The following is a 136,259-nucleotide window of genomic DNA, read 5'->3' as shown; positions in this document are numbered from 1 at the left end:
ACAATATAAGCAAGGAGAGACAAAGATGTGGGACATAGGTGGCGATACATTTGATTCCTTCGAGGATGTAGGGGTACTTGAAGTTGCTAGTCTTTCTTTGGATGAGCCGGAGTTGGAGTCCATTGTTTTTACCGACGACGTAGAGGACGGTGTTGTCGATATTGGAGATGAGGCGACGGACTTCTAGGAATAAGGATTGATGATGCATTGATGCTTTATGTTATTTTGGTGCTTTAATGATGAACTTAATCCCGTATGAAATGAAGAGTAATATTAGAATTTTCCATTTTGGTGATATTATTATTTGATTGCTCTCATTTTTCTTTTCTTTTTTATAAATATATAATAAAATAATAAAAATATTATTATATTCAACGCACCCAAACGCACCCGCACCCGAGTTTTTTGGAAGATCACGTACCCGTGTACCCGTGTCGTGTCGCACCAGCACCCCGCACCCGCACCGGTGCTTCATTGATTGTATGTCTTAATATTTAATCTCATTATGAAAAGCGAATCTAGAATTCTTAAAAACCTATAAACATTGGGAAGCATATTAATGTAGCAACAGATCCCAAAAAAGCCTACTGAGTGAACTATAGTATAGCAGATTTAGTTAATGAGTAGCAGCGTCCATAGTGGAAAACAGCTCAGTGAATTGTTAACTGCACCACACACCCATCCACACCTGTAGTGGGTGCACTAGTGAACAGGTTAATTGTGTCTGATCAAGAGAATTTCTTATTCATTCAGATCTCTATGAAGTCTAAGAACCACTATTGGAATCTTGCACAAATAGGCCAGATTGATGCAAGGAGCAATAAAAAAAAAAGCGGTATCAACATAAAGTTATTATATTTCACTTCGACAATTTTCTCCTCAAATGTTTTCCCACCAACAAAACTTAAGTCCCAATAAATAAATAAAAACAATGGGAAACTGATATATTGTTTCCGACACCAATGTCTGCTCCAACGGTGGTTTTTTCTTTCCCTATTATCGGTAATGTAAAAAATTCCAAGGTGTAAGGTCACTAAAGTGTTGATGTGTGATTTTCTTTATTATGATACAAAAAATTGAATTCATGCATTGCAATATAGAAAGGACAATGTCCAATCATAGAAATAAAGTCTATTGATAAATCAGGGAAAGATAATTGATATCCAGACTCCCTTAAAGTAATAATGGCACTCCTAGTTTATTTTGCACTTCACTAGTTAGCTGTTAAGGCTGTTACAATTGCCAAAAAACTATCGACAGTCAGTAAGATTTTTTTTTAATTAAACGTGTTGTTATCAAAATAGTGAAATGGTATGAGTTCTTGGTTTTGTGCTTTGAAATCTCAAGCGCTATGGCCAAGAACACTTGAATTGGTTTCATCCAAGTAGTTTAGAGTCCTATCACAGGACTATTTGTATCTATTGTTCTATTGTCTAGTGCAAATTCCATTTTCACTGTTTCTGGCAGCCTATTTACCATTTTTCTTATGCTTTCCCAGGTGGGATCTAAACGAAAGCGAGCTTGCAGTGCCAATGACATGGCTAGTGGTGCTGTCCGGGCTCATCAATTCCTGCAGGACTTCTCAGCCTTGCCCCTGGACCAGATGGACTTGAATGAGGCGCTGCAGCAAGTGGGCAAATTGAGGTGTGATTTGGAGAGAGATGCGGTAGGCTGTCCATGGCTCCAGCAGTTCCTCTAAGCACCAATCTTCTATTTTTTGATGATTGGGAAGGTCAGCACTGAAATACCTTCCAGATGTATAGATAAAAGACTATTAAAGTAAGGCCTCTATGCCAAGATTTTCCCGTTTGCTCCTTCCTTAGAAGGCTTAAATTATCGTATTTGTCGCAATTTTGGGTTACAGATGGCTATTATCCTCTCTTTTTTTTTTTTTTTTTTGCATGTTTCGTTCATCAAGCTTTTGTGGATGCTGATGAAACCAGGGGATTCAATCTAATCAAGATTGTTTCAAGCTTCGGAAACCAAGAGCCTTACTAAAATAGTTTGCTAGGAAGGCACTGCCATTCCAACCTTACACTTTTACCAGTGTGGCCTATTAGAAGAATGTTCGGGTTTTTGAAAAGGTATTCCATATTTACCTTTTACGTTTGGTATTGTACCTAATAACAGCTCTCTAATTTTATGCCTAAAGTATCAACATGAAGTGCTAAAATTTTACAATCAAGAGTCTAAGTACAGTGGAGGATGTCTTTAATTGCAATATATAAAGTCCTTATATTTGCCATGGTACTCTTTGGATTAGGATTTTTTTTTTCTGAAGGAGAGATGAAAATATTACCACTGTCAATTTATGGCAATGCCTGTTTATTTGTGGTCTCCAGGACGAATCCATATGAACTACTTTCCATCTAGTTAAGGGTATATTTTTGAAGTGTAAAAATAAATCGTAGGCTCCTTAAAAAAAATCATTGCAAAGCACAAGATGTTCTATTTCCACAGTAATGTGTTTACTTGTAAGGTTCGAGAGGGGGCTTAGGCTGTGATGTGAGCAGAGTAATATATTTTCCTATTATCTTTGAAGTCTCTCTAAATGTATTTGTTTGGTTTGACCTTAGGCCCAGGTTGGATTGCAGAAATTTTGTGGAAAAGTTTGGAAAGGAAAAATATGTCTGAATTTTCCTACTTTTATTAGGCATGAAAAAAGATAACGAGAACAAACCATGTTCATTTGTTATTTAGAGGGCCGTCAATTTATGACGATATCCCTCTAAATTAGCCATTATCATATAATTTTCCTATAAATCATGTAAAGAAAAAAAAATCAAGAAAATATTTTCCACAGGAAAAGTTCTTTCTTGCCGTCCAAGTTATGTTTCCTAATTTTTTTTTTAGGGCAATGATAAATTCGCAGCCCTTGCTGTACGCAAACGCACCCCTTATACCATGATTTGACGTGAACAGTGCTCAACTTTAACGCTTTTTGATATCAAATCACATTATAAGGGGTGTGTATGTGTACTCCGGGGGTGCGAATTTGCCCGTCCCTATGTACCATCCAACCCACATCTACCGGTTGTGAAGTCACAACCGGTACAACCATTAATCTCTCTCTCTCTCTTATCGGTACAACTATCTCTCTCTCCCTCTTATCGGTACAACTATCTCTCTCTCCCCGCCCCCCTCCTCTCAAACACGAACCTATGATGGGCCTATCAAGTGAATTGTTTAGGTTTTTGAACCAAGTAGGCCCCACCTATACTTATTCTCACAAGTAGCACTCTTCTCTTTTTTTTAGCACAAACACTTGGTGGGGCCAAACAATGAATGGTCTAGATCTTTGAAGAAGGTGAACATCATAAAAAGTGTATTTAAAAAAAAAAATTACTTGGGCCCACTTGATTCAAAGATCCAATCCATTCATTTGTTGGGCTCCAACGTGAATAGGTCTTGTCCATAAAATAAACTCCATAGGATGATCCAAACCCTCTAATCAGCCTCTAGAGATCGGAGATAATTATTGGGGAAAAGGCTTATTTACAGTGGGCCCATCAAAAGAACGGTTTGGATATTGTAATAAGCTTCGCAATGAATTTCCTAATAAATGTTATATGGTGCATATATGGAGGTGCACTTATTTTTAAAACAATAAACCTCGTCCACCTGATTCAAAGATCTAAACCATTCAGTAGGTAGACCCAACGTAAAGTTGTCGTACGACAAAAATCATCTCCATTGGATGATCCTAACCCCTTAATCCATTGGATGATCCTAACCCATTGGTGCTGCATTGGATGCACCATATAAAAGTCTCTATAGATCGAAGAGTTAGGTTCATGCAATGGAGCTGATTTTTGTAGCACGGTCAACATTAAGGCCCAACAAGTTAATGGTTTGGATCTTCGAACAACGTGGGTTTCATTATATTTTTTGAAATATATGCTTACATACGAAGAGTTGCAATATTGGCCCATGTTGCCTACGTGCGTACATAACATAACAGGTATTAAAATTCATTATATATTTTCAAAATATATGCTCACCTACGAACAGATGCAATACTGGCCCATGTCGCCTAGGTGCATACATAATATAATGGGTATTTTAAAGAAAATTCACCGGGCCACTTTGTTCCAAGATCCAAAAGTTCCTAAACCTCCCATCTAATACGCCAACAACATATAAGAATCTCCACGGATAGAAGATTAGGATCATTCCACAGAGATGTTTTTTGGGGCAATGTTAGAGTTGGTGCCCTAAAACTAGTATTTCGTATGTTAATCAATAAAAGTTTATTTTCTTGACAATTAATGGGTACTAAAAGTTAAATATGTGTGATATGTCACTTATTATTGACACGTATTTGTCCTTAGGTAGCAAAGTAGGAAATCCATGCTGATATGTGTGATATGTCACTTATTATTGACACGTATTTGTCCTTAGGTAGGAAAGTAGGAAATCCATGCTGATGGATTCACAGATCCTAGGGAGCAAGGAGATATGGGATTCCGGTTCTTTGCAGACCTTAGTAGTTCCTAGTTGGGGTTGAGGTTGGAAACCTCGTCCTGTATACAACTAGCATCTATCTTGCCTACATGCACGAGATGTTGAGTGACTTATCTCAATCACTTGGGTAGTGGACCCTAAGTAAGATAGAATGGGTACGACAATGAGATTGTGTACTGAACATGATCACATTAGAATAGCTTGTGGAAAAGATACAGTTGAGCTATTCTACCAGACATGACCCTTTACATGTCCTTTGACCTGAGAGGTCAAATTGGTCTATTGGCGAGTCTCTCATTTTTTTTCTATATAACTGTGATTCTCTTGGAGTCACCAGAGGGTAGTACTGGAGTGTTGGACAAACCTTCGAGGTTAATAGTGACACCCGACATAGAATTCTCAACCTATTTAATAGGATAACATCTACGGTTTTGGTCAGAGCAGTAGGCCTAGAAAATACCTGGCCAGGTGGTTTTGATAAAGTGTTTATCAAAAGGATTTCACAAAATAAGTTTAGAAATGGTTTTAGCAAATGCATTTGCGGGCTGACACTGCTTGACTGAAAGTATACCATGAGTGAGCCCAGTAGGTAGTTGATGTCCACCCCCGGTAGGACTCAACTCGGTAGATGTGGACTTGGAGAAATGACTTGCACATTTGATGTGATTAGGGGTATGATGATTTGACGGTTATATTCAGGGTTACGTCTCGGTGGAGGCCACTGACTTCATGCGATTGTAGCATTAGTTACAAAGCAATAATTGCAGTGTGGCCCACTTGTGGGTTCTGTAGGATCTACAGTTAAATTCCTGCTACGATCCCACTCACTACTCGATTGACCTATTATAGTCTATTAGATAGAGGTCCCGCATTTATTTGGTTGCTCACATGAACTAGTTTCGTGGCATTGGATGCATTGAAAGGATATATATAATCTATATAGTGTATATGCACTATAGGATACATTGGGAATACCAAAATGGTTAAGTATTAACCATAAAGGGTATTTTGAGAATATCATAAATTATATTGGGGCTTTAATCCAATTGGATAGGATTGGATTGCATTAATTTAATTGGGAATTAAATATGAAATGTAATGGGAATTTGAATTGGATAAGTGGACCCACATGGGACGAATTTGGGTGGGACCCATGGCCACACGCCCCATGTGGTGTGCCATTGTCAATTTATAATTCAAATAATATTTAGAATATTATTGCTTGATTTGTTTTTTCAAATTAAAGTAACACATGTGATGAAATTGGAAAGAGAGAGAGATAGATATAAAGAAAGATAGAACAAACAAAATTAGAAACTTGGGAACCACATGGGGCAGCCAAGGGTTGCTTGGGCAGCAAGCAAAGCTCCCTTGGACGTGCCACATGGGTTTCCAATTATGGGGTTAGCTTGCTTTGCCAATTGAGCTTCCAATTGTGGCCAGTTTTCATTGTTTTTGGGATTTCTCTAGAAACTTTGGATTGTGCATATGGAAATTGAAAACTCTATAAATACAAGACATATTGCTGGAGTTTTCGTGAGCTCTTCCATAATTCCATGTGATGGAAATTGGTAGAGACACCCCAAAGTCTTTTTCTTCTTCTTCCTCAATTCCATCAACTACTTTTGTCTTTTCTAGGTCAAAGACAAACAGCCAACCAAGCTCCATTAATCTAAATACATATTCCCACATTATAATTTGATTTAGATCAGATTATAAAGTAAACAAAGAGTTGTACACAAGATCTTTTGCGCAACAAAAGGAATCCATTGATTCAACTTGTGGTTTCGAGTCGATTAGATCGCGGACGAGTTCTTTTCTACATCATGGTACTTATATTTGAGTTTATTAAATCACAATAAAATCAATTAGTCCCTAGGAATCTTGGGTTAGAGCAAAAATTTTGTTCTACACGGTTTATTCTTCCGATACATGTCGCGATTTTGCTCTGGATTTTTCAACCTTTCTAACAAGTGGTATCAGAGCAAACTAGGAAATAAATTGGGAGGCTAACGAACCAAATATAGATCATGCGGTGATCAACTGTGAGCCCTGACGTTTATCCCGGCTACCCAAGGTTCCTAGTCTTTAGACATATGACTGTTTGTCGAAAAACAACAAAACTGAATCGCATGGTAGATTTCTGGACTGATCTCTTTACATGGTTGGAAAGTAGACTTGAATACAAATCTAACGCATCAAGAATCAAAGAAATCCGACAAGTGGTTTAGGAGATCTGATTTTTCAAAATTTGGTACAAGTTGTTGGAGTTCAGAATATCAATTCTGAAAGTTGATTTGGGTTTTTGTTTCTCCACCCCAAACGATTTGTAAAGCTTATAACCCAGGCATAGACTTTTCAAATAATGTCTTGTGGTGTATGTAGCATGATCAAATCCTTGAGAAAGCATTCAAGTAATTATATCCCACTCAAAGTTACTCAGAAGGTCATGCTATCCGGATTGTGTTCCAAGTATGGAACAATTTTATTTTTCACAAATCAAACGATCTTCTTTTCGCGTAAAATTTTGTACGCTAATTTATTAGATCATATAAAAGTGTTTTATGATGTTTCTAATTAAAATTAGGATGGTTGTGTGTTAATCAAAATTAAATTAACCTGGTTTTTGTGCGAATTGATCGCTATTGGTGAAAGATGGGCAAAAAGGAGATTGGACCTCAATTCATGCATGATCTTTCTATGGATGTTATGTTCTGATGTTTTATATTATGATTTGTAATGTTATAGTCTGCAATGTAATTTAATAATTTCAGCTTTTAAAGTACTCCCTCTGGGCAGTTGTGCAGACGACTGGTTTCCCATGGAGATTGATGATGATGTATAGATTACCTAAGCTAGTGTAGGAAATTGGGGTAGTTTATATTTATTTGTCCAACACCAATTGAGGGTGAGATCATTCTCTTGGATCTCAATCGATGGATCGTGGATACTGCGACATAGGAATGCTCTAGATTGACTGGTAGATGGAGACGAATTCAATCCAAGAAAGAGGGAAGCACTTGTTGCCCATAATTCACCCTCAATTTGGCAATATGGTGTTGTAGGGATTCCCTTATTCAAGTAATGTTGGTGGGAGAATCCCTATGATCCAAGATGCCAAATTGGGTTTAGTGGATAGTGTGTGTTTATTTCCGTGGTTTGTTTGTTTTCTTTTCAAGTGATGGATAGCATGGTTTGGTTTGCTATGTATGTTTTTCTTTTATGCAATGGATACCTAATCAAACATATACAATGATGATTATTACTCCCACATTAAATAACCCTCTTAATAATATTAAGTTGATAAATGGGGTTAAGTCGAAAGGACAAGACCTCGTGACCTTCCATAGCATTCTAACCGTTGGCTAATCTAGAAAATAGGACGGTTACATGCTAAAGAAGAAGCCGATCTTGTTTCTTGACTAGAGTAAACCGTTAGATTCTTACTAGGATAAGGAGAATGTGCATGATACATTGGTCACATGCCAAAGCAGAAGCCATTGTAGATTGCATAGTTTTTCCAGGCGGTGGGTATAACTTAACCAAGCAGAGGGTATTGACACCCAAAGGATATATATACTACAATGCTTGGAAGCCGAACATAAATCGGGTCTCATAGGATTAGATGAATCCACATATTCAAAGTTATTGAATAAGTTTCCGATGCCCATTGGAGAAATTATACATTTATCTTTATTCACAAGGTTGAGGGGCCTGTGAATGAGACGTGCATTGGGTGGTTCCATAGTAGATCAAAATCCCAGATCCAATGGATATGTTATGAAATTAACTAAAATTGTAGTTTTGCTAATTATGCCTCTTTCCTTTGCGCGTAGATACAATAGTTTCATTCAACCCATTAGCTAAGATCATAGATGAAAATAAGTTAACTAGTCCAAATTACCTCGACTGGAAAAGGAACCTAATGCTAGTGCTCACAGTCGCTAAAGTTTATTTGGTCCTTACCACTGAGGAGCCTAACCTATATGGTCCCGATGCGCCTCAAGCAGACCATGATAGAAAGTCTAAGTGGCTTGAGGAGATGATGGGCTATCTTAACGAGCTCGACATCTTAGCGACCATCATGGATGCAGAGACGTAGATCGACATTGTCTTATCTTCCCTATGTGGGTCATTCAAAGAGTTTATTATGACCTACTACATGAACAAAATAACAATGCCCCTGACACAGCTGATGAATCAACTTCAAATAACTGAGGATTTGCAAAAGAGAAATAAGAAAAATGCCTTCCTAGTAGAGGGTAATGTACTCTCAGCACCTAAGCCGAAAGGTAAAGGAAAAGGAAGAGCAAAGGGCCAAGGCTCTAAGAAGAACATGCCAATGGTAAAGAACAAGAACTTTAAAAAGAAGAAGTCAACCAAGGGCAACGACGATTGCTTCCATTGTTGAAAGACTGGACATTGGAAGCGGAACTGCAACAACTATCTAGCTACCAAGCAGGGCAACAAGCCTACCTCATGTATGTTGCAAGTGTTTGTTTCTGAAACCAATATGATTGGTCCTGTATTTTCCTGGTATGTAGACACATGTGCAACCTCACACATCTGCAATGTTCTGCAGGGGTTCAGGAAAATCAAAAGGTTGACTGAGGGCGAGCTCACCCTACAGGTTGGAGCTGAAGCAACAGTTGTTGTCCAAGCTGTAGGAGATTACGTTTTGACGTTCTGAGGCGGTTATTTAATATTAAAGAATTGTCTCTGTGTACCTTCAATAAGGAGGAATTTAATTTCAGTTTCAAAATTATTTGATGATGGATATTCTACTAGTTTTAATAAAAATTCAGTTTTTATTAAAAAGGAAAATTCCTTAATTGTGGAATGTACAATAAGTCATGGCCCATACTTAATTAACGCCTTAGAGAACGTAAGCATGTAGACACTGCTATTTTTAGAATTTTCGGGGTTTTCCTCATTTTCGCCCATTTTTACACTACAGGGGTATTTTGGTCATTCCCGATGTGTCTCGTCTGACCCCCGAGTTATATTTGAGAAATCTTGAGTGATTTTATAAATTTTGAAAAAACTGTTATTTTTAGAAACTCATTGGGCTTCCACATTTTCATCAGCTTATGTATATTTCAATCATTTCTTATATATCCAAAACCATCTTGAGGGTACGGCTGATGAATTAGGAGTAATTTCGTAAGATTTGGGAAACCTGCTAAATTTAGATCTCTCAAGGTTTTCTCTTAGTCTTGCACTTCGGGGGTATTTTAGACAGTTCCAACATGTCATATTTGGTCCCTAAGTTGTGTCTAAGAAATCTTGAGTCCGTTCATAAATTTTTGAAAATCTACTATTTTTGGAATTTCTCAAGGTTTTCCGTAGTCTCGCCAAATTCTTGCACCTCGGGATAATTTGGTCTTTTCCTGTGTAATTCTTTTGATACCCGAAAGGTGTCTGAGAGATTATGAATGATTTCCTGAATTTTGGAAAACCTGCTAAATTTAGAATTTCTCAGGGGTTTCGCTTAACTTGGAAATTCTGAGTGTTGAGGGCATTTTGGGTATTTTTAGGGGATACCAAATGATCCTGTTTGATATTGCTCACCGAAAGGACCCAACTTTAAAAGTTTATATCTTCGAAGTTTGACCACAAAGACTTTCAATTTTTTTATTTTTCCCTTTAGGAGTGAACCAATTTGAGGGTATTTTGGTCGCATTTGGATGTGTAATGGTCAAATAGGGGCGTTTTGGTCTGAAAAGGAGAGGGAGGGAGAGAGACGAGAGAGTGTCATATTCATGGTTTTAAATTTTGAATTTCGGATTTTGGTGGAGGGGTCTCCACCGAAATCAATAATACCTGAAATGGTATTTTATTTCGTTCAAAATTTCGTTTTTCCCCAAAATTTCACCTAGAAACCTGTTGTTTTTAATTAAATTAATATTTTACTAAAATTTAGGCCAAAATTTTATATCGAATAAAATATTTTTTTCAGGTTTCGCCGGATTTCGGCCGAAATTTCAAAATTTCAGTCTAAATTTCGATTTCAACGGGTTCGAAACCGGTACCGAAACCAAAATTTAAAAACATGGTCATATTACCCGGTTGAAGGAGAGTAATCGTCAGCCCTTGACTCTTTTCTTTAAATGCAAGGTATTTTAGAGGGGAGAATTTATCATTGCATTTTCAAAACATATGATATCTGTAGCAGCCGTATAGGCATTTGACCATTGATGATGAATTTGTTCACGGTCAAAGATCTTATTTGGCTTTTCAAGAGCGTTTTCACGAACGAAATTATAAAATTATATAGTAGCATTCGATTAGTCCAGAAAATGAATACGCTTTTCAAAACAATCATATCCAAGTAGACCATTTCCATCACACCATATTGGTCATGTGGATCTGCTACATTGGCAGAATATTGTACATATCATTTTTCCCTAAATATACTATCCTGGTTTTCTTTGTTATTTTTTATGAGTATTAAATAGCGATAATTGGTCATGTACCTCATTTTCTGGTTTTCTCCGATATCTCAACTTACGGCCACCAAGTTCGTTAAACAAGTATAATAATATCTCATGCTAATAATTAGCCAGGTATGTATATAGGTGGAATTTCTGTCATCCAAATTAGGAATGTTACTTGTGTCTATTTGTCTTATATGTAGAAATGTGAAAATAATTCAAATAAGGCAAACTAGCATACTTGAAAGCAGGTTTCACCTTCGCAGCCCGGAAATCAGGCTAAAGTGATTGGTGGGTTCAACTCAAACCGCTTCAGATTCAAAATCCAAAACAAACCGGGCTTAATTTTGGGACCAATAATCAATTTTGGGCTAAAATCAATTCTCAAAATTCAAAATAAACATAGCCTTAACGTGAAGGGCTAAGAAACAACCTCTAATTGCCTAAAGTTGTAGGTGATAATAGCAGGCCCAACATTATACTAAATTAGATACATTTTATTATGGGGCCTGTTCACGGCCAATTGCCATATGTGGGGACAGACGAGGCCATCGCCGAGGTAAAAACTAAAAAGATAATTTTCTTACTACAAACAACTTTGGGTGGAAATGGCTACAAAATGGGTGGAAATGTCATCCACATGTGTGTGTCTAGAAATAACAGTAGACAATTCAGTTATGTAAATTCATTTTTTTTATAGGCAAGCTAGGGTTAGGCGGACCCCGACCAGAGTATATTAAAAGTAAACAAGATTACAAACTGTAAAAGCAAGTTCCAACCAAATCTTGCTGGATGAGCTCAATTAGATCAGAGGGAATGGACATAGACTCTATGTCCATCCCTTTACAAGGACAACCAAATTTCAAAAGAAAATCAGCCAGTTGGTTCGCCTCCCTCCATACATGGGACAATTTCCAATTTTCTAGATACGAGAGAGCCTTGGTAATTTTGTTAAGGGTTGCTTTGGCTCTCCAAGGGCAATCCACCTCTCTGTTGATAACCTTGACTGCCACCATTGAATCTGATTCAATCCACGCATCTTTAAATACTCTAGTTCTAGCCAGATCCAACCCATACAATATTGCTTCCATCTCAAGAATGTGGATTGGTTTGGGCTCCATGTTTATAGAGAAAAGACCAACTAGAGTTCCCAGAAGTTTCTAAGAAGACCTCCCACACCAGCCTCGTCAACAGAATTGGATGCATCCACATTTAACTTAATCATATTCTCATCAGGTTTCACCCAACTACATTCTTTGATCAAATGCTCAACAGGGGAGAAGGGGCATCTGAAGGCCTTTGCAAAGTATAAGCTGCTGGCTGAGGGTTCATCCGGAATCTTTAGGAAGAGCATTCTTTCTCTGATGATGCTACTGATTTTCCTGAGGATGGATTGTTTGTGAGTATGGGGATCTCCATGAAGTCTTGCATTTCGTTCTCTTCAGATGGAATAAATTGTTGCACCGAAAGCGATTCGCATGGCACTAGGACATTGCCCCTTTTTTCCTGAAGTGAGATCGAATCCATTCCTCCTCTTTAAGGACAAAATTTTTAAGGTTTTTGCGACAGTTAAACTGCCGCAATATTGATCTCCAAATCTAGCTTGAGTAGCCACATCTGAAAAACAGATGGTCTACACTTTCTCTATCAGAGCCACATAGGAGGCAGGAAGTGTCCCTAGACATTCCTAAGAATTAACAGTCTGTCCATGGTTGCTAGCCGATTGTGTAATGCCTGCCAAGTCGTAAATCTATGCTTGGGGATATGGCCTTTTCACCAAACAGTGGAGGCCCAATTGACCTTTTGATGTTCCTTGCGGGAGGAATTCCAAGTCGATTTAAATGTCAATCTACCACTGGCTTCAGGTTTCCAAACAGGGTAAATCTGGTTATCATCAATCATAGCAGACTCCAACAGATCCTTGAGTTCAGCACGTTCTGATCTCCTGGAATTGTCCTACCCAGATCCCTCCTCTAGGATATGTTTAAGGGTAGTATTGCAAGGAATAGAGATGATACAATCTTCCACAGATACTTTGTTTCTCAGAATTCCCATCGGATGCCAAGGTTGATCCCAAAAGTCAACTCCTTCACTATTACCCACAGAGTAGCAGATATTTGTACTTGTTTCTTTCCTGATTTGGAAAATACCCCTCGCTCCCCAATATACATTATAAGGAGTCTTCACTGCCCAAAGTTCTTTCTTTTAACATATTTCTTTTGAAACCACTTTGTCCAAGGAGACTCCTTACAATTTATGACCCTCCATAAGCTCTTAATAGTAAGAGCTTTGTTGATGTCCCTAATGCTTCGAATCCCCATTCCCCCCTCCTCCTTTGGAGTACAAATTTGCTCCCAGCTGATGGGGTGGTAAGTTCTTTCCAGGGATGACCCGGCCCACACAAAGTTACGGAAGATTCTATCAACGTCGTTTAGAATACCCACCAGAATACTAAAGGCCATAGACCAGTAAATGTTGAAAGCATTTAGAACTGTCTTTACCAGTTCTACTCTGCCTGCTCTAGATAGAACTCTGTTTGCCCAGGACCCTATTTTCCCTCTGATCCTAGAGATGAGGGGGATGCAATCTCCTCTGGTAATTCTTGTAGAGGAGAGAGGAAGTCCCAGGTATTTCATCGGAAGCTTCCCTTCCTCCATTTGCAAAATACGACAGATGGAATTTTTTGTTCTTTGGTGGCACCCAGCAAATAAAATTTCAGATTTTCTCACATTAGCCTCTAAACCTGTACAAGCTTTGAATCTATTGAGGCACTGATTATCGTGTTGGCTTTTTGAACAGAAGCATCTACAAACAGCATGACATCGTCAGCGTAAAACAGATGAGAGATGGAGAGATTACCCTTAGTGAATGGGGTTGTGAGACGACCCTTTTGCACCTCTTCTTCCAGAATGGTTGAGAGAATTTCCATGATAAAGCAGATCAGGAGGGGAGAGAAAGGATCTCCTTGTCTGATGCCGTTGGTTTCCTTAAAGTAACCATGGGGGCACCCATTAATCATTACTGAATATGAGGGAGTGGTAATAAATTGCTTTATCCACCCTCACCATTTGGCGTTGAAACCCATCTTGGACATGAAAGCAAGGATAGCCCGATGAGCCACATTATGATAAGCCTTCCTTAAATCAATTTTGAGGCAAATAGTGGGCTTCACATTCTTCCTATGGAAGTTATGGATCAAATCCTGAGTCAGCAAGAAGTTATCTTAAATGGATCTGCCTTTAACAAAGGCAAATTGGAAGGGACCAATGATCTTATCCATCACTTTTAGAAGAATTCATTTTTCTTCACTGACCTAACAAAGTTAAGGGCAGAAAAACAAATGAACAGAAATTAAGAAAAAACTAACAAGGGTTTCCTTATTTGATATTATTTCAGTTTTGTCCTAGAGATGAAGGGGGATATGATTGAATTTAATCCGGATGGAACCCTAATGATAATATTTAGTATTCACATTGGAAGATATATGGGGAACAAAAAGAGTAACAAAAATAATATAAAAGGGTTAAAAATAATTAAATGAACTTGAATGCTAGAAAAATCACCTTAATCTCTTTAGTAAAGCTTTCCTAATATCATCCTTTTGTTTGAACTATGCTATCTTCCTCTACAATGACATGTATTTATAAGAAATTCATGAAATGTAACTATCGTTTATCCAATATTTGATCATGTTATCTTGCTTTTATTCTGTTACCGTTATGTTCATGTGAAATTGCTTCAATGGGCTGCATTTCCTCTCGAGTTCATGCATTTCTCATTATATTCTCAGTATTAATTAATGTGATGAAGGCGTGAAGAGAAGGTCGTTTGGCTTTCTAGGTAATCATAAAAGACACTGGGTTTATTCGGCTGTGGATTGTCCAGCGAAGATACACACGATTTGTGTGTAAATTGTTGTTGAAGTAGCCGTACCTTTTGGGTGGTTCACTGCCCCATCTTGTCTTTAGAGAAAGTAGTTTGGTCATTTGTAGCATCATCTTCATTTCCAAGGGTCCATTTTGAAAGCATTTTCCTTATCTAAGGGGTCTTATGGGTTTCATTTCATGTCTATTGTTTAGGCGTTGATTGGAAGTGGGAGAAGGAACCCAATGAACTATGTTTTCATTTATAGGGTTTTAAGCCTTCAAGCTCAAAGCCCACTCTCACTAGCTTTAGAGAGACAAGAGGGAAGGTCAGAGTATAAGAGTTAGAAAATTAGAGAAGAGGAAGGGAAAAAAAAGATAGGAGGGAAAGGTATTTTGGAAAGGTCTTCTTTCCAAACAAGAAATTTTCCTTTTCATACTCATTAGTGAGGAAAGTCAAACAATGATATATGGCTTGCATTTGCAATAATAAGGATGCATCATAGAACAACTCCAAGATGTGATGCATTTTAAGAGATATTTTCCACGATATACTTGAGCTGTTATACAATGCCATTGTTCAATTTTCCTCCACGGTAGAGGTTTCTATAATGTGTAGTCCCTCTACGGACCCGAGGGTCAGGATAAATATTATTTACGTTGTGGCCCAATAAATGAACAGTTCGGACCGTACTTTGATGAGGGTCCCCTGCACTTTTGGAAAAATACGCGACTTCACACACATCATATAAAAGGAAGTGATATATCCGTCCCTTTTGATTACTTGGGACAGCCAGGGCTAGTGTACTTGGCAATCAGCCCATTGAATCCTTCTGACGTGAAGTACATAAGCCCCTCTGCAGTCATTGATACACTGTTGCTGGGTGTCCCAACTAATCAAAAGTGACGGATATATCATTTCCCTATATAAAATATACATATTGTCGATACTAGACTTCAATACAGACTAAACTGAAGAGACTCCTTGCAGAAACCCATCCTCAAGGATGCCCCAACTCCCAAGTGGATCCAGGTCATCAGACAATATATAGAAACAAATCCTCAAGGACGCCCCAACTCCCAAGTAGATCCAAGTCATCAAACAATATTTGTAATGGCACTGAAAATTGCTAAATTAATAACATTCAAATGTTAAACATGTTAAACTGAAGAAATGGGTCGTCGTTGCAACTGATTTTTGCAAGGGCGCTCTTGTAGATCAAGTGGGCCATAGCAACGTTGGGCCACATTAAAACAATTAATGGGCTAGAAAATCCACAAGGGAAATGATATTTCCCGCCTCCGAAGGATAAAATCCCCTCCTTTAACGTTATTTTGTTAAGTTTTAAAAGCAAAGAAAAATGTTAAAGGGGTGAATTCATCCTCAAGCAGCGAACCCTTCTCACAGAAATCGTTAAAAGGGTGGTTTTATCCGTTTAGGGGGACGGGGGATATCATTTCCCAATCCACAATTGTGTGATCTCATTTAATTGGATGGTTGCTCACTTTTATTTTGAACCTTTTTAAACCCTATATTTTTGGGGATGTTAACTGGATTATTAAGATCACTTGACTATTTGAGCATCATGATTTTGAGTTATGGCCCGTCCTCATGTGGGCCATACATTGTGACACGGTCCATGTCAGTCAAATCCAAAAGCTTGGCATGATCGAGTTCGAGGGCAGGCGTTTGCGGTTAGTCGTATCGCTTTGCCTCAATGGCCTACGATTCAAATAATTTCTGAGATTAAAAGTGCTCTCCGAACGGTGTCGAAAGTCAACCATCCCCATTCCCTTCCTCCATCAAGGCTTTTGGCTCGCAATAAAGCTAGGGTCCTGATCGAGCAACCAGGGACTCCCTCATTCAAATTCAAATTCAAAATAGGGAGTCTTCTGTAATTTAAAATCTCAAAGCTGAAATCCAAGCAGTCAGTATTCCATATGCGAAGTTTCAAATATATCCAAAACGTTTCATTACCCTCGAGAGCCCGCATGGTTTGCAATGGTGCAGGGGATATATTCGTCATTCTATTATAGTACAGTGGTATACTGTCAAAAAGTGTAGGGACTCCCTCGTCATTCATCTCCAAAAGAGGGAGTCTTTTGTAACTCAAAGCGGAAATCCAGCCAGTGGGTTCGCCATATTCGAAATTCCAAATCTATCCAAGCCGATTGATACATACCTATTCTGCCATTCAAAACCCCAGAGCCCCTATTGCTTGCAATTCCTAGGAGGGATATCTTCATCATTCTATTTATAGTGCAGTCGTATTTCTGTAAATTTACTAATTTCGGCTCCTCCAGCTTCAAATGCGGTTGCCGAGACGACTAACGGTAAACGGAGAGGCGTTGCGAGCCCAAAACAGAGAAGAAGGAAAAAAACAAATCCCTCGAACGATTCTTACTCAGTCTGATCCATGTTTCTAAAATCCTAGGGTTAGGGATTCTTCTCCCAGTCCCTCTCTATCTGTTCATAATTTGCGATTTAGCTATGCAGAATGCCGATTAGGGCACGTTAAATCTATTCACGAAGCTCGATCTGAAAGAGATTCGTGAGATGTTCCGATTCGAAGAAGAGAAGAAGTTGTGAAAACGACTCCTGATCCTCGCCCTTTGATTCTTCTCCGGTTCCCAAAATCCATGGCCGAAGCTCTGTCGATAATTTCGGCAGCTGTTCTTCGTAATCTCGCTGACAAGCTCTAAGAGAAGCGGAAGAATGCCGCCCTAGAGGTATGCACCTATCCTTATCTAGGGTTTGAAATGGCTCAGGGCGTTTAAATTGGCCATTTTCCGCCCTAGGGGTATGCACCTATCTTAATCTAGGGTTTGAAATGGCTTAGGTTGTTCAAATTGGCCATTTTCTACCCTAGAGGTATGCACCTATCTTTATATAGGGTTTGAAATGGCTTAGAGCGTTCAAATTGGCCATTTTCTGCCCTAGAGTTATGCTCCTATCTTCATCTAGGCTTTGAAATGGCTTAGAGCGTTCAAATTGGCCTTTTTCTGCCCTAGAGGTATGCTCCTATCCTTATCTAGGGTCTGAAATGGCTTAGGGCGTTCAAATTGGCCATTTTCTGCCCTAGAGGTATGCTCCTATCTTCATCTAGGGTCTGAAATGGCTTAGGGCGTTCAAAATGGCCATTTTCTGCCGTAGAGGTATGCGCCTATCTTTATCTGGGGTTTTAAATGGATTTAGGGCGTTCAAGTTGGCCTCAATCAACTTTTGAATTTGTTTTGTTATTTTGTAATGCAGCTTGCGGCAGCAGGAGATCATGACAAGATAACAGCGGTGATCAATCTCTTAACTACAGAGTTCACATACTCCCCCCTCGAGTGAATCATCGGAAGGTTTGCATTTCTTTTAAATTTCTCTCTCATCTTTTTACAATATATTAATTATTTGTTTTTGCTCGAGGCAGAGAAATTTACCACTTGAATGTTAATTTATTAATGAAAGTGTTTTCTGTTTATTATTTTTTGGTAGGGTGGTTTGATAGGGCTTGCTGCAGCAATGGTTGGTTTGACATCAGGAGCTGCTCAGCATCTTGAGGTAAGGAATTTGAGAAATGAATTATGTTTTTTAGTTTTCCACTTTTTAGTTTTTCTTTGCCCTTAGTTTCGTAACTTAGAATTTAATGTAACACAGCTAAGTATAGCTGAAGATCCATTAGTTTCGCAACTTAGAATTTAACGTAACACAGCTAAGTATTGCTGAAGATCCATTAGTTTCGCAACTTAGAATGGCCCACGATCAAATTAGTACTTTTGACTCCATGGGATCTATGGGTTGTGTGCTGAAACCAACTTTCTAGCGATCCCGTACTTTTCTTGGTCTGTAAAGTTCTACTAGCTAACACCATTCAAAAGAAAAAAGTTCCACTCTCTAACTTCTAACTATGATGAATGTGCAGCTACTCTTGGTTCTTGGATGCTATAAATCGAGCCCATATCAGCTCATTGACGTTTTTCCAAATTAAAAACTAGAAGCATGTCATGTTGCTGAACTCTTTAGCCTTGTATTCTTAGCTACTCTTGGCTCAATATTATATTCTTTAACCCTAAAATCATCCATGAAACAATTAGACTGTTATTTGGAGGCCCAATAGATGACGTTTTGCATATTTTTTTCATACTTTTGTTTATGAATAGCTCAAGGCTTGCTTTCAAAAAAAATAAAAGAATAGCTCAAGGCTAGTAATCCTCGATATCTTTCTCTTTGTTATTATTTTTTTTGTAATTTTTTGCTTTGGTTTGGTTACATATTGGTTTTTTTCCCTTTCCATTTCAAACGCTGACCATTTTGTCTTCTTTTCGTGTGAGACAATTTTAAGGTACTTTTCTCTGTGTCAGTTTTTTTTTTCCTTAGCTTCTTTATTCTCCCCGGGGCCAAAATGTGGGATTTATTCTTGTTGGTAATCCATGATATGCCTTACGTGGTAAGGACTTCCATATCCAAAATCCCATTTTAAAATCAGAGAACAATATCTATCTAGTGATCTCTATGCTTCTAACAGCTCTTTCATTCCTATAGGCAACATCCATTGCCCGGTGCCTTGCCATGTAAATTGCATACAATAGGTCCTGCATCTCAAACTAATCTGTCAGTTCTCATCTCTTGATGGTGGCCTTCCTGTGCAGGGTCTATATCTCTGTTCCTTCATGTTAAACCGCTTGCAACTCTATCCTTGTGTGTTGTGATTGGCTGCAAGTTCAAGCAGTTTAGGATCCACCTAGTTTTGTAGACATCTCTGGGGCATATTGTGTCTGAAAAGGGTTCTTGTCTATTCCCAATGTAGAGTCACAAATCAAAATACACCGGATATAATCTTCAAACTCACTCTATGCTAACTGCAGTGGATCAGCTCTAATCCACAACTGGCTTAAATAACCCCATGTGGAATAGCTTTTTGAGATGAATTTGAATGGCATACATTGTCCATGCCCTATTGAACTACCTGAAACTGGGGACACAACCCCCCCTGTCTTGTAGGTCTAAACACCTCACTACTCTAAGTGAGGAACATGGGTTGTACACTGGTTTCTTTCTCTTTCTCATTTTTCTTATTTTCCATGAAACTATTTCATATAATTGTTTAGAACTTGGATTCAGCTGGTTGTGCGTCAATAACTGAACTGATTATTAACTTCTCCGATTCACTTAAAAGAAAAAAAGGGGACTTTATCAATAAGATTTGTTGCCATAAAGAACAAAGAAAAAAGACAAAAAGGGGACGGTGTAAATTTTAGAACTGCTGATGCTTTGCTTGTGCATCTGAATTTCAGATTGGTTGGTTGGTCTTAGATGAACCTGTTGTTTTAATAAAATCCATCTGTTGTAAAAAAGTGTCCTAGATGAGTCTGAGTGGGGTCAATACATGAACTGCATGTGTGGGTAAATCTGACTTGATTGTGCGATCATGATTCGAGCATTTAGGATTTATAGTGTCCATATCGGTTGAAAACCATTTAAAATTGTTATTGCATGGATAAAGCCACAGTAGTATCCAGGCTTTTATGTCTAGGGTTCTTCTAATTTCAATCTTCGCATGTAGTTTTTTTTATGCTAGATTATTATCTTCCTTTCTTTTCCTAGACATTCTTTAAATAATTTATTTCTTTTGGATGTAATCTCTCAACAAATCGTACCACCCGTGCTTAATTCATTTTCTGACCAAGATAGTAGGGTTCGCTATTATGCTTATGAAGCACTGTATAACATAGCAAAGGTAACAGTGAATCAACTGGATTTTATTTTATGCCTTTGATTTTCCAGATGTTACGAGTGCCGTTTATTTAATATGTATGGGGCCTAACGTATTCTTTACCTGTTGAGCAGGTTGTAAGAGGAGATTTCATTGTATTCTATCATCAGATATTTGATGCACTCTGTACTCTTTCAGCAGACTCAGATTCCAATGTTCAGAATGCTGCTCATCTTCTAGACCGGCTTGTAAAGGTTACCTGTTACCTTGATCTTTTGTTGACTCGTCTGTTGGGTTGTGTCAAATGTCAATCATCATATGAAAATATACATGCAAATTTTAATTGTTTTCAGATTTGATGCCAGGATATTGTGACTGAAAGTGATCAATTCAGGTACCTTTTCTTGCCTCGTTCAATCTTTTTTTAGGTTTAGATGTCAAAATTTTGTATACAAATTATAAAATTGGAAGATATGGTTGGTATGATTTATTTTTTCAGCATCGAAGAATTTATACCTCTGCTAAGGGAGCGCACGAATGTTCTTAATCCTTATGTCTGGAAATTTTTGGTGGGATGGATCACCGTATTGGATAGTGTTCCTGATATTGATATGCTTGGTTTTCTCCAGATTTTCTTGATTGTAAATATGCCCCAATTACAAATTACACCTCCTTGGAGCTACATGGATTTTTGTTTTACTGAAAATACATTCTAGTTGACAGGGACTCACTTTCAGGTTTATTCAACATGCTAAGCGACTCCAGTCATGAAATACGACAACAGGCTGATTCTGCAGTTTCTGAATTTCTCCAAGAGATAAAGGATTCTCCAGTAAGTCTTTATTCTCTAGGCGTGAAAATGTTTTGGACTCTTTTTTTTTTTTTTTGAAATGGCACACAAATAGAAAAACAATATATCTCAAGGCGGAAGATCGTCATGTTTTGGACTCTTTTTACAATGCTGTTTTTGCCCGTTTTCTTCTTCTTTTCCTGGAAGAATATTATCAAACATTCACATCTTTCCCTTGGAATTGCATGATGGATTTATATTTATTTTATAGTTTTGACAAGAAATTGCTGATAATAATTAGTATCTGTTTTGATCAAGTATTTTAAAAAATAGCAAATTTAAAAGTTTATAATGGTTCTTGTCTTTTAATCTTCTGACCAAAGTAGCGATACTATGAAGTCTGTAGATTATGGTCGCATGGCAGAAATATTGGTACAGAGGGCTGCTTCTTCCACTGAATTGACCCTGCTGACAGCTATCACATGGGTAAGGATATAAGCTTATTGCAACAAGAATCATGAAGCTATTTCTCTCATATTTATGCCTCTTTCTTCAATCCATTCTCCAAGCTCATCAGTGTAAGTGACTTTCTCTTGGAAAAGGATGGGTGATCTCACTGGTTCTAGTGTTCTATTGCTAGTTATTCTAGAAGAGAATGAATATCCATTGGATGTTGTATTTCAGACAGTAACTGAGTACAACTCATTTACTCTATTGTGCAGATAAATGAATTTGTAAAACTTGGGGGAGACCAGCTCGTTCCTTATTATGCTGACATTTTGGGAGCTATTTTACCCTGCATATCTGATAAAGAAGAGAAAATAAGAGTTGTAAGTTCTTTTTTCCTTTTCCCATACGTCCAACCACATGCACATAACCAATCAACCAAAAAAATAAAAAGTAAAAAAGAGGGTGGTAAATTGATTCCTAATTTGTTTATCTCAAATTGTAATCACAATACATGTAATTGCATGCTTTTTTTGGAGCATTGACCGTCTCGCACACTTTATCCTATTTATTTGCTTAGGTTGCCCGTAAAACCAATGAAGAGCTTCGTGCAATTAGGGCTGATCCAGCTGAGGGATTTGATGTGGGAGCCATCCTCTCCATTGCAAGGTGTAGTTTTTGTCACCTGGAAAAACAGCTAGGTTTAAAGGGTACTGATGTCCCAGAACTTAGTATACCTCTTGCGTGCTTCGAAAAGAGCAACAATAGGAAACTGTAAAAAAGAGGTTCCTTGTTTCATGTTATAATTAGGTGCATGAGACACTGTTCATCCTGGATGAATTAGCAACATTTATAATATGATTAGATGGTGATTATATAGTTGTTTTTTTTTTTTGTCAGACAATTATCTAGTGAGATGGAAGCTACTCGAATTGAGGCTTTGCATTTGATTGCTACGCTTTTGGCAAGACATCGTACTGAGGTAATCATTTTTTTTTTTCATACCATGTTAATGTATGCACATGTTGTAGCATACATATTGATCTTTCGTGTTAGTTTTCAGAATTAGTCTTTACTATTGTGTTCACTGCTGCTAATATCATTTTTGAGATTTTAGAGTTTATAATGGAACATTGGCAAATGTTTTGGTAGCTAAGAAAAATGTTGTTGCTACGCTTAAAAAAATGAAAAAAAAAGATTATTGCTGATGAGGCTGGATGGGTTTGTATACGCTAGCTTTCCCTTTTGTGGGACACAACCCTTTCTTTGTGATGTTCCTTGATCTGTACGTCACTCTACTGATTCATGATTTTCTTTTTCAATTATTATTTTTTGAATGGTCAAGAGATTCATTAAGAAAAAAGACCGAGATGGTCAAGATACAAGAACGAATAGAAAATAGAAAATAAAGAACAATGAGGAGAAAAAATTACGGCAGTAAGAAGTCAAATTATTCAAAGGACGACAAAAACACTCCTTCCTTGTCTAACTTATCTGCCTCCCCATTAGCCGATTTCCTTATATGGCGAAAGGAGATATTTGAGGAACTTGTAATATCTTGATCGTATATGGTATATGCTATATGGTCACTTGATCGTGAACAATTCGGACTTTATGAACAATTCGAACTTCTTCAGATCGTATATGGTCATCCACTTAAATTTTCTCAACTGCATGTGGTGACCTCTAGAGAGGGTATTTGCGCATGTGTTACCTTGTTGATCTTTTTCTTCTTCTAGTTTGTATCTTGTGCATGGTTCAAATTATATTGATGTACGCTATATTATTCCATTGAAAAATGTATTGCATTTTCACAAAAAATGTTGCTCGAAAATTTCCTAAACGCAGTCATTTGGCCAAAGCTCGACTATAGATTCATATTGAGCATTGGTTTTTGAAGAGAGTTCTTCATAATGACCACTAACTATTCTCTATGTTATTGTTGTAATTATTCCTTTCTAAATTTGCTACTGTTTTTTTTATGTTGAATGTTTTAAAGGTCGTGCTTGTGCTTGTGCTTGGAACAGGTCATATCTTTCTTGGACGACATCTTTGGCACCCTTCTCAAAGCACTATCTGATCCTTCTGATGATGTAATTCCTTTTCTTAAGTTTTCTTATTTTTTGATAGTTCCATCCATGGTTTTAAATCTCGGACGAAATTCGAAATTTCGAATTTCAGTGGGGACCAAAACCGAATTTTCCCGAAATTTCGGAATTTCGGTCCGAATTTTTTAGAAAATGTTATTTAAAAAATAAATAAAGAAATGTTACAAAATTTCGGCCGAAATTTTGGATTTCCGTGGGGTCCGAAATCGGTACCGAAACCGAAATTTAAAACCGAAATTTTGGAAATTCGGTCCGAAATTTCGGATTTCCGTGGGGTCCGAAATCGGTACCGAAACCGAAATTTAAAACCTTGGTTCCATCACAAACCCTTCTCAGTTTGTCTTTCATTTAATGTATTTTCTTAGCCCTAATAAGCATGATGCTTGCGACTGGCTTCAAAAAATTTGGTTTTCATTATCTAGAATGCTCAATATTACGTAGTTGTTGCCATGTTTTATTGTTTTATCATTTGCAATTTCTGGTAGAAATACTTAAATCTCACCATTCAAAAAAAAAAAAAAAAACTTAAATCTCAGTGAAGTCTGCCGTTGTTCTTTGTGAGCCTCTTTTATTTTTTGAAAATTCAAGATTGTCTAGTGCTCTGCCAGAAATAACTTCGGTTACTAAAGTGTTCCCTAACTTAACATGTAAAAGAAAATTCAAGATTGTCTAGTGATCGAATTTAAACTCTCCAATGAGGCGGAGGTCCAGCCTTTTAAGGCTGGTATAAGTTATGATTGTTGTGCCCATAAGTTGTTGATTGTAGAAGGTGCTTCTCGTAACATGATTGTGGCCTTGCCCTGGAGATTCATAGATGCTCTCTATGAAGTGGCATAATGCATACGAAATGAACGTGTAGTTTTTCTTTTCCTTTTTTTTTTGTGAGGCAAAGAGTTATTTTATTAAGAACAAACAAATTATAAAAGGGGTAAAGATTGCCTTGTGAGAGGTTTTGTTACGAAGGAAATCACTATCTTGCTCAAATACTTCGTTTCACGAAGGCTAAGTTGAAGGGGTGGTCGATAAAGTTGTTCAGCTTGTCGTGTTACAAGTTACAAGAAAGATAAGATTCTTGAGAAAATTTGTCTTCTACATAAAAAGAACGGGATGCTCATATATGCGATTTTGAGTTGAGTGGCAGGGAGGCACCCTGATGATAAGAGCAAGTGGTGCTAACGTGCTAGGACTGAATGGTTGCAAGATGGGCATAAGAACACTACTTACTTTCAGAACATTGCCACTGCTAGAAGAAGAACCACTTGAATCCAGGGCATGCTTAGGATCTTGATGTGCTAATCCAGCCTCTATTTATGGTGATGTTTTCTTCTATTAGTCTCTTTATTTGGCAGAGAGAGGCATTAAACCTAAGATGGAGGGGATTTTATTCGAACTTTGATTTCTTGGATGATAGGAGTACTGAAAATATAGAGAAGCCATTCACCGTTGAGGAAGTCCAGAAGGCTATCTTGGTTGTCTCAAGGGGGGATCGGGCTCTTGGGCCAGATGGTTTCTGCTTGGCTTTCGTTCAGGTGCACGGAGGTGGCCAGTGTTGACGCTTGGCTTATTTCATGGAGTTCTCTACTGTGGATCATGTTTTGACAGGAGTATCGATGCTTATGTCGTCATTGTTCCTGAGATTGTTGCTTGAGAGGGTTATATTCAAGCCGTGGAAGAAAAATCCTTGGCGATGCGGTGGAAATCGTGTAAAATCACAAAACTTTAGGGAAATGCATGTAAACAATGGAAATCTATGCTAAAACTGCAGGAAATGTTAGAATAAGCACAAATACACATCACACAAGCAAGACAACTATCAATAACAGTTTAACAAGATCAAACACCTAATTACATGCGTGGTTGTGCATGTCTGGAACCGTTAGAAAAATGTCAGAGAAAGTCACTCCATTCAAGAGAACGCCACTCCATTCATTAATTTCATGAAGTAGGAGTACAATATAATGGTGGAAATTTATAGGATTTTCTAACAAAAAAATAATAAATAATTTTTTTGGAAAAAATCTAACTCCTTTAATCGGTATTTTGGGAAATAATAACTCACATAAAAAATTGGAAGCTAACATGCATATATTTAAAGTTTTTTTTTTTTAAATCTAGTTTTTCCTGTATTAAAGGATTTTTAACAAAAATAAGTAAAATAATTATTTTTTAAAACAAAAAATCGGGTCCCATCAATCAGTACATCAGGAAAGAACTCACATTATAATAAAATTAAAAGCTAACATGTTTATGTGATTAGTTTTTATTTGAAAAGATATTTTTTCCAAAGTTCAAAGCCATAAATCCATGAAAAATAAAAATCCATGCATTAATTCATATCCAAATGCCTGAAATCAACAAATAGTTAATAGATTTGTGTCATAAGTAACAAAACAAGAAAAAACATAAAATAAGTACTTTCCAAGCAAAAATGTGAAACCCAACCTTCTTTATCCACTTTGGTCGAAATTTCAACATTTCAATCGAAGTTCTGTAATCTAAATACTAAAGTGGTAGTGCTTCAGTCGACATGGCCGAAACATTACTAAAATCTACACATGTTAGCCCGAAATTTTTTGCCTTCGGATATAAAGTCGCCTCGGATACAATGTAGCCTCGGATACTATTTTGCTTTCGGATAGAAGGTCGCTTCGGATATTATGTCGCCTTTGGATGCAATGTCGCCCCGGAGACAATGTTGCCTCGGATATAAAGTTGCCTCGGATACAATGTTGCCCTTCAGCTACAATGTTGCTTCGGATATAATGTCGCCTCGAATACATTGTAGCATCGGATACTATTTTGACTTCAGATACAAAGTCGCTTCGGATATTATGTTGCCTTTACATATAATGTCGCCTTGGATACAATGTAGCATCGGATACTATTTTGCTTTCGGATACGTCGCTTCGGATACTATGTCTCATTTGGATACAATGTCGCCTCGGATACAATGTTGCCTCGGATATAATGTCGACTCGGATACAATGTAGCCTCACATACTATGTTGCCTTAGGCTACAATGTCGCTTCAGATACTATGTTGCCTTCGGATATAATGTCGCCTCGGATAAATGTAGCCTCGGGTACTATTTTGCTTTCGGATACAAGGTCGCTTCAGATACTATATCTCCTTTGGATAGAATGTCGCCTCGGATACAACGTTGCCTCGGATACTATGTTGCTTTTGGGTACAATGTCGCTTCGGATACTATGTTGCCTTGGGATATAATGTTGCCTCGGATACAATATAGCCTCGTATACTATTTTGCTTTTGGATACAAGGTCGCTTCGGATACTGTCGCCTTCGGATACAATGTCGCCTCAGATACAATGTTGCCTTGAATATAAAGTCGCCTGGGATACCATGTAGCCTCGGATACAATGTCGCTTCGGATACTATGTTGCCTTCGGATATAATGTCGCGTCGGATACTATTTTGCTTTCGGATACATGGTCGCTTCAGATACTATGTTGCCTTCGGATATTATGTCGCCTCGGATATGATGTAGCATCAGATACTATTTTGCTTTCAGATACAAGGTCGCTTCAGATATTATGTCACCTTCGGATACAATGTCGCATCGGATACAAGGTTGCCTCGGATATTAAGTCGCATCGAATACAATGTTGCCCTTCGGCTACAATGTCGCTTTGGGTACAATGTCGCCTTCGGTTACCATGTCGCCTCGGATACAATGTTGCCTAGAAATATAAAGTTGGCTCGGATACATTGTAGCCTCAGATACTATGTTGCCTTCGGCTACAATGTCACTTCAGTTACTATATTGCCTTCAGATATAATGTCGCCTCAGATACTATTTTGCTTTCGGATACAAGGTCGCTCAATCTGATGAATTGGATAGGGAAGGCAAAGGAAAAGGAATCCTGATAGCAAATGATGAGGATGTGCCTCAGAACCCAGAAGTGGTAGGTTTTAATAAGTTCCTAGCTATGGGCGATGTATTGGGGATGTCCTACCATGAGAATCTAGGAAAAAGACGAGAAATGTACTAATCCATTCAATCTCGAGGAGTGAATGAGACAGCAGGGACAATCACAGAGGCCGAGCCAATAACTGAATCGCAAAATTAATGGGGGCCACTCGAAAAGTACAGAGATACTCTCAGTAAAGGAAAATTTGTGTTCGAATTGTTGTATATAATTTTAGGTCAATTAAGCTCTGTTTAGATATGCAGATACAAGTAGGAGGGAAGGAAATTAATTGCAGAAAGCTGGAAGATGCAAGTACGAAGCTCAATGATTTGTGTATGGTTTAATTTCAGTAGTTGCTTTTAACTGTTGGGGGAACCTTTACAGGGTTCTTGTTTAAGCTGATGGTTTCTCTTGGACCCATTAGTCTTGACTCGAGAAGTCTTTTGTCTAGACTCCTCCCCTGTACACTTTTGCCTTGCTATGTTGTCTCTTGAATGTCTTGAAGGCTGTAGGTTCTTAGAAATGCAGGTTGGCCTTGGTTAGAAAGACATAGACTAAGGTATTCAAGTAATCCCATTGAACTCGTTAAGAAAGGTTGTCAATGTCAGAAAGAGAGGAGGAGGTGTAGGGGGACGATATGTTGTTTTTATTTGCTGTACTTGCTATTTGGTTTTGGGTATGCCCATGCCAGTCTTAGTTAATATTTTGTATTGCAGACTGGGACTCCTGGTCTCGAATGCTACCTTAATATTAATTAAAAGTCATTTAAAAATATATATATATATATAAAGTTGCCTCAGATGCTCTGTTGCCTTCTGCTACAATGTAGCAACGGATACTATGTTGCCATAGGATATAATGTCGCCTCGGGTACTATTTCATTCGGATACAAGGTCGCTTCGGATACTATTTTGCCTTCGGATACAAGTCGCCTCGGATACAATGTTGCCTTTATATAAAGTCGTCCGGATACTATGTTGCCTTCGGCTAAATGTCGCTTCGGATACTATGTTGCCTTCGGATATAATGTCGCCTCGGATACAATGATGCCTCAGATACAATGATGCCTTCGGAGATATTACCTTACCTTCGGATATAATGTCGCCTAGGATAAAATGTAGCCTTAGATACTATTTTGGTTTTGGATACAATGTCGCCATTGGATACAATGTTGCCTTGGATATAAAGTCACATAGGAAACGATGTAGCCTCGGGTACTATGCTGCCTCCGGGTACAATGTAGCTTCGGATACTATATTGCCTTCGGATATAATGTTGCCTCGGATACAATGTAGTCTTGTAACTATTTTGCTTTCAGATACAAGGTCGCTTCAGATACTAAGTCGCCTTCGGGTACAATGTCGCTTCGGATAAAATGTCGCCTCAGATATAAAGTCACCTCGGATACAATGTAGTCCTTCGACTACAATGTCGCTTCGGATACTATGTTTGCTTTGGATATAATGTCGCCTCGAAAACGATGTAGCCTCGGATACTATTTTGCTTTCGGATACTAGCTCGCTTCGGATACACTGTCGCCATCGCATCGGATACAATGTTGCCTTGGATATAAAGTCGCCTTTGATACAATGTAGCCTTGGATATAAAGTCGCCTTTGATACAATGTAGCCTTGGTTACTATGTTGCCTTCGGCTACAATGTCGCTTCGGATATAATGTCGCCTTAGATACAATGTACCCTCGGATAATATTTTCTTTCGGATAGAAGGTCGCTTTAGAAGCAAGGTCGCCTTTGGATATACTGTCGCCTTTGATATAATGTTGCCTCGGATATAAAGTTGTCTCGGATACAATGTAGCGTCAGACACTATGTTGCCTTCGGCTAAAATGTCGCTTCAGATTCTATGTTGCCTTCGGATATAATGTCCCCTCGGATACACTGTAGCCTCGGATACTATTTTGCTTTCGGATACAAGGTCCGTTCGAATACTATGTTGCCTTCAGGTACAAGGTCCGTTCGGCTATAATGTCGCTTCGAATACTATGTTACCTCTGGATATAATGTCGCCTTGGATACAATGTAGCCTCAGATACTAATTTGCTGTCGGATAGATGGTCGCTTCGGATACAATGTCATCATCGGAGACAATGTCGCCTCGGATACAATGTTGTTTCGGATATAAAGTTGCCTCGAATTCAATGTAGCCTCGGGTACTATGTTTCCATCGGCTACAATGTGGCTTCGGATACTATGTTGCCTTCAGATATAATGTCGCCTCGGATACAATGTTGCCTCGAATATAAAGTCGCCTCTGATATAAAGTTGCCTCGGATACAATGTAGCCTCGGATACTATATTGCCTTAGGCTAAAATTTCGCTTCGGATACCATGTTGGCTTCGGATATAATGTCGTCTCGGATACTATTTTGCTTTCGGATATAACGTCGCTTGGGATTGTATGTCCCCTTCGGATATAATGTCGCCTCAGACACAATGTTGCCTCAAATATAAAGTCGCCTCGGATACAATGTTTCCTCGGATACTATGTCGCCTTAGGCTACAATGTCGCTTTAGGCTACAATGTCGCTTTGGGTACTATGTTGCCTTCGAATATAATGTCGCCTCAGATGCAATGTAGCCTTGGATACAATGTAGCTTCGAATACTATTTTGGTTTCGGATACAAGGTCGCGTCGGATACTATGTCACCCACGGGTACAATGTCGCCTCGGATACTATATTGCCATTGGATATAATGTCGCCTCGCATACAATGTGGCCTTGGATACAATTTCATTCGGATATAAGGCCGCCTTCGGATACAATGTCGCCTCTGATACAATGGTTCTTCGGATATAAAGTCGCCTCGGATACTATGTTGCCTTCGGTTACAATTTCGCTTCGGATATAATGTAGCCTTAGGATATAATGTCTCATCGGATACTATTTTTCCTTCAAATACAAGGTCGCTTCAGATATTTTTCCTTTAAAATGTTGCCTCAAATATTGCGTCACCTTGCATACATTGTTTCCCTTCGACTTCAATATTGCTTCGAATACTATGTTGCCTTCGGATATAATGTCGTCTCGGATACAATGTAGCCTCAGATATTATTTTGCGTTCGGATATAAATTCACTTCGAATACAATGTCGCCTCGGATACATTGTTGCCTCGGTTATAAAGTTGCCTCGGATACGATGTAGCTTCAGGTACTATTCTGCCTCTTAGTATAATGTCGCTTCGGATACTCGGTTGCCTTCGGATATAATGTTGCCTCAGATATAATGTAGCCTCAGATACTATTTTGCTTTCGGATAGAATGTCGCTTTGGATACAATGTCACCATTGGAAACAATCTCTCCTCGGATACAATGTTGCTTCGGATATAAAGTCGCCTAGAATACAATGTAGCCTCGGGTACTATGTTGCCTTCAGCTATAATATCGTTTCGAGTAATATGTTGCCTTCGGATATAATGTCGCCTCGGATACAATGTCGCTTGAGATACTATTTTTCTTTCAGATAAAAGGTCGCTTCGGATACAATGTCGCCTCGGATACAATGTTGCCTCGGATATAAAGTCGCATCGAATACAATATAGCCTCGGGTACTATGTTGCCTTCGGCTACAGTGTCGCTTTAGATACTATGTTGCCTTTGGATATAATGTTGCATCGGATACAATGTTGCCTCGAATATAAAGTCGCGTCAAGTATAAAGTTGCCTCGGATACAATGTATCCTCGGATACTATGTTGCCTTCGGCTACAATGTAGCTTCGGATATAAAGTCGCCTCAGACACAATGTTGCCCCGAATATAAAGTTGCCTCGGATACAATGTTGCCTCAGATACTATGTTGCCTTCGGCTACAATGTTACTTTGGATACTATGTTGCCTTCGAATATAATGTCGCCTTAGATACAATGTAGCATCAGATACAATGTAGCCTCAGATACAATGTAGCCTCGGATACTATTTTGCTTTCGGGTACAAGGTCGCTTCGGATACTATGTCGCCTACTGGTGCAATGTCGCATCGGATACTATGTTGCCTCGGATATTATGTTGCCTTCGGTTTCAATCTCGCATCTGATACTAGGTTGGCATCGGATAAAATGTCGCCTCGGATACTATTTCATTTGGATACAAGGTCGCCTTCAGATGCAATGTCGCCTCGGATACAATGGTTCTTCGGATATGAAGTCGCCTCGGGTACAATGTGGCCTCGAATACTTTGTTGCCTTCAGTTACAATGTCGCGTCGAATACTATGTTGTCCTCGACTATAATGTCGCCTCGGGTACAATCTATCCTCCGATACTATTTTTCCTTCGGATACACGGTTGCTTCGGATACAATTTCGTCTCGTATAAAATGTTACCTCGGATATAAAGTCGCCTCATATACAATGTAGCCTCGGATGCTATATTTTCTTCAGCTACATTGTCGCTTCGGATACTATGTTGCCTTTGGATATAATGTCGCCTCGGATACAATATAGTTTCGAATACAAAGTCGCTTCGGATACTATGTCTCCTCAGATACAATGTTGCCTCGGATATAAAGTCGCCTCGAATACAATGTATCCTTGGAGACTATATTTCATTCGGCTATAATGTCGCTTCGGATACTGTGTTGCCTTCGATTATAATGTCGCCTCGGATACACTGTTGGCTCGGATACTATGTTGCCTTCAGCTACAATGTCGCATCGGATGCTATGTTGCCATCAGATATAATATCGCCTCGGATAAAATGTAGCATCATATACTATTTCTTTCGGATACATTGTCTCTTCGGATACTATGTCGCCTACGAATACAATGTCGCTTTAGATACAATGTTGCCTTGGATATAAAGTTGCCTCGGATACTATGTTGCCTTCGGCTACAGTGTCGCATCGGATACTATTTCGCCTTCGGATACAATGTCGCCTCGGATACTATGTTGTCTTTGGCTACATTGTCGCCTTGGGTACAATGTTGCCTCGGATACTATTTTGCCTTCGGATACAAGGTCGCTTCGGATACAATGTCGCCTTCGATAAAATGTTCCCTCGAATATAAAGTCACCTCAGATACAATATTGCCCTTCGACTACAATGTCGCTTCAGATACTACGTTGCCTTCGGATATAATGTCGCCTCGGATACAATGTAGCGTTAGATACTATTTTGTTTTCGGATACAAATTCGCTTCGGATACAATGTTTCCTCAGATATAAACGCCTCGGGTACAATGTAGCCTCTGGTTTTATGCTCCCTCGGGGTGCAATGTAGCTTCGGATACTATGTTGCCTTCAGATATAATGTTGCCTCGGATACAATGTAGTCTCGTAACTATTTTGCTTTCGGATACATGGTCGCTTCGTATACTTTGTCGCCTTCGGATGCAATGTTGCGTTGGATATAAAGTCGTCTCGGATACAATGTAGCCCTTAGGCTACAATGTCGCTTTAGATACTGTGTTGCCTTAGGATATAATGTTGCTCGGATACGATGTAACCTCGGATACTATTTTGCATTCGGATACTAGTTCGCTTCGGATACTCTGTCGCCGTCGCATACAATTCGCATCGGATACAATGCTGCCTCGGATATGAATTCGCCTCTGGTACAATGTAGCCTCAGTTACTATGTTGCCTTCAGCAACAATGTCGCTTCGGATATAATGTCGCCTTAGATACAATATAGCCTGGGATGCTATTTTCTTTCCGATAGGTCGCTTTGGATATAATGTCGCCTTGGATATAATGTTGCCTCGGTTATAAAGTCATCTCGGATACAATGTAGCCTTGGATACTGTGTTGCCTTTTACTACAATGTCCCTTCGAATACTATGCTGCCTTAGGATATAATGTTCCCTCGGATACGATGTAGCCTCGATACTATTTTGCTTTCGGATACTATGTCGCTTCGGATAAAATGTTGCCTCGGATATAAAGTCGCCTCGGAAATAATGTTTCCCTTCGGCTATAATGTCGCATCGGTTACTATGTTGCTTTCAGATGTAATGTCGCCTCGTATACAATATAGCCTCAGATACTATTTTCTTTCGGATACAAGGTCGCTTCGGTTACTATGTCGCCTTCGGATATAATGTCGCCTCGGGTACTATGTTACCTTCGGCTACGATGTCGCTTCGGATACTATATTGCCTTTGGATATAATGTCGATTCGGATAAAATCTCGTCTCGAATATAAGGTCGTCTCGGATATAAAGTCGCCTTGGGTACAATGTAGCCTTGGATTCTATGTTGACTTCGGCTACAATGTCGCTTCGGATACTATGTTAGTTTGGATATAATGTCGCCTCCGATACAATGCAGCCTCGGATACTATTTTGCTTTCGGATACAAGGTCGCTACGGATACTATGTCGCCTCAAATACATTGTTGCCTCGGATACAATGTTACCTTGATACTATGTTTGCCTTTGGGTACAACGTCGCTTCAGATATGTTGCCACAGATACAATGTAGCCTTGTATACTATTTCTTTCGGATACAAAGTCGCTTTGGATACTATGTCACCTATGGACACAGTGTAGCCTCGGCTACAATGTTGCCTCAGGTACTATGTTTCTTTCGGCTACGATGTCGTATCGGATACTATGTTGCCATCAGTTATAATGTCGCCTCGGATACAATGTAACCTTGGATACTATTTCATTCGGATACAAGGTCGCTTCAGATACTATTTCGCCTTTGGATATAATGTTGCCTCTATTTAAAGTCGCCTCGGATACTATGTTGCCTTGGGCTACAATGTCGCTTCGAATACAATGTTGCCTTCGGATATAATGTCGCCTCGGATACAATGATGCATCGGTTATAATGATGCCTTCGGATAGGTCTCTTCGGATACTATGTCGCGTCTGGATACAATCTCGCCTTGGATAAAATGTTGCCTTTCGGCTACAATGTCGCTTCAAATACTACCTTGCCTTCGGATATAATGTCGCTTCTGATACTACCTTGCCTTCAGATATAATGTCGCCTCGGATACAATATAACCTCGGATATTATTTTGGTTTCAGATACAAATTCGCTTCGGATACAATGTGGCCATTGGATACAATGTTGCCTCGGATATAAAGTCGCCTTGGAAACAATGTAGCCTCAGGTACTATGCTGCCTCCGGGTACAATGTAGCTTTGGATACTATGTTGCCTCTGATACAATGTAGTCTCACAACTATTTTGCTTTCGAATACAATGTCGCTTAGGATAATGTCTCCATCGGATACAATGTCGCATCAGGTACTATGCTCCCTCCTGGTACAATGTCGCTTTGGATACTACGTTGCCTTCGCATATAATATCTCCTCAGATACAATGTATCCTCCGATACTGTTTTTCTTTCGGATTCAAAGTTGCTTAGAATACTATGTCACCGTCGGATACAATGTTGCCTTGGATATATAGTCGCCTCGAATACAATTAAGCCTCGGATTCTATGTTTCCGTCGGCTACATTGTTGCTTCGGATACTATGTTGCCTTCGTATGTAATGTCGCCTCGGATACAATATAGCTTCATATACTATTTTCTTTCGGATACAAAGTCGCTTCGGATACTATGTCGCCTCGGATATTGTGTTGCCTTCGAATATAATGTTGCCTCAAATAGACTGTTGCCTCGGATACTATGTTGCCTTCGGCTACAATGTCGCATCGGATATAATGTCGCCCCGGATACAATGGAGCCTCAGATACTATTTCTTTTGAATACAAGGTCGCTTCAGATACTATGTCGCCTTCGGATACAATGGTTCCTTGGATATAAAGTTGCCTAGGATATAATGTTGCCTCGGATACTATGTTGCCTTCTGCTACAATATCGCATAGGATACTATGTTGCCATCGGATATAATGTCGCTTCTGATACTATTTCATTCGGATACAAGGTCGCTTCAGATACTATTTCGCCTTCGGATACATTGTCGCCTGGGATACAAAGTCGTCTCGGATATAAAGTCGCATCGGATACAATGTAGCCTCGGATTCTATGTTGCCTTCGGCTACAATGTCGCTTCAGATACTATGTTGCCTTCGGATACAATGTCGCCTTCGGATAAAATGTTGCCTCGAATATAAAGTTAAATCGGATACAATATAGCCCTTCGGCTACAATGTCGCTTCAGATACTACATTGCCTTCGGATATAACGTCGCCTCGTATACAACGTAGCGTCAGATACTATTTTGCTTTCGGATACAAATTCGCTTCGGATACAATATCGCCTCGGATATAAAGTCGCCTCGGGTACAATGTAGCCTCTGGTACTATGCGTCCTCGGGTACAATGTAGCTTAGGATACTATGTTGCCTTTGGATCTAATGTTGCCTCGGATACAATGTAGTCTCGTAACTATTTGGCATTCGTATACAAGGTCGCTTCGGATACTTTGTCACCTTCGGATACAATGTCGCCTCGGATACAATGTTGCCTTAGATATAAAGTCGCCTCGGATACAATGTAGCCCTTAGGCTACAATTTAGCTTCGGATACTATGCTGCCTTCAGATAATATTTTGCTGTCAAATACTAGTTCGCTTCAGATACTATATTGCTTTCGGATACTAGTTCGCTTCGGATACTCTGTTGCCGTCGCATACAATGTCGCATTAGATACAATTGCCTCGGATATGAAGTTGCCTCTGATATAATGTAGCCTCGGTTACTATATTGCCTTCTGCTACAACGTCGCTTTGGATACAATGCGGTTACTATGTTGCCTTCAGTTACAACGTCGCTTTGGATACTATGTTGCCTTCGGATATAATGTCACCTTTGATACAATATAGCCTCGGATGCTATTTTGCTTCCGATAAAAGGTCACTTCGGATACAATGTTGCCTTTGATATAATGTTACCTCGGTTATAAAGTCACCTCAGATACAATGTAGCCTCGGATACTATGTTGCCTTCGGCTACAATGTCGCTTCGGATACTATGTTGCCTTCGGATATTATGTTCCCTCTGATATAATATAGCCTCGGATACTATTTTGCTTTCGGATACAAGGTTGGTTCGGATACTATGTCGCCTTCGGATTGATTGTCGCTTAGGATAAAATGTTGGCTTGGATATAAAGTCGCCTCGGATACAATGTTGTCCTTCGGCTATAATGTCGCATTGGATACTATGTTGCCTTCGGATATAATGTCGCCTCGGATACAATGTAGCTTCATATACTATTTTCTTTCAGATACAAGGTCGCATCGGTTACTATGTCGCCTCGAATACAATGTTGCCTCGGATATAAAATCGCCTCGAATACTTTGTAGCCTCGGGTACTATGTTGCCTTCGGCTAGAATGTCACTTCAGATACTATATCGCCTTAGGATATCTCCGATACAATGTTGCCTGGAATATAAAGTCGCCTTGGATACATTATTGCCTCGGATACTATGTTGACTTTGGCTACAATGTCGCTTCGGATACTGGCATCAGATATGATGTCGCCTCCGATATAATTTAGCCTTGGATACTAGTTTGCTTTCGGATGCAAGGTCGCTACGGATATTATATTGCCTTCATATACAATGTTACCTCAGATACATTGTTGCCTCGGATACAATGTTGCCTCTGATACTATGCCTTCTGGTACGTCGCTTCGGATATAATGTCGTCACAGATACAATGTAGCCTCAGATACTATTTTGCCTCGGAAACACTGTTGCGTCGGAGACAATGTAGCCTTCGGCTACAATGTCGCGTCGGGTACTATGTTGCCATCGGATATAATGTCGTATTGGATACAATGTGGCCTCGAATACTATTTCTTTCGGATGCAAAGTCGCTTCGGATACTATGTCACCTACGGACACTATCGCCCCGGCTACAATGTTGCCTCGTATATAAAGTTGCCTCGGATACTATGTTGCCTTCGGTTATAATGTCGCATCGGATACTATGTTGCCATAAGATATAATGTCGCCTCGGATACAATGTAGCCTCAGATACTATTTCTGTCGGATACAAAGTCGCTCCGGATACTATGTCACATCGGATACAATGTTGACTCAGATTTAAAGTCGCCTCTGATACAATGTAGCCTTGGTTACTATGTTGCCTTCGGCTACAATGTCGCTTCGGATAATATCTTGCCTCAGATACAATGTCACCGCAGATACTATTTTCTTTCGGATAGGTCACTTTCGGAAACAAGGTCGCCTTTGATATAATGTTGCCTCGGATATAAAGTCGCCTCGGATACAATGTAGCGTTGGATACTTTGTTGCCTTCTGCTACAATGTCACTTCGGATTCTATGTTGCCTTCCGATATAATGCACCCTCGGCTACAATGTTGCCTCTGATACTATTTTGCTTTCGGATACTATGTCGCCTTCGGATACAATGTCGCGTTGGATAAAATGTTGCATCGCATATAAAGTCGGCTTGGATACAATGTTCCCCTTCGGCTATAATGTCGCTTCGAATACTATGTTGCCTTCGGATATAATGTCGCCTCGGATACAATGTAGCCTCATATTATTTTGCTTTCGGATAGATGGTCGTTTCGGATACATTTTCGCCATCGGATACAATGTCGCCCCGGATACAATGTTGCTTCGTATATAAAGTTGCCTCGAATACAATGTAGCCTCGGGTACTATGTTCCCACTGGCTACAATGTCACTTCGTATATTATGTTGCCTTCGGATATAATGTCACCTCGGATATAATGTTGCCTCGAATATAAAGTCGCCTCAGATATAGTCACATCGGATACAATGTAGCCCAGGATACTATGTTGCCTTCAGCTAAAATTTTGCTTCGGATACCATGTTGGCTTTTGGATATAATGTCTCCTCAGATGCAATGTAGCGTTGGACACTATTTTGCTTTCGGATACAACGTCGCTTCGGATAGTATGTCGCCTTAGACACAATGTTGCCTCGGATATAATGTCACCACGGATACAATGTTTCCTCGGATATTATGTTGCCTTCGGGTACAATGTCGCTTTGGATACTATGTTGCCTTCGGATATAATGTCGCCTCAGATGCAATGTAGCCTTGGATACAATGTAGCCTCGCTTTGGATACTATGCTGCCTTCGGATATTATGTTGCCTTCGGCTACAATGTCGCTTTGGATACGATGCTGCCTTCGGATATAATGTCGCCTCAGATGCCATGTAGCCTTGGATACAATATAGCCTCGAATACTATTTTGGTTTCGGATACAAGGTCGCTTCGGATACAAGGTCGCTTCGGATACTATGTCACCCACGGGTACAATGTCGCCTCGAATACTATGTCACGCACGGGTACAATGTCGCCTCGGATACTATGTTGCCTTCGGCTTCAATGTCGCATCGGATACTATGTTGCCATCGGATATAATGTCGCCTAAGATACTATTTCATTTCGATATAAGGTCGCCTTCGGATACAATGTCGCCTCGGATAAAATGGTTCTTCAGATATAAAGTCGCCTCGGATACTATGTTGCCTTCGGTTACAATTTTGCCTACGGATACTATGTTGCCTTCAGCTAAAATTTCGCTTCGGATACCATGCTGACTTCGGATATAATGTCACTTCGGATGCAATGTAGTGTCGGATACTATGTTGCCTTCGGATATAATGTCGCCTCGGATACAATCTATCCTCCGATACTATATTTTCTTCGAATAGAAGGCCGCTTCGGATACAATTTTGTCTCGTATAAAATCTTGCCTCTAATATAATGTCACGTTCGATACAATATTGCCCTTCGGCTACAATGCAGCTTTGGGTACTATGTTGCCTTCGGATATATTGTCATCTCGGATATAATGTAGCCTCAAATACTATTGTTCTTTCGGATACAAATTCGCTTCGGATACAATGTCGCCATTGGATACAATATCGCCTCGGATACATTGCTGCCTCGGTTATAAAGTCGCCTCAGGTACTATGCTCCCTCTGGGTACAATGTCGTTTCGGGTATAATGTCTCCTCAGATACAATGTATCCTCCAATTCTATTTTTCTTTCAGTTACAAGGTAGCTTAAGATACTATGTCATCGTCGGATACATGTCACCTCGGATACAATGTTGCCTCGAATATAAAGTCACCTCATATACAATGTAGCCTCGGATGCTATGTTTCTTTCAGCTGCATTGTTGCTTCAGATACTATGTTGTCTTCGGATATAATGTCCCCTCGGATACAATATAGTTTCGGATACAAAGTCGCTTCGGATACTATGTCGCCTCGGATACATTGTTGCCTCGGATATAAAGTCGCCACGAATACAATATAGCCTTGGATACTATATTTCCTTAGGCTATAATGCCGCTTCGGATATTGTGTTGCCTTCGAATATAATGTCGCCTTGGATACACTGTTGGCTCGGATGCAATGTAGCCTCGGATACTATGTTGCCTTCAGCTACAATGTCGCATCGGATGCTATGTTGTCATCGGCGATAATGCCGCCTCGGATAAATGGTCTCTTCGGATACTATGTCGCTTCGGCTACAATGTTGCCTCGGATATAAAGTTTCCTCGGATGCAATTTAGTCTCGGATACTATGTTGCCTTCGGCTACAATGTCGCCTCGGATACTATGTTGCCATCAGATATAATGTCGCCTCGGATACTATTTCATTCGGATACAAGGTTGCCACCGGATATAAGGTAGCCTCGGATACTATGTTGCTTTCGACTACAATGTCGCTTCGGATACTATGTTGCCATCGGCTACATTGTCGCCTTGCGTACAATGTTGCCTCGAATACTATTTTGCCTTCGGATACAAGGTCGCTTCGGATACAATGTCGCCTTCGATAAAATGTTGACTCGAATATAAAGTCACCTCGGATACAATATTGTCCTTCGATTACAATGTCGCTTCAGATACTAGTTCGCTTCGGATACTCTGTCGCCGTCGCATACAATGCAGATCGGATACAATGTTGCCTCAGATATGAATTCACCTCTGATACAATGTAGCCTCAGATACTATGTTGCCTTCGGCTACTATGTCGCTTCGGATACTATGTTGCCATCGGCTACATTGTCGCCTTGGGTACAATGTTGCCTCAGATATAAGGTCGCTTCGGATACTACGTCGCCTTCGGATAAAACGTTGCCCCGAATATAAAGTCACCTCGGATACAATATTGCCCTTCGACTACAATGTCGCTTCAGATACTAGTTCGCTTCGGATATTCTGTCGCCGTCGCATACAATGCGCATCGGATACAATGTTGCCTTAGATATGAATTCGCCTCTGATACAATGTAGCCTCGGTTACTATGTTGCCTTCAGCTACAATGTCGCTTCGGATATTATGTTGCCTTCAGATATAATATCGCCTCAGACATAATATAGCCTGCAATGCTTTTTCCTTTCCAATAGGTCGCTTCGGATATAATGTCGCCTTGGATATAATGTTGCCTCAGTTATAAAGTTGTCTCGGATACAATGTAGCATCAGATACTATGTTGCCTTCTGCTACAATGTCGAATACTATGTTGCCTTAGGACATAATGTTCCCTCGGACACAATGTAGCCTTGAATACTATTTTGCTTTCGGATAGAAGGTCGGTTCGGATACTATGTCGCCTCGGATAAAATGTTGCCTCGGATATAAAGTCGTCTCGGATACTATTTCACCTTCGGATACTAGTCGCTTCGTATACAATGTAACCTTGGATACTATTTCATTCGGACAGAAGGTCGCTTCGGATACTATTTTGCCTTCGGATACAATGTTGCCTCTATATAAAGTCGCCTCGGATACTATGTTGCCTTGGGCTACAATGTCACTTCGCATACTATGTTGCCTTCGAATATAATGTCGCCTTAGATACTATGATGCATCGGTTATAATGATGCCTTCGGATACTATGTCGCCTCCGGATACAATGTCGCCTTGGATAAAATGTTGCCTCGAACATAGTCACCTCGGTACAATGTTGCCCTTCGGCTATAATGTCGCCTCGGATATTATTTTCGCTTCGGATTCAATGTCGCCTTGGATACAATGTTGCCTCGGAAACAATGTAGCCTCAGGTACTATGCTGCCTCCGGGTACAATGTAGCTTCAGATACTATGTTACCTTCGGATATAATGTTGCCTCTGATACAATGTAGTGTCGTAACTATTTTGCTTTCAGATACAAGGTCGCTTCGGATACTATGTCTCCATCGGATACAATGTCGCCTCTGATACATTGTAGCGTCGGGTTCTATGCTCCCTCCTCGTACAATGTTGCTTCGGATACTACGTTGCCTTCAGATATAATGTATCCTCCGATACTATTTTTCTTTTTGATTCAAGGTCGCTTAGGATACCATGTCATTGTCGGATGCAATGTCACCTCGAATATAAAGTCGCCTCGTATACAATGTAGCGTAGGATACTATGTTTCCGTCGACTTCATTGTCGCTTCGGATACAATATAGCTTCGGATACTATGTCGCCTCAGATATTGTGTTGCCTTCGAATATAATGTCGCCTCGGATAGACTGTTGCCCCAGATACAATGTAGCCTTGGATACTATGTTGCCTTCGGCTACAATGTCGCATTGGATACCATGTTGCCATCAGATATAATGTCGCCTCGGATACAATGTAGCGTTGGATACTATTTCTTTCGATTACAAGGTCGCTTCGGATACAATGGTTCATCGAATACAATGGAGCTCGGATACTATGTTGCCTTCGGCTACAATGTCGCATCGGATACTATGTTGCCATCGGATATGTCGGATCAGATATTATTTCATTCGGATAGAAGGTCGCTTCAGATACTATTTCGCCTTCGGATAAATTGTCTCCTCGAATACAATGATGCCTCGGATACATTGTCGCCTCGGATACTATGTTGCCTTTGGCTACAATGTCGCTTTAGACACTATGTTGCCTTTGGCTATAATGTCGCTTCGGACACTATGTTGCCTTCGGCTACAATGTCGACTCAAATACTATTTTGCCTTCGCTTTGGATACAACATCGCCTTGGATAAAATGTTGCCTCGAATATAAAGTCACCTCGGATACAATATAGCCCTTCGGCTAAAATGTCGCTTCAGATACTACATTGCCTTAGGATATAATGTCGCCACGTATACAACGTAGCGTCAGATACTATTTTGCTTTCGGACACAAATTCGCTTCGGATACAATGTCGCCATCGGATACAATATCGCCTCGGATATAAAGTCTCCTCAGGTACAATGTAGCCTTTGGTACTATGCTCCCTCCGGGTACAATGTAGCTTAGGATTCTATGTTGCCTTTCGATCTAATGTTGCCTCGGATACAATGTAGTCTCGTAACTATTTAGCTTTCGTATACAAGGTCGCGTCAGATACTATTTTGCTTTCGGACACAAATTCGCTTCGGATACAATGTCGCCATCGGATACAATATCGCCTCGGATATAAAGTCTCCTCAGGTACAATGTAGCCTTTGGTACTATGCTCCCTCCGGGTACAATGTAGCTTAGGATTCTATGTTGCCTTTCGATCTAATGTTGCCTCAGATACAATGTAGTCTCGTAACTATTTAGCTTTCGTATACAAGGTCGCTTCAGATACATTGTCGCCTTCGGATACAATATCGCCTCAGATACATTGTTGCCTCTGATATAAAGTCGCCTCGGATACAATGTAGCCCTTAGGCTACAATGTAGCTTCGAATACTATGTTGCCTTCGGATATAATGTCGTCTCGGATAGGATGTAGCCTCGGATACTCTGTCGCCGTCTCATACAATGTCGCATCGGATACAATGTAGCCTCGGATATGAAGTTGCCTCTGATAGAATGTAGCCTCAGTTACTATCTTGCCTTCAGCTACGTCGCTTTGGATACTATGTTGCCTTCGGATATAATGTCACCTCAGATATAATATAGCCTCGGATGCTATATTCTTTCCGATATAAGGTCGCTTCGGATACAATGTCGCCTTTGATATATTGTTCCCTCGGTTATAAAGTCGCCATGATACAATGTAGCCTCGGATACTATGTCGCTTCGGATACTATGTTGCCTTCGGATATAATGTTCCCTCGGATACAATGTAGCCTCAGATAATATTTTGCTTTCGGATACAAGGCTGGTTTTGATACTATGTCTCTTTCGGATACAATGTTGCTTCGGATAAAATGTTAGCTCGGCTATAAAGTTGTGTAGGATACAATGTTGCCCTTCGGCTATAATGTCGCATCGGATACTATGTTAACTTCGGATATAATGTCGCCTTGGATACAATGTAGCTTCAGATACAGTTTTCTTTCGGATACAAGGTCGCTTCGGTTACTATGTCTCCTCGGTACAATGTTGCTTCGAATACTTTGTAGCCTCGGGTAGTATGTTGCATTCGGCTACAATGTTGCTTCCGATACTATATTGCCTTAGGATATAATGTCGCCTCCGATACAATGTCGCCTCGAATATAAAGTCGCATCGGATATAAAGTTGCCTAGGATACTATGTTGACTTCGGCTACAATGTCTCTTCGGATACTGGCATCGGATATAATGTCGCCTCCGATACAATTTTGCCTCGGATACTAGTTTGCTTTCGGATACAAGGTCGGTATGGATATTATGTCGCCTTCGGATACAATGTTGCCTCAGATACATTGTTGCCTCGGATATAAAGTTGTCTCGAATACAATGTTGCCTCGGATACACTGTTGCGTCGGATACAATGTAGCCTCGGATACTATGTTGCCTTCGGCTACAATGTCGCATCGGATACTATGTTGCCATCGGATATAATGTCGTCTCAGATACAATGTGGCCTCGAATACTATTTCTTTTGGATGCAAAGTCGCTTCGGATACTATGTCACCTATGGACACAATATCGCCCCGGCTACAATGTTGCCTCGTATATAAAGTTGCCTCGAATACTATGTTGCCTTCGGATATAATGTCGTCTCAGACACAATGTTGCCTCAGATATAAGGTCGCCTCGGATACAATGTTTCCTCGGATAATATGTCGCCTTAGGCTACAATGTCGGTTTAGGTACTATGTTGCCTTCGGATATAATGTCGTCTCAGATGAAATGTAGCCTTGGATACAATGTAGCCAGGAATACCATTTTGGTTTCGGATACAAGGTTGCTTCGGATACTATGTCGCCTCAGCTACTATGTTGCCTTTTGCTTCAATGTCGCGTCGGATACTATGTTGCCATCGGATATAATGTTGCCTCGCATACAATGTGGCCTTGGATACAATTTCATTCGGATATAAGGTCGCCTTCAGACACAATGTCGCCTCTGATACAATGGTTCTTCGAATATAAAGTCGCCTCGGATACTATGTTGCCTTCGGTTACAATTTCGCTTCGGATATAATGTAGCTTTCGGATATAATGTCTCCTCGGATACGATTTTTCATTTGAATACAAGGTCGCTTCGGATACTATGTCGCCTTCGGATACAATGTCGCATCGGATAAAATGTTGCCTCAAATATAGCGTCACCTCGCATACAATGTTTCCCTTCGGCTTCAATATTGCTTCGAATACTATGTTGGCTTCGGATATAATGTCGTCTCGGATACAATGTAGCCTCAGATATTATTTTACGTTCGGATATAAATTTTCTCCGGATACAATGTCGCCTCGGATACATTGTTGCCTCGGTTGTAAAGTTGCCTCAGATACGATGTAGCTTCAGGTACTATGCTGCCTCCTGGTATAATGTCTCTCCGGATACTCGGTTGCCTTCGGATATAATGTCGCCTCGGATACAATGTAGCCTCAGATACTATTTTGCTTTCGGATAGAAGGTCGCTTTGGATACAATGTCACCATTGGAAACAATCTCTCCTCGGATACAATGTTGCTTCGGATATAAAGTCGCCTAGAATACAATGTAGCCTCGGGTACTATGTTGCCTTCAGGCTATAATATCGCTTCGAGTAATATGTTGCCTTCGGATATAATGTCGCCTCGGATACAATGTAGCCCGAGATACTATTTTCCTTTCGGATAAAGGTCGCTTCGGATATAATGTCACCATCGGATACAATGTCGCCTCGGATACAATGTTGCCTCGGATATAAAGTCGCATCGAATACAATATAGCCTCAGGTACTATGTTGCCTTCGGATACTATGTTGCCTTTGGATATAATGTTGCCTCGGATACAATGTTGCATGAATATAAAGTCGCGTCAGATATAAAGTTGCCTCGGATACAATGTATCATCGGATACTATGTTGCCTTCGGCTACAATGTAGCTTCGGATATAATGTCGCCTCGGATGCAATGTAGCCTCGGATACTATTTTGCTTTCGGATACAAAGTCGCTTCGAATAGTATGTCACCTTCGGATATAATGTTGCCTCAGACACAATGGTGCCCCGAATATAAAGTTGCCTCGGATACAATGTTGCCTTCGGCTACAATGTTACTTTGGATACTATTAGGGGTGCAACTTTGGTCGGGTTGAACCCGATTTTTGGGCGGGTTGGGTTGACCAAATTCGGGTTGAGTTTGGGTCCGGGTTGGGATTTGGCAACCCGACCAAAATTCGGGTCGGGTTGGGTTGGGTATCAGGCAACGCGACCCATCCCGTAACCCGACAAAGAGTAATACACGTTTTTTACTTTTTGTACTTTGTAGCTTCTGACGTTTTGTTGTTTCTTTCCATCCTTTGTAAATATAATAATAGATACTTATCAAAAACAAAAAGTAAAGGGCTAAAGTCACTGAAGTAAAAACCCTAATGTAGAAGAGATCTCAACCGCAAGATTGAAGCATGCAAAAATGGATTGATTGGATGATCTCAACCTTCTTTTTCTGAACTAAACACCCGCATATCCTTGTGATTGTCATGTTTTCCTCGCATTATTTGCAGTTATTTAATATGTGCATGTGTTCTAGTAGTGTTTTACTGTTTTTTTCCCTTTGGTTTTGAACATGGGTGCCATTTCCCTTACTAAATATCTATTCTGAAATGTCTAAACCCGACCCAACTTGGGAATTCGGGTTGGGTTGGGTTGGGTTCGGGTTAGAGAAAAACCAATTTGGGTTGGGTTGGGTTAGCCATCCCGGGTTGAAAGTCGGGTTGGGTTGGGTTCGGGTTAGGGAAAAACCAATTTGGGTTGGGTTGGGTTAGCCATCCCGGGTTGAAAGTCGGGTTGGGTTGGGTTAGGGTTGGAGGTTGAGCTCCTCGGGTTGGGTTGGGTTGGCCTCAACTCGACCCTAGTTGCACCCATAGATACTATGTTGCCTTCGAATATAATGTCGCCTCAGATACAATGTAGCATCAGATACAATGTAGCCTTAGATACAATGTAGCCTCGAATACTATTTTGCTTTCGGGTAAAAGGTTGCTTCGGATACTATGTCGCCTACTAGTACAATGTCGCATCGGATACTATGTTGCCTCGGATACTATGTTGCCTTCGGTTTCAATGTCGCATCTGGTACTCTGTTGGCATCGGATAAAATGTCGCCTTGGATATAATGTAGCCTCAGATACTATTTCATTTGGATACAAGGTCGCCTTCGGATGCAATGTCGCCTTGGATACAATGGTTCTTCAGATATGAAGTCGCCTCGAGTACAATGTTGCCTTCGGCTACAATGTCACGTCGAATACTATGTTTCCCTCGAATGTAATGTCGCCTTGGATACAATCTCTCCTCTGATACTATTTTTCCTTCGGATACACGGTCGCTTCGGATATAATGTCGTCTCGTATAAAATGTTGCCTCGAATATAATGTCACATTCGATACAATGTTGCCCTTTGATTACAATGCAGCTTTGGTTACTATGTTGCCTTCGGATATAATGTAGCCTCAGATACTGTTTTGCTTTCGGATACAAATTCGCTTCGGATACAATGTCGCCTTGGATACATTGTTGCCTCGGTTATAAAGTCGCCTCGGGTACTATGCTCCCTCTGGGTACAATGTCGCTTTGGATATAATGTCTCCTTAGATACAATGTATCCTCCAATTCTATTTTTCTTTCGGATACAAGGTCGCTTAGGATACTATGTCATCGTCGGATACAATGTCACCTCGGATACAATGTTGCCTCGGATATAAAGTCGCCTCATATACGATGTAACCTCGGATGCTATGTTTCCTTCAGCTACATTGTCGCTTCAGATATTATGTTGCCTTCGGATACAATATAGTTTCGGATACTATTTTCTTTCTGATACAAAGTCTCTTCGGATACTATGTCGCCTCGGATACAATGTTGCCTCGGATATAAAGTCGCCTCGAATACAATGTAGCCTTGGAGACTATATTTCCTTCGGCTATAATGTCGCTTCGGATACTGTGTTGCCTTCGAATATAATGTCACCTCGGATACATTGTTGACTCGGATACAAGGTAGCCTCGGATACTATGTTGCCTTCGGCCAAAATGTCGCATCGGATGCTATGTTGCCATCAGATATAATATCGCATCGGATAAAATGTAGCCTCAGATACTATTTCTTCTGGATACATTATCTCTTCGGATACAATGTCGCTTCAGATACAATGTTGCCTCGGATATAAAGTTGCCTCGGATACAATGTAGCCTCGGATACTATGTTAGCTTCGGCTATAGTGTCGCATCGGATACTATGTTGCCATCGAATATAATGTCGCCTCGAATACAATGTAGCCTCAGATACTATTTCATTCGAATACAAGGTCGCTTCGGATACTATTTCGCCTTCGGATACAATGTCGCCTCGGATCCACTGTTGCCTTAGATATAAAGTCGTCTCGGATATAATGTAGCCTCGGATACTATGTTGCCTTCGGCTAGAATGTCGCTTCGGATACTATGTTGCCAACAGCTAAATTGTCGCCTCGGGTACAATGTTGCCTCGGATACTATTTTGCCTTCGGATACAATGTCGCCTTTGATAAAATGTTCTCTCGAATATAAAGTCACATCAAATACAATATTGCCCTTCGACTACAATGTCGCTTCAGATATTACGTTGCCTTCGGATATAATGTCGCCTCGGATACAATGTTGCGTCATACTATTTTGCTTTCGGATACAAATTCGCTTCGGATACAACGTCGCCTTGGATATAATGTTTCCTCAAATATAAAGTTGCCTCGGATATTTTGCTTTCGGGGTGCAATGTAGCTTCAGATACTTTGTTGCCTTCAGATATAATCTTGCCTTGGATACAATGTAGTCTCGTAACTTTTTTCTTTCGGATTCATGGTCGCTTCGTATACTTTGTCGCCTTCAGATGCAATGTTGCCTCGGATATAAAGTCGTCTCGGATACAATGTAGCCCTTAGGCTACAATGTCGCTTCAGATACTGTGTTGCCTTCGGATATAATGTTGCTCGGATACGATGTAGCCTCAGATACTATTTTGCTTTCGGATATTAGTTCTCTTCGGATACTCTGTCGTCCTCGCATACAATGCGCATTGGATACAATGTTGCCTCGGATATGAATTTGCCTCTGATACAATGTACCCTCGGTTACTATGTTGCCTACAGGTACAATGTCGCCTCCGATACAATAGAGCCTGGGATGCTATTTTCTTTCCGATAGGTCGCTTCAGATATAATGTCGCCTTGGATATAATGTGCCTCGGTTATAAAGTCGTCTCCGATACAATGTAGCCTTGGATACTATGTTGCCTTTTACTACAATGTCGCTTTGAATACTATGCTCCCATAGGATATAATGTTCCCTCGGATACGATGTAGCCTCGAATACTATTTTGCTTTCGGATACAAGGTCGGTTCGGATACTATGTCGCCTTCGGATACAATGTCGCCTCGGATATAAAGTCATCTCGGATATAATGTTTCCCTTCGCTATATTGTCGCATCGGTTACTATGTTGCTTTCGGATGTAATGTCGCCTCGGATACAATATTGCCTCAGATACTATTTTCTTTCGGATACAAGGTTCCTTTGGTTACTATGTCGCCTTTGGATATAATGTCGCCTCGGGTACTATGTTGCCTTCGGCTACAATGTCGCTACGGATACTATATTTCCTTAGGATGTAATGTCGCTTCGGATACAATGTCGCCTCGAATATAAAGTCGTCTCAGATATAAAGTCGCCTCGGGTACAATGTAGCCTCGGATTCTATGTTGACTTCGGCTACAATGTCGCTTCAGATACTATTTTAGTTTGGATATAATATCACCTCCGATACAATGTTGCCTCGGATACTATTTTGCTTTCGGATACAAGGTCGCTACGGATACTATGTCGCCTCAAATACATTGTTGCCTCAGATACAATGTTATCTCAGATACTATCTTGCCTTTGGGTACAATGTCGCTTCGGATGTCTCCATAGATACAATGTAGCCTTGGATACTATTTCTTTCGGATACAAAGTCGCTTCTGGTACTATGTCACGTACGGGCACAGTGTCGCCTCTGCTACGATGTTGCCTCGGATACTATGTTTCCTTCGGCTACAATGTCGCATCGGATACTATGTTGCTTTCGGATACTAGTTCGCTTCGGATACTCTTTAGCCGCCGCATCGGATACAATATTGCCTCAGATATAAAGTCGCCTCCGATACAATGTAGCCTTGGTTACTATGTTGCCTTCGGCTACAATGTCGCTTCGGATACTATCTTGCCTTCAGATATAATGTCGCCTCAGATACGATGTAGCCTCGGATAGATCGCTTCGGAAACAAGGTCGCCTTCGAATATACTATCGCCTTTGATATAATGTTGCCTCGGATATGAAGTCGCCTCGGATACAACGTATCGTTGGATACTTTGTTGCCTTATGCTACAATGTTGCTTCGGATTCTACGTTGCCTTCGGATATAATGTCCCCTTGGATACAATGTAGCCTCTGATACTATTTTGCGTTCGGATACAAGGTCTGTCCGGATACTATGTCACCTTCGGATACAATGTCGCGTTGGATAAAATGTTGCCTCGCATATAAAGTCGGCTCGGATACAATGTTCCCCTTCGGCTATAATGTCGCTTCGAATATTATGTTGCCTTCGAATATAATGTCGCCTCGGATACAATGTAGCCTCAGATACTATTTTTCTTTCGGATAGATGGTCGCTTCGGATACAATGACACCATCGGATACAATGTCGCCTCGGATACAATGGTGCTTCGGATATAAAGTTCCCTCGAATACAATGTAGCATTGGGTACTATGTTGCCATTGGCTACATTGTCGCTTCGGATACTATGTTGCCTTCGGATATAATGCCGCCTCGGATACAATGTCGCCTCGAATATAAAGTCGCCTCAGTTATAAAGTCGCCTCGGATACAATGTAGCCCAGGATACTATGTTGCCTTCAACTAAAATTTTGCTTCGGATATCGTGTTGGCTTTAGGATATAATGTCGCCTCAGACACAATGTTACCTCTGATATAAAGTCGCTTCGGATACAATGTTTCCTTTGATGCTATGTTGCCTTCGTCTACAATTTCGATTTGGATACTTTGCTGCCTGCGGATATAATGTCGCCTCAGATTGCAATGTAGCCTTGGATACATTGTAGCCTCGAATTCTATTTTAGTTCCGGATACGAGGTCGCTTCGGATACTATGTCACCCATGGGTACAATGTCGCCTCAGATACTATGTTGCCTTCGGCTTCAATGTTGCATCGGATACTATGTTGCCATCGGATATAATGTCGCCTCGGACACTATTTCATTCGGATATAAGGTCGCCTTTGGATACAATGTCGCCTCGGATACAATGGTTCTTCGGATATAAAGTCGCCTCGGATACTATGTCGTCTTCGGTTACAATTTCGCCTTCGGATACTATGTTGTCTTCAGCTAAAATTTCGCTTCGGATACCATGATGGCTTCGGATATAAAGTCGCCTCGGATACAATCTATCCTCCGATACTATATTTCCTTTGGATAGAAGGCCGCTTTGGATACTATGTCGCCTTCGGATACAGTTTCGTTTTGTATAAAATCTTGCCTCTAATCTAGTGTCACCTTCGATACAATATTGCCCTTCGTCTACAATGCAGCTTTGGATACTATGTTGCCTTTGGATATAATGTCATCTCGGATATAATGTAGCCTAAGATACTATTTTGCTTTCGGATACAAATTCGCTTCGGATACAATATCGCCTCGGATACATTGTTGCCTCGGTTATAAAGTCGCCTCGGGTACTATGCTCCCTCTTGGTGTTATGCTCCCTCTGGGTACAATGTCGCTTTAGATACTATGTTGCCTTCGGATATAATGTCTCCTCTGATACAATGTATCCTCCAATTCTATTTTTCTTTCGGAGACAAGGTCGCTTAAGATACTATGTCATCGTCGGATACAATGTTGCCTTGGATATAAAGTCACCTCATATACATTGTAGCCTCAGGTCCTATGTTTCTTTCAGCTGCATTGTCACTTCAGATACTGTTGCCTTCGGATATAATGTCGCCTCGGATACAATATAGTTTCGGATACAATGTCGCTTCGGATACTATGTCGCCTCGGATATAAAGTCGCCACGAATACCATATAGCCTTGGATACTATATTTCCTTCTGCTATAATGTCGCTTCGGATTCTATGTTGCCTTCGAATATAATGTCGCCTCGGATACACAGTTGGCTCGGATACTATGTTGCCTTCGGCTACAATGTCGCATTGGATGCTATGTTGCCATCGGCGGATAAGATGTAGCCTCGGATACTATGTCGCTTCGGATACAATGTTGCCTCGGATACTATGTTGCCTTCGGCTACAATGTCGCGTCGGATACGATGTTGCCATCGGATATAATGTCGCATCGACTACAATGTAGCCTCAGATACTATTTCATTCGGATACAAAGTTGCTTCGGATACAATGTCGCCTCGGATATAAAGTTGCCTCGGTTATAATGTAGCCTCGGATACTATGTTGCCTTCGGCTACAATGTCGCTTCGGATACTATGTTGCCATCAACTACATTGTCGCCTCGGGTACAATGTTGCCTCGGATACTATTTTGCCTTCGGATACAAGGTCGCTTCGGATACTAAGTCGCCTCGTAGAAAATGTGGCCTCAGATATAAAGTCGCCTCGGATACAATGTAGCCTTTGACTACAATGTCGCTTCGGATACTATGTTGGCTTTGGACATAATGTCGCCTCGAAACCGATGTAGCCTCGGATATTATGTTGCTTTCGGGTACTAGTTCGCTTCGGATACTCTGTAGCCGCGCATTGTATACAATGTTGCCTCGGATATAAAGTCTCATCTGATATAATGTAGCCTTAGTTACTATGTTGCCTTTGGCTACATTGTCGCTTCGGATACTATCTTGCCTTCAGATATAATGTCGCCTCACATACAATGTAGCCTCGGATACTATTTTGCTTTCGGATACATGGTCGCTACGGATACTATGTCGCCTCAGATACATTGTTGCCTTGGATAAAATGTTATCTCGGATACTATGTTGCCTTTGGGTACAATGTCGCTTCGGATATGTCGCCACAGATACAATGTAGCCTTGGATACTATTTCTTGCTGATACAAAGTTGCTTCGGATACTATGTCACCAACGGACACAGTGTCGCCTTGGCTACAATGTCGCCTCGGATACTATGTTTCCTTCGGCTGCAATGTCGCATCGGATACTATGTTGCCATCAGTTATAATGTTGCCTTGGATACCGTGTAACCTTGGATACTATTTCATTCTGATACTATTTCGCCTTTGGATACAATGTTGCCTCTATATAAAGTCCCCTCGGATACTATGTTGCCTTGGGCTACAATGTCGCTTCGGATACAATGTTGCCTTCGGATATAATGTCGCCTTGGATACAATGATGCATCGGTTATAATGATGCCTTCGGATAAGTCTCTTCGGATACTATGTCGCGTCCGGATACAATGGCGCCTTGGATAAAATGTTGCTTCGGTACTATGTTGCCCTTCGGCTACAATGTCGCTTCAGATACTACCTTGCCTTCGGATATAATGTCGCCTCGAATATAATATAGCCTCAGATATTATTTTGGTTTCGGATACAAATTCGCTTCGGATACAATGTGGCCATTGGATATAATGTCGCCTTGGATACAATGTTGCCTCGGATATAAAGTCGTCTCGGAAACAATGTAGCCTAAGGTACTATGTTGCCTCCGGGTACAATCTAGCTTTGGATACTATATTGCCTTCGGATATAATGTTGCCTCTGATACAATGTAGTCTCGTAACTATTTTGCTTTCGGATACAATGTCGCTTCGGATAATATGTCTCCATCGGATACAATGTCGCCTCGGGTACTATGCTCCCTCCTGGTACAAGGTCGCTTCGGATACTACGTTGCCTTCAGATATAATGTCTCCTCAGATACAATGTATCCTCCGATACTATTTTTCTTTCTGATTCAAGGTCGCTTAGGATACTATGTCATCGTCGCATACAATGTCACCTCGGATACAATGTTGCCTTGGATATAAAGTCGCCTCGTATACAATGTAGCCTCAGATACTATGTTTCTGTCGGCTACATTGTCGCTTCGGATACTATGTTGCCTTTGTATGTAATGTCGCCTCGAATACATTGTACCTTCAGATACTATTTTCTTTCGGATACTAAGTCGCTTCGGATACTATGTCTCCTCGGATATTCTGTTGCCTTCGAATATAATTTCGCCTCGGATACTATGTTGCCTTCGGCTACAATGTCGCATCGGATACCATGTTGCCATCGGATATAATGTCGCTCCGGATACAATGTAGCCTCAGATACTATTTCTTTCGAATACAAAGTCGCTTCAGATATTATGTTGCCTTCGGATACAATGGTTCCTTAGATATAAAGTTGCCTCGGATACTACGTTGCCTTCGGCTACAATGTCGCATTGGATACTATGTTGCCATCGGATATAATGTCGCCTCGGATACTATTTCATTCGGATACAAGGTTGCTTCAGATACTATTTTGCCTTGCGATACATTGTCGCCTAGGATACAAAGTCGCCTCGGATATAAAGTTGCCTCGGATAAAATGTAGCCTGGGATACTATGTTGCCTTCGGCTACAATGTCGCCTCGGATACTATTTTGCCTTTGGATATAAGGTCGCTTCGGATACTATGTCGCCTTCGGATACAACGTTGCCTTGGATAAAATGTTGCCTCGAATATAGTCACCTCGGATACAATATTGCCCTTCGGCTACAATGTCGCTTCAGATGCTACGTTGCCTTCAGATATAATGTCGCCTCGTATACAATGTAGCGTCAGATACAATTTTACTTTTGGATACAAATTCGCTTCGGATACAATGTCGCCATTGGATACAATATCGCCTCGGGTACTATACTCCCTCGGGGTACAATATAGCTTAGAATACTATGTTGCCTTTAGATATAATGTTGCCTCGGATACAATGTACTCTCGTAACTATTTGGTTTTCGTATACAAGGTCGCTTCGGATACTTTGTCGCCTTCCGATACAATGTCACCTCGGATACAATGTTGCCTCAGATATAAAGTCGTCTCGGATACAATGTATCCCTTTGGATACTATGTTGCCTTCGGATACTATTTTGCTTTCTGATACTAGTTCGCTTCGGATACTATTTGCTTTCCGATACTAGTTCGCTTCGGATACTCTGTCGTCGTCGCATACAATGTCGCATCGGATACAATTGCCTCTGATATGAAGTTGCCTCTGATATAATGTAGCCTCAGTTACTATGTATCCTTCAGCTACAACGTCGCTTTGGATGCTATGTTGCCTTCGGATATAATGTCACCTCTGATACAATATAGCCTCGAATGCTATTTTCTTTTCGATAGAAGGTCGCTTTGGATACAATGTCGCCTTTGATATAATGTTGCCTCGGTTAAAGTCACCTCAGATACAATGTAGCCTTGAATACTATGTTGCCTTCGGCTACAATGTCGCTTCGGATACAATGTTTTTTCGGATATTATGTTGCCTCTGATATTAATGTAGCCTCAGATACTATTTTGCTTTCGGATACAAGGTTGGTTTGGATACTATGTCGCCTTCGAATACATTGTCGCTTCTGATAAAATCAGCCTCAGATATAAAGTCGCCTCGGATACAATGTTGCCCTTCGGCTATATTGTCGCATCGGATACTTTTTTGCCTTCGGATATAATGTCGCCTCGGATATAATGTAGCTTCAGATACTATTTTCTTTCGGATACAAGATCGCATCGGTTACTATGTCGCCTCGAATACAATGTTGCCTAGGATATAAAGTCGCCTAAAATACTTTGTAGCCTCGGGTACTCTGTTGCCTTCGGCTAGAATGTCACTTCGGATACTATATCGCCTTAGGATATAATGTCGCCTCCGATACAATGTCACCTCGAATATAAAGCCGCCTCGGATGCATTATTGTCTCGGATTCTATGTTGACTTCGGCTACAATGTCACTTCGGATACTGACATCGGATATAATGTCGCCTCCGATACAATTTAGCCTTGGATACAAGGTTGCTACGGATACTATGTCGCCTTCGTATACAATGTTGCCTCAGATACATTGTTGCCTTGTTTACAATGTTGCCTCGGATACTATGCCTTCGGGTACAACGTCGCTTCGGGTATATTGTCGCCACAAATACATTGTAGCCTCGGATACACTGTTGCATCGGATACAATGTCGCGTCGGATACTTTGTTGCCACTGGATATACTGTCGTCTTGGATACAATGTGGGCTCGAATACTATTTCTTTCGGACCCAAAGTCACTTCGGATACTATGTCACCTACGGACACAATATCGCCCCGGCTACAATGTTGCCTCGTATATAAAGTTGCCTTCGGTTATAATGTCGCATCGGATACTATGTTGCCATCAGATATAATGTCGCCTCGGATACAATGTAGCCTCGGATACTATTTCTGTCGGGTACAAAGTCGCTTCGGATACTATGTCACCTACGGACACAATGTCGCCTCGGCTACAATGTTGTCTCGTATATAAGTTGCCACGGATACTATGTTGCCTTCGGCTACTATGTCACATCGGATACTATGTTGCCATCGAATATAATGTCGCCTCAGATACAATGTAACGTCGGATAGTATTTCATTCGGATACAAGAGTCGCTTCGGATACTATTTCGCCTTCGGATACAAGTTGCCTCGAATACAATGTTGCCATTATATAAAATCGTCTGGATACTATTTTGCCTTCGGCTAAAATGTCTCTTCGGATACTATGTTGCCTTCAAATATAATGTCGCCTCGGATACGATGATGCCTCGGATACATTGATGCCTTCGGATATAATGTCGCCTCCGATACAATATAGCTTCAGATACTATTTTGATTTCGGATACAAATTCGCTTCGGATACAATGTCGCCATTGGATACAATGTCGCCTTGCATACAATGTTGCCTCGGATATAAAGTCGCCTCGGAAACAATGTAGCCTCGGGTACTATGCTGCCTCCGGGTACAATGTAGCTTCGGATACTATATTTCCTTCGGATATAATGTTGCCTCGGATATAATGTAGTCTCGTAACTATTTTGCTTTTGGATACAAGGTCGCTTAGGATACTATATCGCTTCGGATAAAATGTTGCCTCAGATTTAAAGTCGCCTCGGAAACAATGTAGCCCTTTGACTACAATGTCGCTTCGGATACTATGTTGGCTTTAGATATAATGTCGCCTTGAAAACGATGTAGCCTCGGATACTATGTTGCTTTTGGATACTCTGTAGCTGTCGCATCGGCTACAATGTTGCCTCGGATATAAAGTCGCCTCTGATTACAATATAGCCTTGGTTACTATGTTGCCTTCGGTTACAAATTCACTTCGGATACTATCTTGCCTTCAGATATAATGTCGCCTCAGATACAATGTAGCCTTGGATAATATTTTTTTCGGATAGGTCGCCTTCGGATATACTGTCTCCTTCGATATAATGTCGCCTCGGATACAATGTAGCGTTGGATACTTTGTTGCCTTCTGCTACAATGTCGCTTCAGATTCTATGTTGCCTTCGGATATAATGTCCGCTCGGATACAATGTAGCCTCTGATACTATTTTGCTTTCGGATACAAGGTTCGTTCGTATACTATGACGCCTTCGGATACAATGTTGCCTCGCATATAAAGTAGGCTCGGATACAATGTTCCCCTTCGGCTATAATGTCGCTTCGAATACTATATTGCCTTCGGATATAATGTCTCCTCGGATACAATGTAGCCTCAGATACTATCTTGCTTTCAGATAGATGGTCGCTTCGGAAACAATTTCACCATCAGATACAATGTCGCCTCGGATACAATGTTGCTTCGGATATAAAGTTCCCTTGAATACAATGTAGCCTCGGGTACTATGTTGCCCTTGGCTACAATGTCGCTTCGGATACTATGTTGCCTTCGGATATAATGTCGCCTCGGATACAATGTGCCTCGAATATATAGTCGACTTAGATCTAAAGTTGCGTCGGATACGATGTAGCCCAGGATACTATGTTGCCTTCAGCTAAAATTTCGCTTCGGATACCATGTTGGCTTTTGGATATAATGTTGCCTCGGTTGCAATTTAGCGGCGGATACTATTTTGCTTTCGGATACAACGTCGCTTCGGATAGTATGTCGCCTTCGGATATAATGTCGCCTCAGACGCATTGTTGCCTGGGATATAAAGTCGCCTCGGATACAATGTTTCCTCGGATACTATGTTGCCTTCGGCTACAATATCGCTTTGGATACTTTGCTGCCTTCGGATATAATGTCGCCTTAGATGCAATGTAGCCTTGGATACAATGTAGCCAGGAATACTATTTTGGTTTCGGATACAAGGTCGCTTCGGATACTATGTCACTCACGGGTACAATGTTGCCTTAGATACTATGTTGCCTTCGGCTTCAATGTCGCATCGGATAATATGTTGCCATCGGATATAATGTCGCCTCGGATACTATTTCATTCGGATATATGGTCACCTTCGGATACAATGTCGCCTCGGATACAATGGTTCTTCGGATATAAAGTCGTCTCGGATACTATGTTGCCTTCGAATATAATGTCGCGTCGGATACAATCTATCATCCGATACTATATTTCCTTCATATAAAAGGCCACTTCGGATACTATGTCACCTTTGGATACAATTTTGTCTTGTATAAAATCTTGCCTCTAATATAATGTCACCTTCGATACAATATTGCCCTTCGGCTACAATGCAGCTTTGGATACTATGTTGCCTTCGGATATAATGTCATCTCGGCTATAATTTCGCTTCGGATACTATGTTGCCTTCGGGTTTAATGTCGCTTCGGATACTATTTTTCCTTCGGATACAAGATCGCTTCGGATACTATGTCGCCTTCGGATATAATGTCGCATTCGGATAGAATGTTGCCTCGAATATAAAGTCACCTGGATACAATGTTGCCCTTCGGCTACGTTGTCGCTTTGAATACTATGCTGCCTTCGGATATAATGTCGTCTCGGATAAAATGTAGCCTCAGATACTATTTTGCTTTCGGATACAAATTCGTTTCGGATACAATGTCGCCATTGGATACATTGTTGCCTCGGATACAATGTAGCCTCAGGTACTATGCTGCCTCTTTGTATAATGACGCTTCGGATACTATGTTGCCTTCGGATATAATGTCTCCTCAGATACAATGTATCCTCCGATACTATTTTTCTTTCAGATACAAGGTCGCTTAGGATACTATGTCGTCGTCGGATAGAATGTTACCTCGGATACAATGTTGCCTAGGATATAAAATCGCCTCTTATACAATGTAGCCTCGGATACTATGTTTCCTTTGGCTACATTGTCGCTTCGGATACTAGGTTGGCTTCGGATATAATGTCTCCTCGGATACAATATATCCTCGGAAACTATTTTCTTTCGGATACTATGTCGCCTCGGATACAATGTTGCCTCGGATATAATGTCGCCTCGAGTACATTGTAGCCTTGTGTCACGAGAAAACAGTTCAAGACTCAACCGGTATTAAAATCCAAACTTACCTCGTCTCATTGCGTCTTGAGAAGTCGTCATTTACAGTACCTTTGGTTGCCACTGGTGGTTGAGGGGGTTGGTTGGCCAAACTCTATAGGGAGGTTGGCCCTGTGACCTGTTGACTCCTCCCCCGATAGGCCCAGCAGGTGTGGGCAGGAACCTTGGGGGTTTGCTCATGGGTTGCAAGAGGACTTGCTTGTGCATCTGACGCACACAGCATGAAATCATACTTCAACTCGTAGGCGTGCCCTAAGGGAGCTTTGGGTGCGGACTACGAGCTATCCACAGGGATGCTCCAGTTTCTTTGGTCGAGGATGGGGGCCAAAGACAGTGCATGTTGGGTTGGGTTCCCACATGCATTGCGCGTACGGACTGGTGCAAGAGGCTAGCTATACTGTTTGCCTCTTGCACCGCGGTGCATCTTGTGGGCAGGCCAATCTCTGGGCCTTCCATGAATTCGTGCCGGGGCCACCTTGGTTGCTCTCGCGAGGTGTACACCTTGCGGATCAGTCCATGGGGCATCTTGCTCCTTGGATGACCAAGCCCCAATGCTTGGTGGATTGGTGCGTGGCATCGTTATGCCTCGTACACGATGGACTTTGCAATGGGTCCCATGGCCTTATGTTCGATGTACTCGTGTTGCCGGCTGATCATGAGTGTGGGTATCTAGAAGCGCATGTCAAGATCTGAGCCAAGTAGCCTGTTGAACAGCTTAGAGTTTGTGTGCACATTCGAAGCATCAAGGGGTGTTGGAGTATAGAGCCTTTAAAGCCTTGCACGATTGAAGGCTTACCCTAGCATTCGTGTATGTTGGGGTGCCGCACGGGTTATTCCGATGCTCAAACATTTGTTCCGTGACACTTGGATACTATGTTGCCTTTGGCTGCAATGTCGCTTCGGATACTGTGTTGCCTACGAATATAATGTCACCTTGGATACAATGTAGCATTGTATACTATTTTGCTTTCGGATACAAGGTCGTTTTGGACATGGTTTTAAATTTCGGTTTCGGATGAAATTTCGGTCTCTTGTAACTGAGGATACTATGCTGGCTTCGAATATAATTTCGCCTTCGATACAATGTAGCGTCAGATACTATTTTGCTTTCGGATATAAGGTCGCTTCGTATACGATGTCGCCATCGGATGCAATGTTGCCTCGGATACAATGTTGCCTCAGATCTAAAGTCGCCTCTAGCAATATGTTGCCTTCAGCAAAAATGTCGCTACGGATACTATGTTGGCTTCGGATATAATGTCGCCTTGGATAATATTTTACTTTCGGATATAAGGTCGCTTCAGATACAATGTTGCCTCGGATCTAAAGTCGCCTCAAGTAATATGCTGCAACAATGCCGCTTGGGATACTATGTTTCCTTCGGATATAATGTCACCTCGGATACAATGTAGGCTCGGATACCATTTTTCTTTCTGATACAAGGTTGCTTCAGATACTGTCGCTTCGGATACTATGTCGCCTCGGAAACTATGTAGCCTCAGATACTATGTTCCATTCAGCTACAATGACGCTTCGGATACTATGTTGCCTTCGGATATAATGTAGCCTAGGAAACAATGTAACGTCGGATACTATTTTTTTCCGGATGCAAGGTCGCTTCAGATACTATGTCGCCTACGGATACAATGTCCGCTCGGATATAAAGTCGTCTCGGATACAATATCGCTTCGGATATAATGTCGCCTCGGATACAATGTAGCCTCGTATAATATTTTGCTTTCGAATACTAAGTCGCTTCGGATGCTAAGTCGCCCTCGGATACAATGTAGCCTCGGATACAATGTAGCCTTGAATACTATGTTGCCTTCGGCTACAATATCGCTTCGGATACTATGTTGCCTTCGGATATAATGTCGCTTCGAAAACAATGTAGCATCGGATACTATTTTTTTTCTGATACAAGGTTGCTTCGGATACTATGACGCCTTAGGATACAATGTCCCCTCGGATATAAATTCGCATCGGATACAATGTTGCCCTTCGATTACAATGTCGCTTCGTATATAATGTCGTCTTGGATACTATTTTGCTATCGGATACTAGGTCGCTTCGGATGTTATGTCGCCTTAGGATACAATGTCGCCTCGGATACAATGTAGCCTCGGATACTATGTTGCCTTCTGCTACAATGTCGCTTTGGATACTATGTTGCCTTCAGATATAATGTCGCGTCGGATACTATGTCGTCTTCGGATATATTGTCGCCTTTAGATATAATGTCGCCTTCGGATACAATGCTGATTTGGATATAAAGTCGCCTCGGATACAATGTAGCCTCGAATACTATGTTACCTTCGGCTACAATGTCGTTTCGGATATTATGTCACCTTCGGATACAATGTCGCCCCTGATACAATGTTGCCACAGATATAAAGTCGCCTCTGATACAATGTTGCCCTTCTGCTACAATGTCGCTTAGGATTCTATGTTACGTTCGGATATAATATCTCCTCAGATATTATTTTGCTTTCGGATACAAGGTCGCTACGGATATTCTGTCGGCTTCCGATACAATGTCGCCTCGGATACAATGTCGCCCTTCTGGTACAATGTCGCTTAGTCGCTACGGATATTATGTCACCTTCGGATACAATGTCGCCTCGGATACAATGTGGCCTCAGATATAAAGTCGCCTCAAATACTATGTTGGCCTTCGGCTTTAATGTCGCTTTGAATACTATGTTGCCTTCGGACACAATGTAGCCTCGGATACAAGGTTGCTTCGGATACTATGTCGTCCTCGCTTACAATGTCGCATCGGACACAATGTTGCCTAGGATATAAAGTCACCTCGGATACAATGTTGCCTCCGATACTCTGTTGCCTTCGGCTACAATGTCGCTTCGGATACTATGTTGCCTTCGAATATATTGTCGCCTCAGATACAATGTAGCCTCAAATACTATTTTCTATTGGATAGAAGGTCGCTTCGGATACAATGTCGCCTCAGATATAAAGTAGCCTCGGATACAATGTAGCCTCAGATACTGTGTTGCCTTCGGCTACAATGTCACTTCGGATACTATGTTGGCTTCGGATATAATGTTCCCTCGGATACAATGTAGCCTCGGATACTATTTTGCTTTCGGATAGAAGGTTGGTTCGGATAAAATGTTGCCTCGGATATAAAGTCGCCTTGGATACAATGTTGCCCTTTGGATATAATGTCACTTCGAATATTATGTTGCGTTTGGATATAATGTCGCCTCGGATACAATGTAGCCTCGTATACTATTTTGGTTTCGGATAGAAGGTCGCTTCGGATATAATGTCGCCATCGGACACAGTGTTTCTTCAAATATAAAGTTGCCTTGGATGGATACAATGTAGCATCGGGTACTATGTTGCCTTTGGGTACAATGTCGCTTCGGATATAATGTCATCTCGGATACAGTGTATCATTGGATACTATTTTGCTTTCGGACACAAGGCCGCTTCAGATACTATGTCGCCATCGGATACAATGTCGCCTCGGATACAATGTTGCTTCGAATATAAAGTCGCCTTGGGTATAAAATCGCCTCGGATACTATGTTGCCTTCGGCTACAATGTCGCTTCGGATACTATGTTGTTGCCTCGGTATAATGTTTCCTTGGATATAAAGTCGCCTCGGATACTATGTTGCCTTCAGATATAATGTCGCCTCGGATACAATGTAGCCTCGGATGCAATTTTGCTTTCGGATACAAGGTCCCTTCGGATACTATGTCGCCTCTGATACAATCTTACCTCGAATATAAAGTCGCCTCGGATATAGTGTAGCCTCGGATACTATGATGCCTTCGGCTACAATGTCGCTTCGGATACTATGTTGCCATCGGATATAATTTTCCCTCGGATACAATGTAGGCTCGAATACTATTTAGCTTTTGGATAGAAGGTCGCCTTCGGATGCTATGTCGCCCTGGATACAATGTTGCCTCGGATATAAAGTCACCTCGGATACAATGTTGCCAATCGGTTACAATGTCGCTTCGGATACTATTTTGCATTCTGATACAATGTCGCCGTCGGATACAATGTTGCCTCGAATACAGTGTAGCCTCGGATACTATGTTGTCTTCGGCTACAATGTCGCTTCGGATGCTATGTTGCCTTTGGATATGATGTCGCCTCGGATACTACTTTGCTTTCGGATACAATGTTGCCTCGGATATAAAGTCGCCTTCGGAGACAATGTCGCCTCGAATACAATATTGCCTCGGATATATAGTCGTCTTGGAGACAATGTAGCCTCGAATACTATGCTGCCTTCGGATACAATGTCGCCTCGGAAACAATGTAGCATCGGATACAAGGTCGCTTCGGATACTATGTCGCCTTCGCATACAATGTCCCCTCGGATACAATGTTGCCCTTCGACTACAATGTCTCTTCGAATATAATGTCACCTCGAATACAATTTCGCTTCGGATACTATGTCGCCCTCGGATACTTTGTCGACTTCGGATACAATGTCGCCTCAGATACAATTTACCTCGGATATAAAGTCTCCTCGGATATAATGTTGTCTTGGATACGATGTTGTTTTCGGCTATAATGTCGCTTCGGATACTATGTTGCCTTCGGATATAATGTCACCTCGGCTACAATGTAGCCTCGGATACTATTTTGCGGATACTATTTTGCTTTCGGATACAAGGTCCCTCCGGATACTATGTCGCCTACGTATACAATGTCGGTTCGAATACAATATTGCCTCGGATATAAAGTCGCCTCGAATGCAATGTTGCCCTTCGGCTACAATGTCTATTCGGATACCATGTTGCCTTCGGATATAATGTCGCCTCGGATACAATGTAGCCTCGGGTACTATTTTGCTTTCGGATACAATGTTGCCATCAGATAGAATGTCGCCGCAAATACATTGTTTCCTCTGATATAAACTCGTCTCGGATACAATGTAGCCTTGGATACTATGTTGCCTTCGGCTACAATGTCGCTTCGGATACTATGTTGCTTTCGGATATAATGACGCCTCGGATACTATTTTGCTTTCGGATAGAAGGTCGCTTCGGATATTATGTCACTTTCCGATACAATGTCGCCCCGAATACAATGTAGCCTCAGATATTAAGTCGCCTCTGATACAATGTTGCCCTTCGGCTACAATGTTTCTTCGGATATTTCTAGTTTGAAGATTTCCTCTTTAGCTACATTCATTGAGAACATTACTATGCCCATCCCTTCGCTGTCTCTGAGAATGCCACCAATGCCCCCACCGTTGCCATCCAATGATCCATCTGAGTTAAGCTTCCATTCACCGTGATTTGGTTTTATCCAGATACATGTTTTTGGTGATGAAGATCGCTGGATGAATTTGTAACCAAAGTTATGAGCTGTGAGTAATGCTCTCGAGGTGAACTGATCTGCAATTTCAGAGGAGTTGATTTTGATCTTCACTTCTATAAGGATATCAGCCTCCTGTCTTGCTTCATTTTCGAAGATGCGGTTGTTTGTTTCCCTCCACACACGGTAGATGGTCAGAAGAAAAGCAGAATTTGAGAGCTGTTGCTGCTTGTCCTTGACCAGCTGCATTTTTCCTAGGCCATTGTTCTTCATCAATCAGGGTCCTTGCTAGTTTCCTCCAAAAGCCACATCGCCATAATATCGAGCGCGAAATCCAGCCAGTGAAGCTACAGTTGAAGAAAATATGGTTCAAGGATGCAATATCGATACATCGCCATAGTATCGATACGTACCATGTCCCATATCTCATCAGGATGCAAGCAGTTCTCCATGGTCCGGGGCTCCGTTTCGCAGCCCATACAATCGCATTGGAGGAATTACCTTTGACAATAGGAGGCCCCAAATTATGATGCATATACCACTTCAATCCAAATAAAAGAGCTCTAGCCTCGGCTTCATTAGCGTCACAAATGCCCATCTGTCCTGAAAAAAATATGATGGGCACCACCAATACCGGCATTGCCAGGATTCCCCATAGGGCTTTCATCGAAGGTTCAGTTTGAACCACCCTTCCAGCGATGGTAACCATTGCGGTAACAGTTTTGCTGAATTCCTTTTCCCCAATCTCTTAAACCACATTGCAAAGTATGTTACCGGCCGAGTACGGGATTCCAACCGTAGCCTTGGACCACGCAACAATGGCCCTTTTGATACCAAATGCGATGTGGTACCAGCTCCTCGATTTGTCATTAAAGATTCGGTTGTCCCGCTCCAGCCAGATTAACCAGGTAATAGCACAAGGCATGGATGACCACATTGGATTGCCAAGATACCCTTGGAAGGCCCCACTCCAATTTAGTAAGGTCTTTGAGATGCTATTCTGAAGGACCCACGATACACAGAAAAATTTGAAAAAGCGCATCCAGATGGGAAAAGGGTACAGGCACAAGATGAATAAGTGGTCCAAAGACTCTTCGGTGTTACGATAGAGAACACACCAACTAGCTAATCGAAATGACCTTCGCTTAAGCCGATCACATATGTTGATGCAGCAATGTGACACCGTCCAAGTGAAACCCGTGATGCGAGGAGGGATACATGGTCTCCATAATTTGGCCCGCTTCGATGCTAGTCTGTCACCGTCAATCAGTTGTCACCATCATTCAGTTTTTTGAAGAACGTTTTGACAGAAAATCCACCTTGAGTCCGGTGTCCATATCCATCTGTCAGCTTCATGGTGAGATAGATAAGATACATCTAAAATTCTCAGGAGTGACACAAATCTAACAATTTCACCATCTGTTAAGTCCCGTTTAGATGCTATTCTGAAGGACCCATGATTCACTGAAAAATTTGAATAAGCACCTCCAGATGGAAAAAGAGTATGGGCACAAGATGAATAAATGACCCAAAGACTCTTCGGAGTTACGATAGAGAACGCACTGACTAGCTAATCGAAATGACCTCCGCTTAAGCCGATCACATATGTTGATGCAGCGATGAGACTCCGTCCAAGCAAAACTCGTGATACGAGGAGGGATACATGGTCTCCATTATTTGGCCCGCTTCGATGCTGGTCTGTCACCATCATTCAGTTGCCATTGTCATTCAGTTTTTTGAAGAACGATTTGTCAGAAAATTCTCATGGGCAACAAAGACATAACAACAGAAATATAAAAGAGATACAGTCATAATAGGAATAGACAAGCTATAATCTGATATACTGAATTCCATGACTATCATCACAAGTGATGGCAAGAAGATCCGGTGGGACAAGAGTAGGATGGATGTCCTCTCATTTCAAGGGGCATGATCTCTTGTTTCAAGGGGCATGATCTCTTGGATAGGTAGTCGGCAACAGTGTTTGCCTCTCTCCAAGTGTGAGTAATCTTCTATGATCGTAAAAGCGGAAGCTTTTCTTTGATTTGCTGAAACAGCATGGCAGCTTTCCATGGGGGATCTAATTGGTCAGCAATGATTTGAACAGCGAAAAGAGAGTCCGATTCCAACTAGATTCTGTCCAGGCCATGAAGTGAAGCAAGCCGAAGCCCCTTTAAGATAGCCTCCTCCATTTCCAGCAAGTAGATTTCCTTCATGCTGACCTCTGTAGAGAAGAGAGCTACAATCTTGCCCTCAGCGTCTCTAATGATGCCCCGTAGACCCGCGCCATCCGTATCCAATGAGGCATCAGTATTTATCATGAATTCTCCAATTTCAGGTTTGTCTCAAGTGCAGTATTTTGGGATTACATGCTTTTGGATCAGTTTGAAACCAAAATTTGCCGCGATCATTAAGTTCTTTTCATTCCCTAAAGAGCTGCAAGGAAGGGAGGCTAGCTTTATTTTCACCTCGAGCATGATCTGATGCCGGATTTTGGATTTATGAGAGTGTCTATTTTCAAAAACTCTCAAGTTTCTTTCCCTCCAGATGTTGTATATTGCTGCTTGGAGGGAAAGCCGAATAGCAGTAGCAATCTGGCATTTATCACTGAAATGAGTTCTAATCCATAGCTCTTCATCCAGAAGGGTATTCTTTGGCTTTCTTCTATGCCCGAATCGCCATAGCAGGGATCTCCTAATCCATGCTGAATAGCTGCATTTGAAGAAGAGGTGATCCGAGCATTCTCTTTCTGATTTACAAAGGGTACAGGTGAGGTCATGTTGAGAGTGCAGAGATGGAATCTTATCTTTGGTGCTGAGTCGATATTGGATAGCTTTCCAGCTAGCTATGGCGTGCCTCGGAATTACACCATTGAACCAGATAGTAGAGGATCAGGGGGGCTTCGGGTTCTTAAGTCTGATTTCAGTCCAGGCGCTTATAGTTGAAAACTGCCCAGATGCACTTGGTTTCCAAATGGGGTTGTTTGTTGGGTTGGAATTGAACATTGTTTCCATCAGGATGCTTTTTTCCTCTCGGAGGGAAGGTTTATCAAGGATGGGGTTCCAGCCTCTAGAATTGTGAAGTTGAGCAAGACTATTGAGGTTTGCAAGAGAGGAATCAGTACAGCTGTTGGAAATAAGAGATGAGAGTGTTCCTTTTGGGTGCCAAGGCTGGTGCCACAATTCAATGCTGGTCTTATCCCCCACCAGGTAGCATGTTTGCTGAAGCGCAAGGTCACGAGCTCTAAATATACTTCTTGGTGGCTTTGATGTTGTTATGGTTTTGCCTGCTCTTTATCGCTGAGTAAAAAAACTTCGAGTTGGAATCACCAAGGTTCAACCAATGAATATGAGATTTCTGTCTGTATAGGCATTCTTCTTTCGAGATGGCTTGGCAGAGGTCAGTTCTGAGTGAATCTTCTTTCTAGATGAGGCTGGGGTCCGTAGGATTGGATGCAAGCAGATTTTGGGTACAAGCAGTCTTAAATGCTCTGTTGTCCCCTCTGATTCCTTGCCTAATCTAGAGGTTTTATCTGGGGAATAGCTGGCTATTATTGGTGATACCTTTTCTGCTTGTTCCCAAGGCACTGAAAGCACTTATCCTTTGGAACCCAATCCTTAAAATCATCTCTTCAAAGACTCCCGCCCAAAAAATTTCGAACTTGCTTTGAATTCCTCGGAGAAGCACCATCAGATTGCAAGTCAAGGAGGACCTCACATTGAAGTTTCAACTCCTCTTCAGGCCCTTGACTCAAATGGAGGAATCCCTCAGAACATCAGAGATTCCCCATGGAGAATGTTGTTCCAAAACAAAGCTCCCTCTTCGGTTCCTATAAAGCTCGATCATATTGTTCCAAAGAAAGAGGAGAAGAAGACCCCGGAGCTTCTATTCAAGGATGAAGAAACCCAAGAAAATGAAGACAAATGGGAAAAGTGTTTGTTAGGCTTTTTCCTTGGAAGGAGGCCTTATTTTCCTTCTCTTAAGGAAAGTCTTTATCGAAAATGGAAATTATGGGGATCTACAGCTATTTACCCTGGTAAATGGCTTCTTCCTCTTTAAGTTTTCTAACCAAGAAGATTGCTCTAGGGTCCTTGAAGATACCAGCCACAAATATCGTGGTAGGGCCCTTATTCTCCCATGGTGGGACCCTAATGCCTCCCTTGAAAAAAAGCAAATCTTAGAGGTCCCTGTTTGGATCCGACTTCGAGGTCTTCACCTCAAATTCTGGTCCCCTCACCGCCTTAGTCGGATTGCAAGCATGATTGGGAAACCTCTCTATATGGACCAGCACACAGCAGAGGAATCTAAGCTAAATTTTGCAAGGTTTTGTGTCCAAATAATGCAAATCAGCAGTTGCCAAAGTCAATCACTCTCAAATCCTCTGCCAGAGTGATCCTGCAAAAAATAGTCTATAAATGGAAGCCTAAAGCTTTGCAAAAATTGCAATGACTTTAGTGATAGCTCAGAAAATTGTTCCCACATCCCATGCCAAAGTCGTGCTCCACCCAAGCAAGAATGGAGGCCAGTTCAATCTATTAGAGACCTGGCAGTTAACCAGTCTGTGAATACCGAAGTTTCTTACCCAGGAAACAAATCTCCTATTGGGAAAAATGATCACCAGCCATGTTCCTCATTCTGTCCCGTTCATAAAGCATCCCCTCATTACAACAAATTTGATGCGCTTGGAGAAGTTGAAAGTGATTTATCTACCTTACCAGTTAGTCATCAAGTTGACTCAACTCTAAATCAAGAGTCATGGCAGAAGATCCAAAGAAAGAAAGGCAGAAACACTACTACTCTACTTCGGCCCTCTCCATCTCGTGTTCTCCCTTCCTTCTCAATGGTTCATCCCGTTGAGAGGATGGGATAACTCCTGGAGTTTGGTTTCCCTTTTGGTGTGTGATGGCCCGAGCTCTTGATGCTTGTTGGATTTATTTTTTGGTTTGGAGGTGGTTATCCCTCTGTCTCTCCACTCTCCTTTCTTTGTTGTTTGGTTTGTTTGTTTTTTGTTTTGTTGAAGCTGTTGTCCTTCCTCTGTGTCTTTTTGTTCTCCCTGTCTTGATTAGGTAGGCGTGTTTTGTGTTCTTCATGTATACTTTTTTATGCCTATTAATATATCTTGTCGGGGTCCTTCCTAACCCCAGCTTACCAATAAAAAAAAGTATCTCACTTGTCAGAATTCCAGTGCAGCCTCCCCTGCCATCTTGTTGTATATCTGGCTCTGTTTGAAGCTCGGTGTCTACATTCCTAGATCATGAATAAGCGTCTCCATCTACAACTTCAAAGCATGGGCCTACGGCCATCATTGCTATAGCCAGTCGGAGTAGATTTCTTGGTTAGGTACCCGTACGTCTGAAGACATATGGTGGAAGTTTGGTGGATATACCTCTGCTACCTTAGCAACCCGCAAATCCAATTATGTCTGAATCCTTGCCCTGGAAAACACCTCTTTTCTATATCCCGAACAATATCATGCATCTAAGAGCTCTCTTCCCCTAGCTCTCCCTAGTTCTCCCTTCTCCGGCGGCTCGCCGGTGGAGGCTCCCGGTCCCTTCCCTTCTAAGGGATCAAGATTCTCCCACCTGATTCAAGACCCCTCTGCTCCATGGAGCCGCCAGACCTAGTAAACAGTCCAATGCTGAGGAAGAACGTAGGTTCTGGCCGACCCAGAAAAAAAGATTCTTTTTTCATATCGATTCCTTGACTGAGAATGGATCAGTCCCAGTCTCATCTCCACTATCTCATGAAAACCTTATCCCAGGTTTCAAATCTAGAGCTTCTGATGAATCTCTCTTCAAAAACCTCAAAGCTCTTAGACAAGGGAAATATAGTGGGGAAGATCCCAGCACAAACTTCGACCCATCCACCCACCTGAAGAAAGGAACCAGACTTCACAAAAAGATAGAATGGACTTCCTCCTCATCCGGATCTTCGAAAAAAAGTAAGAGAAGGCATCCATCTGGCACTGATTTGAAACCTGAAACCTGCCTTGAATTTTCCCCTCCTCCAGCTCCTTTGATATCCCAGTTTCTCCCCTTGCCGGAATCCGGGAACATTCAAACTTCCCTTCCTGCCTCACCCCAATCTGACAGGTCCTTGCCCAGCAGTCAAAGTCCTAACTCCTCCCATAATCCGGAGGTCAAAAACCCATCCCCATATCTTTGTCCAGAAAAAGAGGAGTTCCCTACCCTAGAAGCTGACCTCGAAAGGACTGCAAGTCAACTCAATCAGCCTTCCCTTGGAAATCACTCCACGAAAAAGACCTTTCAAGCTCAAAATTCAAATTCAAAAAATGAGCAGGAAAAGGGTATCTCACCAGAAACTAATTCTATCCCTCAGAAAAGGTCCTGGATTTCCTTAATTCTTGTAGCTTGCTTCAATTCGTAATCCGGAGATCCGACAGCTTTCAAATTGGGCCAATAGGTCCTGGATTTCCTTAATTCTTGTAGCTTGCTTCCAAGGCTTTTTTGCTATGCCTTCAACGATGCTGACAGCGAAAGAAGAATTAGATTCAATCCAAATTTTTCGGCACTGGTGGGTTAGTGCGAGTTCGATTCCTTGTTTGATAGCTAGAAGCTCCAACTCATAGATTTCTTCTGTTTGGGCTAGATGGGAGAACATCGCTATAACCTCCCTGTCATGATTTCATAACAGCCCAGTTGTACCTCCCCCATCTTCGTCAAGGGATGCGTCAGTGTTTACCTTAATCTCACCAGGTTCCAGAGGCAGCCATCTACAGCTTCTCAGCTTAGTTTCCCTTGTGCGAAACTGGTAACCCAGATGATGCTCAATTTCGAGATTACGAGGCATGTTTGGATCATAGAGATCAAGCACATTGATTTTGGTTTTGACTGTAGAGATGATGGAATTTAGAATGTGACTCTTGTGCTGACTTTTTTTCAAAATTTTTGTTGTTGCGCTCCTTCGAAATGAAGTGAATGGCAGTGGAGAAACACAGCTTAATAGCAGTAGCTATCTGACCTTTCCCAGGGAATTTCTAATGGAGCCATGCTTCTTCTTCCAAGTGGGTACACTTGGGCTTTCTTCGGGTTCCAAACCTCCACAGGATAGAGCACCAAATCCAGAACCTGTAACCACAGTTCAAGAACAAGTGGTTTGATGATTCACTATCAGAATGGCATAAGACACGTCTTGAATCGATTGAGGAGAGGAAGGTGAGTCTATCTTTCGTGTTAAGCTTGTTGATGAGAGCCTTCCAGGCAGTTAAGGCATATCTTAGTACATGCCTGCCCAGTAAACCAAAGGAACTTATGCCAAGGGGGTTTAGGATGCTTCGTTCTGATGGCTTCCCATCCACTCTTTGTAGTGTAATTCCCATCAGTACAAGGTTTCCATATCATAATGTTGTGGACCCTGGTCAGTGAAGATTGCTTCCTTTAGGATAGCCAATTCTTCAGTAAGAGATGGCTTATTCGGAGTTAGAAGCCACCCCAAGTGATTGTGGAGTCGGTATAAGATTGTTGCAGAGGCAAGAGTGGAATCCGATCGAGCTTTTTGACACCAGGGAGGAAAGAGTTCCCCTTGGATGCCAAGGTTGATGCCAGAGATCAACACTATCCTCATGACCAATGTGATAACAGACAAAATTTCTGGCAATTTCCCTGGCTTGGAAGATACTGCGAACGCCCCAGGATGGTCTTGGGGGGATGGGAATGGTCCAAATGTTCCTGTTGCGGATGTATTTTCTTTTAAGCCACTTATTCCACAACGATTCCTCTCCCTGAAATGAGTTCCAGAATAATTTAAGCTGGAGAGCTTTGCCAGAATCAAGAATCCTTCTCAGCCCAAGGCCTCCTTCCTTCGGCCTACAGATTTCATCCCAACTAGCTGAATGGAGTTTCCGTTTGCCCGGGGTGTCTCCCCAACAGAAGTCCCTGAAAAAAAATTTCAATTGTATTACTAACAGATTTTGGGAGGCAAAAGGCAGAGGACCAGAAAATGTGAAAAAAGTTCAGAACTGATTTTATCAGTTCAACTCTTCCCATTTGGCTAAGATTTTTGTAGCTCCACGCTGAAATTCTTTTGTCAATTTTTGAAATGAGAGAGTGCAATCTCTGATGCTAAGCCTTGTGGTAATGAGAAGCAAGCCAAGGTACCGAATGGGAAAGCAACCTTCCTTTATATTTATGATTTGGAGGATCTGTCTCTTGGTTGAAGAGTGCACCCCTAAAAAAAATACTTCACTTTTATCGAGATTCCCTTCAAGGCCTGAGATTTGGGAGAACTTATGAAGGCAGTCCAGAATACCATATGAAGATTTGGTTCAGTGGTGAGAAATATCATGAGATCATCTGCAAGTAGGACATGAGAGATGGAAACATTGCCATAAGAGAAGGGAGATGAGGTTAAGTTGAGACGCAAACTGTTTTCAATGGTAATGGAAAGCATCTCCATGGTTAGGCAGAAAAGAAGAGGGGAGAGAGGGTCCCCTAGTTGAAGACCATTACTAGAGGAGAAGTATCCCTTGGGGGTTCCATTTATGAGGATAGAGAAAGTGGGATTTGTGATGCATGCAGAGATCCAACTAACCCAGGTGTTATTGAATCCAAGTTTCATCATAAAGCAAAGGAGGGCCTGACGATTTACATTGTCGAATGCCTTAGCAAGGTCAATGTTTAGGCACATTGCAGGCTTGGGAGAGGGGGAGTATGGAAGTTGTGAAGGATGTCATGGGTAAGAATGATATTTTCATGAATTTGTCTACCCTTAATGAATGCAGACTAAGCTGGGTTTATCAGGTTTTGGATGACAGTTCGAAGTCTGTCAGCAAGAATCTTGGTGATAATCTTGTAGGTGAAATTGTACAGGGAGATACGACAATATTTCGCAGGGGAGGAGGCATCAGGGCTCTTGGGGATCAAAGCTATAAACGTAGAGTTTACCTCTTTCAGCAGCCTTTGATGTTTAAAGAAGTTTTGAACAGCATTCATGACATCCTCTCCCAGCACATACCAGAATGTTTGGAAGAATTTTGCATTGAACCCGTCGGGAACGGGAGCCTTATCCCCATTAGACTTGAAGACAGCATTTCAGATTTCATCTTTTGTAATGGGTCTCGTAAGGTGCCCTGCTTCGGCAATAGACAGCTTCCTATGGGGGTCAGGAACCTCTCTTAACTGAACTTTTCCATTATTGATAAACATGGGGTTACCTCTAACTTCCTTAGACCAGGCTCTTTCACTGATGGGGAAGAGAGAGGAATCTTGAAGCCACATGTTCATGAAGCGGAAGGGTTTATGGCCAGTGAAATTGGTGGGGGTAAGGGAAACAATAATCTGACTGGTCTGAGATACCAGGGGAGTGAAATTCAGCTTGAGAAAGGTGATGAGAAAGGAGCCAATAATCGTTGATGAGCACCCTGTCGATCTTTGCTAGCTTCCTCTGGTTTGATCTGGCTCTGTTGTTCGAGGTTAGCTTATGCCCCGTAGCTTTTAGGTCAGTAAGACAGCAGTTGATGATACAGGAATTGAACTCATCCATGTCATTCAGTGAAGCACCCGACCCCCCTTCCTTTCATCTGAGAAGCGGACAACATTGAAATCACCAATGAGAATCCAAGGGCCTCGAGTTCTTGAGGCAATCTTCTCCATGTCGGACCAAATAGATCTCCTACACACATTGTAGTTATGGGCATACACAGCAGTGAGGTTGAATTTTTCTTTTGTTTGGAGGATTTGCACTTCAGTATGAATTAGTTGGCTTGATTCCTAAAGGATAGTAATTTCCACCATGGAAGGATTCCAAAGTAACCATATTCTTCCTTTTGTAACAGATGAGTAGTTACCATGAGCTTTCCAGCCAATTTAAATGTTCGTAGAGTAGTCTTTTAGCTTGAGAGATGTGGCCTTTGTTTCCATGAACCAGCATATGTGAAGACTATGCTTTAAAATGAAAGCTGCAACTTCCTTCCGTTTCGGGCTTGAGCATATGCCCCTGATGTTCCATGCTCCGAGAAGCTTCATTTGATTATGATAGGGAGGTTGGAGTTGGGGTGTTGGGTGGCTTGTATAGGAGGCAGGGTTGGGTCCTTAGGGAGAAGGCTGGAATTTGATGAATCAGGCAAGTGAGTGAGTGGGATATGGGGTGGTTCGGAGGTGTGAGTTTGTTCAGATGGAACACGATGTTTTGGAAGAGGGGTAGAATGCACAGTTGTTTTTGGGCTATGTTCCAGCATTATCAGGGGGCATCTTGAGGACGAGATGGACTGACTGACGGAGGAGATTCAGCAGAACCAGAATGGGGGTGTCTCTTGTTAACACCATCGAAATTTTCCATAGATTCTTGGATTTCAAGGGCTTGGAAGGGATTTGTAGAGAGGCTTTCTTCTTGTGAGGGCCTAATTTTCGCCAGGGTGTTTTGGTGGACTTTTGGTTCTTCCAGTTTAGCTGATGTGGCTGGGATGGAGGTTTGATTGAATGGAATGTCCTCCTAGGATTCCGGCATGGGTTTTTTCAGGACCCATTCTTTTCTGGGCTTTTGCCTGGCAAGAGTTTCGCGAGAGAGAGGACATGCTTATGGAGAATGGTCGAAGTCTTTGCATTCTTTGCAAGCCACAAGTTTCCAGTCATACTCGACTACTTGAATTTCTAGGTCCGTTGGGGTGCGGATTCGGACATGGTCTGGGAGAGAGCTATCTGAGGAGACTTCAACACAGGCTCGGGCGTAACTTAGCCTTATGGATTCCGCTGTTGGGGTGTCCATGTATAATGGTTGGCCGATAATGCTGTCAACTTTTCCCAGAGCTGTTGGGTTGTCCAAAACTTGAGATCCAGAGCTGGAAACTTTGTCCATATTGGGAGGGAGGAGAGAGTTTTCCTCTGTTGCGAGCAACCAGGCGCCCATCGTTGAAGAATCAGGGCTCTTCCCCCATAAGTGGTGGTTGGGGTTCGAGGATGCAGGTACAGTCTTCTTCAAGAAAAAAATTTGAACAGGAGGAAACCATTTGGTAGGATGATGAATTCAAATTCTCCCTTTGGCTTCCACTTCCTTTGGTCTTTGAGGGCGGCATAGTGGGGTTTTCCCCAAGGAAGTAGCCGAATAAACAGTTATTCCATTTGGCTTTGGCATCATCATAATCGTCCATTTCAAAGGTTGCTTCAAATTCCCGGTCCGAGGAGAGAGTGGGCGAGTGGAATTCGATCTTGGTTGGCTTTGTTTCAAGGGGTTTTGCAAAGAGGTTCTTCCATGGGGCGTTTTGGAGGTTAGAGCCAGAGTTTTGGTTTTGGAGAACTAGGTTGGCTTTTAAAATGGGTGGGGGGGAAGGGTCAACAAAAAGCTGAGTTTGGGATGACGTCACCAGAGGGGAATTTTGAATTTCAAAAGATGTGCCACAGTGGGTTACCTCAAGGGTTTTTTTTGAATTTTGAACTGGGGGGAATGGCGGGAATCTAGAATCTTTTTGAAAGATCCACCTTGATCTGCATAGGGGGTTTGGCGCCCAATTCCTACTTTTGAAAGGATCTCAAATTTGCCGGCATTCACTAACCTTGGGTTACCATCAGGAGTTAGGTTAAGGTTAGAGTTGGGTGAGTCTGGATCGGTCAAGGGTTTTGTTGGTTCAAGGCCATTAGAGGGAAGGGTTAAGGAAGAAAGGGGAGGCGAATCTTTCGCCATACCCAAAGAGGATGAGCAAGGAAGGAAGAGATCAAGGGTCGGAGGAGGCGGAGGGGGGGATGCATGTGTGCCATTTCCTCTTTACAGGGTGCAAGTTGATGGGCCCATCCTATTACTGATCCAAGGGCTAGGAATGTTTTTTTTTCTTTGAAAAGAAGGTGTGATTTCTTGCTTAAAGAAGCTATTAGCACTATTAAGTGCCTATGTGCCAATGGCACATGCACACTTAAGTGGCATTTCATTTCATTTGGTTTGTAAGACATCTCATTTACATTTCATTTGTAAATGGGGGATCTATAAATACCTTTCCTCCCCTTACTTTTCATTTTAGATCTTGTTTTTTTTTTTCATTTGAACTTCGAAGAGAGCTTTTCAGAGAAGAAACCGGTGTGTTTCTTGTGGTGGTTAAATCCTGTGAATAAGGTCTTCGGAGCTGGAACCCTAAGCTTCTTCTTCTTGTTTCTACCTTGATTTGGCAAGGTTTTCTTCATGAAACAGAGTCTGAGCGTCTCTTCGTTCAGATTCATAGCATTCCATTTCAGATCTGCAAGTAATAGAGGTGAAAATTACTAATATGAATAGCACAGATCTAGGGAGTTGTGGACATCATGGGTCTCCTCCCCTATAAAAGCGCACCTACGCACTCAAGCAACGGGATTGAACCTAATCTTTCTCCATCTCGCTGGTAACTTGTCTTGGCTTTCACTCCTTCTCAATGTACATTATCTGTGTAGCCCATCTCGGACTTGAGTGTCGAAGTGGCCGCCTGGAGCCACAACCCCAGGCCCACTGATGCTTTTTCTGTGAGCGCAAGATCACAGGCTCAACCCAGCTAGTACGTGCAGTCGGATTTTGGGCACCATCAGATTGGTGCCATAAAGCTTTGAAGGCTCCATCTCAAACTCAACCAAACGATTGAATAGCAACGAGAAGCTAGACCAACCTTTAGAAACCCGAGAAATGGTTGTCTCCAGTGATGTTCCAGTCACCATGACGGTGCTGAATCAACTTGCTCAACAATTTGGAGATGTCACTAACTCCTTCCAGCGAGTGTTGCGGAGACTTCCTCCAATGGCAGTTCCACCTCCAACCACCACTCCTCCCAATGTCGACACCCCTTCCCCCGACATTGCAGAAGAGCGTGGGTCATCTGAAGGCCGCAATCCCCGGAGCAGGATATTTCACCCTCATCGGCAAGGATCAGCGTCGATCACAAGCCCGCTGTTGAATCTCAGCCAAACGGCCCAAACGAACCATCCCAGAAGACGTGATGAACCGGCGGAACCGATACTTGCGAACTTCACTCGTCAAGAACTACCTCAAGCTCAGAAAACTCCAACCCGGAATGACCGTCAGATGGAGGGCTCCACCATCGTCGCTGACCTTCAGCACTAGATAAAAGAACTCCAACAGCAGATGAAAACACCATGCGACCCGGACCTCTTAGCTGAGTGGGACAGCGAGGTCACTTCTCCCTTTGTTCCAAGAATCACCAACGCCACCATCGCCACAAATTTCGATATGCCTTGATTGGATCTATACGATGGGGCGACCGATCCAATGGAATTCCTCTGAACTTACTGACGGGCAATGGTGCTCCGAAACGCAACCGATGCAACGATGGGCAAAGCCTTGTCCGCGTATCTAAAGAAAGATGTGAGCAACTGGTACAGCCGGTTGAAGCCCAACTCCATCGAAACGTTCCATGAACTCGGGAAAGAATTGGCTACCTATTTTGTGAATAGTCGGCTCCGACAGAAACCAGCGGACACCCTCCTGGCTTTAAGACAAGGACGTGATGAAACCCTCCTGATGTTCATCAGCCGGTTCCGCTCAGAACTTCATCAAATCAAGGAACCTAATTTCGACATGGTCAGCCCCGCCCTTCGACACGCGATTCGGGATCGCAATATGAAAGTTTCCTTGAACGTTAATCCCCCGCATGACCTCCAAGAGCTCATGGCCATTGCCGACTGTTACATCAACAACGAAGAATCGTTCGCCATGGAGAGAGAACTGGAAATCGCTCGAGGGGGAGAAAAACAAAAAGACGAATCAAGGTCGGGTCCGAACCACAAGCAAGGACGACATAACGATCGACCGAGTCATCGAGCCCCGGTCCCACCCTTTGAAAGTGTCAACTACACCCCTTTGAATACCATAGTATCCAACATCATATACGAAATTTGAGACAGAGAGCCGATACAATGGCCTGCAAAGATGAGAAATACAGGGAAAAAGCATAACACCAGCAAGTACTGCCACTACCACCGGGACCATGGTCATACCACCGACAGTTGCTTCCACCTCAAAACGAGATCGAAAGACTCGCATGGCTCAGTTGAATCCATCGGTACCTCCAGAATCCACCCAAGAACCACTAGCAACCCAAATCCGAGGTCCACCGATCCTCGGACGAACGTCGCTCCCTCGGTCGACGACGCTGTCCAGAGCACAAGGTAGAAAGCAGCCGCCAAAGATCACCAGATCAGGGGATGGAAGCGCCCAAAATAGCCAGAAACATTGACACCATCTATGGCGGCCTCGCCTTAGGAGGACCAACCGAGGAAGGATGTGCAATCTACGCCGGACAAATCAACTCCGTGGAGACCCCATCAAAGAAACCACGGTCGGAACTAAAAGTTGATCTACCCATCACTTTCACTGCAAAGGATTACGAGGACATCCAACTCCCCCATGACGATGCTGTGGTAGTCCGCCTTGCCATCACCAATTACAACGTTGGCAGAATCTTAATAGACACCGGAAACTCCGTCAACGTGTTATACGAAATGCACATTTATAAGGACCGCCTAGAACCAGTCAATTGGTCCATCTTCGGATTCTCTAGAGGAGAAATTAAAGTAAGAAGAAAAATCAAGATACCGGTGATGTTCCGGACCTACCCCACCCAGAGGACTGTCATGCAGACTTTCTTGGTGGTGCGCGTACCTTCAACCTACAACGCGATCATCGGCAGACCCGCACTGAATGAACTCGGGGCAGTGGTCTCCACTGCCCACCTAAAATTGAAATTTCCAACGAGGCACGGGGTCGGGGAAGTCCGAGGCGACCAAGATAAGGCCCGAGTGTGCTACGCCAGCCTACTGAAAAAGAAGAAAGCCGCCAAAGAATCTTTCTCCATAGGCGGGACCAACCCTCGAATCGAGATGACGAGGGGAGAACCAGTAGAAGAACTCTCCAAAATCCCCCTTTTCCCAGAATCAGAAGATCGGACAGTCCAGATTGGGTCCCTCCTATCAAGTAAGGCTAGGACCGACCTTGTGGATTTTTTGAAGGCTAATTCGAATGTTTTTGCCTAATCCGCTTCAGACATGCAGGGAATCCCCTCTGATGTTGCAGTTCACAAATTAAATGTAGATCCGAACTTCAGACCCGTTAAGCAGAAAAAATGCAATTTCGCCACAGAAAGGCAAAAACACATCAAGGAAGTAGACAACCTCCTCAGTGCCGGGTTTATTAGAGAAATCCGACACCCGGAATGGCTCGCCAACGTCGTAATGGTGAAAAAATCGAGTGGGAAATGGCGAATCTACATCGACTTCACAGACCTCAGCAAGGCTTGCCCAAAGTACTGTTATCGGCTCCCCCGGATTGAGCACCTCATCGACGCTACTGCAGGACATGAAATGTTGAGCTTCATGTACGCTTTCTCCGGATACAATCAGATCCAGATGTTCGGTCCCGATATCCCAAAAACCTCATTCGCACTGGCCAAGGATTGTTTTGTTATGAGGTCATTCCTTCCGGCTTAAAAAATGCAGGAGCCACGTATCAACGTCTCTTCAACAAGATTTTTACAAATCAAATCAGACAAAACATGGAAGTTTACATCGATGACATGCTCGTGAAAAGCCTTGAAGCCAGGAACCATATTTCTGACCTCGAAGAAGCCTTTGTCGTACTCCGCCGGAACCAAATGAAATTAAACCCCTCAAAATGCGCCTTTGGGGTTACCTCCGGCAAGTTCCTCGACTTCATGGTTAGTCAGCGAGGAATCGAGGCCAACCCAGAAAAGATCAAGGCAATCTTGGAGATGACCCCCCTAGAAGGAGTTAGGGAAGTCCAAAGACTCATAATAGGAAGGATCGCTGCTCTCAGCCGATTCATGTCCAAATCTGTCGAGCGATGTTTACCCTTCTTCAAAACTCTCAGAAGAGTCAAAGATTTCTATTGGACAAGTGACTGTCAAACGGCCTTCAAGCAACTGAAAGCCTACCTTAAAACCCCTCCATTACTCTCCAAGCCAGTACCGGGAGAGAGCCTATATCTCTATCTTGCTATAAGTCAAGCTGCAGTAAGCTCGATGCTTGTCTGACAGGAGTGCAAAACAGAGCAGCCCATCTACTACGTCAATAGAGTACTCCATGACGCAGAGACTCGGTACCAAGAGATAGAAAAGTTTACTTTCGCCGTCGTCATCTTAGCCAGGAAGCTCCGGCCATACTTCCAGGCACACCCGATAACTGTACTTACCGATCAACCTCTCCAAAAGATACTGCAGAAGCTTGACACTTCCGGGAGGCTAATCAACTGGGCGATCGAGTTAGGAGAATTCGATATCCAGCTAAAACCCTGTCCGCCATCAAGTCCCAGGTTCTGGCAGATTTCGTAGCGGAATGCACAGTACCGGTAAAAGAATCTCAAGACCAGAATGAAGAGCCTACCCCGACACGACTGGCCATGGGGCACCCTTGGATGCCCTAAGTGGATAGCTCGGCCAATGCTGGGGGGAGTGGCTTCGGTCTAGTGTTATCAGGACCCAATAATCTTTTAGTGGAATATGCCTTAAACGCTGGATTTTAAGGTGTCCAACAACGAAGCAGAGTACGAAGCTCTCCTCATAGGGATTGAGGGCCCACAGTGATTCACAGCTCATCGTTGGACAAGTTAACGGCATCTATGAAGCCAAAGAAACCAGAATGTTGAAGTACTTGGAAAGAGTGTGAAGCGAAATATCTACATTCACAGAATTCCAGATTGTCCAAATTCCTAGGACAATGAACACCCGGGCTGACGCCTTATCCAAGATGGCGTCATCAGGAGCTGTTGAGCCAGCAATGTCTACACTGAAGTTCTTTCTCGACCAAGTATTGAAAGAGAAGTCATCCAGATTGAGGAGGAACCCAGTTGGATGGACCCGATACTCCAATACCTAGAAAACGGTACGCCTCAGGATCGAAAGGAAGCTCGCCGCCTAGTCTCCAAATCTGCCCACTACGTTTTGACGGTCGGATTCTCTACAAACATTCCTTCGCATGGCCCCTACTCAAATGCCTCCGACCTACAGCCGCCGACCTAGCAATGAGGGAGGTCCATGAAGGGATTTGCAGAGATCATTCAGGAGGCAAGGTCCTGGCCCACAAAATTCTCCGCCGGGGATTCTTCTGGCCAACACTTAAACAAGATGCCTCCGATTTCGTCAAAAAATGCGAACAATGCCAAAAGTTTGTGACATTACCACGCCTTCCAGCGGCCCTTACAAGCCGAGAGCCAGCCCCATCCCCTTTGCCATGTGGGGCATGGACCTACTTGGCCCGTTCCAGAACTTCACCAGGGGGCATCCGATGATGTACGTAGCCATCGATTATTTCACCAAGTGGGTCGAAGCCAAAGCTGTGAAACAAAACACCTCGAAGGAAATCGTGAACTTCTTCTACCACGACATCATTTGCAGATTCGGGATACCCAGAATCTTAGTCACCGATAACGAGACTCAATTTGCAAGGACAATTTAAAGATTTTTGCGGAAGGCTCAGTAACGAACAAAGATTCACTTCAGTCGGTCATCCCTATGCCAATGGGTAGGTGGAAGTGACCAACCGGATCCTCCTCCAAGGGCTCAAGAAACGAGTGGAAAATGCCCGAGGATTGTGGGCCAAAGAACTGCCGAACGTACTTTGGGCATACTGAAATTCTAATAGGCAACCCAAGAGGGGGGGGTGAATTGGTTGTCTTTAAAGATTTTACCCTTTTTAAAACTTTTTCGTTTCACCCCAGTTTTAACTTTTCTCAATCAAGTTAGTTTGATTGATTAAGCTTAATAGCAATGATGTGAACTTTATTCCCTAGTTGATTTTATAACTTTATTAGAATGATGAGAGGCCTAATTAGCAAGAGATGAACATGCAATCTCAACTTAAGTGCTAATTACTATATGAATATGAAAGCACATACAAGAGAGAGTAAGAGAGATGTTTACCTATCACCAATCAAGAGAAGGAGGTAGAGAGTCAAAGAGATGAACACAAGGATTTTAAACTGGTTCGGGGCAAGCCCTACGTCCACTCTTCCAAGTTTGGCTCCTTGTGGATTTTCACTATACGATCATTCTTTCTTACCGGGCAGGATCAATGAACCCTCTTACAATGCGATTCACCTCTCTTAGCGGGCCGAATCGAAGACCCTTTATAAAACACTTGATTCTCCTCTCTTAACGGGCCGAATCGAAGACCCTCGTACAATGTCGAATTCACCTTTCTTCTAGGGCCGAATTGGAGACCCCTTCGCACCAATGCCGAATTCACCTTTCTTACGGGCTGAATCGAAGACCTGTGTTTACAATGATTGAAGAAGATAGAAGCACACTCTTTAGCCTATTGAAGTCTTGATTACATGTAATGACCACACCTTTTAATTTTCCTTTATTATTATTACTATTCTTAATAATAATATTAATTACTAATATTGAAAATTATATCTTTTTAAAATTCGTGTGAACTTTTTTACCGTCAGATTTCAGCATACTATAAATAGTAAATTTCGTTTTTACTATAAATGGTAAATTCCGATTTTTACTATATATAGTAAATTCCGTTTTTACTATATATAGTAAGTTCATTTTTACTATAAATAGTAAAATCCGTTTTTACTATAAATATTAAGTGGGTCCCACATGTTTTAAATAACTTTGAGTGATCTTAGATTGATAACTACACCCTTTTACAATAGTTTAAACGAAGAAGGACTCTTGCTTTATTAGAAGTAGACTATGATTAGGGAACCCAACATGTGGGTTTATAAAAACAACCCACCATGGGTTATTTAAACCCATGGACGCCCCCTTCTCCGCAAAAATGATTTGGAGAGACCGTGAGAGAGAAAGAGAGAAGAATAGAAGAAGAAGAAGAGGTTCGTTCTTCTGTTTGATTTTCATCTTCGAGTAAGTGTCCGAAAAACCCTTTTTTTCATATTCCTTGTTCGAATTGTGTGTTTGCTTTTCTTTGTTCTTAATTTTTCAAAACAAAGGTTTTAGTGGTGTTTCTTGATTGATCATGATTCTTTTAGATCAAGAAAAGAGTTTTCAATTTTCTTTTAGGGTTTTTATTGTAGAAATCTTATTTTTCTTATATAAATTATTATTGGGTATAATCTAATGTGTTTGAGAGTTTGGCTTTTTGTTACTTTAATCCATGTGTGTCATGTTCGTGAAGATTTGTCATTGTTTTTAAAAAAAATCAGCATAAAAACAATAGTTTTATGGGCTGTTTTGTGTAGATGTTTCTACAGATATATTATATAACTTATATAAGTAGTCTTATATGATGTTTATGATATGTATGAGATGTGAATAAGCCCAAAAGTGCTGATTTCCAAGAAAATCAGCAAGAACGAATGGTTTTATGGGCTGTTTTGTGTAAACTTTTCTAAATACTTGTTATATAATTTATATATATTATTGTTCATGAAACATATGGTATATATACTGATGCAGTGCCAACATGGTAGCTATGTCATGCCTAGGTGGTTTTGGTGGAGTTCCAAGGTGCAGTCCCTCATTAATGTTGTTGGCCCGTTTTGAACCTGATTTTTGAGCGTCTAAATGGAAGAATTATGGAAAGTGGTAAACTACAAAATTGTAGGTCTTTTTGAGATCTTTCCAACAAGTATTTGTGCTTGAAAATTGGACAAAAAGGTAGAAAGTTATGGCAGTTTTTGTGGACAGTGTCTGTGGGTTCCCAAAACAGTCAAAGTCAGTGAGTTCCAATGCAATTGATATTATGTTAGTCCCTAAGCTAGCTAGTGGAGGAGCTTGAACAAATTTGCTTTGGTTTTCTTTTATTTAAAGAGTTAGAAACCATCTTTAGAGGGGATTTTTTATGTTGATAAACATGTAATTGATGGAATATCAATTTGGTTGAGCATTGCTCCCATTTTCTTCTTCTTCTCTTGTTGTGATTTTTATTTTTCTTTTTCTTTTTCTTCCCTCTTAAGCACCCGCATTATCTGGTATCAAAGCCAATGTTACTCTCTTGGGCTAGCTTCGATTTGATTCTCTTGGCGGCACGAAGAGATAGAGGAAGGCTTGGTAACCAAATGATTGAAGATTTGAGAGATGAACGAGATGATGAACTTCAAGTACTTCGAAGACAAGTTGAGCAACTTACCATACGACTTCAACGCCAAGAGGCTCATAGTGAGCGTGGTAGATCAAGCCATGGAGGTTCTAGTGTTGAATCCGATGTAAATCCCTTCGCCAATACTCGTGAAGAGGCTAGGTTGGGAAGGTTCTATCGTGATTTCGACACCATCAAGATTGACTTGTGTGGACCCCGATCCGAGAACTGTGGGGGAACGAGTCCCTAACACCCTCTGGATCATCCACGTGTGAAGGAGAGCTCTACCAAGGAACTCTTAAAACGGATGCCACCATCATAGCATAGCACGAGTGGCGATATAAGAAGAAAGAGATATGTCTTGATCCGGAGCCAAGGCTTGAAACCAAGACATACCTAAAATAAACTCAGAGTCGTCATCCATGGATATGCCATGGAACCCTAAAATCAAATCCTCTGTGCAATGGATAACCAGAAATATAAATAGGCTCTTGCCTGGTGACGAATGGAGAAGGTCCGAAGAGCACCCCCAATTCGCCCGAGTGCGAACACTTAGTCTCTTATGCCATTTATTATTAACCTCGAAGAGTTTTGGGCGAAAATCATGTGAAATGGGAACAAATATCCCCTAGTGGACGTCTAACTAATCATGCATGACTCGGGGATGAAATAATAAGCATACAAAACATAAATGAAAGAAGCGTGTCACCTAAACATCGTTAGGTTATGTGTAACATGCCTAATGGCTAAGTTCTGGTGGGCAAACACATGCATGCTACAGCTAAAGGTATAAGGTCTGCGCATAAAAGTAAGAAAACATAGCAAAACACACAACATAACAAAACAACAAATCCTAAGACTCTAAACGATTTAGCCCGAGTGCTCGGATGGTCTGATGTTCATCCAAAGAAGCCTACGTATCCCCGCCTCCACGAGAATCAAGGCAACGTAGTTCTTCGCACCTATTCTAAACTATGATGCCTAAGACACATAGACTTCTATCTTAGACTCGATCTAAAAGACCAGACTAGTTCTTAAAGCTTCTTCTACGATTATTTAAATTTCAGTGAATTGTAGATTTTAGGACACCCTATATGCCCTAACTAAATGCAGGTTAGCCCTAAGCTAATGCAGGTGGTTCCTACAACCTATGTGTAACCAGGCTGTATTTCCTAAGGAAAACAAAGGGTTGACTAACGCATCCTATTCTAGTAATCAGTCGGCGATGTGAATCGCCCACTGACCGGACGGAGGCGCTCCTATAACTCTACGACGAACCCCTAACTCTAAAACAAACACAAAGAAGCACACAACAAATCAAAGACGAACTCCTAACTCTAAAACTCTCTATCTAGGACAAACTCCTAACTCTAGAGGAAGATCTTGTTGAAAACAAGGTTTTGAAGAAAAAAGGTTAAAGCATTTATTTACAAATGGACTTGGGATGAAGATCCCAAGCTGCACTACGTACCTCGTGGAAGATGATCAAGTTAACGTAGGTCGAAAAGAAACTTTCCTACTACGCTACAAAACTCAACACTTCAAAAGATTTAAGGCTTTTGATATTTTTTTTTTATGTTTTTTATGTTTTAAATTTCTAATGTTTTTGAGTTTTATATGTTTTAACATGTTTTTGGATTTTAAAATTTTGATTTCACCCTTTTGGTCAAAGACCGGAGGGAACATACGAAGCAAAACCTTAGGGCCAAACCCTAGGGCAAATAGGGGAAACCCCTAAACAAGGTAAACTAATGACCAAGGATAAAGACAACGATCTAAAATCCCAAAAGGTAAAGCTCTAATGAGACTGTGCTAGTCCCTAACAAACAAGAGTGATGACAACACTAAGGAGAAGCTCCTGAAAACAACTATAGAAAAGGGGGAAATGAATCAAAGACTCTCTAATACCGCTATTAAAGGACGAGTGAATCAAAGACTCTCTAACAATGCCATCCAAAGGACGAGTGAGCCAAAGGCTCTATAATACTACAACTTAAAGGAGGAATGAGTCAAAGACTCTCTAATACTACCACTAAAAAGGATAAATGAGTCAAAGACTTTCTAACACTCTATAAAGGGGGACAAATAAGACATAGCATGTCTTTTAGCTCAAAAGATAGATAAACCGGAGAGGTTCTATAAATGAAGCACTGTATGCCTCCAATGGGAAAAGGCGGGCTCTAAGCAATGAGGCTTGCTTCCAGAGGAAAGCTGCCTAACGAGACAAAGCGTGTCTCCTAGAATGGAACTCGCTAATAAGACCACAATGGTCTCCTAAATGACGAAGAGAAACTATCATCTAATGGTTTCTAAAAGACTAGAGAAGTCTACTAAATAGAGAGGAGAACACTACTTGGACTAAGGAAGTTCCCTGAGGCTGGGCTAGCTCTATAGAGACATAAATTGTCTCTCTGAAGGGGAGGCTCTGACTATCGCCATCATTGCCCTCGATCCAATAAACACTCACCATTATCAATTAAAACGGAACTAAGATGAAAAGCCCAAACCAAAGCTGATACAACTCAAATGCTATCTCTATCACCTTAAAGGCTAGAAACTTTAAAAAAAAATAACACCACACTTAAAGAATAACCTATTTACCAATTATAAATGGAACAAAAAAATGGGAAACCTGGTAGAATTTATTCATTTTCCAATCCTGCACAATCGTACTGAAATTATTCCTTATAGAGTAAATGAAATAAAAGGGGGGATGCTACTTATGCACATTGTAAGGATCAACCTCCTCATTACAATCCTATATTTAAAATATGCAAAACCAATGTATATGCCCATCAACCCCACATCAAAATACAATTTTCAACATGAGCCTAGATACACTCATTTCTTGATCATAACGTAGTGCTTACCTAGCATATAAAACATGCTTCGTGAGAAGTGCTCAAATAAAATATAAAGTGCACACTCAAACCAACAGCTGTTTAGGCAAATGAGCTTTTGAATATTCTTTTTAGAAATATGATTCAAGTAAACAGCGAGAGCCATAACCTGTAATTGAGCATCTATAAGTTTTGGAGAATGAATTCAAAGGGTAACCATGAAATTTTAACACCTAACATTTACAGCAGTATTACCATACAGAGTGGTCATTCCAGAGTTCACACGGAATATGCAAAAGACTCCGCACAATTACACACATGCATGTACACCCTCACAGCTACATTCATACATGTATTCACCCACAGCCATATGTATTTTCATAATCACATGTATTCATTCATATGTGCATGAACATGTATACAATAGGGGCTGAAGTGTACCAAACAGGGGCTGATTTGCGGGTTGAAACTGTTCAAAACAAGGGGCTGATTTGCGGGTTAAACCTGTTCAAAACAGGGGGCTGATTTGCGCTAGCAATGACTAAACCATGGGCTCAAAATGTGCACAAAACTGGGGTTAAATCATGAACAAAATTGTGCTGCCAGTGGCTGAACCATGGGCTCACATTGTGCCAAAACAGGGAGCTAACCATGGGCTGAATCCTGCGTGAAATTACAACATATGGTATTTTAAACTGAACTTAATATACAGAGATCCTTATTAGAATGATGAGGTACGTATATCAGCACACCATAAAACACTTGGACAATTTTTTTTTTTGGTTAAAATTTACCGTACACTATTGTACTCAAATTTCAATTTTCATAACAACTTTTCACATCCACGTACTATTTGAAGCCCAACTCTGAAACTGATTGAAATAATATCATTAGCATTTTTAACTATCATCAATGTTTCAATAGCCAAACTATGCACAAAAGGGACCTATACATAGTATTTTCAAAATGCTACCTTTATTATCAAGTCTCTATATTCATACTGATTTATTCTATCCCCTTACACATAACAAAATATGAGAACCTCAATAACTAACTCACACAGATAATCATGAGAGGCTAAACTAAAAGTATCCATAACTTTGAAAACTGCAGAGAGCATTTACAACAAGATTTTCAATCAATACATTTGTGAAATCAAAACAAGGTAGGCAAACGACATCTGTACAATTTCATCTTAGTGAGAACACTCATATAGGCATACACACACTTATATGTACCTACAGTGTAGCAAACTTGTTAGCAAAGATATTTGGGAAAATCATGATTCAAAACAAACTGTTCATAAAATCTGAGAATCGAATATTCCTTGACGATCTTAATAAGAATCACAAAGATCAATTCCCATCTAATATCACAAAGGGAATTCACAAAATGGTTACATGCATACAAACAAGTGGTGTAAAAGAAAAGTGTTAAAACTCTATTTAAACAGCCATAACCAGAAATTTAATAGCATCCAAATTTAGAGTGCAAATAGAGGTCCTTATGAAACGAATGAACTTATCCACACGAGAGGACAACTCATGAGAATCAGCACTTCATATTAACATTTCCCATCTATTCATCCTTCTTTTCATCCACCACAATATCCATCCATGGAAGTATAACATGCTACAGACTTACAAAGTTACCTCTTGACTTATCTAATTATTCTTCCAAAAGATCAAATCAAACAATGGATCATCCATGCAACATTATAATTTTCAGATCTACCAGAAACGCGATGAAAACAATAAAACTTATAAAGGTCAGATAAATTGAAATCATGATTTAGAAAGTAATTAAGCTAGAACATTTTCACAGCCAGTAAACCACAACACCACTAAGATTACAAATCAAGAGGACATCTGATAAACATTTCTTAGCATACCTTTATTATAAACAAAAATAAAAAATAAGATTACCTCCTTTCTTCTTCGAATCTCCTTCTTGTCTTCTATCTCCCTCACATCTGATTCCTTTCTCAGATCTCTTTCATTTCTCTACCAGATCTCTCCTTCTCTCTCTCTATTTGGAAACGAAAAATGAAAGAAAGACCTAGATCTCGCTCTAATTCAGATCTAGAATTTTTAAACCAGAGGTAGGCCAAGGAAAGAAGAAAATAACCTGTGAAACATAATTTCACCGGAGAAGATGAAGAAAACAAAGCAATAGAATGAGATTAATATAAAATTGAGAGAAGAAATCAACCAAAATAGGGTCGGAATCTATGGCAGATCGGAGAAGAAGAAGATGAAGAAGAGAAAAATTAGAATTAGAACATCCTTCCTCGCACTCTCACAAATCTCAGCTATAAGCCACAGATCTAAGCGATAAGGTCATGGATCTAGGGTTTGAGAAGGAGTTAGGGTTCAAGGTTAGGGATAAGAGCAAAGGGAAGAAATACTAAAGGAATGAAAACAAATTCCCGTCAGAAAATTGATCGGATTTTGATCGGGGAAGAAATCCAGAGGATTAGGGTTTTATGATTTAAAAAGCTTTTGAAACCAAATTTTGAAATTAAAAGTAAGAATAGAGAAAAAGAAGAACAAAGAAATCGATCGAAGAAAAACCTAATTGCCGGATTCCGGCATTGATTGCCGGAGAAAGTGAAGGTCGGCGAGCTCTCTCTCTCTCTCTCTCTCAGATTTTAAAACGGAAATGATTCTCCTCCACTCATTTTCTCTTTCTCGCTATTTTATAATAAAAGAAAAGCTACCAATATCGGCACTACTACAGTTAGTGGGCGCACGAATTTTGCTGGGCGCGCGAATCAGCTGCGGCCCGGACAAGATTATGCACCACCTTGCTTCGGACACCCCCCTATTGCGGATAATTCACCCTACTTCTCACCTGGATATTCCACTCTGCAGATAACTCACCCCCCTTATACATTCATACCACCCCTCTTCCTTGGCTCGTCCTATTTGCCATTTCTCGGCAGATCTTGCCGAAACTTTACGAGGACCTCGGTGGGACCCTAAGCTACCTCAGGGTTCAAATTTTGATCTCAATTCACTAATCCGACGAGGTTTTGCCCAAACGACGCGAACTTGGGTCCGGTCAAAATGGGGTGTCTACAGATGCCCCTCTTTGGCAGAGCGTGCTTGTCACGCGAAGGGCAAAGCTGAACAGACGACACATTTTGACTGACCCGAAAGCAAAGCAAATTTTTGGAATTTTGGTTCTAAGAACGGAATTCACAAGGGTAAGACTCTACTAATAATAGAGAGATAGCCTCTCACTGACTCTAAACTCGGCAACTAAGACATCTCAAAGAGATAGTCTCTCTCCAATACTCATGACTCAACTATCTAAACTAGTTAACAAATATGAACGAACGATTATAAAACACAAACACATTATTTTTTTTTATCAGGCTAAGCCAAAGTAAACATAGCAATTGCTCAAAGAGCACCAACCAAACAAACAAACCAATCACCTAATCATTGAAAGAATTTTTATTTTTTTTATATCATGCCGATCAGTCTAAAACTTGACCAATTATTAGGGTACTCGAATATTTAAGCTAAACTCAAACTTCTAATACCGAGGCAAAACTAAGTCTCAAGCCAGGCGATAGATATACAGATCATTGCTGAAAATAAATCTGTTTAACTATCCGAGTAACTCTGACTCCTCTCTTTCAAGGTAGCGAATCTACGCAATTCTGTTAAATAGTTCCACATAAACCCAAATTCGTATGTCCTGCTAAACAGTCTCATACAAACCTCTTCGCAGATACGCATGACCCCTAACTCGTTAGGAAGTTGCACATTGCGGAATGATGATTAGGTAAGTCACTACTTGACATTACATTACTAATCATCGGGGTACTAAATACCCGGGAGAAGAAAGAAAAGACCAATCCGTGTAACACAGGATCGAAAATATTTTTCTTACTGCAACCCTAAAAAATGATCGAAGGAAATTCCAAACCGTGCAACACAGGTTTGATAATTTTCCCCCTTTTAAAACGAACGAAGAAAAGAACGAACCGTGTAACACAAGTTTAGCGAGTTCCTTCATTAAAAACCTTTCAAAAAGACCAAACCGTGTAATACAGGTTCGGTAATTTCCATTTCTGTTAAAAATCTTTCAAAAAGACCAAACCGTGTAACACAGGTTTGGTAATTTTCATTTCTGTTAAAAATCTTTCAAAAAGACCAAACCGTGTAACACAGGTTCGGTAATTTCCATTTCTGTTAAAAATCTTTCAAAAAGATCAAACCGTGTAAAACAGGTTTGGTAATTTTCATTTCTGTTAAAAATCTTTCAAAAAGACCAAACCGTGTAACACAGGTTCGGTAATTTCTATTTCTGTTAAAAATCTTTCAAAAAGACCAAACCGTGTAACACAGGTTCGGTAATTTCTATTTCTGTTAAAAATCTTTCAAAAAGACCAAACCGTGTAACACAGGTTCGGTAACTTCCATTTCTGTTAAAAATCTTTCAAAAAGACCAAACCGTGTAACACAGGTTCGGTAACTTCCATTTTTGTTAAAAATCCTTCAAAAAGACTAAACCGTGTAACATAGGTTCGGTAATTTCTATTTCTGCTAAAATCTTTCAAAAAGACTAAACCGTGTAACACAGGTTTGATGAATTCCCTTATTAAAAACCTCTTTCAAAGCGAAGATCGAAAAACAACCAGATAGTGCAACACTAAATCCAGCAATTTCTTAACTTATTAAAACCTTTAAAACAACGAAAGAAAAGGCTAGACCATGGCATACGAAATCTGCCCATTTATCTTTATTAAAATCTTTCAAAACAACAGGAAACTGAGAAACTCATAATGATTTCATTAAAGAACCAGTCATTTTTTCGCAAAGAGAAATTGAAATGCATGATTTTGGTCAAAAGACCAGACTCAAGTAACTTGAATGAATTTTAGAGTACCAACCCATTTTCAAAAGATGCAAAGCATTTGACTGAAGTTTAAAAATCGCTGGAGTAGATTCTAGACTCCGCTGGGATAAAGATTTTTCAAAGAAATTCAACTCGAAAGGAAAATAACTTGACTAAAAAGCACAATACAAAGAGTGTTTGAACTTCTCTAGTCTCTATTTTATGAAAATATTTATCTCAAGTATCAATGATTACTTGGCATCTTTTATGACTTAAGTCATAAAAGATGCCCCTAGTATGATTACTTCCATGACAAAATTCATTAGAGAGCAACAAAAAAGGAATGGGCCAAAGGCTTTTATTACTGAACATTTGATATTACAACAAATTTTTCTGATAAACACTTGGGTTTACAAGGCCTTTCACAGGTACAAGAAACTCGTTCTATTCAAAATTTTCTCATCTCTGCCATTTGCTGATACCGGAACTGAGCTAAAAGCTTATCAACCTCTGAACACTGCTCTGCTTTACATTATCCACAGGAACCACAAATTCTCTACTTCTCCGAGTCTCTGAGTTTTTATCACCCCGGCTTTGGGAGGAATACTGACCAAGCAGGACTCTGAAAATTGACTTTGACTCGACAACTGACTAACTTTGATAGACAATGACTAAAGACTTTGACGAGTTTTAAACAAAACTCCAAAAGAGACTGAATCTGCTTCTTAAACTGATAAACATTTTAAAATGGTCAAAGGTTCACCACTCTTAGAGTCTTTTAAATACCATGTTTAAAGATGTTTCAACCTTTTTAAAAATCTTCGTCATGGTTATTATCCCTTCAGATTGCTTAGTTTCAATCTCCCTAACTCAAAGAGTAACAAAAGAAGCTTTGTTGGCGCTTACTCAGACATTAAAGAAGAGCCAAAGAGAAAATAAAAGTTCGACCGGCTTTCAGAAAGCTCTGTCTTTCATGAAGTCTTTGCCATGACCAAATCGCCCTTTTTGGGTTTTTGATTTAGCGGACCGCATGCCTTAATTTTTGCCTGGACTGTCTGCCCTTGCAGATTTTTCATCCAGCAGACTCAATGCCTTGATTTTTGCCTAAACTGCCCTTTCGGGTTTTCAGCTTAGCGGGTCTAAGACTCCATCATTTTTTTCTTTATTTTTCTGTTTCTCTACAAACCTGGGTCTAAATACACCAGAAGGACTTTCAGGTTGGCTTAGGTTCGAAAAAGGCTAAACCCTAATGTGTTTGCATGTAATTGGACCGAATCAGGACCCTCCAGACTACCTACGTATCCCTGAAGAAAATGGGAATCAGGTCTGCGTAGTTCGCCCCATTTGGACTTGCAAAAGACGTGATCGAACCTGAATTGATCAGGCTACCTATGTACCCTTAATGGGATCAGGTCATAACGTAGTTCAAACTACTCTTTTTTTTTATACATTATAAAAAAATGCCCTTAGTTTGGATTTATCAAAGAAAACAAGTTGTTTTATAGGCTCAAAGGGTTTGCAAAACGGTTCAAACCATTTAGGTTGTTGGCTCAAAGCTCAGGTCGATCAAAGACGGCCTCTTGGCGTACTTAAGCATAATACTTTTTTAACTGATCCAGGTTTGTAGGTTCATTTAATTTTTTCCTATTTTTATCGAGGAGTCTTACGGCTTTTCCAGGCAGGACTTCATCAACGATGTAAGGACCAGACCAATTTGGCCTGAATTTACCTCTCGGATCAAATACCGGTGCCCTGTAGGACTTCAAAACTAGATCTCCGGGCTTTAAATCACGGACACGAACTTTCTTGTTGAAAGCTCTCTCAATTCGCCTCTGATATCCCTGAATATGGTACAAGGCTCTCAACCTCTTCTCATCTGTCATCTGCAGCTCATCATACCTTGCTCTAGCCCAATCAGACTCTGGTAGGTCAGCTTCCATCATCACTCTCAAAGAGGGAATTCTTAGCTCAACAGGGAGGACTACCTCCATTCCATATACCAAAGAATATGGAGTTACACCTGTTGAAGATCTGATCGATGTCCGATAAGCCCATAAGGTATATGGAAGCTTATTCGACCAATCCTTATAAGTCTCAGTCATCTTGCTAATAATGACTTTAATATTCTTATTTGCCGCCTCTACAGCCCCGTTTGTTTGAGGTCTGTAAGGAGATGACTTGTGATGCTTTATCTTGAACTCTTCACACAGGTGTAACACCTCCTTCTTGAAATGCGACCCATTATCTGAAATCAGCTCGTGAGGCACTCCATATCTGCAAATAACGTTGGCACGGATGAACTTCGCAACTCTGCTTGAAGTTATTGAAGCATACGAAGCGGCTTCAATCCATTTCGTGAAATAGTCAATTGCGACCAGAATGTATTCATGCCCGCTCGAGGACCTCGGATAAATCTTTCCAATTATATCAATTCCCCATACTGAAAACGGCCATGGAGAAGTCATAGAGTGCAACTCCGAAGGAGGGACATGAATAAGATTTGCATAGACTTGACACTTATGGCATTTCTTCACAAAGGCGAAGCAATCTGCTTCCGTTGTGGGCCAATAGAATCCAAGTCTCAAAATCTTTCTTGACAACATTTTTCATTCATATGAGGACCACAAACTCCTTCATGGTTCTGCTCAATAAGCTCTGCGGCTTTGTCTTCTTCTACACACAGGAGTTGTATGCCATCAAATGACCTTCTGTACAGCTCTTCACCACAAATAACGAAGTTGACAGCCAACTTCTGAAGCGTCTTCCTCTCTTTGCTTGAAGCTTCTAGAGGATGCCCTTTACGAGCAATAAGATTCTTGATATCTGTATACCAAGGCTTCCCATCCGAACATCTGGCTAAAATCTCTATTGCATTCACATGCGAAGGGGCCCACTGAAGTCTGACAACTAGGGGCTGAACCTCCATTGCTACAGAAATGTCTAACATCGAGGCAAGAGTAGCCAAAGCGTCAGCAAAATGATTTTTGGTCCTTGACAAGTGAGTGAACGTGATGTTTTTGAACTTTCTGACCAAAGATTCCAAATAAGTGTTATAAGGGATCAATTTATCTTCTCGAGTTTTCCATTGCCCATTAATCCGGCAAATGATCAAGATAGAATCCCCAAACACATCAATGTCCTGAATCTGCAAAGTCAAGGTTGCCTCTAGTCCGGCAATACAAGCTTCATACTCAGCCATGTTGTTGGTGCACTCAAATTGCAACTTGATAGAGACAGGAATATACTCCTTCCGAGGGGATATAAGCACAACTCCTACTCCTTGTCCTCGACCGTTTACAGCTCCATCAAAGTACATAAGCCACTTAGTACTCGAAGTTTCTTCTTCAATATCCATGATCTCTTCGTCAGGAAATTCTGCCTTCAGAAAAGCATTCTCTTCAACAGGTGCATCAGCCAACTGTTCAGCAACGACACGCCCTTTAATTGATTTCTAAGTGACATAGGTGATGTCAAATTCAGACAATAACAACAACCACCTTGCGGTTCTTCCTGTAAGGGCGGGTTTCTCAAACAAGTATTTTAGTGGATCCATTCGAGAAAGCAAAAGGATCTTGCTTGAAAGCAAATAATGTCTAAGCCTCTGGGTAGCCCAAACTAATGCTAGACATGTCTTTTCCAAAACAGTGTACTTTAACTCGTACTCTAGCATCTTCTTACTGATGTAGTAAATGGGCTTCTCCCTTTTAGACTCTGAATCTTGCTGAGCAAGCATGCAACCCATCGCTGTATCTGTGATATACAAGTACAACAATAACGGCTAGCCTGGAATGACAGGTGATAGAACAGGGGGCAAGGATAGACACTGCTTAACCTTTTCAAAAGCTTCCTAACACTCTTCATTCAACTTCTTCGAGGAATTCTTCTTCAGAAGCTTGAAAATGGGTTCACACGTCATCGTCAGATGTGCTATGAACCGTCTCAGATACTGAACTTTGCCAAGGAAACCTCGGATCTGCCTTTCTGTCTTCGGCGACTGCATTTCTTGAATCGCCTTGATCTTTTGTGAGGCCACTTCAATCCCTCTTTCACTGACCATAAACCCTAAGAGCTTTCCTGATGTGATACCAAAGACGCACTTACTCGGATTTAGGCGAAGCTGATACTTCCTGATTCTTTCAAAGAATTTTCTTAATGCAATTGTATGCTCAGGTCGAGTCTTGCCTTTTACAATCATGTCATCGACATATACCTCAACCTCTTTATGGATCATATCATGTAAAAGAGTCGTAGCAGCCCTCTGATATGTAGCACCAGCATTTTTCAAACCAAACGCCATCACCCTGTAGCAGTAATACCCCACTGAGTAATGAACGTTGTTTTCATCATGTCCTCTGGCGCCATCTTAATCTGATTGTAGCCTGAGAATCCATCCATAAAAGATAGAAGAGCATGACCAGCTGTATTATCAACCAAGAGATCAATGTTTGGAAGAGGAAAGTCATCCTTAGGACTTGCCTTATTCAGGTTTTGAAAATCGACACACATGCGAACTTTCCCGTCCTTTTTGGGCACCGGTACAATGTTCGCAAGCCATTCTGGGTATTCAACCACTTGAATGAATTTTATCTCTAGCAGCTTCTTAACTTCTTCGTAAACTTTCAACTCCCATTCAGTTTTGAGTTTTCGGAGTTTTTTCTTCTTTGGCTTAATACCAGGAATTAAGGGTAAGCGATGCTGAACAATTTCTTCACTTAATCCTGGCATGTCATCATATGACCAAGCAAAAACTTCCTTGAACTCTTTGAGTAAGGCGATTAATTTCTCGCGTTCTTCAGGAGATAAAATTTTGCCAATTCGAATCTCCCGAATCAAGGTTTCGTCACCTATATTCACGGTTTCAATTTCCTCTTCAAGTGGTTTTGCTCGGCGACTCTCCTCCTGTTGAATCATGTGTCTGATTTCAGGGGGAGTGTCGTCGGCATCCTCATCAAAGGAGGAGTCTTTATTGTTATTATTAAAATTATCAGATTTTGAAGCAGAAACATTAGAAACAAAAGTAGAGACAGGAATGTACACAGAAGAATCTTTTATTTTATTGAATGTTGAATCAAGTACATCAAATGATGAATTACCCACATCGGGCTTTACAATAGACTCTTGAAACAAATTTACAGACTCAACGGATATATTGACATTTGTGTCCATTGACTCTAAACTATGTATTGAAAGAATATCTGATTCAGCATCTGACTTAGTCCTGTTAGAAGAAGAAGAATCACCATTGACCTCAGGAGACTCGACTTTTATAGTACCTGCATCAAAAGAATTGTTAGAATAAACAGACTCCGAATCAAACTCAGAGACTGACGCATACTTACGGACAACTGACTCTTTTCAAGGAACACGACTGTATAGGAAAGTAACCTGAGGTATAACCTGAGAGGTCCAGTTAGTCAATGGTTCCTCTGCCGGGGTGATTAAATGAGTAGGGTTCAGAATCACGGCCCTCCGATCAATCTCGGCAATAGTCTGCGAATCTTCAAGAAACATTGAACTCAGCAGGCTTGGCTCTACATGTTCTGCCCAATCAGCTTCTGACTCAGCTTCTGTCTGTACACCTGTCTGCTTGTCTTCTAACTGCAGATCAAAGAAAATTTCAAAGCCTGGCAACCTCTACCCTATACTCTCATCCAGCCAAGTCTCGGCAAAGCCACAGAAAGGGAAATCTGCACCCTCTTTTCTTAACCGATCGTTCATTGTCAAATTAAATGGTGCCATCGGTAATTCTAACCCCCTGCGGCGACATTCTGCCCATTTCATCATCAGCTGCTTCATCTCTTTAACCTCTTTCTTTGAGGGTTTGTACCCCAGCCCAAATAGGCCATTGAAGGATTTAAACTCAGGGAACTCAGTCAAACCCTGATGATATTTACCCAGCCATGCACCTGGTATGTACCCCTGTCGGCGAATCATCTTGATGACATTTGAGTTTGTGCTGGTTAGGAAACAAATTTCCTCATTCATAGCTTCCTTGAAGGTGATGGCAGTCACCTCTAGTGAGAACCCAGTCAAACTAATATCCTCAGTCTTCTCCACATTCAGATCCTGAGTAATCAGCCCTACTTCAAGGTCTGGGTCTCCCTTTATAGTTATCACTCTGCTTTTGTGAAGAAACTTCAGCTTTTGATGAAGAAAGGATGGAACAACCCCGAACTTGTGCAACCAAGGGCAGCCAAGTAACAACAGAAATGAGGCTTTGATGTCCAAAACCTGGAACTCTATTTCGAAGTCTTCTCATCCGATTTGTATTTCAGTGACCAGAGTTCCGATCACATCTCGACGAGTACCATCGTATGCCTGAATACCCTGTTCAGATGGGATGAAATCCGCAGGACCAAATCCAAGGGTTGTCGCAGTACTCAGCGGGTAAACATTCAGAGCAGAGCCGTTGTCAACCAACACCTCTGGTACTCTCTTCTTGTTGCAAACAACAGTGATTTTTAGAGATTTTGTGTGGTCTCGGCCCTCAAAAGGCAGATCATCATCATTGAAAGACAAGGTCTTAGACACTTTTGTCATGGTGACCAAGCTCACCAACTCATCAGGAGTAGTGTCTACAGAGACTTGTGCTGAGTTAAGTTCTCGAAGAACTAACTTCCTGTGCTTGGATGAGGCCATGAGTAAACCCCATACGGAAATATTGGCCTGAGTCCTTTTCAACTGCTTCAGCAAGCTTTCTTCTTCTTCATCTGCGCTGACCTTATTCTGCCTCGGATTCTCTGCATTCCTTGCAACTTTTGCAGGATTTTCTACACACAATTCTTAAGGTTTGAATACACGTCCGCCGCGGGTCATATGACGCATCTCATCACAATGGTCATCTAACAATAGTAGCCCGTCCTCTTCCATGCGGACAACATACGGCTCTCTACCATCTTTTTCTTCAAAGTCTTCAGCTCTTAGCACATACGGAGCTGTCCTTGTATTTCCGGCACTGTCAGTCTGAAATACACAAGACTGAGAAGAAGATGACTCAGCAAATTCGTCGTCATCAAAGGAAATCACGTAACGCTCCTTCCTTTCTGCTGCTTCCAGCTCTCCTTTGTCAAACTTCATGACATAGGTTTTTTCAGTGGTAATGGCACAAATGAGGGTGGATGGGTCAAGTAACGGTTCCTCAGTGAATATGGCATTGGTAGTAGGAGGCATAGCATGGTGGTTAGGAAGAGGGTTCTGAGTGACATTTGGTCTCTCAACTGCCAGTTCATCCTTGTCGATCATATTCTGGATTGCATGTTTCAAGGCTAAACAGTTTTCGGTTAAATGCCCTGGACCTCTGTGATATTCACAGTATTGATCCATCTTCCAGAATGCGAGTAAGGGATTGGGTGGAGGTTTAATATCCGGGAGCCGGATCTTTCTGTCTTTCATAAGCCTCTTGAATATCATTGTTATAGGATATGGAAGATGATCAAATTTTCTGTCAAAGGTACCTCTCCTTGGTGCCCTTGCTGCTCCTGCAGTAACCCTAGCCACAGGCCTGGTGTAACTAACAGAGTGAACCTCCTTAGGCTGGACCATAGGCCTTTTACCTTCTCTAATCTCAGAAGAAACCTTGGCTCTCAAGCCTTTTCCTATGGCATCCTCAGTTTGAGTACCAGTCTTGATCAAATGATCATCAAAACTCGGGTAATGCTGCGGTGCCAAAAAATGAAAGTACTGAGGAGACAAACTCTTCAGAACTAGCTTTATCTGCTCTGATTCAGACATTCTCTGGCTTAGCTGAGCAGACTTGCGTCTCTAGCGCCTGATAAAGAAAGTGAAGGTCTCCTGAGGACCTTGCTTTAACTGTTTTAGGTCTCTCTTCGTGACCTCGATGCATGCTTCCATCGAGAACTGCTCTATCAGTTTCTCAGAAATGTCTTCCAGGGTTCTCACCTCTTTCGGCTTCAGCCTCAAGAACCACTTCTTGGCGATTCTTGTCAGAGAGATTGGAAATAACTGGGCCATCTGTTCACGGCTCAAACCATACTGCTGCGAGAGAATGATAAACCATCTCATGTGATTACACCGACACTCGGTTCCGTCATACTTATCATAATCAGGAGCTTTGAAGTTTGGAGGCAAAGAAACTGTCGAAGACAGTATCAGTTCAGAGACATCAAACTTCTTAGGCCCCTGGACTTTCATCTGTTCCATCTCGTGAGCCATCTTGCTAAACTTCTCAGACATTTCTTTTTCGAATTTTTCAAATTTCTCTTTTTCTTTATCAACCCCAGTAGCACAATATTCTGCAGCGTACTGCTCTTCGTCTAAATCAATCTCGAAAGGCTGGATAACAGGTCTACGTGCTTCCGGAGATGTAGCACGAGGAGGCTGAAGTAAGGGACTTCTAGATGCAGAAGCTTTATCACTCATCTGAGTTTTCATGTTTGCCATCTCTTCTTTCATTCCGGCCATGTCCCGGGTGAGATTCTTCATCATCTCTTGCATGCTCAACAGAAGGTCAGTTGGGTCGGCCATTTGGTTTACTTCAAAGGAATTTGAAGACTCTGGTGAAGAAGGTAAATGTACTGTGGATGACACAGGAGAATCAAAATGACGAACAAGTCTAGACACTGAGGTAGGTCTAGACCAGGTGGGCTTAGCTTGGAAGTCCTTTTTGGGAGCGATGGTTGCTATCTTTCAGAATCCTGATTGGAAGTTAACAAACTAGATTAAATGATTGACAAATGAAATAAGATAGTTTGCACCAATAGAAAGAAAAGAAAAACAAGCATCCTTTGTATTGATTATATTGGCCGGTTACAACGTTAGCGATTGGTTACATGAAAAAATGATGAAACCCTGAATTGCCAACTGTCTATAACATGTATCAAGTAAAATTTCTTTCTTTAAATTTTCATCTATAATGAAAACAGATTTACAATCTTTGACTCTGATTATATTCAAGTAAAACAAATGAAAACAATAAAAGAAATGACAATCTCGAGCCGAAGATCTTCATGGTTCACCAATTCGAGCTCTTCGATTTGCTGGTTCTCCAAATGTTCCTCCCTTTCGAAGCTTAGACATGAAAACAGATCTCCTCTCCATGATTTTGTCTCTCCAAGCAGCTACTATGGATACAATGAGATCAGGAGTAAGGTCTTCACAACAAGGTGGTGTGATAACCTTAGGGGGACACAAGATTCCAATAATCTGAGAAGGGAAACACAAAGGTGCATAGAAAGATGATTTTTCTAAACCCATAAGATGGACAAATGAATATGGGCAAGTACTGGTGATAATTTGTGGACATGATTGACTCACCCAACGAATTTGGTTTTCCCCTATGGTCTGCAACTAATGGTGCCATTCATTAAGCTGAGGTTGCTTAATCTTTGCCTTCCAGGAATGAAAACTCTTAAGGGTGTACTCAATGCGGTTTTGTGGCTGAAGGATAGTGAGTTTCTCACATAGCCACACATATAACAGCTTGGCACATCCGAAAAAGTTATCCTGCACCTTTTTACTAGCAATAAAGTCTAAGCCATAAAAGGTTTGAGCTAGCATTGTAGGGACAGGATTTCTCCCCTCATTTATCTGATCTACTATTGTCAACAAAGTGAAAGGGGCGGCACTAGAGTCTCTGCGAAGAACATGACGTGCAAAGACAGCAAATACTAAGGCATTACGTCGACACTCATGAAAACGAGAGTCAGTAGGATCGACGTTTTTAGAAAACAGTTCAATGAGGGCTTGAAATTGCACATTTTTCTCAGTTAAGCATGGCAGAGTTTTCACGATCTTATTCTTAAAAAGTTTGCAAAAAAAATCATGAGGGGAGTCTACGCTTGAAGGTCGGATCCAATGTCCCTCAGGAGGAAGCTCTAACAGGGCACACCAATCTTCAAATATAGGACAGAGTTGAAAAGACCCGAATCGGAAGATATGAAAAAAAGGATCCCAACATCCAGCAGCTGGTTGAAGAAATTTCCAATTTATACCGCGACTATTCAGATAAGTAAATGAACCGATGAAATGCTCAGCCACACTCCTTTCTTCACACCTCAGCGGAAAAGATTTAATAGTCTCAGCTATCCACTTGTCTAACAAATTGTTTGCCATGATCAGACCTGACACTAAGAACAAGATGATAAGGGAGGGAATATAACCTTTAAGTAAATAATAAGAATGAACTTGACAATCAAATATACAGGAAGGATACAATCTGGGACATTGAATTTTTCATCAAAGATGAGAGATAATCAAGAGATCAGACAATAGACCGCGGCCATAAAATGACAAAAGTAGGTCGCAAACCGGATCCAAATCTGGCGATGAATATCATCAACTGTGCGATCGAGAGGATCAAAATGATAGACCATGGTCATAGGGACATCAAATGAGCTATTGGCCAGATCTCAAGACACAACAGGCAAGGATCTAATCCTATTGAGCGATGTATACATAAGATGAATTTCTGATACAACAAAAAGGTGAAAACATAATCACAGGGTAACAAATAAATTGTGACCACGAGAAAAATATGTACAGGCCATTATCCTAGTGAAACTAGAAATATACAAATACAACTGATCAAATCGGAAGCTCTCACTAAAAGTGGGTCCTAAACTAATCAAAGCTATACATGGGGATCAAAACAAGGTAAACTTACTCCAAAGGATAGCAATCATGCTCAACATGTTTTGGATAAAATCCAGCAGCATAACGGCTATACGAGGAAGTCAAGGTCGAGACTAAGTAAACTGACTCTAAAGAATAGCAGTCATGCTCAAAATGTGTTGCGAAAAATTCAGCAGCATAACGGCTAAACAAGAAAGTCAAGGTAAGGTAAACTCATGGTTTAACTAACTCAAGAAATAGCGGTCATGCTAAAAAATATTCTGGATAAAATCCGGTAGCATAACGACGCTAGACAAGAAAGTCAAGGTAAGGTAAACTCATGGTTCTCCTAACTCTAAGAGATAGCGGTTATGCTCAAAATATTCTGGATAAAATCCGGCAGCATAACAGCTATATAAGGGATCCCCATAACTCAATCAAAGGTATATGAATAATGGTTACCAGAGAAAGGTGATCAACTGAAGGACTGAGTAAAGGTGAGAACATATAACAACGGGTCAAACCCTATAATCAACAGATCAAGGACTAAACTTGGCCAAGGCAATCAAAAGCCACTGACTAGATCTAGATCTGAATATGGAATGGATATAACCGATTGAATCGAATAAGGAACTCTAACTAAGAGGATGACCTTAATATATATAATTAGTATATATAGGTATATATACATACACACAAGTCCTAACCAGGGGTACCAGCCCTAATTCTAATCTAGTTGAGTCAATAAAATCTGGACTCAAGACTGACTAATGGTTGTACTAGGACCATGCTGTAGCCATGTAAAATGAGCTACTCTAGTCTACAAGTAGGACAAAGCTTCTAACTCTAGGCTCTACATGTGTAAGCAACACACGTTCGACCCTATATGAATGCAATATACTTATATAAACACGGGTACTTCCTAGTTGGATTTCACTAGGTCGGTAAGTATATACATAATATATAAAACAAAGTAGGGCTCTGGACTCAATCTATCGGGTACTATGCGTATGAACCATACTTAACATGTATAACACAAGTACGCCCCATGTTATACATAGTATGCCTCATTGCTCATCGGCTGCTGTAGACAAAAGTACGCCCAATGTCTACGGCTGCAGCACCGGCGCATAGCTTGGAAATAGATACAACAGTTCCGTCAGGGTAATGACTTCCCAGTCTGGTACGCACTGTATCTATCTTCGTAGACCCAAGAATAATGAAAAACAATGAAAAAGTAAAGAATAAACAATATGATAACATATGATGTGCAGTGTGTGAATCCCTTGTTTTAATTATGCACCTATCTGGTGCCCCTGGATTCTAACAATAGAATTCCCATTTAAAATTATTTTAGCTCAAAATTCTCCAAAGTTGGTAAAAATGACATTTTTATAGAGTTAGGCAATGTTTCAAGAACTCCCCAGCAGAGTCGCCAACCTGTGGACCCCGATCCGAGGACTGTGGGAGAACGAGTCCCTAACACCCTCTGGATCATCCACGTGTGAAGGAGAGCTCTACTAAGGAACTCTCAAAACGGATGCCACCCTCATAGCATAGCACGAGTGGCGATATAAAAAGAAAGGCTCGAAACCAAGACATACCTAAAATAAACTCAAAGTCGTCATCCATGGATATACCATGGAACCCTAAAATCAAATCCTTTGTGCAATGGATAACCAGAAATATAAATAGGCTCGTGCCTGGTGACGAATGGAGAAGGTCCGAAGAGCACCCCCAATTCGCCCGAGTGCGAACACTTGGTCTCTTATGCCATTTATTATTAACCTCAAGAGTTTTGGGCGAAAATCATGTGAAATGGGAACAAATATCCCCGAGTGGACGTCTAACTAATCATGCATGACTCGGGGATGAAATAATAAGCATACACAACATAAATGAAAGAAGCGTGTCACCTAAACATTGCTAGGTTATGTGTAACATGCCTACTGGCTAAGTTCTGGTGGGCAAACACATGCATGCTATAGCTAAAGGTATAAGGTCTACGCATGAAAGTAAGAAAACATAGCAAAACACACAACATAACAAAATAACAAATCCTAAGACTCTAAACGATTTAGCCCGAGTCCTCGGATGGTCTGATGTTCATCCAAAGAAGCCTACGTATCCCCGCCTCCACGAGAATCAAGGCAACGTAGTTCTTCGTACATATTCTAAACTATGATGCCTAAGACACCGAGACTTCTATCTTAGACTCGATCTAAAAGACCGGACTAGTTCTTAAAGCTTCTTCTACGATTATTTAAATTTCAGTGAATTGTAGATTTTAGGATACCCTATATGCCCTAACTAAATGCAGGTTAGCCCTAAGCTAATGCAGGTGGTTCCTACAACCTATGTGTAACCAGGCTGTATTTCCTAAGGAAAACAAAGGGTTGACTAACGCATCCTATTCTAGTCATCAGTCGGCGATGTGAATCACCCACTGACCGGACGGAGGCGCTCCTATAACTCTAGGACAAACCCCTAACTCTAAAACAAACACAAAGAAGCACACAACAAATCAAAGACGAACTCCTAACTCTAAAACTCTCTATCTAGGACAAACTCCTAACTCTAAAGGAAGATCTTGTTAAAAACAAGGTTTTGAAGAAAAAAGGTTAAAGCATTTATTTACAAATGGACTTGGGATGAAGATTCAAAGCTGCACTACGTACCTCGTGGAAGAGGATCAAGCCAACGTAGGGCGAAAAGAAACTTTCCTACTACGCTACAAAACTCAACACTTCAAAAGATTTAAGGCTTTTGATATTTTTTTTTATGTTTTTTATGTTTTAAATTTCTAATGTTTTTGAGTTTTATATGTTTTAACATGTTTTTGGATTTTAAAATTTTGATTTCACCCTTTTGGTCAAAGACCGGAGGGAACATACGAAGCAAAACCTTAGGGCCAAACCCTAGGGCAAATAGGGGAAACCCCTAACCAAGGTAAACTAATGATCAAGGATAAAGACAACGATCTAAAATCCCAAAAGGTAAAGCTCTAATGACACTGTACTAGTCCCTAACAAACAAGAGTGATGCCAACACTAAGGAGAAGCTCCTGAAAACAACTATAGAAAAGGGGGAAATGAATCAAAGACTCTCTAATACCGCTATCAAAGGACGAGTGGATCAAAGACTCTCTAACAATGCCATCCAAAGGACGAGTGAGCCAAAGGTTCTTTAATACTACAACTTAAAGGAGGAATGAGTCAAAGACTCTCTAATACTACCACTAAAAATGATAAATGAGTCAAAGACTTTCTAACACTCTATAAAGGGGGACAAATAAGACATAGCATGTCTTTTAGCTCAAAAGATAGACAAACTAGGGAGGTTCTATAAATGAAGCACTGTATGCCTCCATTGGGAAAAGGCGGGCTCTAAGCAACGAGGCTTTCTATCAGAGGAGAGCTGCCTAGCGAGACAAAGCGTGTCTCCTAGAATGGAACTCGCTAATAAGACCACAATGGTCTCCTAAATGAGGAAGAGAAACTATCATCTAATGGTTTCTAAAAGACTAGAGAAGTCTACTAAATAGAGAGGAGAACACTACTTGGACTAAGCCAGTTCCCTGAGGCTGGGCTAGCTCTATAGAGACATAAATTGTCTCTCTAAAGGGGAGGCTCTGACTATCGCCATCATTGCCCTCGATCCAATAAACACTCACTATTATCAATTAAAACGGAACTAAGATGAAAAGCCCAAACCAAAGCCGATACAACTCAAATGCTATCTCTATCACCTTAAAGGCTAGAAACTTAAAAAAAATAAAAAATAATAATAACACCACACTTAAAGAATAACCTATTTACCAATTCTAAATGGAACAGAAAAATGGGAAACCTGGTAGAATTTATTCATTTTCCAATCCTGCACAATCGTACTGAAATTATTCCTTATAGAGTAAATGAAATAAAAGGGGGGATGCTACTTATGCACATTGTAAGGATCAACCTCCTCATTACAATCCTATATTTAAAATATGCAAAACCAATGTATATGCCCATCAGCCCCACATCAAAATACAATTTTCAACATGAGCCTAGATACACTCATTTCTTGATCATAACGTAGTGCTTACCTAGCATATAAAACATGCTTCGTGAGAATTGTTCAAATAAAATATAAAGTGCACACTCAAACCAACAGCTGTTTAGGCAAATGAGCTTTTGAATATTCTTTTTAGAAATATGATTCAAGTAAACACAGAGAGCCATAACCTGTAATTGAGCATCTATAAGTTTTGGAGAATGAATTCAAAGGGTAACCATGAAATTTTAACACCTAACATTTACAACAGTATTACCATACATAGTGGTCATTCCAGAGTTCACACAGAATATGCAAAAGACTCCGCACAATTACACACATGCATGTACACTCTCACAGCCACATTCGTACATGTATTCCCCACAGCCATATGTATTTTCATAATCACATGTATTCATTCATATGTGCATGAACATGTATACAATAGGGGCTGAAGTGTTCCAAACAGGGGCTGATTTGCGGGTTGAAACTGTTCAAAACAGGGGGCTGATTTGCACTAGCAGTGACTAAACCATACGCTCAAAATGTGCACAAAACTGGGGTTAAATCATGGACAGAATTGTGCTGCCAGTGGCTGAACCATGGGCTCACATTGTGCCAAAACAGGGAGCTAACCATGGGCTGAATCCTGTGTGAAATTACAACATATGGTATTTTAAACTGAACTTAAAATACAGAGATCCTTATTAGAATGATGAGGTACGTATATCAGAACACCATAAAACACTTGGACAGTTTTTTTTTTTGGTTAAAATTTACCCTACACTATTGTACTCAAATTTTAATTTTCATAACAACTTTTTTTCACATCCATGTACTATTTGAAGCCCAACTACTGAAACTGATTGAAATAATATCATTAACATTTTTAACTATCATCAACGTTTCAATAGCCAAACTATGCACAAAAGGGACCTATACATAGTATTTTGAAAATGCTACCTTTATTATCAAGTCTCTGTATTCATACTGATTTATTCTATCCCCTTACACATAACAAAATATGAGAACCTCAATAACTAACTCACATAGATAATCATGGGGCTAAAATAAAAGTATCCATAACTTTGAAAACTGCAGAGAGCATTTACAACAAGATTTTCAATCTATACATTTGTGAAATCAAAACAAGGCAGGCAAACGACATCTGTACAATTTCATCTTAGTGAGAACACTCATATAGGCACACACACACTTATATGTACCTACAGTGTAGCAAACTTGTTAGCAAAGATATTTGGGAAAATCATGATTCAAAACAAACTGTTCATAAAATCTGAGAATCGGATATTCCTTGACGATCTTAATAAGAATCACAAAGATCAATTCCCATCTAATATCACAAAGGGAATTCACAGAATGGTTACATGCATACAAACAAGTGGTGTAAAAGAAAAATGTTAAAACTCTATTTAAACAGCCATAACCAGAAATTTAATAGCATCCAAATTTAGAGTGCAAATAGAGGTCCTTATGAAACGAATGAACTTATCCACGCGAGAGGACAACTCATGAGAATCAGCACTTCATATTAACATTTCCCATCTATTCATCCTTCTTTTCAACCAACACAATATCCATCCATGGAAGTATAACATGCTACAGACTTACAAAGTTACCTCTTGACTTATCTAATTATTCTACCAAAAGATCAAATCAAACAATGGATCATCCATGCAACATTATAATTTTCAGATCTACCAGAAACGCGATGAAAACAATAAAACTTAGAAAGGTCAGATGAATTGAAATCATGATTTAGAAAGTAATTAAGCCAAAACATTTTCACAGCCAGTAAACCACAACACCACTAAGATTACAAATCAAGAGGACATCTGATAAACATTTCTTAGCATACCTTTATTATAAACAAAAATAAAAAATAAGATGTAAGCCCAAGGGTCTACTCTCCAATCTTGTTTTGATGATTCTAAACATAATTTATTGTGTTTTTGAATACTAATCAATTTGCTTTGAAGTGTTGTGTTTAAGATAGGATTGATCATTGAAGAAATCAACACACAACATGGTCATGCTTGAAGATATACCCAACAAGAGTCAAAGGAGCTAAGTGGAGCTCACAATCATCACTCAAGCAAGCATACAAAGATGGAAGATCAATTGAAGACCAAAGCTAAAGAGGAATTGAAGGTTGCATAGGTATCATTGTACATCCCTTCTCTTTAGATTTTCAAGTCAAGGCAAAGTGTTTTCAAAATGGTTTTTCAAAGAACACCTAAAGATCTTTAAAGGTTTAGTGAATGATTATGTGGTGGACCAACATGTTGGGACCCTCATAAACATTCCAAAATTATCATAGGAGTTGAGTTCCAAAAGCCAAAAATCAAACAAGCAATAAAAACTCAAAATATGCTGATTTTTAGGCTTCTCGGAACTCCGAGCTCGGAACTCCGAGAGTTCCCTCGGAACTCCGAGAAAAGGTCCAGTAGCTTCTGGACATTTTCTCGGAACTCCGAGAAATGGTCCAGTAGAAATTTTATTTCATCTGGCCGTTCTCTCGGAACTCCGAGAATGGTTCTCGGAACTCCGAGAACCTCGCGACAGGTAAGAATATAGCCGTTGGGATTTGAATTAATTTGTGAAATTTGATATTTCCACCCCCAAACGGTCATATTCTCTTGAGGGATTATAAATACAACATCTAGAGGATTTTTTCCTCTCTCTTGATCATTTTGAAAACTTACTTGAGCATCAAAGAAAACTTGCAATCCATTTGTGCTTGATATTTTGTTTTCTTCCCAAACTTGCCTTGAACTTGAGAATCCATTGAGTTGGGATACTTAGAGCTTTCACTTGCAACTACCTTCATTGAAGAGCAATCAAGGGTCTACAAAGAGCATCAAGCTTTCAAGAAGAAGCCAAGCTATTCTCTTCCATATCTTGTATAGGTGGCTAGGGCATCCTTTCTTTTTAATACCCTAGAGAGCAACCGCTTAGAACTCGGCGGAGAAGGAGAGTCTTTGTAAAGGTGTAAGGGCATCCTCATTTAATATCCCTTGGAAGTGTAACCGCCTCGGAGCCGGGCATCGTGGAGGTCTCCAATAGTGGAAATCCTTAAGGACGATCTTAAGAAGAGTGGAGTAGGGCTTTGCCCGAACCACTATACATCGGTGTGTTCTTTCTTGTCTTGCACTTTCATTGTTGTTTTTGGTTTGGCATTTCATTTTGCTTTCAATTATATTTGCACTAACCAAATATTTAATTAAGTGAAGAAAAATTCCAATTAGGGTTCATAGGTAATTTTAAAAAGGGCTAATTTAGTGTTAAAATCAATTCACCCCCCCTCTTGAGTATTTCATAAGATTACCTCCTTTCTTCTTCGAATCTCCTTCTTGTCTTCTATCTCTCTCAGATCTGATTCCTTTCTCAGATCTCTTTCATTTCTCGACCAGATCTCCTTCTCTCTCTCTACTTGGAAACGAAAAATGAAAGAAAGACCTAGATCTCGCTCTAATTCAGATCTAGAATTTTTAAACCAGAGGTAGGCCAAGGAAAGAAGAAAATAACCTGTGAAACATAATTTCACCAGAGAAGATGAAGAAAACAAAGCAATAGAATGAGATCAATATAAAATTGAGAGAAGAAATCAACCAAAATAGGGTCGGAATCTATGGCAGATCGGAGAAGAAGAAGATGAAGAAGAGAAAAATTAGAATTAGAACATCCTTCCTCTCACTCTGTCACAAATCTCAGCTATAAGCCACAGATCTAAGCGATAAGGTCATGGATCTAGGGTTTGAGAAGGAGTTAGGGTTCAAGGTTAGGGCTAAGAGCAAAGGGAAGAAAAACTAAAGGAATGAAAACAAATTCCCGTCGGAAAATTGATCGGATTTTGATCGGAGAAGAAATCCAGAGGATTAGGGTTTTATGATTTAAAAAGCTTTTGAAACCAAATTTTGAGATTAAAAGTAAGAATAGAGAAAAAGAAGAACAGAGAAATCGATCGAAGAAAAACCTAATTGCCGGATTCCGGCATTGATTGCGGAGAAAGTGAAGGTCGGCGAGCTCTCTCTCTCTCTCTCTCTCTCTCTTTTCTCAGATTTTAAAACGGAAATGATTCTCCTCCACTCATTTTCTCTCTCTCTATTTTATATTAAAAGAAAAGCTACCGATATCGGCACTACTACAGTTAGTGGGCGCACGAATTTTGCTGCGCGTGCGAATCAGCCACGGCCCAGACGAGATTATGCACCCCCTAGCTTCGGACACCCCCCCTATTGCGGATAATTCACCCCGCTTCTCACCTGGATATTCCACTCTGCAGATAACTCACCCCCCCTTATACATTCATACCACCCCTCTTCCTCGGCTCGTCCTATTTGCCATTTCTCGGCAGATCTTGCCGAAACTTTACGCGGACCTCGGTGGGACCCTAAACTACCTCAGGGTTCAAATTTTGATCTCAATTCACTAATCTGACGAGGTTTTGCCCAAACGACGCGAACTTGGGTCCGGTCAAAATGGGGTGTCTACAACTTGCCGAAGTTCCATGGTCGTCTACAACCCGAAGAGTTTCTTGAATGGCTTAGTGCCATTGAGAAGTTCTTTGATTACAAGGAGACACCTGAAAGCCAATGTGTGAAGCTTGTGGCTACGCTTCGACATGGTGGGATAAGGTTCAAGAGATGAGAATCCGCAAAGGAAAGCATAAGATCTCATCTTGGGAGAAAATGAAGTCATGGCTTAAGGAGAAATTTATTCCTTTGGATTTTTCCCAAATTATCTTTTGTCAATTCAACAACCTACGCCAAGAATCCAAGAGTGTGTTGGACTACACCGAAGAATTCTACAAACTCATGACTCGTAATGATATTCAAGACGGTAAAGATCAACTTATGGCAAGGTATGTTGATGGTTTGAAGTTTTTCATTCGTGATGAGGTGGAAATGCAGCAATCATTGAGCGTCAATGATGCTTATCAACTAGCCTTGAAGGTGGAGGCTAAGCTTTCTCGTCGTGGTGCTAAAAAGTATGTGGATGTTCGTAGTTTCTATCATTCTTCCAAAGGTGAATCTTCACATGGTGGAGGTACAAAGTCAAGGTCCGAATATTTCAACAAAAATTCTACAAAATCAGCCCCTACACATCAAGTTGGAAATCAGCCCAATCGTCCCAACAATTCAAATGCTTGTTTCAAGTGTGATCAAGTTGTCCATCGTTTCAAAAATTGTCCAAAGAGGCAAGTAGTTGCCTTCGGTGATGAAGAAAATGATGATAATTTTGTTGATGATTCAAATCAGCCCATATATGATGAGGATCTTATTGACTATTCAAATCAACCCATACATGATGAGGAAGATGGCATACAAAATGAAGAAATCGAACCCGAAGAAGGAGAAAGTTGGTGATCCAAAGAGCACTTGCTACACCAAAGGTTGAATCCGATGATGATTGGCTTCGTTCCGATATTTTCAAGACTCGATGCAAATCTCATGACAATGTTTGCTCCATTGTGATCGATGGTGGGAGTTGTGAGAACATCGTATCTCATAAAATGGTGAACAAACACAAGCTCAAAACCGAACAACATCCAAAGCCGTATCGGATTGCATGGTTGAAGAAAGGGTATGAGAGTAACTTTTTTCTTTCTAAGAACGAATTTGATCAAGAGACCAATGATAATGGTAAATTCAATGGTCTACTTGTTGAAACTAATGAGGAGTACGAGGACTTGAACGGCAATTCAATGAATTCATCACCAAAGAAATTGGATCCGATTGCATATTAGGTGAACCGATGGATATTGAAGTGATGGGTGAATGGAAAAATATTACATCGATTTTTTCATCCAATTACATCGATCCATTTTTATTCGATCCTACATTGAAGCTCACAGTTGATGTTTATATATTCAAACATGTTCAAAATCTAGACAAGTTATCACTTCTTCATGGAGATTATGAAGCGGAGTTTGATCTTTGGAAGTCTCAATTGATGATCATTCTTCGATACTTCAAGGTTCAAGAGCGAGTTTTCTTGAACCAAGGAAGTTTAGCAAATTTCAAGATCGTGTGGATGCCCCTTTTCAAGTGCTTAAGAAAATTGGGGATAATGCATTCAAGGTTGAGCTCCCTCCAAATATTAATACTCACCCAACTTCAATGTTAAAGACTTGACAACTTATTAGGTAGAGCTTGATGAGAACTCGTGGGCTAGTTCTTTCTCACCCGGAGATAATGATGCAGTGCCAACATGGTAGCCATGTCATGCCTAGGTGATTTTGGTGGAGTTCCAAGGTGCAATCCCTCATTAATGTTATTGGCCCGTTTTGAACCTGATTTTTGAGCTTCTAAATGGAAGAATTATGAAATGTGGTAAACTACAAAGTTGTAGGTCTCTTTGAGATCTTTCCAACAAGTATTGGTGCTTGAAAATTGGACAAGAAGGTAGAAAGTTATGGCAGTTTTTGTGAACTGTGTGTGTGGGTTCCCAAAACAGTCAAAGTTAGTGAGTTTCAATACAATTAATGTTATGTTAGTCCCTAAGCTAGCTAGTGGAGGAGCTTGAACGAATTTGCTTTGGTTTTCTTTTATTTAAAGAGTTAGAAACCATCTTTAGAGGGGATTTTGATGTTGATAAACATGTAATTGATGGAATATCAATTGGGTTGAGCATTGCTCCCATTTTCTTCTTTTTCTCTTGTTGTGTTTTTTATTTCTATTTTTCTTCTTCTTCCCTCTTAAGCACCCGCATTATATACACAATTTATAAGCCTTAGAGTGCTGTTTTTAACTAAAAAGCAGCACCTAAAAGGAGTGGATATTTGTTTTAATCATGGTTTTTGAAAAATCAGATTTATGTGTATTAAATCTATACGATATATCAACTACTTCATTAAAAATCAGCATTTTACGTGTGTTTTGATGCAATATACCAATTGGTTTTAAGGAAAATAGCCCTTCATATGTTTTTAGATGATAATAGAGTATGAATTTTAGGGAAAAACATAGCTTGTGATGTGTTTAATGTAATGCACTTACCGTTTTTATAAAAACAGCCCTATGTAGATACATTTCAGATTATTAACATGATTTCTTAAAAATCAGCCCTTTATATGTGATATATATAGTGTATAATTATTTATAATAAGAATATTGCATTTATATATGATAATGAATCATATCAAGATTTTTTTTGTTAGAAATAAACCTTATGTGTCACATGATGAATTTTATGTTTAATCTTTAGAAAAATCAGTACCTAAGATTTATAAATTTAAAGTTTTGATGAGCCTGATAGAGAAAAAGATATAAATATGATATAATTAAGAAAGACATCTTTTAAGGTAAAAGGTTATACTTAGATTTAAGTGTTAGGAATAGTTTAGAAGTAGATTTATTAAGTAAAAACGAAAGGTTTGAGACGAACGAATTAAAATAAAGAGAAACTTTTAGCCTTGACCAATCTAACTGACACCTTGACATATAATATCTACAGACTTCACTTCGTGATTGATACATAGAGCTTTTCATCTTAATTCACCCTCGAAAATTCAAGGCAAGTGATAGTGGCTTTCATGGTAACAGTTACATAAATGGTCTTATTATTATGATTGCATTTCGTATGATTAGATTCTTTTCTAAATGGCTAAACTGGATAGCAAGCTCTGTTTTGATAAATTATTGAAAATATGGTAGTACACTAACCATGCAGGGGAAAGTAAAAGAAAAATCCCTCATGACAGAGAGGGAAAGAGGTACGTATAAAATCATGCATTCACATATAGGATACTATGGGAGGGAGGCCCATGGGAGACCCCCTTAGAGCCAACCTTGGGCGAGATGCCAAAAGCCACCCCGAGGAGAGCGTACGACATTGGGCCGGCAATGCATTCAGGTGGACCTGGTAGACAGGATGACCGATGAAATCCTACCTAGGTTACACCTAAATATGGGTGGGGGCCTAGATGGTCAAGATCAACGGCGGCATATAAATGCCATGAAATGAGAAATAACGGAAAAAGAAAATAAATGAAAGGGGGGTTAGAAATGCTGTATGGTCTTGGGGTAGCCTCATGCTTTTTAATTGTTGTATGCTTGCATCTTTGCATTTTTAAGTCTGGTCCCTATTTCTATTTCTATTTCTAGTTCTATTTTTATCTTTATTTTAATGAGTGGTTGTTTTGCTTATGCTAACCCTTTAAATCATAAGAAATAATTTCATAATGCAATCTCATTTAGTGGCTCTTACTTTGCGAGCTATTAAGGGATCTTGTTCAGCTTGTTGATGACTTCGTCACCACCCACAGGTTCTCTAGGTGTTAGCGATGGAGCTTTTGTCATGCAGAAATACACACTATAAATGTCACGAGATTGGGAGCTGGTTAGAGTGTCGAGCTATATTCAGTTATGGTGTTTTAGTTTGAGCTGCAGTTCAGCTTTATTTTAAATTCAATGGTATTTTTAGTATTGGATTTTAATATTGTAATTGACCATAAATTTCATAATGGTATAAGATTTGTTCATTTTATTTGGTGAATTTTCCTCATAAGATAAAATTGGTTAGTCAGCTTGTTTCCCTTTTGGGGTAGCGATTCAGGTTTTGGGATTTCGCAAAAAACAAATTATTTTGTCTAAAAATTTGCCCAAGTCCGGGTCATTACATTACAAGTTGAAGCTCACACAAAAATTATTTCAAAGAAGATTACAAGTAAAGCTTAATCCACTCTAAAAAGGGTTTAATCAAGATCAACGCACAAATGAGGTGGAGAGAGAGAGATTCAAGGCAAAGAAGGTTTGCAAATGTTTGTATAGGCCTTAGATATATTGGAAAATCTTTTTCTTAAGTTAAAATCAAAACTAGCTGTTACAGGGGTAAAATCGTAATACTTTGCAACTTTTAGAACTCTAACGGCAATATTTTCCATGTTCCCGGGACCTTCACGGAACTTTGTGTGATTCCACGGAATTCCGTACCTTAATTCCATATTTCAGTCGCTTTCTTGTAAAACTCATATCTCTTTCGTTTCTTATCGGATTTTGACGTTTTTGTATTCGATTTGAATGGAAATGAAGAGATTTGTCTGTTAAAAATATTTTCAAAAATATTTAAAAATATTTTGGACCAGTTATGATAGGATTTATATGTTAGATCCATTTTTCAAGTGCTAATTTCATCTCTTTCCATTTTGAAACTTAACTTAGCACTTGGGCTTTGGGGGCACTTGATTTTGGGTCACTTTTGAAAGCATTTTGGAGTATTTTTTTTAGTGTGCCTTGATCGAGAATAAATCCAAGAGAGAGGGAATACATTCTACCATTCTTAATGCTCTCTTGAACTTTTCTTGAGCCATTCTTCATTTGATCTCTGTTTTAGCGCTTGGTTTGCTTGTGGGATCTTCCATTCGAGCTTCTTGCTTTGACATTTTTCAAGGATGATGCCACTATTGTGTTCAAGCTCTTTTCCCTTTGTGCATATTGATCCTCAAAATTTGGCCTTCATTGATGTTCCTTTGAATGTTCGCTTGATTGGGATGCTTGAATTTGAGCTACACCTTAATTGTACCTTCAAGGAATAATCCAAGTTTGTTTCAGCTCCTTTGACAGTTGAATGGTTCATCCTCAAGTAAAAGCCATGTATGGTGGTGTGCTAGCATATGTCAGCCTGTGAAATACCTGTCTATAGCATAGCACTCCAAGGCAACACATCAGTCCATAAAGGACAAATCAATTTAAGTTTGTTGATCATCAAAACAATGTGATTGGTTGAACCCATGGGAACCCTTGGGCTTACAATCTCCCCCTTTTTATAATAACAAACCAAATTGATTACATAGGTGAGAGGAACCTCTTAAGAGGATTAGATATACATGATAAACATTACTACTCCCAATCAACACATGCACAAGTTAGATTTAACAAAATTTAGTATAAAATGCATATATGGATTATGGACATCTAATCAATTGCACAAATTCTTCCCCTTTTAGCAACAGCAAAAATGGCAGACTAGCCAGTTAAGCACAATTCATGACATAAGAGATATTCAATATGTACTCCCCCTATCTACTTATCATGGATACATGATGATTAAGTTAAAATATGCATGATAAAAGTATAAGAACTTAGGATATTGGATGAACTGAGACAAAGCAGGCCTATGTTTGGAAAAACAAAGAGACGTACCATTTTAGCACAGTTTTAGGGTATATAAGAATATATATAATGTTAAATAACCCTATGACCCCATAAAACAAGAGTAATGTGGCAAATTAAAGCTCATTATATACTTGTCACGAAAGAAATAATGCAATTTCAAGGCATAGCATGACAAGCCCCCTTTTTTTGAATATGTAGAGAAAGATATGCAGTTTCAGCAGAATCAAAGGGTGTTTAATAGTATGAACTTTCTAAACATAATCCTATGAAGCCTATGATCATATAAGATTTGACAGTTAAGCTTCCCCTTAAATTTTGTTATGCGTGGACATAGATCAATCAAAGCATGGCATAACAAGCAAAAAGATTAAGAAGATATGACATTGAAGGTTCTATTATGAAACTATCATGAATATAGGGTAATCAACTTGAGTACAAATGATAGTGACAAACAAAACATAGAGATATAGATTGGGATTTGTCATGCACTCTTATGTTTAGTCTAGCATAGATTGGACACAAGAAAAGGGTGTCACTGAAATAACTTTATGGCCCATAAAATGAATGATGATATTACATTTCAAGCTCTTCCTAAGGCTTATCATGAAGGATTTAAGAAGCAAAGTTGAGAATAAGGCATGATAAGCTGTTTTTTTTGTCAAGATTTGCAATTTTGAGCACAACTAGTGGGGAATGTTGAAATGGACAATGTAAGCATATCATTATGGTCCATATAAACATGAGAATAAGACATTTTGGCTCTCCCCCTAAGTATTTGTCAGTGGCCTTAGGTAAAACAGAGAAGATAAGGCATGACAGGGCAAAATAGCTAAGGATAACTAATATAACCTTTCAAACAACCTAACCTAGGGCAAGCAACTCAATCATTTTAAGACAATTAGTTTTTTTTTTCAATAACAGCAAACTAGTTATTATCTTATTTGAGGAAATTTCTAAATTCTTAAGTTTATGTTCAATTTACTTTATCCCTCACAAAATATTTCATGATTGTGTTTTGATGGATTTTAAGTTTAAAAGATTAAATTATATCAACAAAATACATTTTAGGTTATATATCTCACTTTTAAGCATAACTTGGGCTATATGAACATAATCTCTTGATTTTAAATGACATTTTCAATTTAAATCAAATGATCTCATGTGATTCAAGTTTGAGTGTTTTAAAGAATTTACGATTTCAACTAACTCAAACTCATATGATATGTAAAGTGATCTATCTTGAAAGTATATCAATATGATATGCATAGATCACATATACATAATAGGCAAAACATATATCAATTCAAATCAAATTCCTTTAATTGAAGGGTTTCAATGATTATTACTATTAATGTTTCCTCTTTAACTTGAAGTTCACTTTTACTTGGGTTTTTCAAGTATAACAATATTTGTGAACTTATCATTGGTCATATGGATACAATAGATGTTCAAATATGAAATACACTCCATATTGACAATATGTTGGATTCCAATGTGCACACTTATGTAAGATTAACATGATTTTTCATTTTCTAGTGCACCTAAGTTTGTTGTGAAGGGTTTTAGGTGATTAAACACTCTTAGCATTTCCCTTTCTTTAGTAAATTTTCACTTGTTTGCATATTTCAAGTTCACCTTAGAATTCTTCAAAGCGAATGATATCCACTTATAGTTTTCATGTCAAATATACATAATCATATAAGGTTCATAGACATGACTAGTTCAATGAGAGGATAAGATAAATCATATAGATTTCTCATACTGAACCAATATCAATTTCACTTTAGTTTTGAGGGATTATCTCAAAAGCCAAAGATTATCAAGAGATTTTCACTAATGAGAGACATCTTGGGCTAATGAACTCATTTTATAAATCTCTTATGATATATACTATGGATTTAGAAATTCATTACGCTTTGCATGTTGACCCATATTAATTTATCTAAATTTTATAAGAAAGATGATTTTAACCTTTAATTTTCAATTTTTTTTTATCAAGATTAACTTATTTTGGCTCCAAAATCATTAAGCTCTTTTAAAATTTTAAATAGGATTTAATAGGAGCTTAACTTCTACATTTCTCATCTTTGTTTTGGTTTTGCTAGATAATATATGATAGGCTAAGTGAACACTTTAAGATCTAGCAAATACTAGATTTAACCTATTCGGATTCTACACTTGGAAACATATCTTCAACTAATTAGGCAAATCCTATGATTCAATGAGGCTACTAAGTGTATGAATGAGACTCAAGTGATATACCAAATACTCAGATTATAGTACATGATCATACCATTGCAAGAGGAGTTAATCTACTATGCCACATGAGTTAATAGAGATCAAATCAATCATAATGAATCATGTCACAAATGATATGAGTTAAAAAGGAGGTGCAAAAAAAACAGAAAAAAGAATAGCAAATCGAAAAATCGCACAACAGAAATCCGGAGAAAATTTCCCACCCACCTAAAGCAGTTTTTCTCTCCACCCATCTAAAAAATCTCGCCATATCACCCTAACGCAGTTTTCTCTCCACCCTTCTCTCTCGCTGCTTTTTCATTTTCGAGGGGATCAATAATGATGGGGTATAAAAAACAGCAGCCAGTTAGTTGTTGACACGTGGCCCTGAGATGGCCCACCACAGGACCAACTGTTGCACAAGGGCAATCTGGTAATTTCCTAAAGAGTAGGTAAATTTAAACCTATAATAGGTCGACACCTGTCCTGGGGTAGGTAATCCAACCACCCCAGGTTTCCCTCTATAAAAGGCCTTCTAGGGCTCAGAATCGAGGATAATAACTTCTCACCCACCACTCTTAAACTCGCTCTGCACTCCTCCTCATAATGACTTGAGTGTCGAAGGGCCTGTCCGGAGTACGACTCCGGGTTGGTCTTCTGACCTCGTTTGCTCTTGCGCAGGACTCAGCTTCTTTACTTCGGCTCCTCGGGTCCTCCAGCTCAGCTCTGACGTCATTGTCGTATCTGTTACCGATTTTAGGCTTAACAGATTGGCGTCATCCGTAGGACTACGAACTAAAAGTTGTTCAAATCCCCTTACAAAATGGCAGGACGGAGGAATGCTCGGGTACCAACCGCACGGACTACCCGAGCCGCGCTACCTCGCAGGACCCGGAGTGAGCGAATCGCCTCACAGGTGGTGGCTACTTCTGCTACAGCAGAACAGAGCCCACCTCGTTCGGAACACCTCAATCCCACGCCCACTCCGGATCAAGTTCAAGCTCTCTTTCAACAAATGACGGCTCTTGTCGGTCAATACCAGCAGCTACTACAAGCGCCTCCCCAACATCCTCCGGAAGCTCCACGACCTGTACAGGAAAGGTCGAATATCCACAGGGAGAGTCAGCGCGCCACGGTGAAGACCGGACTCACCACTCCACCAAGCGAGTCCATCACTCCAGAACCAGGCATGCCCATACAGAGCCCCACCGCCGCCGGAGGTCACGGTCTCGCTCTGCACAAAAGCACCGAGCCCATGAAGACCACGCACAGCAAGAAAAGTCCTGGCCTCGTCGAAGGAGTCCGGAAAGTCAGTCCGGCTCTGCGGCGAGCCAATCGGTGGAGAGAAACCGGTCACTGGACCGACCAGATCGTAGAGCTGATCCGATGCTACGAAGGATAGAAGAAATGGACCACCGCATAGAAGAGCTGGCAAAAGATCAGAGCCGGCCTGCTCCGCGGGCGTTCTCAAGCAAAACGCCGTTCACCGACGATGTTATGAACACCCCAGCGCCCAGGGGGTTTAAAATGCCAACCGTCTCGCAATATGACGGGACCTCTGACCCTGTGGATCATCTGGAAACGTTCAGAACGATGATGCTCCTCCACGGCGCGTCCGATGGCTTCCTCTGCAGAGCATTCCCGACCACACTGACTGGTGCGGCCCGGGACTGGTACTCAAGAATCAAACACAACTCCATCAGCAACTTTGAGGACTTTGGGGATGATCTGGTCCGCCATTTCATGAGCGACCGCAGGCCAAGGAAAACAACAGCATCCTTGATGGCCTTGCGGCAGGAGGACAACAAACCTCTGAAGGTGTTCGTCAGCCGTTTCAACAGGGAGGCACTCCAAGTGCCGAATTTGGATCCCTCAGCCGCCATGAACGCGCTCCTCGCAGGCGCTAGATCCAACGACTTCCGCCAGTCAGTGGCTCGCCAAAATCCACACTCACTGGCAGATCTGATGGTCGGGGCGGAGGAATATATAGCAGTGGAAGAGACGCTGGCAGCCCTGGACTCAAATCGGAGGAGAACCTCTGAGGACAAAAACCCTACCAAGCAGCGTAGGGACGATAAGGCCCCCAAAAGAGAGAAGTCCCCCCGGAGGAGGGAAGAGAACTTTACCCCTCTCAACACCTCCCGGAGACACATACTGGCCGCTATCAGAGGAGAAGAGTTCGTAAGGTGGCCGACCAGAATGATCTCTAAGATAAATAAGAGAGACAAGTCGAAGTACTGTCGGTTCCACAGGGACCACGGTCATGACACAGACGAATGCTGGCAGCTCAAGGAAGAAATCGAGCTGCTGAATGGCCGGGGCTACTTGAAAAAGTATGTCCGAAGTGATGGCCACACAAGAGAGCGCAGAGAGAAGAGTCCCCAGGGCCGGAGCCCTCGACGGTCACAGCCGCCCCCTGCCCGGGGTCAATCTCCTCCGCCATCTAATCCACAACAAGAGGCACACCGATCCCAGCCAAGGGGAGTCATCGGCACAATTATGGGCGGACCGGCCGCTGGGGGCACATCATCTGCTGCTCGAAAAGCATACGCACGTCGAGTCAACGCCGTGCACACATGCAGCAAAAAGATGAAGACAGAGAAGAGATCTCCTTTTCAGATGTGGATCTCGACAACTTGATACTGCCACACGACGACGCCCTGGTCCTGGCAATGCTCGTCGCGAACTGGGAGCTGAAGAAGATCCTTGTCGACAACGGGAGTTCCGCCGATATCCTTTACTATCATGCTTTCGAGAGAATGATGATCGGAGACGGTCGCGGCAAATTCCGATCTGTTCGGTTTCTCAGGGGAGGTCGTGAAAGTGGCAGGACAGATTGAACTCCCAGTCCTCGTCGGAGAGCCGCCCTGTCAAGCCTTCGCGATGGTCAATTTCCTGGTAGTGAGGGTCACTTCGGTCTATAACGCTATCTTAGGATGACCCGGCCAGAACTTGATCCGCGCCGTCGCTTCAGCGTATCACCAGAAGATGAAGTTCATAACGCCAAACGGCGTAGGAGAAGTCCGGGGAGACCAACCACAGTCCAGGGAGTGCTATGCAATGGCACTCAAGGGCAAAAATGCGATGGAATCGCTGCCGATTGAGCTACTCGATCTGAGGGATGAAGCCCAGGGGACTCAGCCCGCCGAAGACCTCGTCTCCATCCCTTTGTGCGAAGGTGATAATGAGAAAGTCGTTCAGATCGGCTCCTCTCTAAGCAGCAGCACCCGACACAGCCTCACCCAGTTTCTTCAAGACAATGCAGACGTCTTTGCATGGGCTCCCGTTGACATGCCCGACATAGACCCGAAGGTCAGAACGCACAGACTCGGTGTTGACCCAACCTGCAGGCCGGTGAAACAGAAAAGAAGACACTTCGCCCTCGAAAGGCGACAGGCGATAAAAGGAGAAGTGGAGAGGCTCTTAAGGGGGCTGACTTCATTGATGAAAAAGACAAATGGAAAGTGGAGGACCTGCGTTGATTTCACTGATCTGAACAAAGCCTGTCCCAAGGACAGCTATCCGCTCCCAAAAATCGATCAGCTCATTGATGCCACCGCAGGTCACGAATTACTGAGCTTCATGGACGCCTTCTCCGGATACAACCAGATCAGAATGTATGAGTCGGACATACCAAAGACTTCCTTTATAACGGATCAGGGGATGTACTGTTACCGTGTCATGCCCTTCAGCCTAAAAAACGCCGGGGCCACGTATCAGAGGCTCGTGAACAAACTCTTCCAGAATCAGATCGGCCGTAACATGGAAGTCTATGTCGACAATATGCTGGTCAAAAGCCGAAGTGCAGAAGATCATGTGTCCGATCTGAGAGAAACATTCCAAGTCCTTAGAGAGTACAACATGAAACTTAACCCCACCAAGTACACTTTCGGCGTCAGCTCGGGAAAGTTCTTAGGGTTTATGGTAAGCCAAAGAGGGATAGAGGCCAATCCAGAGAAGATTAAGACCATGGTGGAGCTCACTCCACCGAAAACCATCAGAGAAGTGCAGCGGCTAACGGGAATGGTGGGCGCACTGGGGCGCTTCATCTCAAAGTCCGCAGAGAGGTGCCTGCCTTTCTTCAATGCCGTTAAAGGAATCAAGACTGCACCCTGGACAGCTGAATGCCAGACCGCATTCGAAGAGTTGAAGTAGTACTTGTCCTCTCCACCGCTGTTGACAAAGTCGGAACCGGGGGAAGAGCTGCTCTTGTACCTGTCCGTGAGCCCCATGGCTCTAGCAGCCGTCCTAGTTCGTGAAGAACACAGCCAACAAAAACTGGTCTACTATGTCAGCAAGGTCCTGCATGATGCCGAGATCAGGTACCAGCGGGTCGAGAAATTGGCCTACGCCCTGATCATGGCAACCAAGAAGTTGAGACCGTATTTTCAAGCCCACACAATAAAGGTCCTGACCGATCAGCCGCTCAGGCAAGTTCTCCATAAGCCGGACACCTCAGGACGACTCGTGAAATGGGCCGTGGAGCTAAGCGAATTCGATATCCAGTACATGCCTAGAACAGCGATAAAGGCTCAAGTGCTGGCAGATTTTGTGGCCGAATGCACCATCCCCCAGCAGAGCACTGAACCTGAAATTGCCCAAACCCAGGCTATGGAGAAGGAAACCACAACTGACGAGCGAACAGAAGATGGGACTGAAGCAGAAATCGTCCCCGTACCAGTAGAACAGGATCCATCGACCACTGAACCGCTCAGGGAAGTGTACGTGGACGGATCATCAAACAAGGGTGGCTGTGGAGCCGGTTTGATTCTCACCGAGCCTGACAACTTCACTTTAGATTACGCCCTAAGGTTCGGATTCCGCGCGTCCAACAATGAGGCTAAGTATGAAGCCCTCCTCGTCAGAATGAATCTCGCAGTCCAGACCAGCGCCCAAAGGTTGAAAGCATGCTGTGACTCTCAGCTGGTTGCAAACCAGATTCAAGGGGTCTATGAGGCCCGCAATGAGCGTATGATCAAATACCTCTCCAAGGTCCGCCAGTTATCCAGCAAGTTCAAAAGTTTTGAGGTCATCAGAATCCCCAGAACAGAAAACACAAAAGCAGATGTGCTGTCTAAGCTGGCCGCATCCGGATACACCACTCTCGGGACTATATGTATGGAGTTTCTACAGAAATCCAGTATAAAAAATGAGGCCGCTGAAGTAATGCAGGTGGAACACGAGTCCTGCTGGATGGATGAAATTATTGAATACCTGCTTAGTGAAAAACTTCCCGAAGCCAAGAAGGAAGCCCGCAAAGTGACACAGAGAGCAGCCCGATTTTTCCTCGATGGTGAGAGCTTGTATAAAAGGTCGTACACCTTCCCATACCTAAAGTGCCTCCGGCCCAGCAACGCCGCATACGCCCTCCAAGAGATGCACGAAGGAATTTGTGGGGAACACCTAGGGGGCAAGGCCCTGGCAATCAAAGTGCTGCTGAGAGGCCTATACTGGCCAACCTTAAGGCAAGACGCACTGAATCTAGTCAGAAGGTGCGAGAGATGCCAAAAATTCTCCCCCACCATCCACCAACCTGCTATATCCATGGCCCCGATCATCAGCCCACTCCCCTTTGCAGTATGGGGGATGGACATCTTGGGCCCCTTTCCACCAGCCTCCGGAAGGCGCAGGTTCGTAGTAGTGGCCATCGACTATTTCACCAAGTGGGTGGAGGCCGAACCTCTAGCCCAGATCACTGAGCAAAACGTGCAGAACTTCTTTTGGAAGTCGGTTGTTTGCAGGTTCGGGATACCCCGCATCTTGATAACAGACAACGGTAGACAAGTCGACTGCCGGAACTTTCGAAAATTCTGCTCTGACTTGAAGATCGAGCAGAGATTTACTTCAGTGGCGCACCCTCAGACAAATGGGCAGACGGAAGTAACGAACAGAATCCTGCTTCAGGGAATTAAAAAGAGGCTAGACGAAAAGGCTGGCCGATGGGCAGATGAACTTTATCATGTCCTGTGGGCGTATCGTATCACCCCGCGCACATCAACGGGGGAGTCACCATTCAACTTGTCCTTTGGGACGGAGGCCGTAATACCCGTCGATGTGGGCGCCCCATCTCCTAGAGTCACCAACTTCAATGAGCAACTCAATGGAGATGGGCTCCATGCAAATCTCGACTTGTTGGAAGAAACCCGGGAAGAATCCCGAATCAGGGCCGCCGCCTACAAGCAGAAAGTGTCCAACTATCATGATTTGAAGATACGCCCCAGAGAATTCCGAGCAGGGGATCTAGTCCTAAGAAAAGCTGCCATCTCCCAACCAAAGAAGGTCGGAAAACTCTCCCCGACCTGGGAGGGGCCGTACCGAATAAAAGAGGTGATTCGCCCGGGGAGTTATAAGCTGCAGACGCTGGAGGAGCACCTATTACCCCATGCTTGGAACTCAAAGAACCTCCGAAAATACAATTAGTAGTAGACAACTCGGCGTGAAAATGACTGTAAATATATATTGAATGTGAATGATAGAAGCTCTTTTGCAAATCTCCTCGCACTACTTGGAAACCCAGTTCACTAAAACTAGGGTACTCGCTGCTTGGTTCGCCACGGCTCGTCTCCGCAAAGACTGGGAGCGCACCTGGTCCGAAACAAGCCCGGACAGCAAAAACCAAGGCTACTTAGAAACCCAGTTCACTAAAACTAGGGTACTCGCTGCTTGGTTCGCCACGGCTCGTCTCCGAAAAGACTGGGAGCGCACTCCTGGTCCGGAACAAGCCCGGACAGCAAAAACCAAGGCTACTTGGAAACCCGGATCACTAAAACTAGGGTACTCGCTGCTTGGTTCGCCACGGCTCGTCTCCGAAAAGACCGGGAGCGCACTCCTGGTCTGGAACAAGCCCGGACAGCAAAAACCAAGGCTACTTGGAAACCCAGTTCACTAAAACTAGGGTACTCGCTGCTTGGTTCGCCACGGCTCGTCTTCGGAAAGACCGGGAGCGCACTCCTGGTTCAGAACAAGCCCGGACAGTAAAAAACCAAGGCTACTTGGAAACCCAGTTCACTAAAACTAGGGTCCTCGCTGCTTGGTTCGCCGTGGCTCATCTCCGCAAAGACTGGGAGCGCACTCCTGGTACAGAACAAGCCCGGACAGCAAAAACCAAGGCTACTTGGAAACCCAGTTCACTAAAACTAGGGTACTCACTGCTTGGTTGGCCACGGCTCATCTCCGCAAAGACCAGGAGCGCACTCCTAGTCCAGAACAAGCCCGAACAGCAAAAACCAAGGCTACTTAGAAACAGAGTTCACTAAAACTAGGGTACTCGCTGCTTGGTTCGCCACGGCTCGTCTCCGCAAAGACCGGGAGCGCACTCCTGGTCCGGAACAAGCCCGGATAGCAAAAACCAAGGCTACTTGGAAACCCAGTTCACTAAAACTAGGGTACTCGCTGTTTGGTTTGCCACGGCTCGTCTCCGCAAAGACTGGGAGCGCACTCCTAGTCCGAAAGAAGCCCGGACAACAAAAACCAAGGCTACTCGGAAACCCAGTTCACTAAAACTAGGGTACTCGCTGCTTGGTTCGCCACGGCTCGTCTCCGCAAAGACCGGGAGCACACTCCTAGTCCGGAACAAGCCCGGACAGCAAAAACCAAGGCTACTTGGAAACCCAGTTCACTAAAACTAGGGTACTCGCTGCTTGGTTCGCCACGGCTCGTCTCCGCAAAGACCGGGAGCGCACTCCTGGTCAGGAACAGGCCCGGACAGAAAAACCAAACTGTCTTGGAAACCCGGAGCATTCTGGGCCCACAGTGTTAAAGTCAAACAGTAATAGCCGGAGGCAGACAAGTGGAGAATGGACAATAAATAGCAAGATGTAATTTCCATTCATGAAGTAGGGCCTCGAAGGGCCATTACAAAAAAAAGTGAGGCCTCAAAAGGCTATTACAAAAGTTGGGTCTCCAATGACCATTACAAAAAAAAGAAAGAACAGGAGCTCAAGACACCCCGTGGCTACCACCCCGTGATGGATGTTCCACCGGGACCTCTGCGGCAGCGGCAGTGCCCTGCTCGTCGTCTTCCGGCGCCAATGGATCAGGGAGAACTAGGCCTGTCAAGATGACAGCAGGTTGGATCCGTTCACCTAATCAAGGCAATCAAAAAATCCCACCTTGTAGGATTCGCTAGACAAACTGATAAGTTCGTCCTCTTTCTTCTGTACGGTCTCCTCAACTGCCGCTTCGATGGCCGCTATATGTCTCTCCCGGGCTCTTTCCCTCTGTGCGTTGAGGGCCTCGGCGGCCTTTTGCTTCTGGGCGGCCAACTCTTCCTTGAGCCGCTGATTCTCCACGTCCCTCTCTCCGATGGAACTTTGGAGCTCCTCTGCTTCCTTCATCGGCTGGCCGCTCTCCTCCTCGGACTTAGTTATTGCCTCGGAGAACTTCTTGCTCTTCTTCCGAAGATCGTTGTAGTACAATCCAATCTGCAGGCGAACAAGTGTTAGCATGAGAAAGCAAAACAAAAGACAAAACAAGCAGACACACGGGCCATCTTACCTGGTAAAGGGAAGAAAATATGGCCTCGTCCGCCGCAGCTAGAGGTTCGTTTAGAACCTGGAGCTTGTCCTTGCCTAGGAAAATCATGCTGACGAGCTCCGCTGCTACCCGACTCTCACCAAGGCCGGAGTCATTTTTCTAAACGGCCCAATTGGGCCGAAAAATGCTATCCCCAGACCTCGCCGGGGGAGGAAGGGCTCCAGTGGATGTTCCACCCGACTTTGAGGACCCTGCTCCCCGGTCGTAGGCACCGACCAACTTCACTGTAGTCTTGGCTTTGGGGGGCGGCGTGTCCCGGGGCGGAGCAGGACTCGAAATCTCCGCGGTTTTCCTTTTCTGGCCCTGCTGGGCCCTTCCAAAGGCTCCTTGCCTCACTTTCTCTATCTTTGACTGTTTCTGCATCTCTGAAAGACAACATAGACGAACAAAACCAGTCAGAAGCAAAAAAAGAGGAAAAGGATTTTAAAAGCAGGACTAGCCACTTATGTGCCGGGGTCGCAGTACTAAGGCCAAGCCCGACCAGAACCGCTTCCCCAGTAAATTCCGCACAGTGAATGAGGCTCTCACGGTCCAGCTCCTCACGGACTAGGGCGAATGTTCTCATATCCTTGCCCTCAAGGAGCGGCTTGCGGCTTATCGCAATTGTATCTGGGATGTCCCACTTTAGAGGAACTGGCCAGGGCTCGGTGGACTCCCTGTCCTCGACGTAGAAGAACCTGTTCTTCCATAAGTGTATGGAAGAGGGAATGCCAGTGATCATTTTCACCTCCGGACGCTGGCTAATGTAGATCCAACCCCTGCCCTTATGCCTCTTCAAATGCGCACACGCACGGAATAACGGCACAGACAAACTCCTTTGAAGCCGGCCCTGGACGAGGTACATGAACCCGATCATCGTCCTCCAGGAGTTCGGTGCAACCTGAGCCGGAGCCAGCCCGTAATATTGAAGGACCGCGGCAAAAAATGGGTGCAGAGGAAACCTGAGCCCGCCCCTTAACAACTCATCGTATATACAGACGCCGGAGCTCTTGCTGGAAGCCCTATCTCCCTCTATTGCCGTCCTCAGCCCAAACCTTGGGGGAATAATGTACCTATCCCTAATGTCTCCCAGCCTGGACTCATCAAAGATGTTCTCCTCGTAAAGAGCCTGGGTGTTGTACTGGGGATTGGCATCCATCCGGGCCCTAGCTACGACCTCAACGGCCTGGCCCGGGAGGAATGTTGTGGACGCCTTGGCGGCGTCACTACCAACACTCGCCTCTGCTCGGAGATAACTATCCGTTGGAAGCGGGGTGGTGTTTAGATCTAAAATCACCTCGTCCTCAATCACCCCGTCCTCACTATCTACGATTTCTACACTAACATCGGGACTTGCCATATTTGGCCTGGGAGTCCTGGTCGGATTATTTTGGGTCCTCCCTGACGAACTAGACCCTGAGCTACTGGAAGAGAACTCCCCTGAACCGGACTCAGAGCTAGAGTTACTACAGGACATGAACGCAGGAAAAGAAACGAATAAAAGACGCGCTCAAGAAAATTACCGGACCGAACAGAGAAGAGCTCCTAAATCCGCGGATGATCACAACCTCGAGCTAACCGAGCCGAGCAGGCAGAAAAAGAAAGAAAGAAAAAGAGGAGAGCGAAAGTAAAAGTGAAATGTGAAAGGTAAAAAACCCTCCTTTTATAAGCCTTGGCTAAGGCGGTTCGCATTTATTGAAGGGCGCGCAGTTCGAGGGCCCTTGAATGGTGCCACGTGTCTTTCATTAATGTCGGACACACACTTCGAGGCAAGGGCGTAAGCAAATACGCGCGTATCTCCAAGGGGCTAAGGGACATCCGTAAGGTGCTCGTGTACAGATTAACTCCTAAAACGATTGTGCCCGTCAAGAAGATCAGTCCGGCCCAAGCCGGACAGGATATGGCGCATTCGCTACATGACAAAAATCAGTCCGACCCAAGCCGGACAGAATATGGCGCTATCGCTAAACGACAAAAATCTGTTCGGCCCAAGCCGGACAGAATATGGCGCAAATCGCTAAACGACAAAAATCTGTCCTGCCCAAGCCGGACAGAATATGGTGCATCCACTACGCGACAAAAATCTGTCCGGCCCAAGCCGGACAGGACAGCGCAAATCGCTAAACGACAAAAATATGTCCGGCTCAAGCCGGACAGAATATGGCGCTATCGCTAAACGACAAAAATCTGTCCAGCCCAAGCCGGACAGAATATGGTGCATCCGCTACGCGACAAAAATCTGTCCGGCCCAAGCCGGACAGACGGATTTGCCGGACTAACAAATTTTCCGGACTGATTTCCTGGTCGGACAGACAAAATTTCTGGACTCACTTGCTGGCCGGACAGACAAAATTTTCGGACTGATTCTCAGGCCGGACAGACAGATTTTCCGGACTGATTTCCAGGCCGAACAGACAAAATTTCTGGACTCATTTGCTGGCTGGACAGACAAAATTTCCGGACTGATTTCCAGGCCGGAATGACAGATTTTCCGGACTGATTTCCAGGCCGGACTGACAAAATTTTCGGACTGATTTCCAGGCCGGACAGACAAATTTTCCGGACTGATTCCCAGGCCGAACAGGCAGATTTTCCGGACTGATTTCCAGGCCGGACAGACAGATTTTCCGGACTGATTTCCAGGCCGGACAGACAAAATTTCCGGACTAATTTCCTGGCCAGACAAACAGCTTCGCCGGACAGACTCTCCCCGTTTAGAAATGTAACTCACCACACTTCCGCAAATCACTACAATGACTTGGAGAACTGGGGGGCAACTGATGGGGTATAAAAAACAACAGCCAGTTAGCTGTCGACACGTGGCCCCGAGATGGCCCACCACAGGCCCAACTGTTGCACAAGGGCAATCTGGTAATTTCCTAAAGAGTAGGTAAATTTAAACCTATAACAGGTCGACACCTGTCCTGAGGTAGGTAATCCAAAATCGAGGGTAATAACAGGTCGACACCTTCCAGAGCTCAAAATCGAGGGTAATAACTTCTCACCCACCACTCTTAAACTCGCTCTGCACTCCTGCTCATACTGACTTGAGTGTCGAAGGGCCTGTCCGGAGTACGACTCCGGGTTGGTCTTCTGACCTCGTTTGCTCTTGCGCAGGACTCAGCTTCTTCACTTCGGCTCCTCGGGTCCTCCAGCTCAGCTCTGACGTCACTGTCGTATCTGTTACCGATTTTAGGCCTAATAGATTGGCGCTATCCGTGGGACTACGAACTAAAAGCTGTTCAAATCCCCTTACAAAATGGCAGGACGGAGGAATGCTCGGGTACCAACCGCACGGACTACCCGAGCCGTGCTACCTCGCAGGACCCGGAGTGAGCGAATCGCCTCACAGGTGGTGGCTACTTCTGCTACAGCAGAACAGAGCCCACCTCGTTCGGAACACCTCAATCCCACGCCCACTCCGGATCAAGTTCAAGCTCTCTTTCAACAAATGACGACTCTTGTCGGTCAATACCAGCAGCTACTACAAGCGCCTCCCCAACATCCTCCGGAAGCTCCACGATCTGTACAGGAAAGGTCGAATATCCACAGGGGAGAGTCAGCGCGCCACGGTGAAGACCGGACTCACCACTCCACCAGGCGAGTCCATCACTTCAGAACCAGGCATGCCCATACAGAGCCCCACCGCCGCCGGAGGTCACGGTCTCGCTCTGTTGAAAAGCACCGAGCCCATGCAGACCACGCACAGTTCTTGAAGAGGCCTCTGTGGACAAGTAAATTTATCATCGTTAATCTTTTTATTTTAATCAGTTCTTGATGAAAATCAGCATGATGATAGACCAAGCTGCATCAATATTATTTCCAGCCTTTGGGATTGGGGTTACCCTCAAGATAGGGACAAATAGTAATCTCATAATGTAACAAATTTTTGAGTAGGATGTTATTTTTTTAGTTTTAATTTATAGACATCTTTTTTTGCCATCTTTCTAAGCTCGGGCTGTATTTCCAAATTGCATATTTTGTTTCTAGGCACAGGCTGTAGTTATAAACATCTTAAAGCACACTTTTTTTTGTTACTCACGGGTTTTCCCACTAGTGTCTCTCTCTCTCTCTCTCTCTCTCTCTCTCTCTCTCTGTATATATATATATATATATATATATATATATATATATATATATATATATATATATATATAAGAAAATGATTTCAACACAAACATGTTTTGATACTTGACGCTCATGTTTCTTGTCCTTTATATTTAAGAGCTGTAAAAGGGTATACTGTACAGAAGATTGAAGCCGTTCAGGATCACTATTGTTAGAATGGTTTTCCTAAACTAGATTATTTTTCTATACTTAAGTATTGCCATATTAGAGTAGGTTTCCTTATTTCCTTTTTCCTTTTTTACTGATTTCTGTTTCCTTATTGCTTCCCCAAATTTCTATATAATGAAGATGCCGTATGGCTTTTGAGCAAGGAATAATCAGATTTAGTGCAGTTAGCATATTGGAGGCCGAGTTTCCTCGAATTAACTCATTGGAGGCCTGAGTTTCCACGAATTAACTCAATCTTTCCCTTTTCTCTATCATCTTCTTCGCCATTTTCTTTTCTGATAGAACGGTGTTCTATTAAGCTGGTATCATAGCACTTTCCTGGTGGATGCCTCTGACGCGTCTTCAAAAGAACGAGCTCAGTATCAGAGATTTGAAGGCTTATTCCAGTGCTGCCGGGAAAAAGAATGGTTAGTCATCAGAAGAACAAGCCTTGGAAGCGAAGTTGGATGCAAAGATCGATTCGAGATTCCAAGCTTTCGAAGAGAAAATAATGAAGATGTTTAGAGAATTGGTCTCTCAAATTCCGAATCCTCCTCAAGTGATGACCACGCAAGATAGACCTAATCTTGTGTCTGAATCTAATATTGTGCACAAGGATCAGTCTGAACAAGGCGCTACAAACTTCCGTGATCGTTGAATCAATGAGCGTGATAATCAAGGTGGAGAAACGTATCTTGATCAAGATCAAAAATTTTCTCGGATTAAAATCGAGTTCCCGCAGTGGGTGGTAGCGGTCCGATTGACTGGGTGTCTCAAACGAAGCGATATTTTCGATTCCATCAGACGGCAGAGGATCCTAGGGTCACAATCGCTTCTATCAATCTCGAGGGAGATGATATTCAATGGTATGATTGGTTTGAAGAAACTTGTAATAGAATTCCTACTTGGAAGGAATTCATAAACTCGTTTTGGTCCATCTTGGTACAAAGATGTCCATGGCGAGCTAGCAAAAATACAGCAAACAACAACTATTTTGGAGTATCAAGGTCACTTCGAACGACTCTCAAATCGAACCAGAGACTGGTTGGAGCACAGTTGGTTGGGACGTTTGTCACAGGACTCCGTCCAGACATTAGGCAGGAAGTCAAGATGTATCGTCCTCGCATGATGACGTCGGCTATCTCTTATGTGTGATTGCACGAGGAAAGACTAAATGAAGATAGTCGACATTTGTATGATGGCTTTACTGGCCGACCCCCTAATCTTCTTCGAGAAGGTCCCTTTGAATTCACGGGTCGTAACATGCATATGAAGCGATTGATGGAAGAGGAACTCAAGGGCTGAACGACTAAGGGATTATGTTGGCACTGTGATGAGGAGTAGCATAAGGGTCATGTTGCAGACAAAAACGGCCATTGATGATCGAGCCAGCTAGCTATTCCGACAACGATGATGAAGATAATCAACCTTGAGAACAAGGTTGAAATTAAGGGTAGGGGAATGTTAGAATGGTTTCCTAAATTAGATTATTTTTATTTCTTTAAGTATTGCCATATTAGAGTAGGTTTCCTTAATTCCTTTTCCCTTTTCTGCTGATTTTTGTTTCCTTATTTTGCTTCCCCTAATTTCTATATAATGTAGATGCCGTATGGCTTTTGAGCAGGGAATAATCAGATTTAGTGCAGTTATCATATTGGAGGCCGAGTTTCCTCGAATTCACTCAATCTTTTCCTTTTCTCTATCATCTTCTTCCCTATTTTCTTTTCTGATAGAACGGTGTTCTATCAACTATACTGTACAAAAAAACTATATTGTACAGAATTTATGCAGTTAAAAAAAAACTATATTGTACAAAAAGAAGGAATTTTTTTAAAAAAAAAAAAAAAAACCTATATTGTACAGGGTCAAAAGGGATTCTCCCCCCCCCCTCCCCCCCTTTCAGGATCTGAAACCTAACAAGAAGAATAAGGGGATAAAATCTATAGAAGAAAACCCTAATAAGAAAATCATAATCTCTTCTTCAAGAAGGAGAAGAAGTAGATTGATACGTGCCTAGATGGGTCCCAATTAGAATGGAATAAATTATCTTGTTATTTTAGAGAATAAGATCAGATCTAGTAAAATCTGACATATTTAGTAGCTGGATAGATTATAATATTTATTTAGTTATTTAGGTATTTATTTAGTAGCTGGATAGATTATAATTTAGATTAGGATAATCTTTATTTAGTTATTTTATATTTATCATAAGATCTTTCTATGTTTATCTTGGAGTGCTTTATATAAGCACACATGCTACTGTAATGGAAATCAATGAATGAAGAAATTGTCCTAGAATTGTGTCTTTTTGCACAAAGGAGGATTAATCATTCCCTCGAAGTGGATCAAGAAGCCGATCTTCCCTCTAAGAAGATCAATCACGTTACGAACCGATTCGGGTTTGTAACATAGATAAAATCGATTTCTTGTTCCGAGAAAAAATCATTCTCTTCTTCTGTAAATTAGGGGCTTTGAAAAAAGAAGCGAAACAGATAAAATACGAAGATGAGAAAAACTAACATACCTCGTTGTCGAAAACTTGCAGATGAAGATCACCCACAAGAGAGAGAGAGAGAGAGAGAGAGAGAGAGAGAGAGAGAGAGAGAGAGAGAGATTGCCTAACAAAGGAAAGTAATAGCTTGTACTTTCGGAGATTTTATTGGGTATAAGCCCTTACCATCCCGTTTGAAAAAAGTAGAATACGGACTCCATCATAGGATGATCTAAACAGTCCATGTGATGGGCTACAACATAAATAGGTAGTGCCACAAAAATCATTTCGATAGGATGATCCTAGCCGATCGACTGAACTCAACTCAACTCAACAAATCCTTTGTCCCAAACTAGTTGAGGTCGGCTAAATGAATCCTTTAGAAAAATTTCATTAAGAAGGTGAAAGGAATCTATCCGGCTCTAATCTCGGCTCTAGTTGGGTTCTTCTAAGTGGATCATTTTCTTCCATTCTATCATATCCAAGGTCATGTTCTCTGTTATGTTCCTAGCTATCAAGTCTTTCCTCAATGTTTCTACCCAAGTTGTTTTCTGTCTGCCCCTACCTCTTTTTACTCCATCAATTTGGCACGAGCCGCCTCTTCTCACCAGGAGCATCCAAAGGCCTACGTTGGATATCTCCAGACCATCTTAAGCGGTGCTCTCTCATCGTTTCCTCAATTGGTGCGACCCTCACCTTTTTATGAATGTCTTCATTTTTAATTCTATCTAACCTTGTGTGGCAGCACATCCATCTAAGCATTCACATCTCGGCTACACTCATCTTATACGCATGCTGCTTCTTGGTGACCCAACATTATGGGGCGTACAACATGGTTGGCCTCACAACATATTACTAAAACCCCTCCGATAGAGGTTTCCATAATATGCAGTTCCTCTATAGATCAGAGGGTTGGGATCATCCTCTTGAAATTTGTTTTTAGACACAAACTATTTACGTTATGGCCCATCACATGGACGGTTTGGATAATCCTATAGTGCAGAGTCCATGCAGTACTTTTTGAAAAATATGGTAATATAAGGGCTTACACCATATAAAAAAGTTTTATATGGTGTAAGCTATATGTTGCATTCTTTTTCAAAAATTAATGTCCAGCTTTCGCCATAGGATGGAGAAATTATATGCCCAAGGGCCGTGTAAACACGTAAAGGTGGTACGATTAAGGTACCGCCCTTGATATTTGATCCAACAACAATGTTCATAAGGCCCTTCATCATTTAACTTCTCGGCTTATCTAAACCGTCCGTTTGATGGGCCATATCGTAAATAGGTTGTGCTCGAAAAATAATTTTCATTAGTATGATCCTAGCCCTGCGATCTATTTAGGAAATGCATATCATGGAAACCTCTATAGATAGGAGGAGGGTCGGGATCATCCTATGGAAATGATTTT

The 136,259-nt window shown here is 41.5% G+C and overlaps 3 protein-coding genes across 16 annotated transcripts in view; all 3 read left to right on the top strand.

Moving 5' to 3' along the window:
* The window catches only part of MSH2 (MUTS homolog 2), an 88,498-nt gene extending 85,957 nt beyond the window's left edge, over positions 1-2,541 (top strand). The window contains exons 13-14 of one of the 2 annotated variants that reach the window (XR_013240047.1): positions 1,499-1,779; positions 1,919-2,541. Coding sequence is in view for 1 of the 2 variants with exons in the window: in XM_077372830.1 (XP_077228945.1) it covers positions 1,499-1,699 (201 nt within the window). In the remaining variant the exon portion in view is untranslated. Of the gene's footprint in view, positions 1-1,498 lie in introns of both variants that reach the window. The other variant, XM_077372830.1, reaches the window with a different exon arrangement.
* A 14,465-nt stretch (positions 2,542-17,006) lies between these two features.
* Positions 17,007-115,699, top strand: LOC143860431 (protein VAC14 homolog). 13 transcript variants are annotated; one of them, XR_013239709.1, is made up of 13 exons: positions 17,009-17,491; positions 18,015-18,109; positions 18,246-18,311; positions 20,598-20,717; positions 20,829-20,857; positions 21,187-21,295; positions 21,653-21,739; positions 21,976-22,083; positions 22,281-22,369; positions 22,601-22,682; positions 23,728-23,793; positions 109,202-109,369; positions 115,479-115,699. XR_013239709.1 is itself a non-coding variant. In XM_077371073.1 (13 exons), exons 3-12 carry the CDS (start codon positions 18,273-18,275, stop codon positions 114,690-114,692), a joined length of 753 nt encoding a protein of 250 aa, XP_077227188.1. In that variant the 5' UTR covers positions 17,010-17,491; positions 18,015-18,109; positions 18,246-18,272; the 3' UTR covers positions 114,693-114,727; positions 115,479-115,699. The 13 variants fall into 13 exon arrangements, 11 of the variants coding, with proteins under 11 accessions (XP_077227184.1, XP_077227186.1, XP_077227187.1 ...); XR_013239710.1 differs by lacking the exon at positions 109,202-109,369 and adding an exon at positions 107,692-107,908 and having other exon boundaries at positions 17,010-17,491; XM_077371073.1 differs by lacking the exon at positions 109,202-109,369 and adding an exon at positions 114,671-114,727 and having other exon boundaries at positions 17,010-17,491; positions 23,728-23,795.
* An 8,375-nt stretch (positions 115,700-124,074) lies between these two features.
* LOC143861316 (uncharacterized) lies at positions 124,075-127,628 on the top strand. Its single transcript, XM_077372254.1, has 4 exons — positions 124,075-124,557; positions 124,699-125,057; positions 125,307-125,751; positions 127,500-127,628. The coding sequence occupies exons 1-4, from the start codon at positions 124,075-124,077 to the stop codon at positions 127,626-127,628; spliced, it is 1,416 nt and encodes a 471-aa protein (XP_077228369.1).
* The last annotated feature ends 8,631 nt before the right edge of the window (positions 127,629-136,259 follow it).

This window comes from Tasmannia lanceolata, unplaced genomic scaffold, assembly GCF_043159265.1.
Source record: "Tasmannia lanceolata isolate RefF3 unplaced genomic scaffold, GAP_Taslan_0.1 ptg000037l, whole genome shotgun sequence".
Taxonomy (NCBI): domain Eukaryota; kingdom Viridiplantae; phylum Streptophyta; class Magnoliopsida; order Canellales; family Winteraceae; genus Tasmannia; species Tasmannia lanceolata.
The sequence above is the reverse complement of the archived record's forward strand: the minus strand, read 5'-3'. Positions and strand labels throughout refer to the sequence as shown.

What these genes read in the sequence shown, in the direction of transcription:
- LOC143860431 (XM_077371069.1), top strand. Translation starts at nt 18,273, where the DNA reads ATGGTTGGTTTGACATCAGGAGCTGCTCAGCATCTTGAG. An exon ending in ACTGAAAGTGATCAATTCAG is followed by an intron (nt 20,858 to 21,186) that starts GTACCTTTTCTT and finishes TCTAGTTGACAG; the next exon opens with GGACTCACTTTCAGGTTTAT. An exon ending in TGGCAAGACATCGTACTGAG is followed by an intron (nt 22,683 to 23,727) that starts GTAATCATTTTT and finishes TGCTTGGAACAG; the next exon opens with GTCATATCTTTCTTGGACGA.
- LOC143861316 (XM_077372254.1), top strand. Translation starts at nt 124,075, where the DNA reads ATGCCTAGAACAGCGATAAAGGCTCAAGTGCTGGCAGATTTTGTGGCC. An exon ending in TGATCAAATACCTCTCCAAG is followed by an intron (nt 124,558 to 124,698) that starts GTCCGCCAGTTA and finishes GAGTTTCTACAG; the next exon opens with AAATCCAGTATAAAAAATGA. An exon ending in CCGCCGCCTACAAGCAGAAA is followed by an intron (nt 125,752 to 127,499) that starts GTGTCCAACTAT and finishes AAGAAAGAACAG; the next exon opens with GAGCTCAAGACACCCCGTGG.